Source organism: Pocillopora damicornis, chromosome 6 (assembly GCF_964200805.1).
Source record: "Pocillopora damicornis chromosome 6, jaPocDami1.2, whole genome shotgun sequence".
Classification (NCBI taxonomy): domain Eukaryota; kingdom Metazoa; phylum Cnidaria; class Anthozoa; order Scleractinia; family Pocilloporidae; genus Pocillopora; species Pocillopora damicornis.
Window position 1 is genome coordinate 8,471,034 of NC_142675.1, and position 110,210 is coordinate 8,581,243.

General features: G+C 37.9%; 7 protein-coding genes, 1 long non-coding RNA gene and 2 pseudogenes across 12 annotated transcripts; 9 read left to right on the forward strand and 1 right to left on the reverse strand.

Moving 5' to 3' along the window:
• The first annotated feature begins 462 nt into the window (after nucleotides 1-462).
• LOC149043783 (uncharacterized) lies at nucleotides 463-11,627 on the forward strand (annotated as a pseudogene).
• Nucleotides 11,628-21,282: 9,655 nt separating this feature from the next.
• LOC149043784 (uncharacterized) lies at nucleotides 21,283-54,439 on the forward strand. Its single transcript, XM_089210789.1, has 17 exons — nucleotides 21,283-21,286; nucleotides 21,700-21,828; nucleotides 30,788-31,135; nucleotides 38,418-38,672; nucleotides 41,776-42,048; nucleotides 47,663-47,713; nucleotides 48,542-48,630; nucleotides 48,831-48,886; nucleotides 49,819-49,997; nucleotides 50,363-50,473; nucleotides 50,595-50,613; nucleotides 50,744-50,774; nucleotides 51,543-51,846; nucleotides 52,015-52,125; nucleotides 52,465-52,655; nucleotides 53,340-53,462; nucleotides 53,701-54,439. The coding sequence occupies exons 1-17, from the start codon at nucleotides 21,283-21,285 to the stop codon at nucleotides 53,773-53,775; spliced, it is 2,349 nt and encodes a 782-aa protein (XP_089066915.1). The 3' UTR covers nucleotides 53,776-54,439.
• On the forward strand, nucleotides 21,941-25,799 carry LOC149043785 (uncharacterized). 2 transcript variants are annotated; one of them, XM_089210566.1, is made up of 5 exons: nucleotides 21,941-22,778; nucleotides 23,034-23,575; nucleotides 23,984-24,376; nucleotides 24,656-24,811; nucleotides 25,062-25,799. In XM_089210566.1, the coding sequence occupies exons 1-5, from the start codon at nucleotides 22,565-22,567 to the stop codon at nucleotides 25,590-25,592; spliced, it is 1,836 nt and encodes a 611-aa protein (XP_089066692.1). In that variant the 5' UTR covers nucleotides 21,941-22,564; the 3' UTR covers nucleotides 25,593-25,799. The 2 variants fall into 2 exon arrangements, with proteins under 2 accessions (XP_089066692.1, XP_089066693.1); XM_089210567.1 differs by lacking the exon at nucleotides 24,656-24,811 and adding an exon at nucleotides 24,609-24,623 and having other exon boundaries at nucleotides 25,113-25,791.
• Nucleotides 32,814-34,417, reverse strand: LOC149043786 (uncharacterized; annotated as a pseudogene). Its single transcript, XR_016187810.1, has 2 exons — nucleotides 33,562-34,417; nucleotides 32,814-33,028 (listed from the first exon to the last, which is right to left on the reverse strand). The product of XR_016187810.1 is annotated as an uncharacterized LOC149043786 (transcript).
• On the forward strand, nucleotides 34,564-36,251 carry LOC113668861 (uncharacterized). Its single transcript, XM_089210655.1, has 3 exons — nucleotides 34,564-34,735; nucleotides 34,993-35,212; nucleotides 35,758-36,251. The coding sequence occupies exons 2-3, from the start codon at nucleotides 34,993-34,995 to the stop codon at nucleotides 35,877-35,879; spliced, it is 342 nt and encodes a 113-aa protein (XP_089066781.1). The 5' UTR covers nucleotides 34,564-34,735; the 3' UTR covers nucleotides 35,880-36,251.
• Nucleotides 54,440-60,387: 5,948 nt separating the features above from the next.
• On the forward strand, nucleotides 60,388-61,805 carry LOC149043787 (uncharacterized). The gene is made up of 3 exons (XR_016187990.1): nucleotides 60,388-60,543; nucleotides 61,008-61,073; nucleotides 61,281-61,805. It is a non-coding gene; the product is annotated as an uncharacterized LOC149043787 (long non-coding RNA).
• A 7,796-nt stretch (nucleotides 61,806-69,601) lies between these two features.
• LOC149043788 (uncharacterized) lies at nucleotides 69,602-81,214 on the forward strand. Of its 3 annotated transcripts, XM_089210526.1 has the most exons (7): nucleotides 69,609-73,346; nucleotides 74,051-74,710; nucleotides 75,109-75,243; nucleotides 75,632-75,754; nucleotides 76,694-76,804; nucleotides 77,712-77,822; nucleotides 78,601-81,214. In XM_089210526.1, exons 1-7 carry the CDS (start codon nucleotides 73,334-73,336, stop codon nucleotides 80,949-80,951), a joined length of 3,504 nt encoding a protein of 1,167 aa, XP_089066652.1. In that variant the 5' UTR covers nucleotides 69,609-73,333; the 3' UTR covers nucleotides 80,952-81,214. The 3 variants fall into 3 exon arrangements, with proteins under 3 accessions (XP_089066654.1, XP_089066653.1, XP_089066652.1); XM_089210527.1 differs by lacking the exon at nucleotides 75,109-75,243 and having other exon boundaries at nucleotides 69,604-73,346; XM_089210528.1 differs by lacking the exons at nucleotides 75,632-75,754; nucleotides 76,694-76,804 and having other exon boundaries at nucleotides 69,602-73,346.
• Nucleotides 81,215-81,810: 596 nt separating this feature from the next.
• LOC149043789 (uncharacterized) lies at nucleotides 81,811-84,065 on the forward strand. Its single transcript, XM_089210579.1, has 2 exons — nucleotides 81,811-82,074; nucleotides 82,173-84,065. Exon 2 carries the CDS (start codon nucleotides 82,262-82,264, stop codon nucleotides 83,732-83,734), a length of 1,473 nt encoding a protein of 490 aa, XP_089066705.1. The 5' UTR covers nucleotides 81,811-82,074; nucleotides 82,173-82,261; the 3' UTR covers nucleotides 83,735-84,065.
• Nucleotides 84,066-85,410: 1,345 nt separating this feature from the next.
• Nucleotides 85,411-90,852, forward strand: LOC149043790 (uncharacterized). Its single transcript, XM_089210515.1, has 2 exons — nucleotides 85,411-90,527; nucleotides 90,642-90,852. Exon 1 carries the CDS (start codon nucleotides 85,710-85,712, stop codon nucleotides 90,141-90,143), a length of 4,434 nt encoding a protein of 1,477 aa, XP_089066641.1. The 5' UTR covers nucleotides 85,411-85,709; the 3' UTR covers nucleotides 90,144-90,527; nucleotides 90,642-90,852.
• A 7,075-nt stretch (nucleotides 90,853-97,927) lies between these two features.
• Nucleotides 97,928-98,401, forward strand: LOC149043791 (uncharacterized). Its single transcript, XM_089210648.1, has 2 exons — nucleotides 97,928-98,070; nucleotides 98,173-98,401. The coding sequence occupies exons 1-2, from the start codon at nucleotides 97,928-97,930 to the stop codon at nucleotides 98,399-98,401; spliced, it is 372 nt and encodes a 123-aa protein (XP_089066774.1).
• Nucleotides 98,402-110,210: the final 11,809 nt, after the last annotated feature.

The following is a 110,210-nucleotide window of genomic DNA, read 5'->3' on the forward strand; positions in this document are numbered from 1 at the left end:
AAGAGGGTTTAGAAGGGATTAAAAATAATCCTCAGGTATACACTACCCAAGGGCACCATCTGCTCAGTTATTAGCTTGATGATCTCTACAGACCAACGTTATTGGACCGAACGATCTCCTGTTTCCTCCTGGTGAGCCGGTCACCTCCGGGGAAAATTAAAGAGACCTTTGACTCTTCTTTTTCCTGAAGGACATGAAGCAATCCAGATTACATATTAACCATGGGAAAATTCGTTCAAGTGACAAGTTGCGATTTACGTGTGGATAATAAGTTGTTTGAAAGGTGGAATTATGAAATTATGACTCCATTAAATCTTTTATTTCGAACTTTGTTATGGAAGGAAATATTGATTGACTCGATTGCACTGCGGCTGTGATAAGTCTCTACTCATCATATCTTATCCTTTTATGCCAAGGCAATCAAAGTCAGAAAGACTCTGACCAATTAAGATTTGTCTAACAATGGTAACAAATGTGAACAAAACTGTGAGTGAGTTGAACTGACTTCTGGGGGAATGATTGAAGTGACTGTACTTTTCCTTTTGTACTTTTCCTTTTAAGTAACGTTTTTTAAATTTTCCCTTTTTCGTTTAAGGTGATGCTTATGCTTCTGAGGTATTTACATTAGACGAAAAGAAGTGTAAAACGCCATTGTTTTTAGAGTTTTGTTATGAAAGGAATATCATAAGCATGTATCATCCACGAGCAGCAATATTTTTTCCATTCTTTATAAGCCTCGAGCACCTCTCTTTCAATATAAATTAAAGCAAAAAATGTTTATAGGCATTGTTTTTTATTTCTATTTCGATCTGCACAGCCATGAAATGAAATTTGACCACTGGGAGGTTCCTAAAGGGGAGGTGTGCGGGGAAAGGGGATGGGTGGGGACACAACAGGGGCGAGGTAAACAAAGTGTGCTGTGGATAACTCTTAAAGGGTAATGTATTGCCAGCGAATGCCTGTTTCCACACAGGTCTGGGGCCTAATTACGAGTTAGTAGATGTGCCATTCGGCAGACGAGGACGCATAGCCCCAGAAACGAAGGGATGATTGTCGGTTTCCCATGCAGGAAGATCTGGATTTGTACCAATTATAGATTATTTGCTAAAGAGACTGGCAGTTAGAGCTTTGTCAACAGATTGAAACAAAATCGTTTGAACAAATTTTATAAGGAACTCTCTGAAAGATAGAGCTGATAAAGTCTTTTCACTTTCATCCGAAATAAAGACAACGGATTTGAAACGTAAACCGACATCCTCGAAGTCATTTAAAAATACTTTTAAAAAATTAATAGATTCTAAAATAGAACAGGACCCAGTTGTTCAAAGGGCGGATAACGCTATCCAATGAATACATCGCTATCCAGCGGATGTGTTAACAAAGAATACTGTACCATCCATCGGATGGAGATTTATGCAGTGGTTATCGTTATCGAACAATGAGGACCAGGTGGACGACTGTTTAGTTAGTGGAGTGATCTAAACAACGGGTAGTATTCACAGTTAACGATTTGGAGCACAACTCAGTAAGTGTCAACTCAACTCCGAAATATCTAAGATGTGGTGTTCCCCAGGGAACAATTTTGGGACCCCTTCTATTTTTAATATATGTTAATGACTTACCACATTGTCTGACATATTCGGAACCCAGAATGTACGCAGATGATACCAGCCTGACGCTTGCCAGTACTGACTTTGATCATATAAATTATTGCCTTAATTACGACCTGAGTAATGTGTACGAATGGCTGAGTGCTAACAAGCTTACCCTAAATATGACAAAAACTGAGTTTATGCTTATTGCATCAAGGCAGAAGTTATCACAATTTACGGAAAGTCCTTCTCTTACTATAAACGAATTAACAAATAGAGAAGCCTTGACTGTGCTCTGTTCTGTTATAAAGCACGCAGGAAGCGGCTAAAGCACGAAAGAAGTGTAGGGAGAAACACGAGACTACGTCTCGTGTTTCTCCCCACTTCTTGAGTGCTCTAGCCGCTTCCTAAGTGCTTTATAACAGAACAGAGCACAGTCAAGGCTTCTCTATTTGTTTTATAATAAAGAATCCGTTAAATTCCCCAAGAATTACTTTCAATTTTCAAAACAAACTTTATTTCCAAAACGAACAAAAGTGTCGTCAGCATGCTCTATACTCTCATAGAGCACGCTACAATAGGCCAATCAGAATCCCTGTTAGAATGGTTCAAATAGTTTGATTGGCTCTACAAGACAAAAGCTGTCAAAAGTGTCAAACCATCAAAGTTCAAAAACCATTAAAGTTCACAATCTGAGATAGTTTACAAACTAAAATAGTTCGGCAAGTCGAATTTAAAGCTTTTGCTTGAAGTTTTTAATACAGAATCCTCAAGTGAAATGTTCAGTGAACTTCAGCCGAATTATGGCTCATAAAAAACGCAAGGTTTTTCACATGACAAGGTAGAAAACAGACTGTTCAAGGCGAGTGTTTTTCAAATGAACGACAGCCGAATTCACGGGAACATGAAGATCGCTCGGAATGACAGCGTCGCAAAACTCGGCTGCAGTGACTGAAGTGACTTTCCACTCAACGTATCGGAAAGGATATCAGAGCGAGTTCTTATTTTTTCACTCGAAGGGCGGCCGATGTAGTTTCTGAGGCTTGCTTTACTGTGATGACCGGAGATCGCCATGATGAGCGAGCCGCGATGAACTTAGCATGATCATATTCGCTCAGACACCGTTGTGATTAGTATGAATTTTAACAATTATGCCAGTTTGGTTATATTTTTCATCATTTCTGTTTTGTCCTGTTTTGTTTTTGAACACTGACAAAAGCTGTCAAAAGTGTCAAACCATCAAAGTTCACATTCTACGATAGTTTACAAACTAAAATAGTTCGGCAAGTCGAATTTCACACTTTTGCCTGAAGTTTTTAAGTCTCTAATATAGAATCTCGAAGTGAAATGTTCAGTGAAATTCAACCGAATTATGGCTCATAAAAACACGCGAGTTTTTTCCACATGACAAGGTAGAAAACAAGCTGTTCAAGGCGAGTGTTTTTTTAATGAAAGACAACTGAATTCACGGGAACATGAAGATCGCTCGTGATGACAGCGCCGCAAAACTCGGCTGCAGTGACCGATGTGAATTGCCACTCAACGTATCGGAAAGGATATCAGAGCAAGCTCTTATTTTTTCACTCGAAGGGCGGCCGATGTAGTTTCTGAGGCTTGCTTTACTGTGATGACCGGAGATCGCCATGATGAGCGAGCCGCGATGAACTTAGCATGATCATATTCGCTCAGACACCGTTATGACTAGTATGAATTTTAACAATTATGCCAGTTTGGTTATATTTTTCATCATTTCTGTTTTGTCCTGTTTTGTTTTTGAACGCTGAACTTTATATACTATACGAGTGTTAGCTGTGTTTGATTTTTATTACCGTACGTAAGCTTGCAATCTAACTGAGCATGAAAATCTTTAAAACTCGGAATGTTTATGTTGTTTTTCCTTTGAGGATTTTCGTATCTGCTCACGTTTAAATAACGTAAATTACGGCGCATGGTATGTTTACAAACCTTTGTTTGATTCTTCTGTTGCTATTTGCTGGCTCGCTTCAGCGGTTCCGAAATTTCACTTTCCATTATCGGGAAAAAGCTAAAAAGAAGTCCCGGAAAAGCTCGAACATAGTACAATTGGCAGATGGCGTGACAGCTTTAGCTCAGTTCTATGCTCTATACTCTCATAGAGCACGCTCTTTCAACCAATGACAGCGCGCGTTATATCCGAACTTTATTATAAATCGCAATAGAGCAAGTAACCTCCGCTAAGTCCCTTGAGTTTATTTCGATCAAAATATCAACTGGGAGTGTCATATTGAAAACATCTCTAAGAAGATAGCTTGTGCCATTGGTGCAATTAAACGAATTCGGCACCTCACTCCATTTAATGTTCTAATTAAAGTTTATAATAGCCTTGTTCAACCACATTTTCATTATTGTAATGTAGTGTGGGGAAACTGTAACAAGGGCCTTTCTGAAAAACTGCAAAGGCTTCAAAATCGGGCAGCTCGCATCCTAATGTCTGCGAGCTATGATAGTAATTTAGATGATTTGTTCCGGGCACTAGGGTGGCGAAGACTCTACTATCAAAGATTGGAACAAAAATCTATCTTAATGTATAAAACTTTTCATGGTATGACACCAGATTATCTGAGATCAAGATTTGTATATCGTGACAATATAAGTGCTTATCGTTTAAGGAATACGGAAAACAAATTAGTTCTTCCACAATCTCGAACTGATTATCTTAAGAGAAGTTTTTTGTACAGCGGAGCTCAGTTGTGGAACGACTTACCCTTAGACCTAAGACAAGCGTCTTCACTGACCGATTTCAAATCTAAATTAAGTCGCCACAGTTTAAAGTAATATCTTAATTTTAAGTAAATTTTAGACACGGCCTCCATGAAAAGCAGATTTTTTATTTGTTTCTTTTATTTGAATTGTTATTATTAGATTTTATTATAGTTAGGAAGATAGATATACCTTTATAGATAATTAACAACTGATGGAAATACCGTGTATAAATAAAGTTATCTTATCTTATCTCTTATCTTAGTGTTTTTTTTTTTCCGTTGGGTTTTTAATTTCTAACAGCAAAAACATGTAAAGGAAACGAAACATCGCAAAATCTTAATGTTTCCTCAATAAAGCCATAATAGTGGGATTGGGAAGGACAGGAAATTGACTGCTGCTAAAGCAACGCTGCTATGCTCCCTCACTTCCCGTACAACCCCTCCCCTCCCCTCCCACCCCCCATCCACTCCTTATCCTACAAGAACCATGATCCCTCCGTTAATTGCCTGACCACACGGGCTGTAAGGGGAGGAAAACTTGAAAACTCCATCAGTAAGATTAATAAGAGCTTGGCGGAAGAAACAGAAAAGTATTTTTCCCCTCCCCTCCCTTCTAACCCCCCCTCCCCCTCCCCCTCCCATCTCATTTGTTTTTGTTGTCAAAGCCCATTTCCAGTCTTTCCCGGAAGTGGCTTCTGATGTTTGACACCAGCATATCCTCCTGGGAAGAGAAATAAAAGGAGGAAACAATTCTGAGAGCAAAAGGTAGTATTTCTCATATACCAATGTCATATGTATTGCGCTGAACTGATTTAAGAACCCTGATGGCTTTTCCTTCTTTTGAAAGTCGTTTTAATCCACGCACCCTATAATGGAATTACAATCAAGCCGTTTTCAGTAAGCTGTGTAACTTTTTCGAAACTTCGTTTTCAAAGATGAGATTTCTGTTGAAATATCTGCTCCATTCCAATAGAGGAAATGTACCACGCCATTATTATTACAGTTTTGTTACCGAAGCGACTCCATTGACATGCGATATTAAGGAAACAGGATGGAAGAAGTTTGCTTGGATGCTAAGGAATTGGTCGAGATAATGCTAAAATACCTGCGGTGAAAGACGAAAGAAGCCAGTTATACAGGTTAATAAAGAGAATAGTGTATTAAATTAGGATATGTAGGAAAGAGGTCTTTTAATAAATTCGGCGAATGGAAAATAAACTTCGGTGTCAAAGTGAATGTCAACCCATCTTGCTCCCACAGTCATGAAAAGAGTTTTAGAGACTAAACATTTATTTACCACCGGGGGATGGGAGATTCCCCTTCCTTTTTTTCTTTGATGAGGGGGGGGGGGTCACATGGTTTTAAGGAAGGGAGAATGATCAGTCGTCTCTAACAGAGTGTAAGGGAGTACTATAGAAGATTGACCACCAATTCACTGTCAATGAGGGGAATCATAAATTTTATCATGGCGTAACTAACCCCCCCCCCCCCCATAGGCGATAAATAATGAGCGACCGCTAACAACATGAAGCTAGTCTTTCTGAGCGTTTGACTCAGATTTTATTACTATTGAGTTTGCACCGATAAATTGCAAGTCATTGGAATAAGGTCAATAATTCTTCAGTATAGCTTTATAAAATATATATCTGGTAAATTTTATGCTTTTCCTTTGTAGCTTCAGCTGAATACATTTGAATACAACCATCTCGTAATTGAAAATTAGGTGCAGAGTTTCTTTGTTTAATACCCGCAAGATTATCCGACTCTCTCTTTATGTGTTAATTGCGTACAATATTCTGATCAGGTCCATCTATGTCAGTCCCTCTGGCCCAGTCTTTGGACGGTCGACGATGGAGACGTCAAAGGAACAGACTAAGAGGCTTGGTTTACAGTTTAGCTCTACTGATCAGATTCCAACAATTAGTCATGAGAAGGAGGAAAGTTTTGATTGGGATTAAGTCACAACTACGAGCGTGGAACGTTAGAGTTTCAAAAGGGGAGTGGGTGGGAGAGGCGGATTCCTGCCACTAAAAACTTTGAAAATATAAGAAGACGAACGCATCATTCGTAGTTTTGGCAGAAAAACGCTATCTGACGCTGATACGCCCAAATATACAAAAAAAAAAAAACACGAAGGATTCTGTTACTACTATAGAAGGGAAAAAATTATCTCTCTTTGACAGAGGAAAGGTGCAAAATAAAGAGATCACCAGGCGAAAACGGAAAGTCTTTAACAGCAATGTGAGATGCGGAAAATCTGCCATGCGTGTCTTGTTTCAATCTTAAGATGCGTGACCTGTAGCGAGAGGTGATATGAAAGCAATCACGCGATGTTGTTTGGAAGCAACTTTAACGGCAACTCGTCTGCAGCTGAAAGAGAAAAAAAGTTACTTATTGTTTAGGTGAATCTTGAAAGAGTCCTGTAATAAACTTTTTTGAAACGATGCTTTTGAGTTTGTGCTGCCCTACTGAACTGTTCGCTTGAGAGAAGGCTAAAGAGCTTGAGAACTTGCTCCTGGTAGGGGAGGATTGTTTATAGTGTTTGCTACATTCAGTGCATGTGCTTGACCTTGTTAATTACCGAATCGCTTTTAGTCGCTTATCTTGTTCTCTAGCGCGTAAACCCCGCAAATTCGCTTAGTTATTACATTGTTTCACTGTTTTAAATAGTTTCATTATAATTTGTTTTTAGCCCGCTTTTGAATTTGCTTTTCCGTGGTTAGGAATCAGGGACATTCGCTCTTTTGTTTACTTGCATTTCTCAGTTTATTTTCATCTGATGTTATTATAATTGGACACGCGCCTTTGTTCAAAAACGTGCTCGCTTCATTCGTTTTTGTTTGCACATTATTCGCACAGTTCGCCATAATTTCAATCAGTTCATTGCAAACCAACCTCTGTTCCTTTTATTACTCTTGTTGTTGGATTATATTTTACTTAGTTTTATTCTCACGTTTCGTTCGTTTGTGTCGCTCCGATTATAGTTTTTATTTCATATTTTGCCATCTAAGTTAGAACAATTAGTTCACCAATAAGTGCTTTTCCGTTCTATTTGATTTTCTAAGATTCTCTCTCTAACCTTGCTTACTTGTATGTAGAATTCTCTTGTTGTTCAGTTATAGTCGTCATACACGGTTTTACCGCAGCTTTTTTCATCGTTTTTAGTCGTTCATCTTACGATTTTTATTCGGAGATTGCTGATCCTTTTATTTTCATTCATTATTAGAGTGGGCTTTTCTTCTCAGTAAAGGGCTGTTGTGTTTAAATGATAAACAGAATAATACATGGTTGCTTTCAGATATGGAATTTCTCATCTCACTCGTTCGCGTCACTATCTACGCACGCCCCCCAGAATAAGAGAGATGGCAAGTTTTAAGCTCGGTAAAGAAATGGAGAAAGATGTTTTCGTCTTGTCACAAACATGGGACAAAGAGAAAATCTTTCTCTATTTCTTTACCGCGCTCAAAACTTTACCATCTCTCTTAATCTATTTACAAACATGACGTTATTGACATTGCTGATCTCAGCCGTGTGCAAGACGCGTGTCATATGAACTTTGCAATAGACTTCGCTCACCATAGAGTCTCTGTGGCTCAGAGGTAGAGCATCGGAGCGCGGCTTCCGCAGGTTTGAAATTTGATTCCGTGTGGGGACTCAGATTTTCCTCTTTGTCCCGCGCTCGTGAAAAGACGAAAAACATCTTTCTCTGTTGACAGGACACCTCGCTAAATAAGAAGTTCAGCTATTTTTCAAAAGTGTTAACTTTATATATATCCTTTATTGCTTTAATAAACAATGGGTGGATACAAACGAATTAAAACTCAAAAATATAAAAATCGAGAGTAGAGTTGCGTGGCTTTTCATTTTCCAGGAAAAAACAATCTAGATTGCAAAATTCAAGTGAAAAGCAAGCCAACTGTCATTAACGCCTTGAATAACTGGAAGTCAAGATACTTTTTTATCGTCACACAACAAATTAGCAAACGTAAATATTATTCTTCTTGATGCCTCTCCCGGTGTCCTCGATTTCTTTTCCCGATGTCTCCGTTGGTTAATAAAGCGGTAGAAAATCGGGTATCAACACAGACCGCACAATTAAATTTCTGCGCAATTCCAATCCTGAGGGGTTGCTCTTCAAAATCGTGCGGGGGTTTTTTGATATTGCTATTTGTTGCTTTGCAATTTTTCTGTCTATTTTGCTTATCAAAATTTTACCAATTTCGAAAAACGGAATTCCCTCACACAGTTTTTTTTATAGATTGTTATCTTGGGAGTCTTCTGACCAAATTTCAAGGCAATTCGTAAATTTCATACCCTATTAATTTCTTTAAAGAAGGCACGTTTGCGGGAAAACGAGGTGGGCTTTTGCATCCAAAGTTTTGGAGGGGTAACCACATATGGATAAATGTCAGTATCTGAGCAAATACTTACCTACCCTTCCCCTAAGAGAACGTTAACCATAACTTGTCATCAGTTGACTTTTGTTGGGTCGTTGGAGGGGTAGGTGCTCAGTCGTTCACATAATTTCCTGATTATACCCAAGCAATAATAATTTAAGCAGCAGAAATAGAACCAGTGCTTGTCAAATAATACTGTTCTCGATTATACTTGAAAAAAAAAAGAAAGAATAACTGACTGATGAAATTATACGTAGCTCTCGTTCACCTTCGACCCTAGTGGCACAACACAATGTCAGTCGTGTTTGCCTAGTTTTAACTACGGTTCTTACAATAAGTGATAGTGAAAAAGGTTTTACTACTGGCTGGAGGTACAGCAGGCATATTTTGTCGACTTTGCCCATATTACTTTTCCGCATTCTAAACGAGTCGTACACTCCTTGGAATTACTATTTTCGTGAATAAATTTACATTTTCTCTTTTTTTATTTAGTCTTGTACCTCTAGCTGGTAGGAATTAGAAATCAGTTAAAGAAAATAATTTTGCCCTGCAATCATCATTTAGTAGAAAACAAGGTGGTTATTACTCCTTGGAAAGCATAAATGTAAGTCTTCTGTGTCCTCTACTTCATTCTATTTGTACAAACAAACACACCCTGCACAACTATTTTCCCAGCTTTGGTCCTATTTTTTTTTTTTTAATTTTTCACTTATTTACTTTCTCGCCTCAGGGCAGGCTAAGGTCACAGAAAACTGGCTTCTACAGGCTCATGGAATAACATATCCTCAAACATTACAATCACGTGTTTGTTACCTAAGCATTTTTTTCTTCGTTGCTGATCAGCTGCATACCTGTCAGTGTCCTGATTGAAATCATTCTCCCTTTTTCCAGTGATAACAAAAGGAACTTAATCATATGTGATCCTTGGTGGAGATTTTGCAGTCAGAGGAACATGAAAAAATACTTTTTTCCCTTTTATTTCCACATTCTTTGTGACAAATCAGTGGGGCATTAAAGAGACATTCATTCATTCCGTCATTCATTTATCAATTTTGTCTGTTAGTCAATCAGTCAGTTAGTCAATAATATAAGTCTGTGCGAGAGGCATGTGCTGTAGGTATTGACTTTTGGGTCATATCTGAAAAAGGGTATTGACAACCACATACAAACCCCTCCTTTTTCAGGTTAGCCACCACATTTTAGCTATTGAAGTTCTGCAGTGGTTTTATTTTTTATTCCTATCTATCTTTTCCAATTTTTGCAAAAAAACAAAAGAAAAAAAAGCAAGATAAGTGAATTGCGCACCTGTGTTAGAAACTGTACGATACGTTAATCATTCTTAATTTAATTGACATTTGTAAGAGATTTCCTGTATCTATACATAACTAAACAGACATGTATGCAGCACGTGTTTTATCGCGCCAGATATGGCACTGTTCCAAAGCGTTGTCGTAAAATCGTTAAATCAAGTGAATAAACAGTGACTTAATAAGGAAGCGTGGTACAGCTTTTTCACGTTTTTGACACACCTGTCATTCAAAAATCAAAATAAAGAGTAGATTTAATTTGCGATTTTTATGGAATGTTTTTGGATCCCTTGGTCTCCCCATGACCACTACACCCCTGCATCCCTCCATTTAACATTCCCCCTCGTAACCAGAGTTCATCTAAGGCGCCCCTCTGACTTTAGACTTACCTTTGCCAACACCGTAACAGTAATACATAACTAAGCTAGTTGTTGTTTCCACTTCGTGTTCGTGCAATAGCTTCTCGGCTGATTTTAGGGACTTTAAGATGCAGGCCCTACTACGGCGACCGGAAGTCTACACTTAAAACCCATCGGACTGCGCATGTCTTAGGCGGGAATTCACGCCGTACTCTTGCCATCTGCTACGGCAAAATCGCTTCGTCCCCGTAATGGTGAGTACGTCAGAATTTGCCATAATATTTTTTCTAAAGGCTCAATTATTTTAAATTTTTTCCTTGTGATTAAATTCCTTACGTTTCTTTACGACTTGATAAATCATAGCTGAACGAAATTTGGTCGAAATTAATCTGTAGAAAAAAATGTAAAAATCAGGGACATTTTTCAGTTTATTTTTCCGGCACTGAGTTGGTGGGTACTGATAACAAGTTATTAGAAAGTTCATTTATTTCCGTTAATTTTGATCTTTACAACAAGCTAATTTAGTGGACAACAGCGCACGACGTGTTGCTGTGCATAGAAATTTTGGTAGAAGAGTTTTACAAGTTCAAGAAAGGAAGCAATGAAAGGGGAAGAATTTGGACGCAAATTTCCGAAAACCTCAACAGTGTAACTGCAGTCAAACTATAATTAAATCAAAGGGTGGTGAGAGAGAGATTTGACTTGCTACTCGGAAGATTTCGATAGCAAGGTAGAGAGGAAGCAAAAGCAAGTGGTGCATCTCCCGAACCAACAAAGTTCGGCGTACTGTTAGAGTAAACTTCTGAGAGAGAAACTAACAGAATTAACGAGAGAATCTTGTAGCAGCAAGAGCGTAGAAACAGATCGCAGAAAAACCGAGGAGATGCGTTTCCGAGCCTTGGAAAGACTTGGTGAAACTAAAAGAAGGCCAATGAAGACTGTGAAAGAAAAGAGAAAAGGCAGCAAAGAAGCGGCTGATGTTACCGAATTTCCACGGGAAAAGTCAGCAAAGGAGCTTAAGATCCGTGAAGAGGAGCTCGCCTTGTACGCAAGAGAAGTTGAAAACGAAAAAGAGAAGCAAGCGCAAATGTTTAAAACCCAGGAGGCTATGATTGCAAACATGGCTTAACGACAAGATCAGATGCAAACACTTCAAATGGCTTTTTTGCAGAAACAGCAACAACAAACACAGGCCATGATGGTGTTGTTAGAAAGACTTGCTAAAAAGTAATAACTAACTAGTTCCCCGACAGAGATGACATTGCATTGATTTACTATTCCGTGTAAATTTATTGCAGCTTCAAGTTAACGATTTTGTTTGTTAAATGTCATTTTGCATTTTCTGTTTTTTAAAGTAGGAATAAATTCTGTTGGGTTCTGCAAATATGATTTCCACTTATTTTGCTAGAAATTTGTTCAATGGTTTACACCATTCAAGATATATCTTAAATGAATAAATTATTTAAGTGCTCACAATTATACTTTCTTTGTATTCAGTTTAAAAAAAGGCATAGTATTATGCTAAGTAAGAAAAAAGGTTCGGGAGGGTTTACACCGAAAGAACTTAGAAATGTTATTTTCATACAGGCAAGTGAGGCTGTTCCTTAAAAGTGCGCAAACGATATTGTTAGATGTTTTTTTTTAACACTCGTTCTTTTGACTATTTCTTTATTCTCTCCTTTTTCTACACAAGTTACTATAACGGGAACTAGCTCAGATCTCTCAAGGAGAGTGTGGGTCACCACTTAAAAAGGCGACGCTTACTGAGCTATCAATCTCTAACCTTCGTCATCCTTTTACACTTAATTAGCGAATCACGTTAAGCTATGCAGAACGGAGTTCACATACTAAGTAGGTACCTTCGAGATGTTTACGCTTTACAAAATCATTTTCTACCTTAAATTTCTGACTCTTGCGGTCAAGTTTGGTCATAACTAAAACAAGATTGGTAATATAAAAATTAAAATGAACTCACTGACAGAATTAGAATCATAATTGAAAAGATATCTTAAGAGAAAATAGTCCTCGAAGACTGTTACATAACAGCAGAATAAACAGGAAATTCGGAGAAGAAAGGGCGTGCCCAGGGTACCGCCCCTAAAATAGCTGCGTGCTGTTCGTATAAGTTACCTGATTATAAATTCAGTGCGGAGGATGAAAAGTACTACTTGTTTGCACCCTAAGTCAACTCCAAGAAAAGAGCTGTGGAACGTGCTAAATTAAAATTTAAGAACTATTTTCCTGATCGGGATTCGACAACTAGAATATCAGTGGTAAAAGTATAAGGAGGGTTATTTCCAGGAAATTCCTGTGCGGGATCAATTTTTTATAAGTTAAAGTCATTCTTCTTCGTAATTATACACATTGTAACGCCACAAATCACAGTAAACATGGCGTTAAAACTGCTTTTAATAAACACAACACTACTATATTAACACATGGTCTACCGATGAGTCACGTGACCCCAAAGGTAAGGTCACTCAGGGGGGACCCCTGGGGAATAGCTTGCGCTACACTACTCCCCTCTTTATGAGCACTGTCCCAGTGCTGGTCCACTTTGCAAGTCACTTCTGGATGAACTTAAACAACTTATACTTGACACAACAACTAATTCTTAACGACTGTTCATGTCCATAATTCTCAGGAAACAATGACGTTACAATGTGCAAACTTATCTAGTTGCCTAGAATGTTCCATAATGTTCATCAGTCCTCGAACGTTTCACGTTAACATCACTGGAGCAATTGGTTAACCAGACACCCAAGCCCCGTACCGACTCGGAGGCTTCCGCTGCCTTGAAGGTCTCCCATGAGCGTTTGAATCTGTTTCAGGTACAACTTGTTTAGTTGACTCTTCCATTTTATGGCTCAAAGCCTCTGGGATTAGATTATCTGCACTAGAAGTTGGCTATTCCACATGAGGTTCACGTTCCCTCACATCATCAGGCTGGTCACTGCTATCAACAACAATGCAATCAGCATTCTGAGGTCTCGGGGTGACATCATCCTCTTCTCCTCCCACTGTCGACTCGACTAGATCAACTCCCTCTCTCTCAAATGGGGTTGACTGTCCTTCTTCGACAAAAACCGGAGAATCAACATCTGGTGCCTCTCTCCCCTCCTCTCCTTCTTTCGATAACTGTACCAGCCTTTTTGGAATCCACTTCTCTAGTAGGGGTTCCAGGTATGGCTTCAATCGGTCGGAGTGAACCACCTTTGGTTTGGCGTTCTTGCTCTTCTGGATGCGGTAAACTACATCTGAAAGCACAGATATGACCAGATAAGGTCCCTGCCACGGGCAGTCCAGTTTTGCATTTCGCCTCTTCTTTCTCCGAACAAGGTGCAACAAAAGCGAATCTCCAACAGTGAATGACCTGCCAGCAAGCCGCTTATCGTAGTTCCGCTTCTGGCGTATGGCTGCCTTGTTCAAATGGCGTCTTGCCAAATCATGTGCACTGGCCAATCTCTTTTGAACTGCTTGGGCATAGTCCGTCTTGAGTGGCGGTGCATCAGGAGGTGTTTCAGTCATGACATCCAAAGGAACTTCCACTTCTTTACCCAGCATTAAGAGATTAGGTGAAAAACCTGTCGACTCGTGAACAGCACTTCGATATGCCATCATGCAAGCTGGAAGCTGAAGATCCCAGTCTTTTTGGTCTTCCTTAATCTTCCCACGCAGCATTTCGACGAGTGTCCTGTTGAAACGTTCAACTTGTCCGTCAGATTGGGGGTGCATTGGAGTAGTGCGAGTCTTCTCGATGTCTAACAACTTGCAAATTTCAGCAAACACCTTAGATTCAAAGTTTCTTCCTTGGTCGCTATGAAGTTCACGGGGTACGCCGAAGCGGCAAATGAACTCATTCACTAACTTCTCAGCAACAGTAGTGGCCTCTTGATTGGGTAATGGGTATCTCTCAGTCCATTTAGTGAAATAATCACTAACCACCAGTATAAACTTGTTCTTCCGTGGAGTTTCTGGCAAAGGCCCAAGAATGTCAATTGCGATCCGTTCCATAGGAGCGCCTACCACGTACTGTTTTAAGGGAGAACGACGTTTCTTTCCCCATGTTTTCTTTGATCCGCAGACGTGACACCTGGCGACCAATCTGTGAACTGCTGATGTAAGTCCTGGCCAATAATAACGAGACTGAAGAGCACTTAAGGTCTTCTTTACACCACGATGGCTTGCTGTTGTGTGACTATGATGAGCTTCAAAGGCAGTCTGTCGAAGGTCTTCTGGAAGAACAATCTGATCTGTTGTTTGATCTCCCATATCACTTTCCCATTTGCGACAAAGTACACCATTTCTGAAGACGAGCCGGTCCCACCGTGACCACAAGGCCTTTACTGCACGGCTCTGAGGGGAAACCACTTCCCATGAAGGTTTTCTTTCACCAGCTTTCTTCCATCCAATGATGACCTTGAGATCAGAATCTGCCACCTGCTGCTCCCTCAAGAAGGTAGACGTCCATGTTGGTTCTAACTTAACTGTGGCACAACGATCACCTACGGTTCCTTCACAGTTATCAGGTTGCTCATTGTCCTGGTTAGGGACCTTTACCTCGGTCTGGACACCCACATGAACAACTGACACTTGTTTCTGAGATTTCCAACCCCGACACCACTTACAACGGTCATCGCAGGGTCGGCGAGAAAGTGCATCAGCATTCTGGTGTCGTTGTCCTGCTCGATATTGGATTTCAAAGTCAAAAGTACTTAAGAATTCAATCCAATGCGCGAGCTGTCCTTCTGGATCCTTGGCATTAATAACAGAGCGCAAGGGGGCATGATCAGTTCGAATGGAGAATCTGGCACCTTGCAGGTAATGCCGGTGCTGCTTAACAAACTCAACAATTGCCAAAAGTTCACGACGAGTCACACAATAGTTCCTTTCTGACTTAGACAATGTTCGACTTGCAAATGCAATAGGTCTCTCCACCCTGTCCTGAAGCTGTGACAACACTGCACCGATTCCGTGGTCTGACGCGTCAGTATCTAGTACAAACTTTCCCTCCCTGGTCGGATAGGCCAGGACTCTAGCGGAGGTAAGTAACCCTTTCAGGCCGTCGAAAGCCTGTTGGCACTGTCCTGTCCAAAAAAATTCGGTCTTTGCTTCTGTTAGCTTGTACAGTGGTTGAGCTACAGTTGAGAAAGCGGGGATGAACCTGCGATAATAAGAGGCAAGTCCGAGGAAGCTTTTGACCTCCGTACTGCTTTCTGGAACGGGCCATGTACGAACTTGTTCCACCTTTCCAGGGTCGGCAGTGATGCCTTCTTCTGTGACCACATGTCCAAGATACGAAACCCTTTTCCGAAAGAGAAAACACTTTTTCGGCTTAAGCTTCAGTCCTGCATGGGCAAGTCTCTCAAACACCTGTTTCAGCTGCTCCAATTCTTCCTCAAATGTAGGCGCCATGACAATCACATCATCAAGGTAAATCAAGCAGATTTTCCAATGAATACCTTTCAAGACAAGTTCCATCAATCTGGCAAATGTACTTGGCGCATTGCAGAGCCCGAAAGGCATGACATTCCATTCATACAAGCCGCTAGAAGTTACAAATGCTGCTTTTTCCTTGGTGCTTGCATCCATGGCCACTTGCCAGTAACCAGACGCAAGATCCAGTGTGGAAAACCATCTTGAACCGCTTAAAGCAGAGAGTGAATCATCGACTCTTGCAAGGGGGAGGCATCTTTAACAGTTGCTACATTCAATTGACGATAGTTAACGCACAGCCTCTGGCTTCCGTCCTTTTTAGTCACCAAGACAACTGGAGATGACCAAGGGCTTGACGATTCTGTCACCCTCCCTTGATACAGGAGGTCTGCTACCTGCCGTTCTATTTCGTCCTGTTTCCATGGAGAGGTGCGTCGGGGTTGTTGCCTGATTGGAAGCACATTGCCTGTTTCAATTCGGTGCTTGACCATTTGTGTGGTACCCAGGTCCCCCTCTGTAAGGGAGAAGACATGTTGGTAATCATACAGCAACTCCTTCAGTCTTGCAGTTTCACTGTCAGTCAAATCAGTACAGTGTTCAAGAAGTTCCTGTAACGGCTCCGGTAGAGTCCTTTCAATCGTTTCTCCTGTTACATGCTGATTCATTACTCTAGCTTGGCCCACAACACTCCCATTCTCCTCATAAGTTTCCAGTGAAGTGACATCAATAACTGGCTCAGCTAGGGCAACCACAGTCTCAGCAGCCAAGTTGTAAACATTGTCAGAAACATTGAAAACACGCAAAGGAACCACTCGGTCCTCTTTAACATCCACCAGGGTCCTTGCAACATAAAGGCACTTTTGCTGCAAATGTGAGTTAAGGCAAAGCTCTAACAATCGCATGCCTAATTGAGATGACTTTGGATCTAAGGTCGCAGAACGCTTCTGAACAGTAACTGGAACGATGACTTCGGTGTAAGGTTCAATTAATGTTGAACGTCGTACCATGCCTCTGGAACCAAGGGGCTGGTTTTTGAAATCACAACAGTCAAACACTTCTCCATTAATCGACACTTGGTCTTTTACAATGTCAATACGCGAATCGACTTGTGACAAAAAGTCCATACCCAAAATGCCCTCATCCTCAGCCTCAGCCACAATCACATGCATTTCAAACTCTTTAGTACCCAGGCGCACAACAACATGCCCCAGTCCGTGTGTTTTTGCTTGCTGACCATCAGCAAGAGCAATGGCAGAATTGGCTGAACTCAAACTGAACTTGGCACTGGCAGGTAAAGAATTATAAATCTTAAACGACAAAATTGAACGAGCAGCACCAGTGTCTATCAACCACATAACACGAGTTCCTCCAACAAAGCCAGGCATATAAAGACCTCTTAATTTATTACTAACTTGTGACCTTTCCATGAGCACATCAGAAGAAGTTAGTTCCTGCTGTTGTTGAACAGCATTGTTCATGTCATGTCCAGTTGTAGGGCCAACATCACTCTCATTCAGGCATCCCCCTGGCCCGTGGGCGACACCCTGCTGGCGTCTCCCGAACCCAATTTGGCTCGTTCATGTGACTTACGTGCTGGACAGTTACGACGGTAATGACCAAATTCTTTACAATCCCAGCATGGACCATTTCGGTTGGAATAACGTGAAGAGGGTTGGCGTTGCTGGTTTTCAGAAGTGTTCAAAGACATTGACTGGGAGAGCTGCTAAATTTGCTGAACTAATTCCTGGAGAGCAACTTGCTGGGTCTCCTGACTTTGTTGTTGCGCGTGAAGGTCAGAACGTAACAGTTCCATCTGAGCTTTAAACAAATCAGGCTCCCTTTCAACTTCATCCATAGAACAAACCTTTGAAGAGCTTCTTCGCAAATCACTATCGAGGAGACGAAATGCTTCAAGCTCACAAGCCAGCGACAAGGCTTCGTCCATAGTGCGTGGTTTATCTCTTCGTAGGCGAAGCCTGTCCTCTTGATCTTTGATATCATCGATGAAATGCTGAACGGCAAATTTTCTTGAGTGTCAGGTGATAAATCCTGATAAGCTAGACTGGACATAGACCTGATATCTGCAGCAAGAGCTTGAACACTTTCGTTTTCTTGTTGACGACGATTATGCAGACGCGCTTGATGTAACTCGCGCTGTTTTTCAACACCGAACCAAAGCTCCAGTTTGTCAACAATCTTCGCGTAATTTCGACAGTCGCTATCAGACATGCCATTTAACACTTTTTGAGCTTCGCCGCGAAGGCTTGCGGCCAGAAATACGGCAGCTTCATCTTTGCTCCAACCATTATGCATCTATCATCGGCCATCCCCTGGGGGGGGGGGGACCCCGGGCAAATTCAACGGGGATTTGAACGATTAACTTACCCTGGAGGCGGGGGAAATGAGGGAGGTTTGTTTTCCAAAAGCCTTGCACCGCGGGGAAAACAGGGGACTTTGCAAACGAAACAGGTCAATTTCAAGTTTATCATTTATGATATGCTGTCAATAGATCAGAAATGCTCATCAACATTGTTGTAAATATTCGGTTTAAGTCCAAAAAGTCAGCTGAACAGACATCGTGTATTACGCTGTATTTTGGTTAACATTTTTTTGTGTAATTGTATTTAGCAGTACATTGAAATTTGCATTGTTACGAACATGTAAGCACTATTAAAACATGACATTTCGTTAGGGGTATAAAGTACAGTTTTATTGTCAGGTTTCAAGCTGCTCAAGGTGATTCCCCTCAGGGAGGGGAACTTTGATTCTTCTGTGTCCCCACCTAGGAGGGGGAAAATAAGAACTTTGACAGGGTCCTTTACAAAGTCCCCACCCTTGCTCGGGGTCCCCCCCCCCCCCAGGGGATGGCCGATGATAGGTGCATTAACAACTGAGCAACGCTCAAAGTGTCTCAAATAGTCTCGAAGCGACTGACTACCATCATAATCTGCTGGATTTTTAACAGGTTTGTTAAACTTTCGGCGTTGTGTAAACAAATCGGCTGAATTATGATCTGTATCGCTTTCGGGTGCGAATGGGTTTGCAGAGTGAAATCGGCGACTTGGACTTCCAAAATAATACACTGATGAATCAGACGCTGGTGTAAACGGGTTGGTCGGTTTAAAAGGGTTGACTGGCATCGAACAACTCATACCTTTGACTCCTGAATCCACGATTGAGTTTTCCGCTATTGCAAATGAACGAGACCACGCGAGCAAACACACAATCAAAATTTCCACACGGAACCACACAAGACGTCGAAATTCGGTCACACAGACCATCAATATAACTCCATTGATCCCAGGTAGCTGTTAAGTTCGAGGTTTTTCACCGCTGCCACCAATGTAACGCCACAAATCACAGTAAACATGGCGTTAAAACTGCTTTTAATAAACACAACACCACTATATTAGCACATGGTCTACTGATGAGTCACGTGACCCCAAAGGTAAGGTCACTCAGAGGGGGCCCCTGGGGAATAGCTTGCGCTACAATATTTTCGCAACCTAATGGCAATATACCAATATTTAGCCGCAAATTGTAGTTTATGCAAAAACATCTTTCTCCCTATCAAATTCGCGATCAAATTAAGAAAAAGGTGACCGAAATTCTACCTGTAAGGTAAGACCGCCAAAAGGAATAAGAAATGATCTACTGGCTTATTATAATTTTTACTAAATGGTGTATGGCAATATCTTATTTCCACTCATTTTCCATCATTTAAGTAAGTCAAAAAACACCTATCATGAAAATTCTTGCTAGATGACAATTTTGTCTTTTAACAATATACATTTTCCCTACTGAGCTCAAAACTAAGTTTCAGGTTCTTTTTAAAATCCAAAAACTTGAAATAGTTTACAATGTCTCTGAAGAGCCATTCCACAGAAGACCTAACGAAGCTCATGGCTTTGCTAAATACCTACATCTGAGCAGTCAAAACTTTTTTTCTAATGGGCTTTGGGAGTTCACTCGCAAAGTGAACCACATTTACACAGAGGCCGTCCAGCTGGCGAAAGGGCATATCGGTTGAGATCTGCCAACAGGTTGGAGTCTGCCAACATCCCGGCATCATCTTTTCTTCCCTCCTGAAAAATACAACGCAGGGACCGCGAAGCAAGTTTTTGAGCGGGGAGGGGGGGGGGGCTATTTTTTACTTCTTTATTTTTGTTAAATTATTTTCTGTTTAATTTATTTTTGCAAAAAAGTGGGGGGGGGGCCTAAGATCCCCTCAGCCCCTCCCTCTGTGCGGTCCCTGTAATGTGCGTTGATAACTCAGAATTAGTAAGTACGTCGTAAATAAAGTTGCATTTGCTGTTGCCACACTCTTAGAATAAAGCCTTTGTTAATGGTCGAATACAAAAACCGTACAAACACATATAAGCAAACATAAAAATTGGAATTCAAACATTTTAAAGTACCTATCAACAGGTCCAAACATGTTAGTAATCATTCCGTCTGGGGTAACGACTGACTGAAATTTGATAGTATGGATACGTTTATGCCTGTTGTAGACGATTCTTTGGTTGCATTCTGGTCTAGATATAGGCCGAACAGTTCCGTCGACAAACCCGAAGCAGTTATCCAGTGGTGCTCCTTTTTTGTGAACCACAACGGCGTAGTATTTTAGATTCCTGGGTCTTAGTAGCTGATGGTTCCATTGTTAAATACGATGACCGTGAGTTGCTTAAATGTAATCCAACACTTCATTTGTTATCATGCTGATAACAGGAACAGGCTTGGCGAACAAATGTTCCATGTCGCTGTACCGACATGGAAAACACATGCGTTTTAACAGCAAGCATAAAGCTTCTTCTCCATCACAAACACTCCCTTGGCTGCATCTAATATTACGGTATGTGCATTTTTCTAAACTTTGCCAAACATTCGTCGTCGCTAAAATTTTCGAAGTCAAATTCAGATAACGAGTCATACGGAAGTTCTAGGTTTTGCGATTCGTAGCTAGCGTAAAGCAACAAAAATTCGTCATCACTAATGTAATTCATCTTATAACAAAGACGGAATAACTCTCTTGCTTCCTTGAAGGATGACACTTTTGCCAATAGAATGACTGCACAACAACGCTTTAGGCTCTGAGCTTTTCGCCGTAGTGACGCTGTAACTTAACAATTCGTATTTGGAGGGAAATACGCCGTACCCACCCTAGTCTATCGCGGCCAAAGTAGCCGTAGTACAGATTCACTATACCGTATCTTAAAGTCCCTCTTTACATCAGGCACAAAACTAAAAGTCTTAGAGATGTTTTTAGATGACATGATTCGAAGATACACGAAGAAGCTGATATCAAAATTGAGGAAAATTACTCTTAAAAAAAGATGTCTTCAAATTGACTTTCCCGCATTTCTTGCTATGTACAGACTGAGTTTGCGCGTCTGGATTGCGTTATTATCTCACTTGTCATCCACTTGACTTCCGTTTCCGGCCCTAGGAATATGGGTACTCTTGTGCATCCCCACAGGGGATAAATCAGTAGAACCCGACCTTGATTATATTTAGTAGCCTTAGGAAAAGAATCCAAGGTTGATAAACAAGAAAGAGGAGTAGAAATCTGCCTGTTACAAGTTATTTTTTATTTGCGTGACTTTCATTTACGCGCGCGTGATCGATCGGTGCCTCTGTTCTCATTCGACACATTCGCAAGTTTCACGCATAGTCTACTCCGAATGGAACATTTCTCCGGAAGAAAAGTTTCTACAATTCATGCAAATGTCCTAAGTGTCTAGTATAAATAGAGTTTTCGAGCATAAATCGCACCATCCATCATGTTGTTCAGGCAATTTGCCGAATATGATCGTGACACTCGGTCCCAGTCTCAAAACGAAGAAGGGCATTCTAGTCCATCCTTCAAGTGACTTCCGTAAGATTGAGACACAACCTTCCCTCATTGAAGCATCAGCAAAGGTCTGATAGGATAGTGTCTTTGCGTGAATATGAAATTTACTCACTCTTTCTTCTGCTGGTAAAGTTTCACGGGTCAGGTAAGTGTGAAGTTATTCCTTCGTACAAAGGATTTTACAGTATTTTTTACCATGTGCCTTTTTAAGCTTGGACACCGAAAACGCCGACCTTTATTTCTATACGCAATTTGGTATCTGGTGATTTCGCCAACGAGTGATTTCGCCAACGTCACGTTCGCCAACGTCTTTGGTCGCTTGGCCAACGCGATGAGTCGCTTGGCCAACGTCCTACTGGTCACTTCGCCAATGTATTAGTTTACTCTAAATAAAAATTTACCATTACTTCTTCTTGCTTCTGTGTGTTATTTACTTGACGTTCGAACTTAGTACGCGCAACTTAAAACACAGTGGGCCCACATAAATGCACGGCACGCCACGCGTCACCGGCACTGTACGTTGCTGAATTTAACTTAGAGCAATAAAGTCGCGTGTGTGCAACCTTTTCCTTAAGTTCTTCTTTAAGGTTTATTTGTCGATAACAGAGATTTATATAATTGCCTTTGAGAGATTTATATAAATACACTGTAGACTACTACTACTACTAATTCTATAACTCCAGCGCATATTATAACTTCGATCAAGAGTATATAAGTATTACAAGAAACACACGCTTGTATATTACCATATGAATAGACGCGTAAACTCATTGTGTTAAAACTTGTTAATTTTACCCTATTGTTCTAAATAAACCAATCTAATTGCTTGAAACTAACTGGTATGATATTTCGATCCTTCGAAGTGTATAAAGCACACTGGCATGCGAAGAATGTTCATTTCAATCATACGATTACGACACTCTACGACTCATAACGAATTATCTCGGAAACCTTTATCTCGGAATACTATTAATATCAGGATGGCTACTGCGCAGATTTTAAACTGTATTGTTTGTCACGAACTGGTACGGCCTCGGCAGCAAGCGGTTCAGTGCGATGGATGTTTTCGCTGGAACCATCGAATGTGTAACACCGGTAAGGTATATTTACTTATATATACTCTGATACTCTAAAAAGTAGAGACCTGGGCCAGGATTATAAGTTGATGGAGGATCTAATTTCTCTTTTATACAACTGTTGTTGCTTATCTTACACCTAACAGAAAACATCTCCTAAAAGTAACAAAAAAACTCAAACTATTACGCTCTCTCTTTTTTATATAAAAATCTGGACGAGAAACATTTCTTTTTTTTTACTTGGCCTAATTAGATTTTTACTTTGATTCAAAAGGTATATCGCAAGAGCTTTACCGGGCCGCTGTTCGTGACGGAAAAGGAATCGACTGGCAGTGCGCGGTGTGCGAGTCCTATGCAGATCAGTCTGATGCAGAGAGCACCCGAGTCGAGGACATGGAAGAGGACATGGATTCTCTCAGCAATGACACGTCTTCAGAGCCGCATAAACCGGACGAAGAACCGTCCATCTTGGAACCAGTTCCTGAAGAACCACCGATAGTTGCGGAGCCAGTCACGTTCACCTTAGTCGAGAACGGCACGAGTCGTGGAAAAACCAGTCTCGTCGACAGCCTTGGGTTCACCTACAACGTCCACTCTAAGCGTCCCTACGCAACCTACTGGCAGTGTACGATGCGCCCAAAGGGAAATCCGTGCAAGGCTTCAGTGACGGAGCGTGATGGAACCTTCCAAGCAGGGAAGAGCGCCCACAACCATTCTGTGGAGATGGGAGCTATTACGGCACTAAAAATAATTTCCACTGTAAAGTCCAAAGCTCTTGAGGACAAATTCAGGCCGGCTTCAGCAATAGTCAATGAGGTATGTTAATGATTGTATTGCTGGCGTTTCAAGTTAAGTTTATTTTCATAGAACTGGATATTGTCGAATTTTTTCTTGGGTTTCTGTGTGATTGATCACGAAGTTGAAGGCAAAAAGACAATCTAAGAATAAATCAATCTAAAATTATACTTCCAGTATTTAAATAAATAGCAAGAGTTTTTAAGTTAACTCATAATGAAATACACTCTTTTTTTATAAGAACCTTTTTTGTAAGAACGTTGAGGCTGAGATTGTCCAAACTTTTAGTAACGTATTAAGAACATTCATTAAGAACATTCAGTTTGTAATAATGAGCAGTTCAGCAGCATCAACCCCAAAAATTAGACGTTCTTGAAAGAAAAAAAGAGAGTGTAGTCAACTAAGTGTTAATGTTATTGTTATTGATAGGTCCTGCTGGAAGAGCTCGCTGAAGCCCCGTGCGCAGCCCTACCCAAACCTGAGTACATCGCGCGAGCAGCCAACCGTCTACGCCAGAAACTACGTCCAGAACACCCAAGAGATCTTGACTTTGAGTTGGTTGATGACTGTATCCCTGACGGCTTCCTCCGTGCTGACATCGAAGTAAAGGATAGGCGCCACCTACTATTTGCAAGACAGGAGCAACTCACCATTCTCGCCCGTGCAAAGACATGGTACGTTGACGGAACCTTTAAGCTTGTTCGCCACCTGTTCAAGCAGCTGTTGACGGTAAACGCGTTTGTCCGATCAGGGGAGTACGCCAAGCAAGTACCACTGGCTTATGTACTGATGTCCAGCAAGAAGGCAAAGGACTATAAAAAGGTATGTTAACATTTATTGCCATAGAGAAGGATCAGTCCCCATTTTCTTTTTCGCGTGGCCGCGTTCTGCCGCTTTTTCGCCTTGATCTTGTTTTCTCTATTCTGATATATTAAATCTGAAGTATATAAGAGAAGATAACTAACCACTTTGAAAATTCATATTGGAAAAGAACACATCAATAACATTTTCTTTTTACGCTTTCTACACACATTGAATTTCTTCTGAATTTCAGAATGATTGTAAGAAAAATGACTTACTGGGTTGTTCTTTTATTTCCAGGTGCTCCAGAATCTAGTTCACCTTATGCCCCAGCTCTCAGTCAGGAAGGTCACTGTCGACTTTGAGAAGGCAATTTGGTCGGCCATCAGAGAAGTGCTCCCCACTGTAAAAATTCAGGGATGTGTCTTTCACTGGACACAGGCCGTCTGGAGGAAGGTGTGTATTGCGTGTTTTTTTTTCTTGGCAAATTACATCCAGTAAACAACTAAATTTAACTACAACACTAAATTTTCAGGCATTACACTGACCAAAACTGAACCGTGACCAATGTTATTTAGTTTCTTATATCATCTGACAATGAACTTACTTAAAATGAACTTACTTAAAATCCATTATCGTCTAAAATGCGGGTCGCGGGTTTTTACTGCACTTTATTTACACCTTTTTTACCATTTTTTACTTTAAGGTACAAGAGCTTGGCCTCCAAAGGGCGTACATGGACGACGATTCCGTTTACAAGTACATCAGGAAGCTAATGGCCCTCCCGTTCCTCCCGTATCCGGAAATCCAACCGATGTTCGACCTACTCGAGGAGCAGGCCCAAACCGACCAGCTGGGGAGACTTGTCCAGTACATCCGACGACAGTGGATTGAGAGTGAAGTATTCACCCCAAGAAACTGGTGCGTGTACAAGGAGCCCGTCCGCACAAATAACGACCTGGAAGGCTGGCATAACGCCCTCAATCGCAGAGTTGGAGGACAATGCGGTTTGCCCCTATACCTTTTAATTGAGTTACTTGATCGGGAGGCAAAACTCACAGCTATTACAATCAGGCTGGTCTCTGACAACAAACTGAAACGAATTCAACGACGTACAACAAGAAACATTCAGGCAAAACTATTCGCAAGTTGGGAGAAGTATGAGAACAACGAGAAAACCGCTGCTCAACTACTCAGGACGTGCTCGTGTTTGAATGGACCAGCGCGCTATAACTGATCATGAACGAACTGAACTAGCGTGAAGTAAGCTGAGAATCAGATGGTTTTGTAAATAGGTTTTGACTAAAGCATTTTTTTTAATCAGAAGGTTTTGTAAATAAGTTTTGCATTGAAAATATTTTGTGAATCAGAAGGTTTTGTAAATAGGTTTTCCACTAAAATATTTTGCACTTGTAAATATTTATAAAAGTACGTATTGTAATTACCGTATTTACCCGCAGATAGGCCGCACCCGCGTATTGGCCGCACCTCAAACTTTCAATGGTTTTCATGGGAAAAAAAAATTTGTCGAGGTCGAGTACTGGGATAAATAAAGCAAAGTTTGAAATCAACAACAGCTGATGTGTATCAAGTCAAGTTTATTTTTGCAATAATTCCTACACGAACGTGAAAATGTTCAAACTAGAAACTGAAACGTCTATTCGCTAACATTTTATATACAAAATAATCTTGATTAAAGATAATTTTTTCGAACAAGTTTCTGTCCTTATATGTACAAACACGAGTAAAGTGAAGCATAACCCTTGTAAACGCGTTCGCCAAAATCGGCGATTTCTTATTGACTGATCGAGAAGTGTCAAACGAAGACGATAAGTTTGCAGTGGCTGTTTATGAAGAACTTGGCATCGATGGGAAGAAAATTGTTGGACATTTACCGATGGAATTCAGCAGAATTGCATCCTATTTTATAGAGAACGGTGGTGAAATTTCCTGCAAAGTGACTGGAAAAAGGAAGCACTCAAAAGGCCCACAAGGAGGAATGGCTATTCCGTGCAAGCTGTTTTGGACATCTTCAAACAAGAGACATGTTAAAAAACTTGATGCGCTCATTGCTGCAGAGAAAATCAAGATTCTTCGAAGATATGGACTTCGCGTTTAGTTGTATGTGTTGCAAGTTAGGAACAATTTAAAGCGAACATTAAAATGCCAATTTACTGTACTACCGTGAGTTCTCGTACATATTAATGAGGTGTCAAAACGCTTGTACCCGCGTATAAGCCGCAACCCCAATTTCGGTCCCATTTTTCCGGGAAAAAAGTGCGGCCTATCCGCGGGTAAATACGGTAAAATGTTGTTGATATTATACTTGTTATATTTTATTTCTGACTCGTTTTGAAGGCTGGAAAACAAACTCTGATTGTTTCTGAAAAATGGTAACTCGCTAATTCACATCGTAACGCATTTAAAGTTAAATTTTGAGTTTTACATTTTTGGAACACCAACAGTTTTAAGTTACCGCGATGTTAGTGCTCACACGCCGGCTTTTTCTGGATCTGTCAAAAATATGCAAATTGTTTGGAAGTCAGCCAAGCGAAACTAGCATTAACTGAAAAATGTTCTGACCCAAGTATCAGCATTACATCCGAAGCATCAGTAAGAACCCTTTTTACTAAGCTATTACCAAGTTATTACTAGATATTTGGCGTTGGCGAAGTGACCAGTAGGACGTTGGCCAAGCGACTCATCGCGTTGGCTAAGCGACCAAAGACGTTGGCGAACGTGACGTTGGCGAAATCACTCGTTGGCGAAATCACCGCAATTCCGCAATTTTCGTCAAAATGATTTCCGAACTCCAAGGTGGCTTTCAACAGTTTTTTTAATTCAAAAATTTAGATATGTTTTTGGAATTTCAATCCCGTGATAAATGAGGTCTGAATAACTATGATGCGATAGAAATCAAGAGCAAAGGATTTTATGCTTCTAGTGTAACAATACATACGTTCAGAATTTAACATAAACATTGAAACTTAGAAGTGCAATACTTTCTTAATTAGTGTGAGTCGTCTTTTTAGCCATGAGAAAAGTTACTGCTTTGTCAGGTGGCTTTACATTAGAAACATAATGGCTATGCAAACCCAGAAGAGAGTTGCCATATGCACATAAACTCTCTTCCTTGCTATCAATCACTCATTTTTGAGAAGAGCTGTTACCAATTTTCCCACTCATTATTGGTGCAAATAATGACCTCAGCAAGGATAATTGCTGTTAGCTAAGTTGTGTGTGACTTTTCCTTTAGGCAGCAATCAGGTAAAAAGACTACATAATGCACTTGGATTGATAAATGAGCATTGTTTGCTCATACACCAACACGTGTGATTTGTCTACTTGACCAGCTTTTAGCTTTATGCACATATGATTGTAGTATCCCATAATGGTAGTCGTTGACAACTTATTTTTGTTGTATAATTAAAAACAGATAAGATTTTAACCATTTGAAATCTTTGTGAAGATATCTTTGCTTATCATATACATACTGAGATTTACTCTAAGCTAAATTGACAAAACAAATAAGGATTTGTTATAAAATGCACAAATCCTTATAGGTAGGATGATTTTTCTCACAATTGAGAAATGGCCATCTGACTAATCACAAGATGAAGATAAAATTTTTGACCACTGAAAACAGTAGCATGGGTTTTTTGCCTTTGTGTTGTAGGGGCTGGCCAAAGTTAATGAAAGTAAATGTTAACAAGGTTTTCTGGTTGCTGACAACTGTAGAATTGTGACTTCGAGGTTGAAAACAAGAAGTCAGCTGGACTTCATGAAATTTGTGTAAATCATTCTGATTTCACTTCATGGAAACTGATCACAATCTTTGTCTACTGATCTACTATTCTTTTGCTTTGATCAGTCCCTGACATTTGCAGTCCAGGAAAATAAAGTGGAATCTCCTCTAAAATGGTACAAAAGACTTCTATGTCCAGATTCTGGCTCTCACAAGAGAGCATTGCAATCCACCTTTGTGATTTGATTCGATCATGCTTATGTGAATGAGCAAAAATTTGTGCTTCAAATTGGCTTATCTCAGGCTTCCAATACATGATAGGGAAAAAAAGACAAGAGCAAATTTGGCTTACAGGGTATAATCAAGGATTCTACCAAATCCTGTTCTTTTTATGGCAGAACTATACTTCACATAAGAAGTACATTTAGTTCCTGTCTTGCTGTCTTGCACACAAGTAGAACATCAGAGGGCTTAATGACACAACGGTACATGTACAAAAAAAAGCTGAATTTTCATCTTTCACTTGTATAAAGCTTTACAGTACAGTGTAAGAAAAATCTGTTCTTTCTGTAAGAAATTAAGGTTTAAAAGGTTGGTTAATTAATAATTCAATGCTATTAATATAAAGCACACTTGGTTGCTGTTTTTGTATTTATTGTGACAGCTGCTTTGGTTATTGCTTTAAGGTGAGGTGAATAGCTGGTGCCAAGCCATTAGTGAGCTTGGCAATCAATTTATAGAAAAGTACTTAAACAAATCCACCATAAATTTCCATCATCTACTTAATAGATTCCATGTTGCTATGCACCTGTTCAGTAATAGATCACATGTGATGTCAGAATATGGTAAGAACAAAAACGTAGGCCCATTAGATGCAGCTTAGCTTGCTCTAGTTGTCAGTAATGAAAACAGAGCAGAATAACAAACAGTATGACAGTAGTAGGGGAGTAAAAAAACAAGGGAGACTACAGTACTGTTTACTATGGTGCTCTGCTTACTTACTGAATGCTGAGAACAAGCTAGAGGCAGTTGAGTGTGTCACTAAATAAATGTTCTTTGCACATTTTGACGCCCTCTATGATTTATAACTGTACAGAGCAAGGGCAACGTGGAACCTATTTGTTTTATTTAATAAAGAAGCAAAAATAGTTAATGGTGACATCACCTATGCATTTTTCCTCCAATAGATCATAATTTCATGAAAGAACCAATCAAAATACATGTAGAATTTAGCGTATTATACAAAACCTTATTGATGGCAGAAATGAGGTCAAAGATATTCAAAGATGTTTAAGGAGGCACAGTACAAGTTTTGAAAATTGTTGACATCCTTTCTATGGCCAAGGTTATAGAAAATAGAAAATTGTGTTTGATTTCTTTTTTATTTTGATTACATTGGAATTTTTATGCCAGCATAATACACCTAAGTTTTTGGAAAATCATGCACAAGTGACAGCTGATTGATCATTGCATTGTTGTTTGTGCTGTCATTGTTGTTTTTACCTTGTGTTATGTGATGACTTCAATGAGAAATATTTTATTAGTATAATTGCTCACTCAGGTAATTATAGAGATGTGCATGCTCTGATTGGTCAAGGATTACATCATATCTTGCTATAATCACAGAGAACAGGGTGATTATAGCAGGAGCCCTAAATTTCAAAATGGCTGCCTCACGTTCTGTCAAATGTTTGTGAGGGAGTGATAGATGCAGTAGAAGAAAATTAAATTGCAAAGAGCATGAAAGATGCTGAAAGATTAGCAGAACACTTTTCAAAACAAAGGGATAAAGTTTTTGGTATAAAAGAATAAACCTCTCAAAACTGCTCGCTCATCTTGATACAGTGTACAGGTAATCAACACAATTGTAAAAAAATGTGTGCAATGCTTTTTTCATTTACAAAATTTATTGAAGAATTTGAAAACACCTGAGTGATTATATTAAAACAATTATTTGCTGAATTAAGGCAAAGGGAAGATCATCGAATAATACTCACTTGACCTTTGGCAAATATTTGTTCATTTTTATTCACTATTATGTTATTTTACCTTGTTAGGGCAATGAAATGAATGAAATATGCTTTGGTTATACACTGCAGAACAGGGCAAGGATAGGGAGAGAAGTGATGCATGTGATTCTTGATTTCTTTTCCAAATTTTAGGCATAATTTTTTCGGCACTGAACTTTAAAGCCCACAAAAATTTTGTTCTGGTCATCAAGAACTCTTAAATGGTTCCTTTTCTGTTGTTTTCTTCTTTCATGCGCATATTATGTAAGATGGGTACTCAGATAAGGCTGTACAAAATTTTTGATAACTAGAAGCCAAAAGACCAGAAAATGAAATGAGTGGAATAATAAATCCCTCATTTGATGTTTAACATATAATATGTGTGGGCATTTCCACTTTCCATTTTCCACCTCAAAAAGTTCTTCTTCAAAAGATTTCTACAAGTGTACCACTTTTAAATTTTGAGCCTTATTTCTTAGCAAATGAAAGTATATATTTGAGCTGATTGATATCAATGAATACCAATGAATTGCATAGTTACACTTATTATTGTTAAACTGCATGCTTATGCTAAAGTACATCTTTGGTGGACTCTATTTGAGCCCTTCTTCTTAAATATTATCCTTACACTTGTAACTAAAGGGCTGAGAATATTATGTTTATGGTTGCCTATTTTAGGGGGTGTGGATGTGTATTTCACCCAGGAACCTTCTAATCCAAGCTACTTTAACAATGGTAGTGATGCCAACCTGGTGTGGGACTACACTGATTCACATAATAAGATTCAGGTCATTATCTACAGTGTTCTTGTAGATGGTGCATTTGTCAGAATGATGGTTAATGGCAGTCGTGGTGTCCAAGAATATCCTAATATTCCTCCGCCTTACAAAGGAAGAGTTAAAATTGAAGGAAGAGCTACCCTGGTTATCAAGAACATCAACCCTGGAGACAATACCAAATTTAAATGTGTTATGTTTGGAAGCTTTGTAAGGACGATTGAAAGTACAGTTCAGCTTATTGTGGCAGGTAAGTATTACAGATATAAACATAAATAATCAAACGTAAATCAAATGCATTCAACTCATGTCTTTCATATTTCTAAGATCTGGAGAAAGTAAACAATAGCATACATGTGCACAAACCTTTATACGCAGGGCAGAAAGTGGCTACCCTTACCAAAGCAAAAGTATGGGAATGGTATGGGACTGCTTGGACCATATCTGACCCATAGATGGGAATGGTATGGGAAGGTAACCTGGGTATATGGAATTGGTATGGGGCCAAATTTTACCAAATTTTTAACTATGGGACATGCATGGGAAGAAAATAGAAGGCTTCTTATTTTATGGGAAACCTATGGGACTAAGGTTCCCATACACATCCCATACCAATAAGAATTCCCACAACTGTCCTTACCTATGGCATTGATATGGGACATTCATTATGAAGAGTATACCATAGATTACCCATACCAGCTGACAGGTGTTCATCATGCCCCATAGATTTCCCGTTGTGAAAACTGTATGGGATCTCTATGGGACATTCACTCTCCATATTTCAACCATTTCAGCTCTTGTTTCCCAAAGATCTCCCATGACAGTAGTTCTATGGGAAATCTATGGGACATATCTATGCTCATAATGGCAATGGGAAAACACATGTCCACACATTGAGTAATTGACAATTTTATTAATTGGACTGAGACAATAATGTCCTCTATTGTAAACAGAGAGCAAAAACCATTAATTATTCTGACAGGCTACATTTTTTTTAACTGAAATGACCATAAAATTCTAAGAATATTTTACATGAGTCAAGAGATAACTTTGCAACACTCTGACATGCTTCCCTAATAAAAATAGATGAAAATTTCATTCAAGTTTCTGTTCACCTATGCATTGTCATTGTGTTACATGTCATAATTCAAGTGTTAACTTGAGTTTTATGAAACTTACAACAATATCAACATGCATATACTGCATCATACTTTGTTGAATAATAGATCCTTCTCATTGTCACCATGAACTGAAGGCCTTTTTTCAAAAAAGTTTTTCATGTTTGAAAAATTAAGTTTGGTAGCAAAGATTCAAGGCTTTATATTAAATGAAATCTTTGCAGACTGTAAGTAGGAAAATAACAAGCTACATGTTCCTTATTACATGAAATCTTTGCAATGCCTAAACTTTGCGAATTTGGCAATTAATTTTCAAATATTGAAAAGTTTAAGTGGCATGAAAAACAAGTTTTGTGTACATAACATGATGTGAAAATTATGTGATGCATTAGGTAAAAATCAAGAAAGAATAAGTTAAATTACAGTTTGCAAGTCCAAAAGAAAATGAAAAGTGAAGTTAACTTTGAAGATGTGAGTGTCAACGGACCTGAAGCTTGATAACATAATAGTTTTTGAAACTTATTTGTACAACAATCCTTATATTTGGGTCAAAGAATTTTTACAGTAAATTGCCAAAAAGGTAAATCACCTCACTGATAAACACAGAATAAAAGTGACTCAAAATACAAAACCTTTTGCAAAATTGTGAAATGCATAAACCTCAAAATCACAAAATTAATGTGGTGCGAAAATTTAATGTAATAAGGCTTCAGTAAGCTTAAATGCAAGGCCTTATGCGTCCGATTGTGTGTTGAAGACTGATGACGAAGCTTGAATGCAAAAAAAATTCAGTGATTTGAATTTATACAATCATTGTTGATTGTTGATCGCTTTGCATTGGCAGGCCAGTGACAATTTTTGGTCTAAAATTTGCAAAAGAAAATGCATGTACATGTATACAAGAAGAAATCCACCTGGACCACTCTTGCTTTTGTAAAGGGAACCATCATAGACATCTTCTATATTGTCTTCAGCCCTCTTAACTCGGTGAAATCGGTACTTTAGTCCATCAACAAATTCTGAATCTGAAGAAAAAGAGACCCTTGTATAAAACATAGCTGAACGTTCTTGATGTAGAGGGCATACTAACATTTTACATTTCCCTGTAATCTATGCTTAAATTGTATTCAGTAACAGCTCATATGCAAAATAGGCATGCATTAATTTTTGCAGTTCCAGGTTCAAATCCCTGTATCAGAATGCACATGATTTGTGTGAAATCCCCAACTCCCCGGACCCAAAAAACTGTCCATTGATGTCGATTGACTTGCAAATGACGTAGGTGTCCAATTACAGGTATCCGATTTGAAGTATGCAGACATTGGATACCAGTACATGTACAGTACCAACCTGATCATGCACCAATTACTTGACAAATAGGCCTCTCCAGAACCAGAATTTTGTTATAGATAATGAAAATAATAACGATATTATGTTATAAATTATGACGACTGTTGGACTGTGGTAGTAGCATTTGAAAATACTTGAAAAGTGGCTGGGTATTCTGAAGTTTAGCCAATAATAATAAACACAATTACATACTTAGTCTTGCACTTACCAGAGAAAAACTTAAGCAGCTGATTTTCAATAGGCACTTCAATGAAGAATCCACCGTTGTTTTGGATGCTTTTGCCACAAATGGTACAGTTTCCTTTGACATCTTTGCCATAATATGCCTTGCAGAAACCACAGAAGTAATGCTTGACAACATTTCCCTTCGCTCTGCTCAGAAATTGGAACAGGTTGTTTACTGTTGTCTTGCAGTTGTTAGGCCGGGGACAGTGAGCCTCTATTACTGCAAGCAAATCATTGAATGCTTCACGTGTAAGCTTGTGCTTAAACACGAAAGATAGCAACAACACAACACTTGAGTTACTTGTGATTGGAGCTCCCGAATATAGCATGTCATCTGATTCTGCTCCACAATGTTCTGGAATGCATTCAGTGTCTATTTCATCAGGGTTCTCACAGTCACTGAAAATGTCCGAGCAAGCATCCTCGTCTTTGACAAATTGTTCAAAAGTGTTAGTATCCGCGGAATCAAACAGTTCAAATTCGTCTCCGCTTATCCTCGAATTATTTTCTTCTTCCAATCCAAATGTGCTTGAATCTTCCATGTCTTGCACTTGAAAATAGCTGCAGTCTTCACCTAAAATCATGCTGTTTGTTTCTGCTTCGAATATTTCAGCAGGATCGCCAGTACAAAGAGGCTGTGCATGTCGCGTGTCGGGAATCATTTCTTCAACATCGCATTTGTTTAAATCATTTCGTGTACCAGTTGATGATTGTTTCGCTTTTTAGAGGTTGCCTTTTCGTCTTCTTGCTGCTGGAAATTTGTATGGATTAGAATGACGCATGTATTCTCGGTAGCGACCTCTTTGTTTTCGTGCAACCTTCTCGCCATCGTCGGCCATGTTTGTTGACTTAAAGTCTAGTTCCCGGTCCCTCACACGTTAACCCCACACGTGTTGTTATTCAAGTGCGCGTGCGTAGTGGACTTTCGGACTCAACACAAGAACACGTGGTGTTAAATTGACCAATAACGAGAGCCCTTCAGACCCACGCCGAAATGCGCGTCCTTTTCAAATTTTTCACACATTTCAGCAAGCCTTTCTTCAGAGAGTTTGTTACTTATACAGAGCGAGTTTTAAGGTTTGTTTGCCTATTTCCACTGCAAGAAAAGATGGAAAGAAATTCAAGGAAAAGAAGTGCTCCAGCGCGTCTAAGAGAAGGTAAGCAACTCGATTGAATCGTGTTTATGAAAGCACAAAGTGATCGACAAGCATGCATGTTGTCAGATCAGTGAAAAGAACTCTTTACTGATCACTCTATCCAAGAGCAAGTTTCAATGATTGTAATCCGAAAAGTATGCCTGTTTACTACGTTAAGGCCGTAAGTACATGCACCTTAGTTGTTTATAATTTTTGCCAAATGTAGAGGTCACAAACAGACTAAAATATAACTTAGTATACGTTTTTTTTATTTACAGATGGTAGAGGTCATGGAGGGATCCAGTGTCTTCTGGTACCCTCACCAACGGGCCTACTGTTCTGCGTTCAAGTCCTGGTCCGGATATGTCAACGCTGTTGTTGACATATTCTTCACCAAAGAAACACTTGCAATTTCAAGTGCAAGGGGAAGTGACAGAAAAGGCAAAAGCGGTGATGCAAACATTCCGTTGACCCCCCTCATCATTGATGCCCTTGTTGGTAAGTAGTGCAACACTGAATTATTTTATTCAGAAATAAGTACATAACTTGCAGTCATGGGGATCTCTAACTCACTAATTAGAACTTGAATTGACTGGGTTTTTAAGGCATTGTTGTCCTTAAAAAATAAGCAATTTAATACAAACTTGCATGCAATAATTATAATATAGAGTTGAAGCAGAAAGAATTTTATTTGGACACAAAGTACTGGAATCCCAGTAGTTTCCATTGCAGCCCATTACAATTAACCTGGATTGAAACTTCCACAAAAAAATGTATAAAACTGATCTAAAGGTTTTAATCTTACTCCCTTAGCCACAGCAGAGATAATTAAGACACCAGTAAATGAAAAAAAAAATAATGTCACTGAGCTTTCAATTAAGTTATTGATTTTATAAATCAAGCAAACAAAACAGAACCCATTACAATTGATTACCTCCAATGAAGCAATTTTTGTTTCTTGGTAAGGCAACATTCCACGTATAAGTTGGGGTACTGTTTTACATGTAAATATGACTTAATATTAACTTAAACTTTTTTTTCAGGTAAAGTCTGTTCAAAGTTTTCAAAGGACTCTCCTCAACCGAGCCAAATCATACAGAAGATAAACATGAAATGTGTGGAAGCTAGAAGGCCCCCAAGAGTACGAGAGCAACGAGCAGAATGAACACTTTTTACTGTAAAACTGTTTAACTTCAAGAGTTTACCAATTTCATTATGTTGACCAAAAAGAAAATTTCTGTTTGATAATGTTGACCAAAATACAGAATAACAGTTTCATAGTCTTGGCCAAAAATAACAGTAACCGTATTATAGTGTCGATCAAAAAGAAGAGTAACAATTTGACAGAGTTGGCAAGTTAAGTCGTATTGCTTGATAAAAAAAGTAGTGTTGTTAATGATAGTGCTGAGCGAGAGGAAAACTACCGGTTTCATAGTGTTGACCTAGAAGAAATATAAGATTTTTGGTTTTTTGTTATTTTTATTCAATTTTTTTTGCAAGAAATTTTAGATGCAATTAAAGATATGGTTTCAATGGACGAATATGATGTCACCATGACTTGCCTTTAACCTCACAGTCCCTTTAGTAATTTCTGAATCATATGGTAAAGATATGGGGCTGAAGTCAAAGGACCCCATAGTGTTCCCATATGAGGTGTCAGCTTTGCTGAATGCTATGGGAATGATATGGAACTTTAAAATCCCATAGCAATCCCATAGAGAATGGTCCAGGGTCATTATGGGAATGGTATGGGATTGTTGCATACCATTCCCCTAATGGATACTATGGGGAATATATGGAACTTTACGAAATACGTAGCAATCCCATAGAGAACGTTCAGCCATCATATGGCATCACTATGGGACTGACCCATACCATTCCCATACCAGATCCTATGGGGAATGTATGGAACTTTACGAAATACGTAGAAATCCCATAGTGAAAGACAATAGAATGCACTTGGCGGGCACTAGTCACTATTTATGGGTTTGATATGGGAGCTAACATCCCATATAAAAACCATGCAATGCCCATAGATTAGCCATATGTTGTCCCATACCATTTCCATATTTGGACCATATATGTTCCATATCAACAGCTTTGGTAAGGGTAGCTAACCTGACTTTTGGGAACAATAGCGCTTCTTTTACTTCACATGAAACACCACACTCCTAGAAGGAGAAAAGAAATTCTACCATTTACTTTGCTGTTTGTCACAAGGAAGAAATCAATGAGTTATCAGAGAGTTATTGCTTTATTCTTCTGGCACCAATTACTGGGTTGCTCTGTTATGCATAGATAACCATTACTAATATATGAGTACAGAGATTTTCTCTTAGCAAAGCTTTCAATTCAGGATGGTCAGTTGAAACTAGAAACAATCCAACTGGTTTTGATTTTATGATTTTGCAAAATCAATGAAGGAAAATATATTGCATTACCAATCACAGGCAGCATGTGAAATTAAAATGGTGGGAAAAAGATTGTATTGCTTTTCATGCCTTAAAAAGGGACTTGCCAAATGCAATGAAAGTCGGCACTGCGTCATTTGCTGCTTCCTGAGGATTATATGATCTTAGAGGTTTGCAGATGTAAATTTAGCCAGCAGAATGGTGACTTCCTCAAGTAATTTCTGATACTAAGAAGCAAGTTGAGACTTGAAGATTTGTGTGATGGAGCACAATTTTCCTAAAGTTTTGAAAGCAGCAAAAGAATGAAGTCCATAATTCAAGCTCTCTATGCCTGTGAAAGACGCTGAGCATGCAAAAAGAAAATTATTCAATATAGAATGATGTAATAGTCAATATAGCTTATGTAACCTAAACTTTTCAGAACACTTTTCATGTATAAAACGGAAGCCCAAATAAATGTTCTTTGAACAAACTTTTTCATCTTCTTTCTGAGTGTTTACCTTTCATTTTGGACTACAGTATCTAAGATGTCCTAACAACATTAAATACATTTAAACGAGTGTGATATTGAGTATGTAACTTCTTTGTCATTTGACTGTGATTCAAAGTTGAAAAACGTTTGTGACATCTCAATACTAATGTACAATTTACCTCAATGTTTGCTGGAACGATTTTCTTCACTTGTGAAGAATCCAAACTCACTTTTTACAATGTTCACTTGCTTGTTTTTGATCCTTTATGACTCATGAACAAAAATTGTTTGAGCTCACCAGCCATTACATAATCTTCTTTCTTTTCTTTCATTTAATCATGCATTTGCTAAGTTCTGTTGGCTTATTTGAACTGTAGTACAGTACCTGTCACACCGCTTCTCTTTTCCTATCGTATTACGATAGAAAGATACCAGGTTATTATGGCTTAAAATGGGCAAACGAATCATCATTTGCATTTGGTTTTTGTATCCCAAAGCCAATCCATGTCTAAACCCTAACACTAAGCAAGTAGCTTAGAAGCTTGGGTCCTTAGCCCAAAGAATAACTTCCTGAATTATCCCTTCATTTACTAGGCTGAGGCTCTGCTTTATAATTGAGCTTGTAAGCAAGTTCTCCAGTAGCTAGTGCCAGGTTGACTTGTACTGAATGAAGTTTGAGCCTCCTATACTAGCTGGTTGTTGGGTACCAATTGCTGGATGCTTTGGTATATTTTATTGAAATTGGGTAAATTTCAAGACTGAGTCCAAGCTAGATTCGCTATGCTATATGAGGAATGATAATATCTCTTTTACCTTTCAGAGGCAATACTTATAAACATCTCTTTAAGAGGAAAATATTACATTGAAGGATCCTCTGTCACCATGGCCTGTGAAGCTTCTGGGAAACCATTGCCGGATGTAGCATGGATCAGAAATGGAGTGCTGGAAAGTTCAGGGAGGAAAGCTACGTTTTTAAAGTTCGATAATATAAACAGAAGGGATGCAGGACAATACACATGTCGAGCCAATAACTCAGTGGAAGTCACTTCTGTTGACACATCAATTGTAGTTCAGTGTAAGTATATTTTAACCTTAATTTTCTAAGAGAAAGCTGACAATTGGTAAAAGTTATGTCATCTGAGAAATTACAGTTTTCTTTACTAATGGCTGAGATCAGCTGACAGGTGCGAAAATCGGCTGAAACTAAACCTTTCAGATCGAAAAGTCTGTAATCTGATTGGTCTCTTTTAGTTTACATTACGTGCAAACTACCTCGTTGTTTGCAACTTTACGTTGACAATAATTAAGTTTGGCGTCCTTTTTCGTGTTAATTGTTGTTAAAGTAATTATAATGACGTTAGAAACGCGTAGGTGTTGTTTGGTAAAAGCATTCTAATCCAAGCCTTTATTACTTGATAGTTTTGTCTCAGGTCGTTTAAATGTAAAAAAAATTATGCATGTTGATTATTCTTAACTCGCCAGTAAAGAATTATCATTGCTATTGGAAGATAATGGAAAGCAGTTTTCCCTTGTCCTGCTTCATGATGACACTAGTTTCAAATCCCGAGAAAAAGATGGTGTTTAGAACTAATATTTTCAAACTTTGATCCGTTTGACAGCTAAGACTCCCAGAGGAAAGCAAGTTGCTTTCTGAAAAATTTCACCGTGTTTGTGAACACTTTCAATTTTCGCATTCTTGAAACCAAAAATTAGTTTAACTTTAAGATCTAACCTTACATATGATATAAATTTCATTCGATCTTATAACGAACCCCATTCGTAAGAACGAAACTCATGTAACAGGTTACGTTGTCATTCTTTGTGATTATCATGATGGAAGAACGCCAAGTCCGTCTCTGTGAACTTCACTGTATTTATGTGCTCTTTTAGTTGCAATATACCACTACATCTTAGCTTTCATTCTACTTAAGTTTCTTGTGGTTCAATAAACATTGACGAAAAGCATTTGGCGAAAATTACTTGACGAAAATCACCTTGGTTTCGTTTTGCGTAAACTGATGATAATCTTCGTGATAATAACATATTATATTTCATTAAACGGGTAGCGTTCCATAATTGAGTGGCTACACATAACCTAAGAGTTTTACGCAAATCATAATCTTTGTCATTTCTGCATGTTTTGTTTAATTTAACAGCTTTAGCGTGGGAAACGAAGTTTCTAAATGATATCCCACTGTTTAACTAAATCAATATTGTAGAAAATTCTTCGTGATACAAAGATCTGATTGGTCACTGACTTTCATCTGATTTGGTGGCTCCTTAAAGAGCCATTTTGAGCGACCTACAAGGCAATGTCAACAGAGAATTAGGTGGAGCAGGGCGCGGTGGCTGCCGTTTGTATATTTTGTTTCAGCACCTCGAGCCTCCACCACAGTTTGATCAACTTTTTGCAAAACATGATCCATGTATTTTGCTCGCTTCTTCGGCGTGACCTTCCTCTCCCAGAACTTCTTTATACAATTTACAAGCTCCTGCTTGTTGTTAGGTTTTACCTTTGACTCGAAGTAGAACTTGAGTTCACGCCACAAGGTTTCATGGGTTTAAGGTCAGGATTCTTCAGGGGGATTACGCCACCAATTGAACTTTTTTCCTAAAAGAGAGCTTGCGCTCGCCCACACGTGGGTGACATTAGAAGTATTTTTTTTTTTGTAAATATATATTTACAATTTGAAACAAACAGTTTTCAAGAATTGTGTCTGAAATTTCTATTTGTTACGAACTTAATTTTTTGGTCCAATTTTTAGATCAGAGTGGAATAAAAAATAGCAATACTTCGGCTGTTGATACACTATAACCATATCTAAAACCATACTATTCTACCACAAGCACAGATATCCATTTCTGGTTTAAAAATAATTTCAAATTTTTAACAGTTTTGGATTAGCTAGAGGAGTTTGGTTGACAGAAGAAAAGAACGATTTAGAAAGCTGAAACCATATTTAAATATCGCGTTCAAAATATGTTTTAAGAACTTGATAACATTTCTGGTTCTTCTCGTCCTGGTTTATTTTCATTGACTTTCAACATCTAATTATGATGCCAGTCAGCAGAAATTATAAATATGATATAAATACAGTGTGGCAAAATATCCTGAATTGTGTCCGGGAAATTGCCTTCTTTTCAACGCAGTAGAATTGCCATAAAGGTATCCAGGAATTTGTGATGAATTCCTACATTCATTTAGTTTCCCCAAGGTTTTTCATTCAAACAAGTAGTTTACATACTATTGCCAGTGCAAATTTAAAACACTTATCATATTTAGCCTATTTCAGACTCTCAGGAAGTAAAACGAGCCCCGGTAGTATGAACACCACCTGACCAAAATCTCCCTGGTTATCCGTTTTGGTTTTTCGCTCTGCTGCTGCTAAAGCACTTTGCAACAGCAAACTTGAGGAAGCTTGGATTGTTGACAAAAAATTGAATTCTTTGTTTGTTTGCATTTTTGGTGGTGGAGTCAAGCCAAAAATCCGTGATGATTTTCAAGATGCTCCTCTACCTGGAAGCATATAGCCTATGAGGCCCTTGACTTAAGGTTTCTCTTAAATTGATCAAGGGAGGCTGTGTTCCTCAGGAATTTCTTAGATAAATATATCATCCTGGTACCAATTGAGGAAAATAAGGAATGTCTTAGATTCAAATTGGGTTTCCGCTTTTTTGCGAGATGAGATCCTCACACGTGCAGCGTCTAGGGCACTGTTGCACCCGTCTTCTGGCTCAAAATTAAGGATTTTCATCAAAAAATGTTCATGAGCGGCAACATTTTTATGTCCGTTAAAATATAAAGCTGGGCTTCGCAAATTACTAATTTTTATTAACAGAGGATTTAAAATAGCTATTCCAGTAACAACATAGTTGGTGCTATTTTTCTTGCTGCAGAAATGCCATTGTTTTTCAGTGTGCAATGTGTAAGTTAAAGTATTTTGCTTAAAGTCAGAATTCTAACTATAGGTAAATGACTTGCTACAATTTTCCATCACAAAAGCGTTATATTTTCTACCCAAGGCACTCCATGGACTGGTACAAGATTAAAACCCCCTCCTGTTGCATTATCATGAACCTTCTAGACTTTCATAAGAGGTTATGATTTACAACCAGGCGAAATGTATGAGCGATGAAATAAACTGAAATTGAGATTTTGATTTGATTTAAACTTTTAGACAAACCTGAAGGTGTGAGGCTCACCACTAATGCTGCACAAAACACCGTCACTGAAGGAGACACTGTCACGTTCATATGCATAGTTATGGCTGCTGTGCCTCAAGTGTCAATTTACAAGTTCTATTTCAATGGCAGCCTCCTAAGCAATAACAGAAACAGTGAGTTTATTCTCAATAACGTCAATCGATCTCAGCACTATGGGGAGTACAAATGTGTCCCACATAATGACGTTGGAGATGGAGCAAAAGCCACTGTGAGACTTAACATCGAGGGTGAGTAGGAACATCTTTGAGCATTTTTAAGTACTTTGGATTTATAATCCAAAACGGGAAAGATGTTTTATACCAGTTTACGTTGCGTCAATAAAACTTCCCACACAGTGAATCATTACAACCCCGAACAGGGAGGAATAGAGACCCTGGTGATGAGGTTGGCGTTTTGTGCTTGGTGATCAACACATGTGCTAGTTAGCAGTATTCTCAAGCAGATGAAGAATTTTGTTGATGTTCCTGATGTTTTGATCAGATTTTCGAGGGTAGGGAATGTTTTCTTTAGATGTAGTGTATGATGTCAGTATCAGTTGAACTGATATGTTATCGAAAGGAATTAAAATGTTGGTTTGCAAAAATGAGCCAAAATTAAAACAACCACAATGAACAACCTCGAGTTAAGAAATCACCAGTCAGTTATATGCTGCCTTCAATCCTAATAAGTCTGGGAAACTGCAAGTAGTGTTTGACTGCACAGCCCGATACAAAGGGACATCGCTCAATGATCAACCACTCAGTGGTCCAGCCTGCTTGGTGTCCTCTTAAGATTTCGTCAGAAACCACTATCTCTCTCCTCAGACATTGAAGTAATGGTTTATCCAAACGATGTTGATACCTTAAGGTTCCTTTGGTGGCCTGACGATGACTTATCTAAGGAGCCTGTTGAGTAAACCTTTTTTGTAGCACGCCTTCACCAAGTGGGGACAATTTTGGTGTTCGAAAGATAGCTCAAGACAATACAGGAGACTTTGACAATGAAGTGATCGACACAGTATTGAAGAACTTTTATGTGGATGACTGATTGAAATCGGTGCAATCAAATGAAGTCGCCTGTAAATTGAGAGAAGATTTGTGTGTCCTATTGTCAAGAGGTGGATTTGGATTGACTTAACGGTTGTGTAACAGGAGGGAAGACCTCAAATCCATTCCAACCTCAGATAGAGTTTCAACAATATTGTATTTGGATTTAAATTCTGGTGTACTCCTTATTGAAATAACCCTTGGTGTTCATTGTAACATGGATAGCGACATATTTATCTTCAAAGTACCAAAGAATAAGCCCTTCACACGAAGAGGGATTCTATCAGTGCCTAGCACCATTTATGATCCACTTGCTATAGTATCACCAATCACCTTACTAGCTAAAAAGGTCCTTCAAGATCTCTGCAAACAAGGACTCACCTAGGATGAAGAGATAGTGAGAGAGAAATATAAGTTTTGGAGACCATGAGTATCTGATCTACCTATGCTTTCAAGTGTTGCTTTGAGCAAAGAGACAAACGATTCTGCATGTCTGTGGCCAATCGCCTGGCAGTGAAAAATGATGGCTCAGAACCTTCCCAGTAGAACTTTGAGCCAACAAGCATCGACCTAGCTGAAGATGCCAGCCGAGGACTGCGGTAAAGGAGTTATTAAAGAGGAAAGTTTGGTTCAGGGGCCCTAAATTTTTGTGGGAAAGTGAAACATCATAGCCCACCCATCCAGTCTCATCAGTCAGCATTTTTGAGTAAGACCCAGCGGTCAGAGGTCAAGCTCGAACAAACCATGTTACTCTTACGGAGGACAAACAACCTCTGGACCTAGTGGTTCTGCAATATTCGTCATGGTTTAAGCTTAAGAAGGGAGTTGCTTAGCGTCTGAGATTTAAGAAGAATTTCTTAAAAGCAAGAGGTGCTTACAAGAGGACCCTGTTGATCCATTACCTTGTGGGAGGCTGTCAATAGACGGATTACGACATGCAGAGGCTCAAATAATCACTTACGTACAAAAATTAGTTTTCTCGCCAGTGGTTAAGGCCCTCCTAGACTTGAGCCCAGGAGAATCCGGGATGTGTAAATTAGAGATTTTCGGCTCATTTGGTTCCGTGTACAAATTGAGACCATTTCTGGACGGAGCTGGAATATTGAGAGTTGGTGGTCGGCTTCAAAATTCTTCATCGGATTACTAATCGAAACATCAATTGCTGTTACTTTCAGAGGACCATGTTACCAAGCTTCTCATTATGGATGTTCATCAGTCTGTGGGTCATCTAAGTCAAGAAAATGTCCAGATCAGTTTGAGACAAAAGTACTGGGTCTTCCAGGGACGGGCTGCTCTTTGAAGAGTACTCAGTAAACCCCCGTTTTCTAACGTTGGCATAGATTTCTTTGGTCCACTGTAGGTGAAACAAGGCAGAATACAGTTAAAAATGATGGTGTCTTTTCTCTTGCTTAACTATCCGTGTGACTGCCAACAAAGTCAAGTTTCAACACGCTAACGCTTTAAAATCTATTTTCATTACGGTTGATCTTGGTCGCTAAAGGAACAAATAATTACAAGTTATTACGATGTAGAAGGAATAGGAAAACGCAAAACAACAGAGGAAATACAATCGGACAAGGGAAGACACTTACAACGTTGTATGACTTGTAAGCACGAAGAACGGAAAAGCTTAAAACGATCGCAGTGAAGGAATCACTGATACTCCAATGTTAAATTTTTTGAAAAACTTTTTATGAATGAGATAAAACAAAGCAGAATTATGCGAAAAAATCTAACAGAATACAATCGCGGTGAATGAGAGGAATGCGGAAACAGTAAGAAAAATGTGCGTGTAAAAGCACAAAAGTGTAATTAGGGACGTAAAAAGAAAGAAATCATTAAGTGAGAATGCCGCAGTAAGAATCCGAGCTATCCACCTTGAAGTGACCGAGTCTCTCGAAACAGACTCGTTTATTTGCGCTCTTGGCAGATTCATCAGTAGAAGAGGGACGCCAAAGATGATGAGAGGTAACAATGGTATGAACATGAGTAGCGGAGAGAGAGAAATCCGTGAAGCCCTAAACAACTGGAATCAGTAGAAGATAGAAGTTTTCCTACACCAAATAAATATCAAGTGGAAGGTTAATTTCCCTGGGGTATGACACATGGGAGGAGTCTGGGAAAGCATGATTCATTTAGTGAGAAAGATAAGAGTCCTTTTCAGGCAACAAGTGGTTCTGGTGAGGCACTGCAAACGTTGATGGCAGAAGTTGAGGGAATTCTTAATGGTCGACCATTGACTATTAACAATGGCATACAGTCCTACTGATTCGGAATCTGACTACGATCCATTTGTTACTTCGATTGCATTTAAATTTGCCGCCAGGAGTCTTCGTTAAGAATAATTTGTAATGCCAACGTCGCTGGAAGCAGGTTCAATTCCTTGCTGACGTATTCAATACCAGTATTCTACGTATTATGCCGGCAGGTTCAATACCTAGATGGCAGAAATGGATCAGACCACGCCATAGTTTTGTTGTTGGTGACTTGGTTTTAATTCCTGATGAAAGGGTTCACCACAGTCAGTGGCCTTTGGGTCGCGTTGTCGGAGTTCACCCAGGAAGAGGCAGATTTATCCGATCTGTCAAGGTTGCTACAAAGTCCTCTACATTCACAAGGCCAATGTCAAAGCTTTGTTTCCTCAAACAAGAGATCCTACTCCTGGAGAAGGGCTCTATTTAATCTACCTGACTATCTTGCTGTTCATTGAAAGTGAAAAAAGCCTTTGAATTTGTGCACCAGATGTACGTGAACTTTGAACACTAGCGGACTAACTTAAGGGACTCTTATGTTAATTATTACTTGAATTCTAGTCGCCCAATACTTAAAGTAAACTTAAGGGGCTGGAATGTAGCAGCTAGAATTTGCATTTCTGTCTATTGTCAAGCAATTGCGAAAAGATTTTGTATTGTTTTTCTTTCAATTGAAATACTATTTTGATGTTCTGTTTCGATTCAATTAAGCCCGCGTTTTTGCATGAGGTTGTGTAAGAATTACGTAGTGTTGGTAGCATTTTATTTCTCGTTTTCGTTGCATACTCCTCATCACTAGTTGATTTCTAATAAGTCAGTCGTTTCGTTAGTTTTTGCTAGCGTCGTGTTACTTTTGTTCAAGAGTTTTACCACCAGACCTGGTTATGCCAAGTTCGTTTTTATTTGATATAGCTCTGTCGTTAGTCTTGTTGTTATATTTGTATGAATTATTTATTTTCAGTCGAATCACATGTACACAACTACACATCAACATATCTCTACATCTAAATATTCGTCTATCAAGCGAACAGATTAGCTGTGCATTCATTTTGTGGCGAACCTGGTGCTACAATACCTTTCCCATTTTACTTGGAGATGCCCTTTTTTCGATATTAGAAGAAACCATTAGGCTTCATCTTAAAATTAAGTAGAATTAATTATTATAAGATATCATATTAGCATATTAACACTTGACACTTTGTCACTTAACCTTTTATTTCAAAGTTGGCCCCGTCCATTGACATCTGTGTTCTATTGAGTTTAACACTGAAAGGTCAGTTCTTGTTATGGACCTCTCTGTAGTTCTTTGACATTTCGAATGGTTTTTAGTGATAGTGTTGACAATGATAATAATTATAATGATGATAAGAGTTATAAAATTATCGATGATAATAATGTTGGTGACAATGATATTAATAATAATAACAGTTTTAGGAAGTATAGTCCTTCACACCCAGAACCTCCTTTTTATTTTTTCTCCTTTTGAGGTGTGCATCAAAATTTCGAAGTCATCACAGGCTTAAACTATAGGTTTACAGGAAATCTACATGTGCATGTGTTTTCAACATATGAAACTGGTATTATGACTACTTCAAAAGACTTTACTACATGCCATATAAGTACAGGCAAAAAAGTTTGCTTAGCTTTTTCATAAGTACGCATTTCTTTTTCTAAGAACCTTGTTTATCCAGCCTGTGCTGAACATTATTAACATTAACATTACTAACATTATTAAATCTCCTAGTATCAGTTAATATTCTTGTAATTAAAATAATTACATCAAATCTTGCAGATGTATGGCAGATTATTTTTTCTCTGAACCTCCTAACATTTTACCATTTGAAGGGACTGTTATTGGCTATAAAAGTATAGTCAAATTAAAGGTTTTTGCACAACCTATGCATCGAGTTTTTGTTATAAAATATTGTATCCTTCTCAAAACTAGTTTATCAGAATAAGAATGAGTTACCGGGAACAAGTATGGCTTTCATGATGATAGTTTCCAGATTTGGAAAAAAGTCACTGCCTACTAAAATCCTCAGTTCCTTTGCCTTGCTAGCCCAACCTCATCAAAACATTGCCAACAGGAGTGATTAGCAAATTATTGATACAGACAAGAAAGCCAATTCCCACATACATCCTCCTCAATCCTGTTAGCTCACTATGGTCATGGCATTTCAAACATGGTGTATATGCCACAAGTTTTCCATTTCCCTGACTAATTACTTTGTAGTAGTGTTTATATGTTGAGGAAATGGTTGGGTTGAAATATAATACAAAGACTTGCCAGTAGATAGTTTTATTACAGTTTTTATTCTGTGTAACGTAGGGCTGGAAAATAAACTAATAAGAGCTCCGCTTTTAGGCTTGGCTAAATCTATATATTATTAATAATAATAATAGCAGTTTTAGGAAGTATAGTCCTTCATACCCAGAACCTCCGTGAAAAAAAAATTTAAGCTAACTTATTATTATTATTGTCATGTGGTTTGAGGTTGGTATGATGATTAAATAAAATTTAAAATTGCTTTTCGATCAATTTAAGTCTTATTTTTTTTCCTCAGTTCAAACAGTTTCAAGTACAGTTGCCACTTCATCCCAAACAACTCCCGCAGGTAACTGTTTATTTAAAGGCGTTTTTTTTTACCACCATGTAAAACTATGTCATCATAACAGCTTGTTCTTTGGTGTTACGAAATCAGTTTGACTAAAAGACAAAGAGAGAATTAAGTCACTAAAAGTCTGGAACTTAGCGAAGGACTGTAGACTCACAAACAGTCACAACACATGCTGCTAAATCTATATCAAAATTGTAAAAATTTTTTTGCAAAGTTGTTACTATTCCGTAGTTACCTTTCATCTAATACAAACTTATACTTGTGAATCTTGTCAGGTGTCATGCAGCGACGCAAAAGATCTTTATGTAGTAGGCTGTACCTTCTGCAATTGAAGGAGTAAGAATAAGCATAATTACAAATGTATAAAAGCATTCTTTTTATTTCTCTAAAGAACCCTTCCAGGTGTAGTTTAATGAATATTTTGGGGCATATTATGCTGGATATCTTCAAACACAAATAACTTAGTTCATGTGGCGCTGCAAAACTATTTTTCAAAGGGGGTGGGGGGGGCAATGCACCATGGTTTTTGTTCCAGAAAGTATAATTCAATCCCTCTGTGGGCCTACTTACACATGTTTCAAGTTTCTGTATCAAATATTAAAACATTGTGAACAAGGCTAATCGTAACATGTTCATGCTATTACGTGCATCAAAACATGAGTTTACTCTCGAGCTTAGTAGCATACTGTCAGAACGATCTCTGCTGGGATTATTGAACGATGTTCAAGCTGAACTATTGGTAGATGGAACCACTTCTCAGCAGTTTTTGTGATCCAAGGCTCTTCATGTTTTTTGTAAATGTAAAAGGACACGGCTTTTCTTTAGCTTCAGAAAGCACAGAAGTTTACCTGACAGCGACAATACAGGGGAACTGTAGCAGACGTTCAGAAGTTGCTGCGAAATTTCCAGAAATGGTTAGATAATCTACTCGATCCATATACCGGAGTGTATAGAATACTGTCATAAGATTTATCATCATAATTAAAAGGGAATCTTAATCAATCTGCTCTTGAACGAAATCTCAATATTTCTGTTTAAAAAATAACATTCTGAACGATCTTCAACTATGAAACAAGTATTCGAATTTACATTTTTTCTTCAAATGTCTTTCTAGGCTTGTCAAATTGCCTTTAAGTTTGGCTGCTTATCCGCCAACACCGTGAACACCAGGTAAGGTGCAGTTTGTCTCGACACTGAAACAACAAACGCTAACGCAATCTGTGTTTTGGGGCAGGGAGGAGCTTTATCTCAGTTTGGCGTATTTTAGCTTTAAACTGGTGTCTCTGCTCTGAAAAAGTCTTCTTTAATGCAAAATAATCTTCATTTGAGGTACATTTTATTTAATGTACAGCAACAGATTGACACAGAATGACATGAATTAATTTTATTGACCTTGGTTTATTAAGTTAGATCTCAATGTATTTAACACTTAAAAGTCACCAAAGTACAAATAGAATGCTGAATAGAGCACCGTGCCGTAAAGAGCACGATGCATAGATTATGATTGATTATGCAATTGAAGCTGTGTGCTTACTCAATTTTTGTCACGCAGGGTACGCCTTCGTCGAATTGCTCTCGCTGTAAACGCTGTCCTTTCGGTAACGTACTTTCTTTGGCGCTGGATTCTTTCGAATCTTTAGGCTACTCATTACATAAAAAGTCAAAACAGACCACAAGACGCCTATATCCCCAAGTGAAACGTCGCGTAAATTGAGTATTGCGGGTCTCCTAATTCGTAACTTGTTTAACTGTTACCAAAGTAACGTTATTTTAATTAAAGTGGCGACAATTTTTTTTCACGTAACAAAGACAACAACAAGGTCCTATAATGAAAATGTTATTTATTGTAACAACTGGCTTTGTATTGTAATCGTAATAAGCTTTCATGGGAGGGATGTAGTTCTATCCTTCAAAGTTGATAAATGTTTGAAAAGGTGAGGAATGTAAAAGCGGATGAAGAGACTACTTGCAAACCTGAATGAACTCTTCCCACGATTTCGTTTTGTTTAGTACCGACTGTATAATCAGTCATAACTTATGCGTCTTGCTCTTTTCGGCTCGGTGTTCGATTCGGCATTTTACATCCTTCTCCCATTACCTAGGTGTGGCAGTGTTGTTCTCGACTTCATGATGAGGTTCAATCGAAGTGTAGTCGTCAGCAATGTTTTGACTGTCCTGTTGGATGCTGCAAGGCAAGACAAATTCGGAGGTTTTAAAGTCGATCCAGAATCAATTAAACAAGTTTTTATACCCACAGACGGCTCGGAAAGCACAACTAAAGGTACATTTTACAAAGAAATATTATTGTTAAATGTTCACACATATTCGTCCGAAGATGGACTTTTTCTAATTGCATTCCGTATCTGTTTAATTAAACGACTGAATTCTGTGAGTCACATATTTCCAAGTTTTATTTTTGTCGCTGTTGTTGTTTTATTCAATCGAACAAAATCTTTTTTTTTTAATTATTATAGAGAGTGTGGCGCCTTGCTTTTCCTTAGTACCTTGCCAATTAGAGTTAATGGTTTTCGTTTATGAGCGTAAGCTATGTAGTAAGAGCAGTGTATTGACCACGATCACTGTAAATGTTGTTTGAATGTTACTTGAATGTTACCTGATCAAGCTTTGTAAACTGAATCATTTTAGGTCCCGAGGAATGTAACTGCCCATCTAACAACGTCTCGTTAGCCATAAATGGGGTTCTTGCCTTCATAATCGTTCTCCTAATTATTTACATAATCTGGCTACATAAGAAAGGTAGGTATAAAATTCGTAATCTATGATAGAGGGTTTGGCTGCAAGATTCATTTTTAAGCAAAAGCAAATCTTGACCCACATCCACATCATTTGTCTTTTTTTTCCTTTCGTTCTTTTTCAGGCGCTGTAGGGAAACAGAGGTAAGAATTTACTGGCACTTGGATTGTGTCGATGTATTGTTCCAGATATGGTATCATCGTATAACAAACTTCCACTTAAACTGATGATTCTTTGCTCAAAATAAATATTTTTATGCTTTCTCAATTGTAGGACTTATGAAGATGAAAGAGGTGTTTCCTACGTAAGTTACAGCTAAGACATTGAGGTCATGTTAGTGTGGCCAGCAATTATGTCATCTCACTTTACCTCTACTCTCTAGAAGGAAATAAACGCTTGTAACAAATAGGAAAGAAAAAAGGTGTAGTTCTACTAAAAAGGCATAATGCATTAATGACAGGTACAATGAAATAATGACTCGGGAAGAAGTTTGACTCGATAGGATCTTTGTCCTGGGATCATGTCCTTTACCAAGCTGTTCCATCGATTTTCCTTCGGTTGTCCCTGGTTCAACTGCGTGGTTTCACTTCATAGATTTCACTTCATAGATCGCAAACTGGTCTGCACCCGGTTGATATTTGTTTTGTAAATAATTTTTTTTTCACGCCGTTTTGGCCGTCTCTTTATCTTGATGACTTATTTTCAAAGCGTTAGTCCAGGAGCTTAGTACAGCAAGAGTTTTTTTTTCGTGTGTGCATTTGTCAAAAAATTGCACTACCAATCGACGATCTTCATGTTGCGGTTTGTAGCTTCAACGAATATACTATGAACCTCGATCACTGCATTGGACATGATAGTTTCAATGGCAGAGAACAAAGTGTTAGTAATAATAAATATTAGTAATATTTAAGGACAAGAGATTATAAACTATTAATAATCTCTTGTTATGAAATAATATAAACGCTTGTCTGATGAAAACGGGTAAACTGATTTTTATAAAAATGTAGGAAATTTTATTGGGATTAATAACAGATTTGTATATGAATACCTTAACGGTATGTTGGTTTAATAGAATGAAACAGGATTAGAAGATAGCGAACCAAGTCTACCCGATTCAGCAAAACTCACCCAGCCTCCTGCGGAATACATGGATCTCATAGAAGTCAACAAACATGATAGAAAAGCACAAAGTACCGCTTCAGGTGCTGATTACGTGCCTCTTCATCCGTTAACACGCTGCTGGGAAGTTCCAAGACACCACGTGACCATAGAAAAAATTATTGGTAAAGGTGCTTTTGGTCAGGTTGCCAAGGGAACAGCAGTAGGACTTCAAGGGAGTCCTGAAACGACCACAGTGGCTATTAAGATGCTTAAAAGTGAGTTCTTGAACTGTAATTTGAATGACAGTCTTGGCCTACAGTCATATACTGTTACCGGGTTACGTAACTTTTGGCTATTTGTCATTCGATAACTTATGTCGCTATTCGACATTTTGCATATTATTCCCGTTAACCAAATTTTACTCCTTGTTTTTAACGCTCCAGCGAACGCTACTGAATCGGACAAGAGAGATTTGATGAAAGAACTTGACACAATGAAGCAGCTGAAACCACATCCTTATGTCATTCAACTTCTGGGATGCGTTACAGAATCTGGTGAGCTTTGATTATGAGGTCCAATTTTGCTGTACACATTTTGCATCTGATTTACTCTGTAACGCTTTCTCGTCATTGATAATCAGCTTCAATGGAAATTTGTCACTGTACAAGCCATTCTGTTGTATGAGCAGAATCGTTTTTTCTAAGGGAATATTTGGCCTGTATCTTCTTATGAGACCGTTACAAAGTTTTTCAGCTTTTTTTCGTAAAACTACATCTTGTTTTCGTGCGATTTCTTCAAAAGTATTGAACCTGACTGTGCTATTTATTTATTTTACTTATTGCTAATTTTTTTAGAGGAAGAAATATCTAAATGAAACTGTTTAATTTCTTCAGAACAGCTGCTGGTTTTGATTGAATATGTGCCTTTTGGGGATCTGCTGGGTTACCTGAGAAAGAGCCGTGGATTAAAAGACACTTACTTCAAAGACCCGGATATCAAACCACAAACAAATCTGACGTCACAGCAGCTGATGAAGTTTGCGTGGCAAATTGCTGATGGAATGAGTTATTTGTCCTCAAAATCTGTAAGTTAATTACAAAGGCACCAAAGAAGAACAATTTTAAAACCTTCTTGTAAGGTGTATCGTCATGTGAAGCTATGTCTTGCATAGAATAATATGTCTTCACAAGATCACGCCCGGGATATGCAAACGTATTCTTACCGTCTCGTTGAGGCTGTTTCCGGGAACCCTACCAGTTTTGACGTCATCACCAAAGTTATATTTCAGTGTGCGAATGGCGATATTTGTGCATCGCTGCAAGTGCACCTCATCGAAATTAAATATCTGGGTTTTTCTCGTGTAGGAAAAGGCAGAGATGTGAATGAATAGGATCTTTTATTCAGCCTAAACTGAGTGTACAACGAATATCCATTTTAGTGACAAGAAAGAAAAGGAATTAAAACTTGAAATTCAAAAATTCGTCTTTGGTTGCTAAACTGCTACATTACAGAATCCTATTTCGAATAAAATCTTAAGATAAGCTTTCTATGAAATAATTAGGTATTGCAGAAATGAAGTAGTTTGCTTCCCTTTGGAAGATGGAGCAGTAACTATAATAATTTTAATTTTCTGCCATCTGGAAGAAAGAGAAATACACACACCATATTATGTCGCTGGATATTTCTATATTCCTATCTGAATCATTTCATTTCAGTTCTTTTTCTTCTGAAATCGCTAATTTTTGCTCTCGTATCAATGCTTTCTTAGATCATTCACCGAGACCTTGCGGCTCGTAATGTGTTGGTTGGACAAAAGGAAACTTGTAAAGTGACAGACTTCGGAATGGCCAGAGATGTGCAGCAGGAAAATATTTATGAACGAAAGACTAAGGTAATCAAGAAAGAGGGGAGGTGGGGGCGGTACCACATATCGTTCAGTTCAATTATCTTTCACAATCATTGTTGTGATAAAGCTGATATACTCCTGATTTCGATGACAAAATCCTTGGATGGGACCATAATGAAAACAGCCATTTGTATGCGAGTATAATTTTAAATATCACTGTCTTTGACCGGTCGCTTCCTATAATTTTTTAGCTGTTTCAAAAAGTGATATTTGAAATCTTTAGGGCCGTCTTCCAGTGAAGTGGACAGCTTATGAGGCCTTGATGTATGGTAAATATACCACCAAAAGTGATGTGTAAGTATACCCGATTATTACCCGTAGCAATTTTCCAACAAGTTTTACCAATAGAATAAGAGGAAGGGTAAGTTTTGGGCTCGGTAATGAAATAGAGAAAGATGTTTTTGATCCTCTCACCAGCGTTGGACAATGAAAATATTCTTCACTTCCCATGAGGAATCGAATCTCAGACCATCGGATTCCGCGCTCCGATGCTCATACCACTGAGCCACAGAGACTCTACGACTCTATTCTCTTGCATACTGCAAGGATCAGCAATGTCGATAGAGTCATGTTTGTAAATAAAAATAAGAGAGAGAATCGGAGCGCGGAATCCGAAGGTCTGAGGTTCAATTCCTCGTGGGGACTCAAAATTTTTCCTTCGACCCACAATCGTGACAAGACGAAAAACATCTTTCTCTAAGTTTTATCAGTTTCAATCAGGACATGAATTCTATGCTTTGTCAAAGAATACATATATTTTAGTTGTCGTATAAAATGTTTATGTCTTCAGTCACCCAATATATATTTGTTTGATTTGTCTTTCTGCAGATGGAGTTATGGAGTTTTGCTGTTCGAGATTTTTACCATAGGTAACATCGAATGGAAATTTATAAGGCCCTGTCTATGTTTTTTGCTATATACCATGTTCAATTAAGCAATGTAAGGTGTTCACTTAGACAAACGTAAAGAGCTTCAAACTACATCAAATGACATGGGTGGTGTTTCAGTGAAGGTCGTTTTTTCGTCACATTTATATTTCGATGGTCTTATGGTTCTTCCAGGTGGTTCACCTTACCCACGAATGGATGGAAGAAAAATTGCAAACTTACTTCAGGAAGGATACAGGATGCCTAAACCACAACACGTCGATGAGGAATTGTAAGTGTTTTTTCAATTCGTTCTCTCTCATCCTACAAGGAAACGTTCTTTAAATCTCTAACAGATCATTTGAACAATACCAGGTATCAGATTATGATGAAGTGCTGGAAGAATGACCCAGATGCAAGACCAACTTTTACTGAATTGAAAAATCAGCTTAAGGACATGGAAACCCAACACAAGGTGAGAATTTTCTTCAACATGAAAGTTTCTTTTCACGTTAGACCGACTAACTTAGGCTTAGCTAATTAGGGTTTTAAACTTAATAGCGTTTAGCTTAGATAGCGTACTTTTTACGAAGTTGGGATTGCATCTTCTTGTTATGTCACTGAAGCTAGCACTCCACGAAAAACAAGGAGGAAGGGAACTAGAATGTCCTTGCGACAATTGACTCATTATGGTTATTTAAAAGATGGTAGGATTATTGCAAAATTGTATTGAGACGCACAAAGAGCAGCAAACGATACCGTAAAACACTTTCTTGAATTTGTTTTGGTGTGAAAAGCTGACCACTTGGGAGGATAAACGCTTTTAACGTAAGAGGAACACTTTTTTAATGATGCCAATTATTATATTATTCTTTTCTGCAGAAGCTGATCAACATGACAATGTACGACAAGCAGTTGTATGCAAACGTCGAGGATTTAATGGTGTAGTTAGATAGATTTCCGCGGTATATGACCGGCTAATAGTTTGAACACTTTGCCACAACAAGTTTCAGGGCTGAATCATCTTTTCTTCACACGCTTACTTGGTAGAAAAAGCCATTTTGTGTTAAGCAATTAGGCTGGAACGTTATAACTCAATTGATTTTATATTCTTAAACGCTGTAACGCTTTTATCAGTTTACCGATAAAGTATACTCTCATTTTCTCTTTTACATGTTTAGCACTTACACGCATGCTCGACACAAGCGTTGGATTTCAGTTTATTTTCTGAATCAATTCTGAAAGGCAGGATAGTGCGGAAAATATCCAATTAACTAGATTGATGAGATCTCGTTCTGTGTGCCGTAGTTGTCTGCAGTTTTAGTAAATTGCTAAAAAATTGTTTTGCCGCAAAACCCGCTTGGTTTTAGGAAAGCTATCCGGCGCATAAACTGCTTTCCCTAAGACCGCATCTACCTGCGATACTAACTCGAAATACTTTTACACTGAAAGTATTATTAATTAAAAATTAGCCTTATCCTAATAAAAATTATAATTGGCACATTACTTGTGCAATCGTCTTAGCTTTGAGAGATGAATTTGCTGAAAATTGTATATAAAATTTTGAAGACTTTTGCCCAGAGGGAAATGACTATTTCCTAACTTTTCTACGGGAAACGAAATGTAGAGAAATTGTGAAATACATGGTATGGTAAGACCACAAGAAGCTAAATTTTAAGATCTGATTTATGCAGGTAAATAACTTTATCTCCTAGGATTTGTCGCCACAATCAGGAGCATGTCGCGAAAGTGTGATAATATTTTAACACCTACCATTAAAATGCACAGGTTTTACCCCTGGAGATGTTTATTAAATCATTAGTGCTCTCTCGAGTAGCCTGGAGAGGATAAAAAAATAAAATAATAAGAACGGGTGCTGACCATACAATTTTGGAACAGTCAACAAAAGTTAGTGCTCTGGGAATTATTAGTAGTTATCGTCACGTAAACTGCTGAAAGAGGAAATAAATGGATTTATAACGGGACATACAGTGCACATTGCTATTACTGGCGTCCAGAGTATTGTCTTTGAAAAAACCACTTAACTTTTCACGTACAATTCCTGCAAATGCAAAGTGTAATTATAGTAAATGATGTGATGATAGCAGCTGATTGAAAAAAACGGGCCAGGGGTGGGTTGGGTCGCGTACTGTTTTGTTGGTACCATCGCGCAGTTCATTTATTTCGTTCTGTTTTACTAAATGAACGCCTAGAACCGGTTAATGAATCGAAGTCCCCGCATTTTTCTTAATTCAGTGGTCTTGCCTAAGAAATGGACGTAAGCCGTAATCAAAGAACCTTTGTCTTTCGTACAATTACTGTATATACTTATTATAATATGTGCACTATATTTAGCAGTTGTTCCATGAGCCCGCGCCTGATATGAACTGGCTATACCAATCTCGTATCCAACAAGTCAGAAACAGGAAATTATGAAAAAATTTACTGCACGACTTGACCAATGAGCTTGTACAGATGAAATGTTACCTCTAGATTCCTGTCGGTTCATTCTGTCAATTAGATTTTAAAAATTGACCCCATGGCCATCAGAAAACCTGTGTAACCAAAGAAAGTAAAAGGGAGAGGTCGAATTCCACGTGTTTAAAAAAATATGTGGATCAAGAATTTGATCGAACCCAAACCCAAACTCAAACCCAAACTCAGAGGCTTCACGAAGCAGAAAAAAATTTTTAGGTTAATATGTAGTTCAGATTGACGCTGGAATAAAATATGATTTGTTAAAAGCTTCTTAATAGACACTCTGGTCTTTTTGCTTTATCGTTATGTAAATGAAATGGGTGTATTGAAGAAAACATTCAAGGAAAGATGACACCCGAGCCATGGGGTAAAAAATGCGGGGTAGAAAAGTTAATTGCTTTTAATAAAGCAAAATGGAACCCAGCTACGCCAATTGTTTCGTAGGTTTTATCGAACACCGATTTTTCAGTCAATACAACGGCTCCAAACCTGAAATCTACGGTCGCTACATCGACGACTGTATCAGCGCCACCTCCTCTACCAGAGATGAGCTGACTCAATTAATAACCGTTATCAATTCATTTCGGATGGCTTTGAAATATACCTGGGAAATTTTCGACACTTCTCTGGCTTTTCTAGACATCAAAATTTCAATTAAAGTCAGAAACAAGAGCGAATAGAGTTACTGAGTTATTAAATTTTTTCACCTTTTAGTAATCCGTTTTAACGCTCATTTTTTCTTCAAATTAAAGCCACCTGAGGTTAATATCATTTCTGATCGTCAAAACGGCAAAACTTGAATCACACAAGCAACGGTTAAGTTAGGTCCGAAGCTGCATGAAAATTAAACGCAAGTAGTTTATTCAGCTGTACACAAAATACATTAATCTACGATCGAAGAAATGTTTAAGGGTACGACATACAATACTTACTACACAAGCATTCAGGTGGCTTTGAGTTCCAACTTATAGGCAAGCGAAACATTTTGTGAACAAGTTGATTTAGTGTATTGTTTAACTGGAACAGAGTAAAGCTTGTGATGGAGGATAGCTTTCGTTTCAATATCCTGACCTCAATTTCACGCTTCGAGTGTACGAATTAAGAGTTATATTCCTACTGAGACAAACATTTGGTTAAATTGGTAAAACGTTATACCCTAATGTTCAAATGTTTTTCTGCGTGGTACCACAGCATTCAAAGAAGTATTGTTGCTGAAATGTAGAGAAATGCATTCTGATGTTTGGGAAGCCATTGATGATCAGCTTCTGCCCCCGCAAGAAATCGATAAAGAAGTCAAACAAAAGTATCCTTTTATTGATATTGGATGGATTGGATGAGTAACCATCCAGTAAATTGTCGATTTTTTCCGAATTAATTGAAGAAAGATTACTCCCCAGATGCCACATAGTTGCAACAGGAAGACAAGAAGCTGGGAAAGAGGTGAGCAAATCCTGTGATACGCTGCTTTAGATCGGAGGATTCGCTGAAGACCATGTGGGAGGATTTGTCACCAAGTACTTTAAAAAAAGGCACGATTTAGCTCAACTGTACTTGGATATGGTTGAATGTGTCTTGAGAAAATGTAAAAAAAGAAGGGACTATTAGAAACGGAAGAAGAACTGACAGATCTTTACAAACCGCAATTGAATCGCTTCGGGTTAGTAGCGTTGAATGGTTTACTCAACGACAAATTGGATTTGAATGAAAGTGAATTGGGAAACCATGCAAAAGACTTGACTGAATTTGGATTTCTTGCATAAAAGTTTTCAAGAATTCTTTGCAGCATTCTTCGAACAAGTCTCCGATCCAAGGTATTTTGTTAAACTTGAAGAGGTACTTTTGTTTTCGTGCGGAATTTTAGCCACGAAATGCGGTGAACAAGTCGTGGCTCTTGTACAGAGTTTAACAAATGAAGTCAACGAAAATGAAGGCAGTGGTTAAAAGTGGTATTGGAGGCCATTAACGAATGTGAAGGACAAAAGAGTGATTTTCAATCACGGTTAGCAAATTCTTTTGGAACTTGTTTGAATCTGACTGATTTGAATTTGTATTACAATGAAATGAGTGAAGCCGGCGCTACGTCTATTGCTGAGGCAATCAAAGTCAACAGGACGCTAACCAATTTAAATTTGTGTAGCAGTGGTATCAACAAGACGCTAACCAATTTGGATTTGTCTGACAATGGGATGAGTGAAGCCGGCGCTACATCTATTGCTGAAGCAATCAAAATCAACAAGACGCTAACCAATTTGAATTTTTGTAGCAATGATATAAGTGATGCTGGAACTACATCTATTGCTGAGGCAATCAAAGTCGACTAGACTGCTAACCAATTTGAATTTATAGAGGTGATCACATGAGTTCGAGTTCAATTTGGAATAAATAAGCACGAGTAAATTTTTTCAAAGACAAACGAATTTGAGTTATGTGAAGAGTTTTAGAGACCAGACACTTAATTTATCACCGGGGGAGGGACGATTTGTCTTCGGTTTTTTTTTGAGGGAGGGGGGGATGGGGAATGGGATTTACATGGTTTTCAGTAAGGAGGCTGATCAGTTGTCGCTAACAGGGTTTTAAAGGGGACTATAGAAAACTGACCGCCGATTGACTGTCAATGAGGAATCATAAGTATATTATGAGGGAAGCAGGTAAATTAAGTCGTGACACAACCAAAATCCTCCAGCCCCCCCATAGGCGATAAAAAATGACCGGCGCCTTACAACATGAAGCTAGTCTTTCTGAGTGTTTGACTCAGGGTTCAATTCAGATTTTATATTCACTATTTGAGCTTGCACAGATAAATTTCAAGTTATAGGAATAAGGTCAATAATTCTTTAGTAGAGCTTTACGAAGTATTTATTTTGAAAACTTTATGCTTTTCCTTTGTAGGCGTCAGCTTAAAAATATATTTGAGAGCATTAATTTAAAATCAGTCGCAGAGTTCCTTTCTTTAATCCCCGCAGGACCATCCGACTCTCTGTCCATGTGTTGATTGCGTACAATATTCTGATCAGGTCCATCTAGGTCAGTCCTTCTCGCCTAGCTAGTCTTTGGACGGGTTGATGATGGAGACGTCAAAGGAACAGACCTAAAGGCTTGGTTTACAGTTTAACTTTGCTGATCAGACTCCAACAATTAGTAATCAGAAGGAGGGAGGTTTTGATTGGGATTAAGTGGCAACTACGAGCGTCGAAGTTGAGAGTTTCTGGCCGTGTTTTTAAGGGGACAGATTCCGGCCTTTAAAAATTTTAAAAACGTAAGAAGACTAACGCATCACTCGTCAGTAGTTTTGGCAATAAAATGCTATTAGAAATCTGCCGTGCGTGCCTCGTTAAGATGCGTGACCTGTAGTGAGAGGTGGTATGAAGTGAATCACGCGTCACTCGTCTCCAGCTTTGGGGGAAATAAGGTTGCTTATTGTTCATGTGAACGTTAAAAGAAGCCGTTGCAATTTTTTGAACGATGTTTCTTCCTGAGGCCGAGAAACGCATTGCAAAGTTAGTTTTATTGCGTGATGGTGTTACTCGATTTTAGGTGTTATATTTCATTTCAGAATGGTCTTATCTGCGCATGTCATGAACGACTCCCTTCTCTGAGTCTGTTAGAATACCTAACTTTTATGACTTTCTTCGTTCTCCCGACGGAAGATCAGAAACAAGGAAACGAATCGGTTTAAACTCACATTGCTGTGCATGACAAGAGTTGACGCGAAGAAAGAGCAGGTACAGACAAAATAGTAAAGTTATTCACTCCGTAACTTTAACTTAAACTTCAATAACCCGTTGTTGACTTAAGGTATTTCACTCGCGTAAATGCGTATGATTACGTATAATTTTAACACAAGCCTTCGGAAATAAGCGTATGGTGAAGATTTAACTGATACATAAGCTGCTTTTTTTCTTAATAAAGAAACCACAACTTTTAGTTTGCAAGACATGTTTCGACATTCTTATGTCATCTTCAGTTGTAAATGCGATTTTAACGGTTGTACATTTGAATTTATATGAAATTACGTTACAAATTACGTATTGTTTACGTACGATATGAATATTAAATACGAAAAAACGTGACTAAGCACGTGCTAGATGGGGAAAGAAGGAGAAAAGAAAAATAATGATAATCATAAGAAAAATTATCATGATAACAGAATCAAAAGGAAAGAGACAGCTCTAGATTCTCTTTTCAGGTCGATTGCGTATCCTCTACACGTACCCCGGGTGTAATTATTTCGTTTAAAGCGCCATTCTGAGAGGTACAGTAAGTAGATTCATGAATTATGAATTGATGCGCACTAAAAGGTCTTAATTCTTGTCACTTATTTGGTTGATTGTAAGGAGAAATTTGGTCTTGGTCACTCATGGGAGTTAAAGGAATAAATATAGCACCTTAAATGGAATTTTTGTGACTGTCAATATCTCTCACATTTGATAAATATTTATGTTATGTTTTTCTTTTTCAGAAATTATTACATGTCCATTATTTTCTGACTGCTCATATTGTGATTTTTTGAAGGCAGGAAATCTTAACAGGGTAGGTGTATATGTTATTTTTTTCCATTTTTCCCTCTTTAATATAGGACATATATGTAAGGATTTTTTGTGTCTTATTCTCATGGGAATGAAAAATGTTTATGTTATTATGGGCTATTCTCTTTTTTTCGTGAATATCAGTTTGCTTTGAATATGAAACATAATGTTAAAGTAGCAAGATAGGCCAATAATTAAATTTGCATCAATCTTTAACCAGTGGTTCGATCCTTTGAATTTACACTCAGGAGTATAAATTGAATGTTGTCATCCTTCAATAGTGTTTGACACCATGTCTCATTATGTGGCACCTTGCAGCTGAAATGCATCTAATGGTTAGAAAGTTGCTTTGGTTGTTACAGGTGTAATGACCAGTATAGGATGCAACTGCTTGCTCTTATGCAAGGTTCTGTATTTGTGACCATCCATACAATTTTTGGGAAAAAGGTGATAGCAAGCTTAAACTCACAACATGCTTCTACTTGAAAACATCCATGTTTATAATTATCAACTTCTTGATTAGCAAAAACAAGTTGGAACATTTGGCTGTGAATGAGTTGCATTAGGATTTAAAGCAGACACTTCAATTACTTTTTTTTCATGTGGAGGTTACTTTTGATGATGTTTGTAGCACATTGAAGCACAAAATATAATTCAGTGCTGGATGAATTGTGACAATTACATGTAAACAATCCATTATGTTCAAGACATTCATAAATCACAGTTATATACAGCCAAAATGTTTGTGTAAAAGTATATTTCATTCGATGGCCAGAGGAATTTTTAGGGGATGGTAAAAATAATGAAAACCATCATGGCCCATACCATTTTACAATTGCTTAAATGATGGAATTTAAAATATTTCATATCTAGCCCAATCATAGATTTTTAGATTAAGTCAGACCCTTAATTGTTTAAAAAATAGTAATCTGAAAGTTGACTTAGTGGCAAATGGCTAATAGAGGCTGTTTATTTTTGTCCAATGAAAAGTGTGTGAAAATCGCTGGCACACTGAAAGGTTTAAAATGATTTAAGTAAGACACATGTATTCATTAAATCTCACCAGAGGAACAAAGCTAACAGAGCTCAACACAAGGAAGAACTTGTGCATAAGATTTTTTCTAAAATGGGTGTACTTTGTACGTGTAAACGAGAGCAAGTAAAATTTATTTTGTTATGGATATTACATAATGTCCATAATAAAACCAGTCCTCTTTTTTTGTTTTCTCTGAAATTAAAAACCATTTTTATGTCAGCCTGGCTCCTTTTTTACTTTTTAGGGGCCTAAACTTGAGTGTTATAAATTATGGAAATCCTGGAAAACACATGAAAACATAAAGCCCACTTCATGTCATGGAAATCATATTAAAGACATTACATTACAGACATCACATTATAGACATATTATATTATGGACATTATGACTGCATGACTTTAATTATGGTAATTCTCTTTGGAGAAATAAATGCTTCATGCATACCAATTTTTTTCAAATTTATCACATCCAAGTTTTCAGTGCTTTTAACTAAACACCATTAACAATAACTGTAACAACAACTGTACATTGATTAGGAGAAGTAACACCACACTGACATGAGTATAAATTTTCAAAAAGTGTGAGTCCAAATGTGAATTAAGTTTTCTGAGACATACATGTATATTTAGAGTCAGCACCTAATCTTTTATAATATCTGAAGATAACAAATTAAAATATAGCATGCAATGTTTCAGAAATGCTTAAAACAAGCAATACTTCAACTTTCAAAGGCCATTGCACTGATAATAGAGAAAGTTGTCAATTCATACAGTTCAGTGCAGTATAACTTTCCAAAATAGTATCAACTGGCTTTTTAAGAGTCAATGAATAGTACTCTTACAAAAAGTTCAGAACAATCCAAGTTTTGTAATTAAAGCAGTGTTTAACTACTGCAATATGCAGCTAGTTTGATTATTTATTTGAAAACATTTTCTTTTTGAAGATATTTAAAAAGCCTCTTGATATATGAAAGACTTGGAATATGGAAACATCCAGTGCTTCTAAACTCTTTGGAGTCATAGAAGACTCTTCTCTTGTGGACAATATCAATATTGCTTTTCACAGGCCAGTTAAATGTCTTGACAACTTGGTAAAGAAATTTGATTTCAACCTCATTATCAGTAACCCTAAGGGCTCTTCCAATGTAAAACTTGGTGTCACACTAGAAATCTGCACCAGAAAGCAAGAACCAAAGGCAGCAGAAACACTAGTTAGAGCATGCTCATTAAAACTGAATCGTAAGGAGCATGCTCTTTATGGAATACTAGATACCACCATTACATGTACACCTAAGTTTAATATTGATGTTATGATTATCAGCTGAACCAAAAAAGAGAATTAACTTGTAATTGGGCCTGATTAAGATAAATTTATCAGTTCTAGCAAAGTCAATTATCAAAAGTTCATATTAAATAAATAGAAATATATCCTTATTCTTACCAGTGTAAGAAAAAGTTCCACAGCATAATGTCCGTAACAAAAATTGTGTAATGTCCATAACAGGAAGTTTTTACCTCAAGCACAAAATCTAACTACAGAATAAGGAATACAACTAGATTTTAAAGTTATGCAATCTGCACGATGTGTCGATGTGTTGTGTTCTCATCTTTGTCCCTGAAATCATATGGAGGGTCACATTTGGTCAGCCTTTGTGAATCATGCTGGTTTTTTTTGTTGTTGTTGTTGTTTGTTGTTGTTGTTTGTTGTTGTTTTAAATTCTAGTTGACTTTTGATAATTATAAATGAATAAAGGGGGTATAAGTTTATAAGGAAACTGTGGTATTGCCTTGGTGGGAGAGTATAACATGATAATTCAGTATTATCAGTTGAGTTGATAAGGTTTAAAAAGATGACATTTTGAGTGTTAGCCCTTTGTCAGAGCAAACAAATTGTCAGCTTTTAACCTCATTGCAGAGGCGAATTTACATTTATTCATCAACTTGGCTGACAATAAGAAAGTACTTTGATACAATCATATAATGTTGCCGTTAATACCACTTATAACCTTGGGGCACCTGTTAGTGCCCTTATTTGTGACCATCATTGTCTTTCATAACTGATATGTAGTAACTGTTGTTCTGCTGCTTGTCTTTTCAGACTTTCTGACTTCATCCCTGATTCAAGGGTTATTTTCTTGAACCCAGGAAACTCTATACAAGGTAGGAGGACTTGCTGCTCTTTTTTTCTCTAATTTTTGAAACTTGCCTTCATTTTGTCAATCTGTATTAACCCTTTAATTGTCATGAGTGACCAAGACAGAATTTCTCCTTACAATATCAACACAATATCAACCAGAGAAGTGATGAAAGTAAAGAAATGTATAAATTTGGGGATGATTAGTTGATCCAATATTACTGTAAATTCTCTGAACTAACCTTATAAGAATTGTATGGTTTGGAGTAAGGAGAATTACAAATTTGATGTGGGAGTTAAAGGGTTTACTTAATAATTTATTTGCAGGGAATAATTTTGTCCTGTTTGCATAAGTTTAGAATTCTGCATGCTTTTATCTCACTCATATCCATGTAGTATCAATTATTTTTTCTGGTAATGTTATGTCAAGAACTATGCATTATATTACTTACCTATTTAATTATGTTGTGATCGATGGTTGTGATTATGTTTGGCTACAAACAAGTGGAAATACTCTTAGAAAATGTTGCTGAAATTCTGGTGGTCCTTTTAATATACTGCTGGTTGAATTACTGTGTACAGCTAGGTTTGTGGAGTGCTTTAACTGTATGTTGACTTATGAATATTAACATTTGAGAGACTCGATTTTATGCTGATTGAGTCATCTATTTGGTTCCTGTGTTGGGTGGTAATTTGGTCACTGATTAAGACTTATAAATGTATGTAAAATCAAAGTTTAAACTCCCCTCCTAAAACAGGAATATGGAAGATCTTGTGCAGAAATCTGGTTCCATCCTTGACAAAGTACATAATCACCCCACACTTGCATGTCTTGGGAAATTAGTACATTCTTGCAAACTGTCTATCATAGGTTTTGCCAAGTTAAACCTAACTTAAGTCCTTCAAGGTACTCTTTGGCAATTAGCAGCTACCATGTCGATTTTGTGTAAATTATTTTTTTCATGTGGAGAGGTTACTTCTGATGATGCTTGTAGCATGTCAAAGCACAAAATCTAACCCAATGCTGGATGAATCATGAAGATCATGTAAACAATCCAACACATTCAAGATATTCATAAATTGCCATTACATAAAGCCATTGACGGCCAAAACATTTGTGTAGAAGTATATTTCACCAGATGGCAAGAACAATTTTTACAGTATGATAAAAATAACCAAAACCATCATGACCTATTCTATTTTACAACTGCCTCAATAGTGAAATTTAAAAAGAAATTATTTCATATCCAGCCCAATCATGGATTTTTGCATAAATTATTTTTTTCATGTGGAGAGCTAGCCAAGGTTACTTTTGATGATGTTTAGCATGTTGAAGCACAAAATCTAACCCAGTGCTGGACAAATCACAAAGATCATGTAAACAATCCAAAATGTTGTGGATTAGGAGACCCTAAATTGTTTAAATAGTAATCTGAAAGATGACTTTGGGGGAAATGGCCAAGAAAGGCTGTTTATTTTTGTCCTATGAAAAGTGTATGAAAATAGCTGACACGCTGAAAGGTTCAAAATGATTTCAGTAAGACACAATTTATTGTATTCCTTAAGTCTCGCCAGAGCAACAAAACTAACAGAACTCAACACATAGAAGAACCTGCAGATAGGATTTTTTCAAAATGGATGTACTTTGTACTTTTGGGTTACTCCACCTACCACAGTTACATGTACACCCAAGTGTGATATTAATGCTTTGGTTATCAGCACAACCAGAAAAGAGAATTAACCTTTAACTCCCAAGATCTAATTGTTAATTCTCCCCTCTAGCTGCTACACATTTCCTTGTAAATTAGTTATGAGAACTTGGTGCTAGATGAAGATAGCAGCTTCTACCTGATAAGTTTGAATATTCTCATCATCTGTTTCCTGAATAATGTATGGATTTGTAGGGAGAAGTATTATGTTAATCACTTCTGGGATTTAAAGGGTTAACTTGTAATTGGGCCTGATTAAGATAAATTTATCAGTTCTGACAAAGCCAATTATAAAAAGCTCCTAGATAAACAAAACTATTCCTTTTCTTACCAGTGTAAAAAAGAAGTTCCACAGTGCAATGTCTGTAACAAAAATTGTGTAATGTCCACAAAAGGAAGTTTTTAGCTCAAGCTCAAATCTAACTTCTAAGTTATCTAAATCTAAATCTAAGTCAATTCACAGGGGAAAAAAGTGTCAAGTGAACACAAAAAATTGTAGGTTGATTTTTTTGTAATGTTCATAACAGAGTTTAACACAAAAATTTTGGAAGCCTTTGTGAAAGAAAGGAAATTTAATTTTCTGCTGATGGTCATGTACCCTGTGAGGATCGAATGTTTGTACAAATTATACATTGAAAACTGTGCAAAATAGTTTGTTAGGGAAATTAGTTTCCAAAAAATTATTGTCTGAATGTAATGTCTGTAACATGGAATTGCCCTCGTGACTCTCGGAATCATGATGGCACATTTCGTTTCAGAGAAACAGGTGTCAAAGTGACTTTTAAGACTTTATTATGTCCTTATAATCACAGAAAAATTGTGCAGGTGGATTTTACCGATGAAAATAGAATCCTATATATGATTAATGATAGAACCAAAGTGTTACTGAGTAAGTTGTAGAAAGAGATAAATATGTAATGAAAGGTTTCAAAATTGAATGCTCATCCAGCTTGTAACACATGCATGAAGGGGTGATTTTTTCTAACAATAGCATAAACAATAACTTTCTATTAAGCTGTTGTTTCTTAGCTCTGCCTGAACAGTTAATGAGCTAGCTAGAGTGATATTCCCTGAGGAGGAAAGCCTATGTAATCTATGGCTAATCAAAGCTCTCCAGAGTGCAGTTCACTGCTAATATTACAGATCTATATATTTTTCACTACTGTTAGTAAATGTCATGAGAACAATGGGCATTCTGCATGATGTGTTGGTGTGTTGAGTATGTGTTATCACCTTTGTTCCTAAAATCATATAGAGGGTCACATTTGGTCAGCCTTTGTGAATCATGGTGGTTTTTTGTTGTTGTTGTTGTTGTTTTTAATTCCAGTTGAATTGTGATAATTATAAATGAATAAAGGGGAATGAATAAAGGGGGTAAGTGTCTAAAGAAACTGTGGTGCTGCCTCAGTGGGAGAGTATACCAGGATAATTTAATATTATCAATTGAGTTGATAGGGTTTAAAAAGATGATATTTTGAGTGTAAGGCCTATGTCAGAGCAATTGGGCTGACAAACAAATTGTCAGCTTTTAAACTCGTCACAGCAGCAAATTTACATTATCAATTAACTCAGCTGATAATATGAAATTACTTCAATATAATTAGATACGTTGTGGTTAATACCACTTATAACCTTGGGGCACCTGTTAGTACCCTTATTGGTGACTGTCATTGTCTTTCATAACTGATATATAGTAACTGTTGTTCTGCTGCTTCCCTTTTCAGACTCTCTGACATCATTCCTGATTCAAGGATTATTTTCTTGAACCCAGGAAACTCTATACAAGGTAGGAGGACTAACACTGCTCTTTTTTTCTCTCATTTTTGAAACTTGTCTTCATTTTGTCAATCTGTATTAACCCTTTAATTGCCATGAGTGACCAAGACAGAATTTCTCCTTACAATATCAACACAATATCAACCAGATAAGTGATGAGAGTAAAGAAAAATATAAATTTGGGGATAATAAGTTGATTCAATACTAAGAATTGTATGGTTGGAAGTAAGGAGAATTACAAATTTGATGTGGGAGTTAAAGGGTTAATAATTTATTTGCTGGAATTTAATTGTGTCCTAGCTGTTTCCATATGTTTAAAATTAATCTGCATGCTCTCATTTCACTCATATCTATGAGAGTATTAATTATTTTGCCTGGTAATGTCATGTCAAGAACTATGCATTATATTAATTACCTATTTAATTATATTGTGATTAATGGTTGTGATTATGTTTGGCTACAAACAAGTGGAAATACTCTTAGAAAATGTTGCTGAAATTCTGGTGGTCCTTCTGATATACTGCTGGTTTAATTACTGAGTACAGCTTGGTTTGTAGAGTACTTCAACTGAAAGTTGACTCATGGTAATTCTTTTGGGAGAAATGAAGTTACGTGCATACCAATTTTGTTCAAATTTATCACATCCAACTTTTCAGTGCTTATGACTAAACACTAATAACCATAACCATAACAACAACTGTACATTAGCAGTATCAACACCACGCTGACATGAGGAGTATAAATTTTCAAAAAGTCTGAGTCTAAGTGTGGCTTAAACTTACAGTGTTCTCCTTTTCAGGCAGTAACTGGTAACATTTACCATCTGTAGTACCTCTTATTACCATTTAAAATTGCTTGGAATTCTTGAAATTCAGCATGTAAATTAAAGGATTGCTTTACCAGTTTTAAAATTTATTTTACCTGTCATGTTTAAGTCAAGTACCCTGTGAGGAATGTTTGTAATGTACAAATTATAAATTGAAAACTGTGCAAAATAAGTTTGTTAAGGAAATTAGCTTCCAAAAAATTGGTCTTTGAATGTAATGTCTGTAACATGGAATTGTACTCATGATTCTCAGAATAAGCAGACATGCAAGAAACTTCTGTTCGATAACGTGATAATGTATAACTTTTGATTAATACTTTAATATTGGAGTAATATCAAACCGCAAATTATCTTCAGCAATAAAAGAAAAAAAACTTGGTAACTGTATGAATTTTGTGCATACATCAATGTTTATGTTTGGGAACTATACAGCATTAAAATTCATTTCTCACACCCAGTCATCTACCAGTATTTACACTTACCCATCGCAATAATGAGTGCTATTGAGGTCAAAAGGAAAAGTTATGGTTGAATGAAAGAAATATCTAATAACATTTCTTTAATTGTTTTTATTTAGGTGTGTTATCCTTTGTTAGCTTACACACTAAGCGTGACATTGATCACACTTTTAAGACCAAAACAAAGACCAAGCGGGCTAGCTCGACCAAAACAAAACATAGTGTGTCCTTCATAGTTTAAAAATAATATATGCACATATTGGACATGCTAAGCATGTTGTGTTGGAATGTTGTGTTGGCATGTTGTGTTGGAATGTTGTGTTGGCATGTTGTGTGAGAGTTATCACCTTTGGTCAGCCCTTGTGGATCATGGTGGTTTTTGTTGTTGTTGTTGTTGTTTTTTAATTCCGGTTGACTTTTGATTATTAAATGAATAAAGGGAGGTAAGTTTCTAAAGAAAATGTAGTGCTGCCTGAGTGGAAGAGTATACCAGGATTAACTGGGCTAATAGGGTTTTAAAAAGGTGATGTTTGAAGTGTTCACCCTTCATCAGAGCGACTGGGCTAGCAAATGAATTGTCACCTTTTAAACTCGTCACTATGGCAAATTTACATTATGAACTCAGTTGATAATACGAAATTATATTGATAATTATGTGATGTTGCCATTAATACCACTTATAACCTAGGGGCACCTGTCAGTGCCCTTATATGTGACTGCCATTTTCTTTCATAACTCATATATAGTAACTGTTGTTCTACTGCTTCCCTTTCCAGACTTTCTGAAGTTATCTCTGATTCAAGGGTTATTTTCTTAAACCCAGGAAACTCTATTCAAGGTAGGAGGACTTGCTGCTCTTTTTTTCTCCCATTTTTAAAACTTGCCTTCATTTTGTCAATCTGTAAATAACCCTTTCTATCAACACGATATCATCCAATATCATCCAGATAAGTGATGAGAATAAAGAAATCTATAAATTTGGGGATGATTAGTTGATCCAATACTAAATTCTCTGAAGTAGCAATATAAGAATTGTATGGTTGGGAGTCTTAGGAGAATTACAAATTTGATGTGGGAGTTAAAAGATTAATAATTTATTTGCTGGGAATAATTGTGTCCTGTTAGCATATTTTTAAAATTCTGCATGCTCTTATTTCACTCATATCTATGTGAGTATTTATTATTTTGCCTGGTATTTATGTTATATCAAAAACTATGAATGATATTATACCTATTTAATTATGTTGTGATTATATTTGGCTACAAACTTGTAGAGATACCAGAAATAGTTATATTAATATAATAATGGTAATGGCATTGGCACAATTTTGGGTCTGTTCATGGAACTGCAGGTGTTGTATGATGATCAAACAGGAAAATGTGCACTGATTTTACTGGTTTTTATCAATCTACCAAAATGAAGTTATTTTGATGCTCATTACATAGATGATCTACTTTTGAGAGTGGAGGTGTGTGATATTTTTTGGAAGCTCTGCAGTTATTTAAGTGTTTGTCTGCTTGCTGTCATCATTGTAGGGCTGCAGTGGCTAAGAGATGTTTCATGTGAATGTATATATTGACCATTCTTGCATGTGAGTCCAGGTGATACTGCATGTATGGAGCTTCTCAGTTTTATCAATTGAAGTAGTTGTCTCAGGGCAGCAAGCAGAGAGTTTTTTCTCTCAGGTATAACTGACTTGTGGGCTGTGTTCTGCAGATTTGTATGGTGTTTAGTGTTTTGGTGAAGTGTTAGGGAAACCTGATGTTATGCTGAGAGATTTTTTCACTTGTGGTTGATCTGATAACTCTTGTAAGCATTATGTTAAAGGAGATTGCGCACTGGTTTTTATTAATTATGCAATTGTTGGTCACCCACTTATAGGGTAGTACATGACGTATTTAAAATCCCCAAGTACGTGTGTTGCATGGTGCTTGTGGATGATGATCATTTCTAGTTTATCACCCACTACATTGTTGTTTCAACATTGTTATTAATAGTTTGTCCTCGTGGGAGTGGTGATGGATGATGCCTCAGCAATGTTGCTATAACAACTGTTATTTTGAAATTTCTATGGTCATTCTAGGAGTGGCCAATTGAAGGATGCGTGTACTCAGTCTGATCATGCAATTGTATTGATTTATATCTTTCTTTGTAAAAGGATCTTGGTAAACATATGCCCAAGATTGTCTGGTTGATTATTTAAGGTGCTAGGTGATGAGAGATTTGAACCTCCAAGCACTGCAACCCCAGGTGCTAGCTGTGTTTAGATGTTTGTTTTGCTGTAAATAATTATGGGTCAGGGGCAGCTAGAAAATATTGCTATGGCACTGGTGACAAATGGATAGTAATGCTGCACTTATCCTTATAATAGTGGCCAGAGCTTCTTTTTACTGTCGGACTTTGTAATTGTTTGAAAGTGGTGGTGTATACCAAGACTGCAGTTTATTTTGATGTCTGGGGCTTTGTTCGTGTAAGGATTAATGCACTGGAACACCAATTGGAGAGGTAAAAATAAGTGTCACTCATGCCGTATTAATCATTTGGGTGGATAATTTACAACTGAAGGTTGTTGGTGAGAAAATTTACTAATTCAGTCTGAGTTCCCCTCTCTTACCCAGGAATATGGAAAAGGTGTAGTCACAGAGTTGGTTACTTCGGTTGACAGAATAATAAATGTCAGTGGTTGACGACCTGCCAGCAGTTTGTGGTAGGGGTGCTAGATATGAACCTAGTATTTAATGGCCTTGCTCGCCGTAGATCTATAGTTGCTGGTCCTGGCTTAGCGGAGGGTGGAATTGGCTGAAGGTCTAAAATTCAACTTCTCATGGGGATTCTGATTTTCTTCTTTGTCGCATGTGCATGACAGGGCATAAAAATATCTTTCTTCTGGTAAAATAATGTTTACCAAAACCATTGGAAAACCTCTTAGCAGAATTAAGCTCCATTGTTAAAAATTATATTCCTACTGGCCTCATGAGAGTGCATGGCGATCGGATGATGCTTGTGCAGGTGTGTTGCATGCTTGTGATCACATTTAGCTGCTTTTTCATTGCAGTTTCAGTTGCAGATGGAGGTTGCATCCCCTTTCTTTTGATACTGCATGTAGAACAAGGTTATTTGTTGGGTTTCTTTGCCCTTATTGTAGTGGTAACTGCAAGAGGTGGATTTTGCTGTTAGACACACATTTTTGCCAGTAGACACATTTTTTTTATGAAGGTGATAATATTACTGAGACTTTTAAGTCTGTTGACTTAGAGGTTATTGTTTCACAGTTCAATGAACTGAAAAACCACGTTTTGTACTGGTAAATGAGCTTCAATGACCCTGTATGGTATTGGTGACAATTAGAGTTACCTTCATCTGGTAGAGTGAGTACATAGCTTTAAAAGGTGCATTTAATATCAGTGACTGTGCAATCTGTTTTCTAGGACTGTACTGGTCTAATCATCAATAGGTAAAGACACCATGGATTGACGGAGTTTTAGAAATGCTTTTAATGTCCCCAGGTGCGATAATGAAATAGCGACTAGGGAGGAAATCTACAAATTACTTTTAAGCTGCTCCTCCATCCAGGAATGTGGTTGCTGGGAGGGAAACCTGGTGTCATGTTGGGTGATATACCTGTGAGGAATTACATTTAGTTTTGCACTGAAAGGAACGATTAATAGCCGGTATTGCCTTATCCCATGAAAATTGGGATAGTTAGGGTGTGTAACAGGAGTTTTGGCAAGTTGACCCGTAACCAGTCTTTCTAGATAGTGACTTCTTGCTGTACGCTGCTATTTAGTGATTGTTGTAAACACGGTGACCTGAAGTAATATAATTTCCGTATTTGTTATGTTGATATTTCCTGGTCTAGTCACGGAGTTGGTCTATTAACTGACTTGGTAACAGACTGATTCCCATATTGACGACAATTTTCCTAGCACAGTGTAGTTTGCTTGTGATAAATATGTAGTTTGTTTGTGATTATGTAGTTTTTGTCCTTGTTTGGATGGTGATGGATGATGCTTTTGCAATTGTGCTTCAAGTGACCAAGTTGTAGCAATGATCTTTGTAGGTTGGTAAATGGAGGTTTTGCAGTCTTGCTTTGATGTTTCACTGTTGTTTATATATTTGTGTCTGCTTGTGGATCGGTTTGGAGCTATGGAGGTTTTAAGGTTTAGGTATAATGGTTACGCTGGCAATGATTGCTTTTATTAGTAGATACTTCTTAGGCGAAATAGGGTATTTTATTAGTTATGTCCTAAATTTTAAGATTAAGTTTCTCCTTTTAGATCAGTTTTTTATTCTAGCAGTGTAGTATATATCATTTAATTATTTTAGTGATTTGTAGGACCACATCAGCCTTCCTGGCTGCCGATTTGTAACCTGCATTACCAAATAAAAATGATGATGATGATGATGATTAAGACTCAAACGTCAACCAGCCAGAACTTACCGGGTTTAAGGCCCTCGAGAGGAAATAAAAACTTATTTCCCCTTAACCTTTCAAATCGCATTTCATTTCTGCTGTTTATGTCTCTGGTTGTTACTTTGTAAACTGAAAAATAAAACTCTTTCTTAATCTAAAAACTGGCTTGAAATGAAAAATCTCAGATTAAGTCTCTTATTAGGTTCTTTCGTTGGTGTTCCTTGCTCAAAATGATTTAGAAAATGATATCACGATTTGAAACCATTCTCGGTCTCAATTGGCTATCGGGAGTTCTTTTTTCCCGAATGGGTTTGATTACCATTACTTAATTTCAATTTTCTGTTTGACAGGTCATCCTGGAAAAGTTAGTATTATGGCTACGGCTATTTCGCCATTTGCGTCTACGAAAGAGACTACCAGCTATGCAAGGTTATGCCGCCTCCTGGTGGATGTTGGATCTCAGGTGCTTCGGTCCACTTTTGACACAATACATCCACCAGCGACTCTACATACAGTTTTGGGAAGTACCTCAGTGCATTACGCCACATTGCAATCACTGTACAGAGGGAGGAAGAAAGTACTGAATCCCACGCAATGGGGAAAGTTGTACCCTACTCACAAAGCCGTGTCTTCTAAAGACTTCGACATCACACTCCTAACAGTGCTGCTTAGAAATATCTGTAGTTTGCGCACTCCTACCAAGGGATGGGATGAGCTTCCCCCAGCTACAGACATACGCACCGAAGATGACATCGCTCGAGTGAAGTATTACAGGAACACTGTATACGGCCATGCTCCTCAAGCCTCTGTGGATGACAGTAGTTTCAGTGCTTACTGGCACGAAATACGAGAAGCTTTGGTGAGACTGGGAGGAGCTTATTTTAGGGCTAAAATCAACAATCTTGAGCACGACTGCATGGATCCAGTTATCGAGGAGCATTATCGTGAACTGATGAAACAATGGAAGAAAGACGACGACAGCATCAAAGACAAGCTTGAAGAAATTGAAGGTAAGAAAAACATTGTCCACTGCCAATGTGGATGAATCAGAAGGCTACAAAAGTATATATGTTTCAGTTAACACAGCAGTGCAGGCTAGCTCATGAAGTTTTCATTTTGGTTGGAACTAGTCTTATATTTGGAAGGTATTTTTGCGTCATGTGTGAAAAATGAAGAATTAACCCCAATGTTGACACTGTGTGTTCATTTGCAGTATTTTGGTCTGTTCGTGGGTACTCGTGTACAACTGCTGTAGGGCATTTTTGTGATTTCTAAGCGTCCTATCGAGTTTGACTCGTTCGGAATCGACTAGATATTGAATTAGGTTTTATTGTTTTATCTGCACCTTAACGTGAAGCTGTGATATAAATTTGCTTATGAAAATGCGCATACCTTTTGAAATTTTCAGATTTGCTGGAAAACATGCGAAGAATTATGGAGAGAAACTTCAGAGACACAACTGACAAGAGAGAGATTGATATGAAAGAGGTGAAAGAAAGGCTTACTAGTCTGACGGCCTCAGTTGAAAAAAGCACACAAGAAGGTGAGTTGGTAGAAAGAGCTACTCAGAAAAAAAAGTTATGAAGAGCGACACTGTTTTTTTGAGTACATGACACAGCTCTTAAGCATGATGACGGTAATCGCTGGATGTCGGCCAACACAGCATACTTTGATACTTTACTAATCTAAGGGCACACCCTGGCTACCAGTCACACTTGCCATACATAAAGATACTCTATAATGCGTGGGATGAAACGGAATGTGTGCAATTGCTGGACTTCATTTTTGTGATTTCTAAGCGTCCTAGTGAGTTTGATCTGTTCGAAATCGACTAGATATTGACATAGGTATCATTTTTTTATCTTTACCTAAACGTGAAGCTGTGATATAAATTTGCTTAGGACAGTGCGCATACCTTTTGAAATTTTCAGATTCGCTGGAAAACATGAGAAGAAACTTCAAAGACACAACTGACAAGATGGAGATTGATATGAAAAAGGTGAATGAAAAGCTTACTACTCTGACAGCCTCAGCTGGAAAAAGCACACAAGAAGGTTAGTTGGTGGAAAGAGCTACTCACAGAAAAAAGTGTTATGAAGAGCGACACTTTTTTTTAGTACATGACGCAGCTCTTGTGCATGATGACGGTAATCGCTGGATGTCGGCCAACACAGCATACTTTGGTACTTTACTGATCTAAGGGCACACCCTGACTACCACTCACACTTGCCATACATGAAGATACTCTATAATGCATGGGATGCCACGGAATGCGAGATATTTTGCCCTGGCTACCTCTCGGATTTCATGTTGTTTTGACAGCACTCATACATATGTATGATCTTAGGCGAGATAGGTTTTCGTTCTTTTTTTTTTCGTATCAGCTTTCTCATAATGAATCTAACTTCTAGTATCGTTAGATGTGACTCACATACTTCTCAATAAAATAATCAAATCCCTCTTCCAGTCATATTGTGTAGTATTCAATTTTACATGGGAAAATAGTTGAATTAGAATCGTCTTGAGTAAAATGGGTCAGAATAAGATGTATGTGGTTATTTTATATTTCCTGAGGAAAAGACTGCAAGCAGAACCCCCCACTCCATTGCAGACGGGTCTCTAGGTTTCCTTTGCGTTTTTTTTTTTTTTTTTTTTTCGCCTAATGAAACACAACAGTGTAGGGTAACTCACAATGTTTTCATTTTGGTTGGAACTAGTCACATATTTGGAACGTTATTCTAGCGTTGTGTGTGAAAAATTAAGAATTAAACCAAATGTCCACAGTGTGTTTTCATTGGCAGTATTTTTGTCTGTTCGTGGGTACTCGTGTACAACTGCTGGACTGTATTTGGGATTTCTAAGCGTCTTATTGAGTTTGATCCCATCGGAATCGAGTAGATATTGACATAGGTATCATTGTTTATCTGCACCTAAATGTGAATTTGTGATGTAAACATGCTTATGAATTGCGCTTATCTTTCTTACTAATGCAGATTCGCTAAATGACCTCAGAGATACAACTGAGAAAATAGAGATCGAAATGAAGGAGGTTAAAGAGACGCTTTGTAGCCTGACGACCACAGTGGAGAAAAGCACAGATCAAGGTTGGTTGCTAGAAATAGCTACTCACAGATAAACTGAAATATCAATAGGGATTCCGTTGACTTGAGTACATAACACATCTTTTGAGCATGACCACATTATTCGCTTGATTTCGGCTAATTTAACACTTTTTAAGTAATGTATTATTGCAAGAGCACACCTTGGCTACTAAGATAAACCTACTCTGGCTACAAATAAAGATACCAGGTAATGTGTGGGATGAATGGGATGGTACGGAATCTCAGGCTACCTCTCAGATCGGATAGCTTTCTGACAGCACTCATACGCATTTGGCCGAGAAGGGTTATTGCCTTATTTTAGTTTTACTTTTGTTAAGGACATAACGAATCTAACTTCCTAATTCGTTAGATTTTACCTGCATATTCTTGAACAGACTAATGCAATCCTTCCTCCACTCAAATTTTTTGTAGAGTATTCCATTTTACATGGAAAAAATTGCTGAACGAGGGCTGTCTTAGTTAAAAGGGGCAGGAGAAGGCGTATGTGGTTATTTTAATTTTCCCGAGCGAAAAACTGTGAACGAAACTTCACAATGCATTGCAGGCGGACCTCTGGTTTCTTCTAGCGTTTTTCTTTTTCTATGATTAAACGACGTGAAAACGAGGGCGGAAAAGCGTTCTTTGGTTTTTTAAAATTAGTTCTTACAATGTCCCTTTTTACCGACAAAAATCTTACTCAGACTACCGGCTCCAATGATATCAATATTTATCTCCTAAGTTTCACTATCAGAAACCGCTGAAGCCGAGCCATAAGTTTTTTTAGAATATTGTATAAAATTTAAAAAAACAACAACAACAACAGAGGAAGGGAAAGGATCTATTTAGTTAACTTGTAATGAATATAGCGACTCTCACTCGGACTAAAAGTTTCCATGTTATTCCACGAAAGGGTCTCTTGAGAAAATGATAGGCGAACTGGTAAAGATGGACAGCGAACTGAAAGAAGTGAAGGAAAAGCTGTGTACTTTGACAGCCTCAGTGGGAGAAAGCAAGGATAAAGGTAAGTTGAATTATACAATAAAAGTTATCCTGCTTAACCGCAAATTTCGCCGTAGTCAACATGGCCTGTATGTGAGAGAGAGAGAGAGAGATCATCCTATGCTAAAGAGATTCAGTTTTTCAATTTAGTCAATCTCTGGAATAATCTCTACGGTGTACTTTCATTCCCTCCAATTGTTCAAACTTTCACCCGTAATTAGCCTGGAAAACTTTGTATTTTGATTAGAGAGGAGAACGAAATAAAACGAAGGACAGTTTTAACGAAAACATTGGCATTGAGTTCGGCTCGATGTTAGAAATTAACAGAGCAGGTTCCACTGCATTTACAAGCCAAATAGCTTTTGGTCAGTAAATTGACATGAATCATACATTGATACCTTTTTCATCGTCCAAGTAATTTCTTTGGCAGTGGTGTCGTACTCGTTCACTAATTTAAATTCAGTGCCGAATACCTAGTAGCATTAGATGCATGTAATCCGCATATTTCTGAATAAAATAAATAAACCCTTCCTGCGCTTATATTGTGGAGTATTCAATTCTACATGGGAAAATAGTTGAATGAGGATCGTCTTGAGTAAAATAGGTTCCTAAGGAAAAGACTGTAGGAAAAACCTCCCACTTCATCGCAGCCGAGCCCCCGGTTTGCATCGTCCAAGTAATTTCTTTGGCAACGGTATCGTACTCATTCACTTATTTAAATCCGGTGCCAAATACCAGAGAGGCACCACAATTTTCAATGCTGCATTTATCAGATTTCTTACTTATTTTGCTACTGCTAGGTATATTTGATCCAAGTGAGCTTATCAATGGAATTCGCCAGCTGTACAAGACTCGCGAGGGATGGCTCTCACCATTTCCATGGTGTGAAGAGTTTCAGTTTTTTCTTGGAAATATTTTTACAAGGCTCAAAGTGGTCAGAAGAAAGAAAACTAGAGGAGAAATCACTGACGTATTTGTTGAGATGTCGTCAATACCAGACCCGTATGAAGAGTGTTCAGCGCCGAGAACAGTGTTGATTGAAGGAAAACCTGGTATGGGAAAAACCACCTATTGTAAAAAGTACGCCTACAACTGGGCCACAAACTGCGGCTCAACAGCATTTAAAGTGGTATTATTGTTGAAATGTAGAGACATCTATTCTGACGTCTGGGAAGCCATTGATGATCAGCTGCTGTCCCTAGACATCGATGAAAAAGTCAAACGACAATTTTTTCAGTTTATTCGTGAAAATCAGTCCAGCATTTTATTGATATTGGATGGATTGGATGAGTTACCATCCGGCAAATTGTCGATGTTTTCCGAATTAATTGAAGGAAAAGTACTCCCCAGATGCCACATAGTTGCAACAGCAAGACACGAAGCTGGAAAAGAGGTGAGAAAATGTTGTGACGCGCTGCTTCAGATCGAAGGATTCACTGAAAAGCATGTGAAAGGATTTGTCACCAAGTACTTTAAAGAAAGGACGGATTTAGCCACCAAGCTCTCGCAACGGATGTCGCGAGATAAAAACCTGAGAGAAATAGCGGCCAATCCTCTAAACACAGCACTTCTTTGCCTTTTATGCGAAGAGTCTGAAGGCGCACTCCCCGAAAGCAGAGCTCAACTGTACTTGGATATGGTTGAATGTGTTTTGAGAAGATATAGAAAAAAAAAGGGACTACTGGAAACGATAGAAGACTTGACAAACTATTACAAACTGCAATTGAATCACCTTGGAAAGGTAGCGTTGAATGGTTTACTTGACGATAAGTTGGATTTTAATGAAAGTGAAGTGAGAAACCATGCAAAAGACCTGACTGAATTTGGATTTCTGTCAGTGCAGCCTGGTGGCAGCAAACTGAGACAAACACTGCATTATGCCTTCTTGCATAAAAGTTTTCAAGAATTCTTTGCAGCATTCTTCATTTGTTCTCAGATTCAAAGCATGGAAATGAAACCTCAAGAACTAGTTTCCGATCCAAGGTATTTCGTCGAACTTAAACAAATACTTTTGTTTTCATGTGGAATTTTGGCCATGAAATGCGATGAACAAGTTGTGGCTCTTGTAAAGAGTTTAACAAATGAAGTCAACAAAAATAAAGGCCGTGATGCAAAAATTGTATTGGAGGTCATCAACGAATGTAAAAGAGAAAAATGCGATTTTCACTCGCATTTATCGAAGTCGTTTGGAACTGGTTTGAATCTGACCAATTTGGATTTGTCTTACAATGGTATTAGTGCTGCGGGTGCTACATGTATTGCTGAAGCAATCAAAGTGAACAAGACGCTAACCAATTTGTATTTGTCTAGGAATCGTATTAGTGATGCGGGTGCTGGGTGTGTTGCTGAGGCAATCAAAGTGAACAAAACGCTAGCTAATTTGGATTTGTCTAACAATGATATTAGTGATGCGGGTGCTAGATGTATTGCTGAGGCAATCAAAGTGAACAAGACGCTAACCAATTTGCATTTGTCTAGGAATCGTATCAGTGATTCGGGTGCTAGGTGTATTGCTGAGGCAATCAAAGTGAACAAGACGCTAGCCAATTTAGACTTGGCTTACAATGGTATTAGTGATGCGGGTGCTAGATGTATTGCTGAGGCAATCAAAGTGAACAAGACGCTAACCAATTTGTATTTGTCTTGGAATGGTATTAGTGATGCGGGTGCTACGTGTATTGCTGAGGCAATCAAAGTGAACAAGACGCTAACCGATTTGGATTTGCGAAGCAATTGTATTAGTGCTGCGGGTGCTACATGTATTGCTGAGGCAATCAAAGTGAACAAGACGCTAACCAATTTGTATTTGTCTAGGAATCGTATTAGTGATGCGGGTGCTAGATGTATTGCTGAGGCAATCAAAGTGAACAAGACGTTAACCAATTTGTATTTGTCTAGGAATGGTATTAGTGATGCGGGTGCTAGATGTATTGCTGAGGCAATCAAAGTGAACAAGACGCTAACCAATTTGTATTTGTCTGAGAATCGTATTAGTGATGCGGGTGCTAGATGTATTGCTGAGGCAATCAAAGTGAACAAGACGCTAACCAATTTGTATTTGTCTTGGAATGGTATTAGTGTTGCGGGTGCTAGATGTATTGCTGAGGCAATCAAAGTGAACAAGACGCTAACCAAGTTTGATTTGTATTAGAATGGAATGTCTTGCTGAGGCAATTAAAGCAGGGTTTAAACAACTTTGAAGTCAGTAGAAGGGCACTGCCTTGAAAGTAGGCAGGTACCTTTGAAAATTGAGGGCCGAAGGCCCAAACCTCTAGGGGGGTCCGGGGGCATGCTCCCCCGGGAAATTTTTAAAAGAAAAGTCTCCAGAAACGCATTTTCCTGCAATCTGGAGAAGAAATCTTCTTGCTATGATGCATACTTAATCTATTGTAATAAAAAAGAATGGTACTCTGGGAGAATTTGTTTATTTCACTGTTGTTTTCGGAGCCCTTTTTAACTCGTGAATTGCGCGCATGCGCAAGAGCGAGTTATAGGTACGATGTGGGGAATGGCATTCGCTCGCTCGCTCGCTCGCTCGATTGGTCGATTCCTGTAAACTTTTTTTCGATTTTAGGCTTTTGAGTGCATTTGATAGTTTTGGGCGAGTAACAAACAAACGAAATAGGGACCTTTGTTGCTAAGAATAGTGGTGGGGTGAAAAAGAAGCCAATGATAATCTTAAAAGAGTTTAAAACTGTACGTTTTTCATCCGTGAATTAAAGTTTGCCTAATCTCCGAATACACTTTTGTCTTTCGCGGCGTATATTTCATTTATGGTGTCAATGCTTCTATTTTTCAATGTATATGTGCAGGAAAATGATAATTGTCCGAAAAAGAAAACAAAGAAAACAAAGAAAGGAAGTTAAGCAAAACGAAAAACTAACTATCAAGCTAAGGATTTGATCCACCTCCATCTTCAAGGAATAGATTGTGAGACGGCGGCATTACCGCTGGACTATCAACGGTATAGCCCGACAAAAGTGGGATACTTTACGAATTAAAAAGTGTTGCATATAAAACGCTGACATTTCGGTTACTTCCACCGCGGGCTCTAAATAATCGAGTCGAGCTGCTCGCCGAGAATCCGATATTGAAGTGTCGATCGCGGCCAACTGCTCGTTAAGTGAGTTGGTGAAGGCTGTGTTTGCTATTCCTGGAGCTGTATCGATGTTGGAAAGTAATTCATAAAGTTTCAGCCCACGAATGGCTTAGTGAATGCTTCTGGACTGGAGTCGTTCATTGTTGTGAGGAAAAGCCTTCGTGCTATTGTTCAGGTAAGCACTTACAGTTTGTAGGTTAAACGATAAAAGGTTTTTCATGGATATCCTCGATCATGGTTTATTTTTTTCTAAAAAAAAATTGGAATTAATAGATCGCCCGTACTTCGGCTGTCCTCGGGAAGTGCTCGTAAAGTCACCTGACAGGTTGGGTAGAATGTTTGCGTTCGCCATTTTATAAATTATGGAGGGCTACTACGCAGTGGGCGCCTTCGTGAGTGAAGATGTTTTTAATCAGTCCCCGGTGTATCCAGGGACAGCAAAATCAGTAAAACCGTCGTCTAGCCAGGGTTACTCTGAAGGCGATGACAAGTACCAGGCGTGTTTTCAGTACGTCGATGTCCCCGCTCGCTGGGGTTACGCCATAACTATGGAAAGCGAGAAAGCCAAATACAAACAAATTAAAGCAAAGTACAAGCAAATCAAAGCCAAGTACGAGCAAATAAAAGCCAAATATGAGCAGGTAAATGCCAAATTTGAACAAATCTCCAGATCTGCCAACCAGACATGTGAATGCAACACTTTAGTGGTAACTGACCAGCATGCCAAAGATAAAACCAAATTTAACGACCAGGAAACTCTGCTGAAAATGCCAACTGATAATTCAGTTGAATATCTTGATTCACTAAGTCATGAAATTATGAAAAGCAGAATGTCAAGGACCACGGTTGACGTTTGTACATGTACACGAAGGTTGCATTATAGAAGGAAACGTGAAAGAGAACCCTCCAGAATTCCATATAGGAGAGTCATCAAACTGTTCAGAAAAACCAAAGTTTTTCGAAATGCAGCTAAATCATACCTTAAAAAAAGCATTCCGAGTTCATCTAAACTAAAACTTTTGCTGTCTGAGCGTAATCGTAGTTATTTCAGTGAACGGTCAGTCAGATCTAAATTTGTATTACCCTCAAAAAAGTTCTCTCTCAGCCAAAATGTGTACCTATCTGTTGTGCGACTGAGAACATTAAAGCATAAAAAGTTGCCCTTATTTTGCATGCGTGTTAACGGCAGAACGTTAAAGAAATTAAAACACATTCCATTCGAAACTTACTGTGTATCTCACAGAGTCATCTCTCTGAGTGGCGATGTTGAAGAGAATCCAGGGCCATCAAATCAATGCAGTGCAGCCAATACTTGTAATTTAGCAGCATATCGTTCCTCAATGGCTAATTCAGTTTCATTATTGGAAACTAGGTTGTCTGAATTAAATAGAACTGCAGTTGATGTTGGGGGAGGTGGTGACTGCTTTTTTCGAGCTGTTTCACATCAGCTTTATGGCAATCCTAATAACCATTCTCATATACGTAGCCTTGGGGTCCAGTATTTACTGCAGAACCCTGAACAATTCATAGAGAGTAACACTGATCATTCTTGGCAAGACTATTTGAGCATTATGTCATGTCAGGGAACATGGGCTGATGCAATTATAATTCAAGCAGTGGCCAATTGTCTAAATCTGTCAATTCATATTGCCGAATCAATTGAAACTTTTGCTCCTGTTACTGTTGTTCAAGCAGTGAATGTGACAGGGGAATACACAGACATTTACATTGGACACATAAGTGAAACTCACTATGTTTCTACAGTAGAAAAGAGAAACTGTCGGGTTCCGAACAATAAAACGTGTGATCAAAGTATAGTTGAAAAAAAAAATTGATAAACATGAAAAGCGCAGAGCTGATCAAAGTTACATGAAAGAATACATGAGAAAGAGAAGAGCTAATGCAGATTTTAGAAAAAGAGAGAATCAACATTCTGTGCAAAGGTACAACAATACTGAAACAATTAGGGAGAAAAAGAACCAAACTGTCACAGAAAGGAAAATGACCAACCCAGAACGTGTAAGAGAAATTGACAAAAGGTCTAAAAGGAAACGGAAAGCAGAGAACCCAGATCACATAAAGGAAATTGCAAGAAAGTCATCAAGAAGACAAAAAGGTGAGAATTCAGAACAGGTCAGAGAAATTGACAGAAAGTCGTTCAGAAAACGTAAAGAAAAGAATCCAGAACATAGAAAAGAAGTTGATAAACAGAGTTTTAGGAAACGGAAAGCAAAAAATCCAGAACATAGAAAAGAAGTTGATACAGAGAGTTTTAGGAAACGGAAAGCAAAAGATCCAGAACATAGAAAAGAAGTTGATACAGAGAGTTTTAGGAAACGGAAAGCAAAAAATCCAGAACATAGAAAAGAAGTTGATAAACAGAGTTTTAGGAAACGGAAAGCAGATAACCCAGAACATAGAAAAGAAGTTGATAAACAGAGTTTTAGGAAACGGAAGGCAAAAAATCCAGAACATAGAAAAGAAGTTGATAAACAGAGTTTTAGGAAACGGAAAGCAGATAACCCAGAACATAGAAAAGAAGTTGATAAACAGAGTTTTAGGAAACGGAAGGCAAAAAATCCAGAACATAGAAAAAAAGTTGATAAACAGGGTTTTAGGAAACGGAAAGCAGATAACCCAGAACACAGAAAAGAAGTTGATAAACAGAGTTTTAGGAAACAGAAAGCAGATAACCCAGAACACAGTGAACAAGTAAACAGAAATGCTAAAGTCAGGAGAACTACTAAATTCAAACTATCAAATTATTCAAATATGGCTATACCAGCCAATGAAAATCAATTTGAAAATGCCCAAAAGTCATCACATGTATCAACTAATAATGATCAGTTGTTACAAACAGGGAAGAATGAAAGCAGTGTTATTTCTTTAATAAATTTGTTTCATGAAAAAATTAAATGTGGCCCAGAATACATATGTACCTGTTGCGACCAGTTGTGGTACAAGTCTTCAGTAGTGAAGTGTAATGCTAACAGGTACAAGGCATGTTCAGAAGATCTTGTTGAGTCTTGTGTTACTGGGGTAAGAAGTGTAGAAAATACTGAATGGATTTGCAGAAATTGTGACTCAAATCTCACGAAAGGCAAGCTTCCCAGCCTCTCTAAAGCCAATAAAATGAGTTTCCCTAAAAAACCTGACCTGTTAAATTTAACACCATTAGAAGAACGGCTTATATCACCTCGTATTCCATTTATGCAAATTCGTGAGCTACCAAGAGGTGGCCAGTTGTCAATTCATGGAAACATTGTCAATGTACCAAGTGATGTAAATTTAACTGTTCACTGTCTGCCAAGGCCCATCAATGAATCACAAACCATTCCAATAAAACTTAAAAGGCGTCTGATCTATAAGCATCATTACCAGTTTCAGAATGTTAGACCTAAGAAAGTATTAGATGCAGCAAAATATCTTGTAGACACAAGTGATTTATTCAAGAGAGAAGGTATAGAAGTACAAAATGCTTGGTTAGATAACATAAGTTTGCAGTCTAGTGTCCATGAAGACTGGAGTGAATTTGTTGAAAACTCTGACACTTCGAGTAATAATGAGTTACATACACAAACAGATAAAGTTGTTCTGGAGGATAAAAGACAAGATTATCAAAAGAGCATTTCCAATGCAGATGATGAAAATCCAGGCTGTGAGAAAGAAGATAGTGTTGACTGGTGTGAAGTTGATGAACGCCCATCAGGAGTTACAGATACACTATTACAGGAACCAGATGTAGTAGAAAATGTAGACAGAATAATTTCTTTTGCTCCAGGAGAAGGGAATAGACCATTAGGAATATTTATGGACAAAGATTCTGAGTATTTATCATTTCCCACAATATTCTGTGGAAAACGGAGACCTGCCAACAATGAAAGAAAGGTCCCTGTATCATACAGTACAATTTGCAAGTGGGAGCTAAGATGCCAGGATAGAAGAGTTGCAATGTCTGTACCAAACATTTTCTATAAGTTAAAAAAACTGCAAATCAAACAAATTCAAGATAGTGCTTGTATTTCTCTCCGAAAATGTAAGACAAAAGGGAAAAAGTACACTGCTGGTGAATTGAAGTCAGAGGATTATCTTAATAAGCTTATACATCTTGATGAAGGTTTCAGAGTTTTAAAAAATCTTAGAGGGTCACCTCCTTATTATGAAAAATGTAAAAAAGACTTGTTTGCTATGATTCGTCAACTAGGCAACCCAACATGGTTTTGCTCTTTTTCAGCTGCTGAAACAAGGTGGTCTCATCTTCTCAAAACTTTAGGTAGAATTGTTGAGAAAAAAGAGTACACTGATGATGAAACTAAACAAATGACTTGGGAACAAAAATCAGATCTTATTCAAAAAGATCCTGTCACTTGTGCAAGGAACTTTGACCACATGGTGCAGTTATTTATTTACGATGTTTTAAAGAGCAATGTAATGCCAATAGGAGAAATAGCTGATTATTTTTACAGAGTTGAATTTCAACAAAGAGGAAGCCCACATATTCATGGTTTATTTTGGGTAAAGGAAGCCCCACAATATGAAAAAAGTTCTGATGAGGAAATTGTGAACTTTGTGGACAAGTATATCACTTGCTATAAACCAGACAGTTCAAGTGAAATGGAAGATCTTGTAAACTTACAATTGCACAGGCATGCCAAAACATGTAAGAAGGCAGGGCATAACATATGCAGGTTTAATTTTCCATTGCCACCAATGCCAAAGACAATAATTTTAACACCTCTTGAGAATTCCTGCTATGATGAAAAAAACCAGAAAAATATAAAAGAAAATGCTGAAAAAATAAAAGAAGTCCTTGACAACATGAAATGTGGTGAAGCGATCACATTCGAAGATTTTCTTAACAACTTACAATTAACTGAAGAAAGTTACATCTTAGCTATAAGACACACCCTAAAGAGGGCAACATTATGTTTGAAAAGGGCACCATCTGAAATAAGGATAAACAATTATAACAGTGTTTTACTCAATGCCTGGCAAGCAAACATGGACATTCAATATGTACTAGATCCTTATGCATGTGCTACATACATACTTTCTTACATTACAAAAGGACAGAGAGGTATGAGCAGGCTTCTAGAGAAGGCATCTGAAGAAGCCCAATCAGGTAATAAAGATATTACAAATAGAGTGAGGCACATTGGAAACAAATTTCTAAATGCAGTTGAAATCAGTGCCCAAGAAGCTGTTTATCTTGTTTTACAAATGCCCATGAGAAGATCTTCCCGTGCTTTTCAGTTTATTAGTTCATCACCTCCAGATGACAGGACATTTTTGTTAAAGAAACTGGATAAGCTTAAGGAATTGCCAGACAGTTCACCTGACATAGAATCTGACAACATAATTAAGCGTTATCAAAGGAGACCAAAACAGCTAGAAAAGTTGTGTTTAGCTAACTTTGTTGCATGGTATAACTGTGTTAAAGATGAACATGCTAATCGGAGTGAAAATGGGTCATCAGTCACAGGTCTTGATGACTTCTTACCAGAAACAAGCTTTGATGACAATACTGATGATGACCCTATCAATATTAGCGTCAATGAATGTCAATGTGAGCCACATGAATACAAACTTAAAGGAGGAATGAAACTAGTAAAACGAAAGAAGCCTAAAATCATACGATCTGTTAGGTACAATAAAGATAAGGATCCAGAAAATCATTTTCGAGAACAGCTTATGCTTTATACACCATGGCGAAATGAAACCACTGACTTAATGAAAGAATGTCAAACTTACCAAGAACGATTTGAACAGGTTAAGGATAAAGTTCTCAGCAATAGGCTTCAGTATGAATACCATTCAGAAATACTAGATAAAGCAATGGAAGATATGAATAATGCTGAATATGACAACTTTGACACTGTTGCTCCAAATGCAGAGCATATCAATAAGCAGGACTGTACTGTCAAAGAGAAGTGTAGTGAATTATTTGGTTGCTTTGATCCTGGAAAAAACAAGGAGCATAACCAGTATGATTTACTTGATGATATTGGAATCTTCCCTAGATGTGATGATGAGGAGGAACTTGTCGTAAAGCGGATGTCAGACAATAATTATTATGCACTTGTCCGCTCTTTGAATGAAAAACAGAGACAATTTTTTTATCATGTGTTACATTCTGTAAAAACTAGGGATGACCCTCTTAGATTGTTCTTAAGTGGAGGTGCTGGAGTTGGCAAAAGTACAGTCACCAATGCTTTGTATGAAGCATTAATAAGATATCTAAATAGCATTGCAGGGGAAAATCCAGATGATGTTAAAGTTGTAAAAGTAGCTCCTACTGGTAAAGCAGCTTTTAACATTAAAGGCAATACATTACATTCTGCTTTTAAGATACCTGCCAATAGAGGTTTTGAGTATTGTACACTGGACAGCAACAGACTAAATACCATTAGAGCACGACTGAAGAAACTTAAGACAGTTTTTATTGATGAGATATCTATGGTAGGAAGTGGCATGTTTAACTTTTTGAATGCAAGACTGCAACAAATAATGGGAACAAAAGAGCTATTTGGTGGAATTAGTTTAATAACTGTTGGAGATCTTTTCCAGCTAAAACCAGTTTTTGATAAGTGGATCTTTGAAAATTCTGTGATAGGCTACAGTGCTTTAGCAAGTAACATTTGGACAGAGAATTTCACCCTCTTTGAACTGACGGAAATAATGAGACAAAAGGATGACAGAGAATTTGCTGAGCTACTCAATCGCTTGAGAGAAGGTAAACATTCTGAAGATGATGTAGCCATTTTAGAACAGAGACTTCTGAAAGTCAGGCCTCATGAAGATAATTACCCCATGAACATGACACATTTATTTACTACAAATGCATCCGTAGATGCTCACAACAACGCCCTGTATACTATCTCTAAAACTGATAAAGCTCAGATAAAGGCTGTGGACATTGTAGTTGGGGATATTAATGATGATCTGAAACAACAAATGAAAAACAAAATCCCAGAGGATCCTACAAAGACAATGGGTTTGTATTCACTTGTGTCTGTGGCAACTATGGCAAAATATGACTTGACAACTAATATTGATGTGACTGATGGACTCACTAATGGTGCAGAGTGTATGATAGAGAACATAGACTACAGAGTAGAAAATTCCACCAGGCCAAGTATTATTTGGGTATCATTTCCACATCCTGAAATAGGCAAAAAGCTGCGTAGAGAATATGCACATTTATACAAGAGAAGCATAAATAAAAACTGGACACCAGTTTTAGAAGTAACAAGACAATTCCGGATTAATAAAAAAAGTCAAGTGCAAATTCTTCGACGGCAATTTCCACTTAGACCTGCTGCTGCTAAGACTATTCATCGCTGTCAAGGTGACTCATTAGATGAAGCAGCTGTTGACTTTCCAGCATCCACAAGGGAGCATATGCATTATGTTGGTTTAAGCCGAGTAAGAAACAGTTCTGCACTACATGTTCTCAATTTGAATGAAAACAAAATCAAGGTTAGTGAGAAAGTTAAAGATGAAATGAGGAGACTTAGAACAGAAGCAAGTCTTCTGCCATTAGCAGTATTACAGAATGCAGATTCACCCAAAACAAAAACAATCTTATTTCAAAATGTCAGATCTCTCCACCTCCACATAGATGATGTCCGAAGTGATTACAATATTCAAAAGGCTGATATCAACATTTTTGTTGAAACAAAACTTTGCTTGTTAGATAGAGATGATGTGTATCAGCTCAGGGGATTTACACTTTACAGAAATGACTTCAATCACTCCAGTATCAGAACTTGTTACGGAACAGCTGTGTACATTAAGAATGATTTGAACTGCACTCACTTACCATACAGATTCAACATTAATAATGTTGAAATTACCATTATGGTTCTAAGCCAACCAATTCCAAATTTTCATGTTATTGGTATCTACCGCTCCAAAGCTAAGGTACCAATTTCACATTTTCTTGATGCTCTTACTCATCTGCATAACTCAGTGTTAACAGTCCCCACAATTCCCACTATACTGATGGGAGATTTCAATGTTAATCTAATGGAGGGGTCTGCAGAACAAAAGGCTCTCAAAAAATATCTGATAACAGACAGAGGATACACACAGTTGATTGAGCAGTACACTACTGACTACCGTACACAAATAGATCACATTTATACAAATGTATCACAGCTTATTCAATCTGCAGGTACCTTAGAGTCATACTACAGTGATCATAAGCCTATCTTTATTTCCTTACTAACTGTTCACAAGTGACTTAAAAGAGAAACATTATTGAAAGTATGTCCTGAAAAATACATTTGACCTATTTTTTTTTTAGAGTTTGTTGTTCACAATGATCAATCTTAGTCATAGCCACCATTGTTTGTTTTTGGTTTTTCATCACATCTTTGATTTTTTCTACCTGTATGAGAACAATTAAATATTCTCTTTATTAAATAAGATTTTCTTCAATTTTAAACCAAATTTTTATATCAGAAAATGACTTTAAATCTCATTATACATGGGCTGCTGTATGCACAGTGTCCAATTTTCTAGCTACAAGATACAAAGAAACATTGCTTAGTTTATATAAGAAAAACACACTTGGTACGAGTCTGACATCCCCCTCCAAAACAGAGTGATCAACCTGATACAGAGGTGGGTAACTTCTTTGATTATAATGTTTGATAAGAGGGTGGGGTGTGGGTGGGCCAACAGCTTTACTAAAACAATTGTTGTTAACACTAGTTATATCTTCTTGTAAAATTGCAGATCATTCTGAGCTTATATCATATACATTGGCAACTGGACTATGGAAACTACTAATACACTACAAGAATTGGAATGATATACAGTCATGTAGTTACTTGCACGTGGTAATTGACAGAGATGTACAGCACTGCAGCTGACTACATTCATTCTGGATTTAGCACCAGTTACTGTATCTGAAGCTACAAATAAATGAACAGTGTGAAAAATGCAAGCACAGCATCACTGGAGTTCATGCAGTTAATAACACAAATTATAAAGAAAGAAGTACATGTATTATATTTGTTGGAATTTTTTCTGTCTACTTCACTGAAAACAACGATGTGGTCTTGAGAACTTAACATCGAGTAATGTATTCAGCAGCTTCCATCTATTCATTGGTTATATTCATACTAGCACCATGAACTTCTATCATGACTATTTCAACTAGTAACAATAACGTTTTGTACAATAGTTGAATTGTAAACTGCACACTTTCAACTATTTGGACCCTGTGATTTCCTTCCTCAGAATTATTTGCTAAATAAACTGGCTTGTTAAGGCTTTGTATGAAGCACTGATACTGGTAAGTGCCAGTTTAATCTTATCGTAGTCATAATTACCACAACAAACCAGTTGATGTAAAACCACCATAAATGCAATCAATTTACTGCCAGACTGCTGGATAATCAAAGATTTGAGGAGAACATTTGATACTTTCAGTTAGCTTGAGTTCACCTGATTTCATAGTTTGACCCTCCTTCATAGTAAATATAGTAATTCCTTGTAAACTAATTTAATGCATAATGGCTTGAGTTGCCATTGGTAAATAACCAGTTTTACTGGCAGACATATTTTCAAAAAACCAAGTAGAAATATACATCTCATGTTTATCTGCACCATTTCCTTGATTACACTCAAATCTGGGTGAGTCACTTGCAGCTGATTATAATCTATATTGTGTAATTTTACAATCAACCCTCCTTCACAGTGCAAATCTCACAAGCTCCTAAAGGTGCATTAATCTTTTAGGAAATATTTGGATGTCCTTTAGAACATTTTGAAATTTTCACTAAGGAGCCACAAGTCCTTGGCTGATCGGAAGTTCCTGAATAATAAATTATCAAAAACATTCACTACTCTTAACTCACTTTCTCATTGCTTTTCCACACCCTGTTGGAGGGGACTCTCTCGTGAAAAGATCGGGGATGTTTTTTCACTTATCAAGGGTGCAAATCTCACTTAGGGTGCCTCTAATTTTAGTCATCAGTACCTTTTGGGGTTGCACACAAAAAATTAAAATATAAGGAGAAATGCTGTCATTGTAACCCATGTTTAAGTGATATTTCTTTTGAGTCAAATAAAGTTTAAGCTACAGCCAGATTGGTCTCATTTAAGAGTTGAATTCAAATATCCAACCTTTTTACTTTGGAGTACCCCACCCAGGTTATGTGCTCTACAAGCAAGGGTGTAGCTAGAGGGTTCTGCGGTGCCCATGACCCCCCCCCCCTTAAAAAGTCTTTTTTGGGCAAACAACCTACAAGAGGTGTGGAGGTCGACATCACCATCTGGTGACATAGAGTTACCTGACTCCACCTCTGAAAAGTTACTTACTTCACCTCTGCCACAGTCACGTTACACACCAAAGTAATCAGCCAAAATATTTTTCAACCTCCGAATGCATTCTGATGACAAACCCTAGGATTTCAAGTTTCCTTAAAATAGGCCTCTTTGGGTTAATATTACCCCATGCCGTTAAGCATCAAGTGCTTAAATTTGCTCCACTGTTTTCAGACCTGAACCGCCCGTGCCGCGTGGGAGACTTGCACGAGCGAACCTTTCCCCCCTATCTCCGCTACTAAGCAGAATGTTGCCTCCAAACTTCCTCTTTTATTAGAGGATCTATAAACCAATCAGAATCCGTGTTTTGCGCAGTTATTTTGATAACTTTAGGGGGTAGTACAAAGGCGTCATTTTATGTGTTCACAAGAAATGATCAAATTTGAAAAAATGGCGTACGCGCGGCTGACTTTCAATATTTTCATAATGGATTTTCCGTTTCTTTCCGACCATTTTAGACCTCCTGGAACACAAATGGAAAGAAAAAATACTATAGAATAATCTGCTCGAAAAATAATGGACATCAAGGTCTTATAAGCGACAAAATATGCTTTCGAGTCGACAATACTGCAATTCTCAAAGGTGATGCGAATTAGGGCCGCAAAGTGAAAACCAAACTATCGGACTTCAAACGAGGCCGAGGCCTAGCGACATCATGAAGATTCCACGGCACGGTAAATATCATGATTGAGTAATGGGAAGTTACTGTTCATTCTCTGCATGAGATCCACGAAACAGCTGTAGGTTATCGCCTCTGAGAAAAGAAGAGAAACACCTTTACAGTCGCGGAAACGACAAAAGATAACTCACCAATAAACAAGGATGACATGAGAAGTGTTTACAGCTGTAGGTTATCGCCTCTGAGAAAAGAAGAGAAACACCTTTACAGTCGCGGAAACGACAAAAGATAACTCACCAATAAACAAGTATGACATGAGAAGTGTTTGCAGATGTCCAAAAATTATTGTTTAATGGAAGATTTTGTGTCAAAACGTAGAACTTTCAGTATTTTCAACATAACGCTGCGCAATATTCTTGCCGTGAAGTCAAGTAAACATGGATCTACGCATGATGAATTCTACTTCGTGGGTTTCGCACACGTAAGAAATTCGTACGTTCTAACAGAAAATCAAGAACTGTTTTGAATAAAGCTTTCTTCCCGAAACGTTCCCTGGTCACTTTCGTCTTTCTTCTCGTTTATAAATTCCATGTAATACGAGATCTCCCCACACACTGATAAATTTGCATATTCACTTTGAAATCCAATCTACATACTTGTTTGCACACGTGCGCAAAAGTTCATTGATTTTTATCTTTTATCTTGATTTTAGAGTAAAAACTTAGTATGCATCTATCGCTTTTTTCGTTGAAAGCAAGTTATTTAAATGGTCTTCTTTCACCTGAGCTTGTTTTTGGGAAAATATGATTTATAAAACTTTACTGCGCATTGTGTTTACTTTTCCGGTTTCTCTAAAATTTTAACTTTTGGATAGGCACATGTTACACGCACGTGTCAATGTGTTAAGGAAAGATGATTTATTATCACAGATTTCCTAACAAATTCAGTACAAAAAGTAAAGTGACACCAGAAAAACTCAGAGTCTTCACAATGAACTGTTGTTTTTATTGTAACTTCATTTACAATTTCATACACCAAGACTCCTTATTCGTAAAGGAGGAATTGTAAAATCTGACTGGCCTCTAAATTAACAAAACCATAACAGGGAAATCCAAGGATAATGTAACAGTCGGAAAGATTCAGACTAGAAACTGACACTGAAATCAATCAATATGACCAGCTCTTTTAAATACTTTAACTTTTTAAACTTCGCTTGCCGTTGTTTCTTGTCATTTCTGCAGCCGATTTTAAGTTATTGACTGTACCATAAAAACCTAAAACCTAAAACGCTCAGATGATCTCGTTTAAACACTGTACAACAAAAATTAACAAGAAATGAGTATTAAGCCTTATCTTAAAGAGGAAAGTAGTAATACTCTAATCACTGAATTTACATCTGTTGATTTCGCTTCACTTCCTAATCTCCATGCAAACTCAAACACTGCACTTGAATCTCCCGTAAGCTAATATAGATTACAACAGCAGAAAAATCCATATAAAAAATTTAAACGATCAATCCTTCACAACATGAGACTTCTTGGAAGTATCAAAACAAATGGAACTGACAAATCTAAGACTGCGTGACACCACATGTTTATTTTCAAACTTCGAGTCCTCAATAAAAAAAACAATTTTACTCTCTTTTACTGCGCTTTAGTACATATTGGAGCGGCTTAAACCTACATTTGACCATACCACTAAAGCACTGACAGAAATTTGGCATAAATTAATTTCTCTTTCACCGTTTCATTTCGTGAGAGAGATCAAAACGGATATTTGCATTGCAAGGAAATTGTTATCATTCAATGAACGATGATTCCCAGAGCCAGAAACTTAGCTTAGCAAAAAATAATATCTCGCAAAGACTGGTGCCAAGTATCAAGCGGCAAAACATAAAACAAACGCTTGCACGACCCGCCAAAATAATACAAAGCCACCCAAAAGTAAACATCCAGCGTCGCGCGGTCTCGTGCGCTTTTTATCAGTTGACTCAACGAAAATTAATTTAACGTTGCGCGAAATCCTTTAAGATCTGCCCTTGTCACTCTCCAACATGTAAAAATGAGCCTTAATTTATTCAGGAATGCTGACAAACTCTTTCAAAGGAAAAGACTCCAATAACTTCAAGGCCTTAACACCATTTGAAGCTAAGGCTAACAATTTGAAAAATATTAAACATTTGAGCTTCTGGCTGAAGTGATGTATAGTTCAAAACGACTGCAGTACCGTGACAACAACCAAAATAAAAATAAGCTTACATTTGCCTCACGTCCTTTGAAATGTAAACGGCACGGAACAACAACAACACAGTTTGTTTATCCTAGGACTTACTTTCCAGCGACTGCATTTAGGACAATACATGTGTCATTGTTATACGTAATCGTAACGTTTTCCATTAACAGCAACATCTCTTCCACTTCACCATCAGTAAGATTCTTGCAGTCAGGGACCAGTTTTTCCAAAACATCGTTGAACACGGTAACGTGAACAGGACTGCCATCAGTAACCTCCATAACCACCGAAGCATAGCGACGAACGGGGCAGTCCACAGTTCTCATGGAATAGCCGCATCTGTCACATCGCACAACAGGGGTTCCCATTGCTTGAAGAATCTTTCTGGAACATTTTCTACATTGAAGATACGACTCTACTTTCTCAACACACTGAAAACTTCGGATCGTCAAGGTGCTTGAAGCAAATCCTCCTCGTATTTCTTCGTCCGTTGCCAGCGGGATTGCTGACAAACATTCATTCATCTCTTCCGCTCTGATAGTACTGCTCACCACTGTAGAGACTTTCTTCTTGCCCAACCACCGTCGAACTTGTACAGGAAATATAGTGTACACACGGCCAACTTCCACAGCGGAGATATGACCCTCCCATAAATCCAGCTCAATTTTACCCGTTTCGTCCGCAAACAAGGCGTTGGCAACTTTCAGCCCCCTGGATTTTGTCACTGTTGGCTCAGCTACACCAACTATTTTCCCGCGGATGGACATCAGGTCTCCCTCGTTGGAGTTGTCAATGATTTCTCTTACCGCCATTCTCTGCTCCTCATCATTGCTCCCTACTTCCTCGAATTGAAACGAGTACTCTGTTGGTTGCGGTGAAGAAATTTTGGTCATATCATTGACGATGACTTTGGACCCATCCGACGTGTAAGTAAATCTCTGCAGCTTTACTGGCGTGCGCGACCGCTCACTATCAACCAAAAGCTTTCTCTTGGTCTTCGAGTATATCAGCGCGGGTAGCTGCGTATCACTTGAGGTCTGAAGAACCACTGTCGAATAATCCATAGTGTTCCGCTTATTCCTTCTGGACTCCGATACTTTGTGCACGTACGCTATTATGGCATCACGACATTCATCGCGCGCACTAGATGAACTCGCCATTGCATCATTACTTCTCTGTACGGAACCTTCGCCTTCCCCCATTTGCTTTCCACTGTTCGAGGTTTGTGCTGAACCTTCACCTTTCTGAGAAGTATTTGACGTTTCTTCTCTTCTGATCCAGTTCATCGCCGACGCAGGCTTAGCAGGTCTAAGTCTTCCACAGTCCTTGGTCTTCTTCCTTATACCGCTTTTGGAAGACATTCTTACAACATACCCTAAGCCTTATTGCGCCATATGAATTGCTGCTTGTGGCGAAGGTTTTGGCAACTTTCCACAAGGGACAACACCCTAAAGTCTAGTCCCCTCAACTTAGCTCCTAGGACCTCCCGTTCACGCCCCTATAGAAAGGGGCCTTTCATGTGCAAAACGTGGCTCCGAAAACACATAATTTGATTGGCTGGATTCTAGACTAACGTCTTAACTAATTTAACGCTGATTTTCTTCTCAAAAATTTCAGCTGCCTCACTCTTACTAAAACCATTCGATCGCAGCAGCCGATTATTCTATTTACTCAGCACCCGCACCATCTATGTTATTTTTTTCTATAATTGAACGCAGTGTATTGGTGGTTTTAATATTTTATTGCAAAGATATGTTAGAAAAGATAACGATGCAAACAACCCAGCAATTCTTAACTTTTTTGTTGTTACCGAAAGAACCGTGTTAATTGCAGCGCATGCGTAGTAAGTAAAAAATTGGGATTGAATGAAAAATTGCTTTCTCGGAAATACGCCTATTTCTTGGTAACCACTCATTAGAATTTCACGAAATTTGGCGCGAAAATACTTAAGGAAATAAAAACAGGAGTATTGAGAAAAACTAAACTTTAACAAAGGAAATTCTAGATATTCCAGTGAACCTTCAACAAGGAATACTTGAACGTCTCTGTTAAATTATTAGCAAAATGGCATTAACATGTGATTATCGTTACAAGCTTGTTCATGCAAATTATGAGAGAATCTAATGACTCGATTTTCTATAAATAAACAAAACCAATTTTAAAGGCCTGTTTATATTTATTCATGTTGCCATGGCAACGGCACATACGTCAGCTTAACAATCTAAAAACTAACGTCTGTGTTGTTAACTTGCTTGATGCCATTTTTGGCGACCGAGGGATCAAGGGTTTTAGAGAAAAAGGAGAATGAAACGCAGGTATCAAAAACCGTTTTCAGCCACCTTAAGTATCAGCAAACACACATTCTGCCAGCATACACGATATAAATTTATTCAGTACTGAGTTGGCAATGCATTACAGGGCATATCAAACTTACGTTTAACATCTGCCTCTGTAGATTTTCGTGACATGTCACGCAGTCTGAGGTCAGTCAAAAACACGCTACTTTTCGAACATTTTCCTCTTTTTCGTGTATTTCATTTGAATTGCTATCTTTCTTACCTTCAGTTTCTAAAACTAACGTACATAAGCTTTCTATACCACTGTATTTGAAGGAAATCATTAAAATATTTCGTTCGGGTTTTTGAGACTTATGGTTAGCGATTCAGATATGTCGAAGAGGGGTTCACGCCACATGCAAGCAGTGGCCATGGAGTCTGGGACTATAACTCTAAAGCGCATGCCTAAAACTGGTCATTACCGCGAAATACGAAAAAAACAATAAATTTGGCGCAATTTGATGTATAATACATGAGGTTTGGATATTGTTTGGGTTCGGGAAATGGGACTCGAAGTTTACGCACTGGTGATTTTTTCTTCGCTGGCTCTTCTCGCGGTGGCGGTAGATGCACAAAACGATTTCGGCGAAGAAACAAATGGTCCAAAAGGGGAAAAACTGCCTTGGTTTACTTACGAAATAAACAAGTAAGTAAAAATTGCGTTTATCGAAGTGTATTCCAACCTGTTTCTTTTTTCTTTTTAATTTTTTTCAATTTTTTTTCACCGAATTGATTTTTTTTTAATCAGCTATCTCATATATTCCCTGTCGAAGAAGTCTGATCAAGAGCCGAACGACGAAAGTGCTGATTCTGTGATTGTGGGAATCGTGGAAAAAATATTGAGGGAATCTGAGATTCGCGGAGTTGTTATAAATTCCAGAATTCTCAACGTCTTCAGGAAAAATATTTCTCTCCTCCATTCAGCGTTCAAGAAAGCGTCAAAAAGTGGGGGGGGAAAGTATAAAGAAGCTTATTGATGCGTGGAAGGCAAAAAACCACTCCTTCAAAATTTTCTATCATGAGCTTGAAAACAACTCATTGATTGAGGAAAACCAACAGCTTCGTGGGCAGAAAAGGAAGCTGAACTGGATTTAGTCGCAGAGCAGGCAAAGAGATTAAAAATTGAGCAGGAGTTTGAAGATGTTATTAGGGATTCGGAAAACAGAAAAGAACAATACAAACAAAAATTCAAAAGATTTGCGAAAAAAGCAGCAAGAATGCAAAAAAAGGGACAAAGAGGTCCAAACAAAAGCAAACGTTTCACTGATTATACCAAACAACATCAGGCAAGATTAAGGCGAGGATTTAAAGAAGACTGCCACTCAGCACTGTCATTTTTAGGCCTCTACAATTTTATTGCCACCAAGGCTGAGGTATTTAATAATGACACTCAACAATATGAAACTATTTCATTGGTAGAAGAGGGAGAGTTACAACTACTGGAAACAGAGCCAAGAGAACTGACTGACAATGATATTGATGACATCAATATGTGGGTTTACTTGAAGGAAAAATTGAATATATCTAATGAAGCTTGGCATGAGTTGGCCATGAAGTGTAAAGACATGCCCACAAAATATAAAATATGCAAACACCTAGATAAACTAAATGCCAATTGGAATCTGAGAAGTACACCAGGGGAGGCAGAGGGAGTACAGATTTCTTTCAGGGAGAGTCTTGAGGAACAGATAAAAAGGCTGCAGAAAAATGGAGTATTGGACAAGGTTACTACTATTAAAGTAAAGCTCAGTGGTGATGGTACCAACATTGGGAAAAGGCTTAAACTTGAAAATGTCACATACACAATTTTGAATGAAAAGGATGCAGCAATGAATGAAAAAGGGAACTATGTTCTAGCAATAATTAAGACAACAGAGAACTATGACAATCTTAAAGAAAGCCTTGCTGATCTAAATAATGAAATGTCAAATTTAAAAGAAATTACTGTAAATAGTCATAAGTATAGCATTGAGTATTTTTTGGGAGGAGACTGGAAGTTTCTAGCCTGTGTTTGTGGTTCAGGGGCTGCTAATCAAAATTTCTCTTGTATTTGGTGTAAGTGCCCAGGAAATGAAAGGTTTGACATCAGTTAAAAGTGGTCTATAACTGACAAATCTCTTGGGGCAAGAGATTTACAAGAAATAGGTAAGTATGCAAAATCTAAGCAATATAATTGTAAAACCAATCCATTATTTGATTTTATTCCTATTGACCATGTAATAATTGATACACTACATTTATTTTTGAGAATATCTGATAATTTAATTGAACTTCTGATCAGGGAACTTCGCAGGAAAGATGCCATTGACAAGGTATCTACTTTTTCAAATGGGTTTTGTCGAAATAAGTATAGACATATGGCTGGGTATGAGAAATTTGTAAAAGAACTTGGAATTAATTTTGAATGGAAAATTAATAGGGACAGCAAGAAGTTGGAGTACAGAGACCTTACTAGACCTGAAAAACTCTTGCTTTTCCAACATATTAATTTTCACTTACTATTACCAGAGTTTCATAATGTGGACAAGCTGCAAGCCCTTTGGGGGTAATTTCATAGATATTATGGGTGATCTTAAACTTAATTACACTACAGATGATGCTATCTCTAGCCTCAAGGACAAAATCAAAAATGGTTTCAAAAATTCTTAGACCTTTACCAAGCAAAAGATGTAACACCATATATGCATTCTTTGTATGTTCATGTACCTGAATTTTTAAAGCTATACCAAAATTTAGCTTATTACACTCAGCAAGGTATGGAGAAGTACAACAACACTGTATCAAAGGACTACTTTCGATCATCTAATCATAGAGGGGTTTCTGCTCTAAAGCAACTTTTCTTGAAAAAACACAGAATACAGCTTTTGGAAGCTGCTGGTTTGGAAAGGGTGAAGGAAAGCTACAACTGTGGAAACTGTTCAACTTCTGGCCATACCATCAAAACATGTACTGCAAAATGAAGCAAATGCGATGCTCCCACTTTCTGTGCACATCTTGTTAAAATAGATGGTAAATGGAAGCCAAGATGTGATTTAATCAATCAGTAATGATATAATATATCAATGTATTAAAGGAGTGTATTACCCAAAAACTGTTAGTAGACGTTGTGTAGAATAATTTGCTATGCCTGTGAAATGTTTCTTGTATACAGTATTCAAGGAGTCTTTTTCAAAAATGTTACTGCATTGATTACAACAGAATCACAGACTGAAATATATGGGTCATTTATAACCACATGTTTACATTTTATGAAGGTAATTCACATGCAAGTAAAATAATTCTTTGACATCAACTATCAAAATCAATAAACATGTGCTAAATCAAATATATTAATGATGGACCATATTTTTGTATCCACATCTGTTGCCATCTCCACGGACACATGTAAAAACGACTCGATGCCCGTCTTCGATTTCAGATCTCACGTATTTATCGCCAATTAATTCAAATTCCACTATGGGGTTTCTTTTTGTCAACCAAAATCTCACAGTCCCTGGTACAACATAAGCAAAATCGCCGTTTTCATTCATGATCCGCTCATTCCACTTTGTGCCGATATAACAATCCAGAGTTTCATTTGAAAGAATTTCATATATTAGTTTATTCCTCTGATATTTTTTGGATGAAATCCTCCCAAGACTTTTATAGAAAACATCGTCATCGACTTGAATTTCAATACGAACTTCTGGATCCTCTCTGCGCCCGGAGCACAACTTTCGGTTGATCTCCCTGTAAACGCGTTCATAAAAAGTTTGCTGGCGATCGCTGAAGGAATCATCGATTGGTTTTGACATCGGTTCCAATCGCATTACGGGCAAATTATGTTCATCGCAAGGCCTCCATTCGTCAAATTTCTCGCAGTACCCTTTGAAATGAATTTTGCCATGTTTTCTCGCTTTGTCGACCTATATTATCTCTACAGGATAAATATTCTTATCCGTAGTTTTTATTTTCTTGCATTGCTTGGTCTTAGCTTCTACGAATTCGTCAATAAATCTCTTCGGAGTCTTATGCTCCCGCTTCACTCTGTTGGCCGCCATTTTTAACATTGGCGCTCTTTGCATATTTAATTGCTCTGCGCATGTCAGGTGAGTAATACGGTGGCTTGGGACCAATTTAAGCAAATGTTCAGTTTTCTATGGGATAAGTTTGATATGAATTTCAAATATGGCTGCTTTTGGCTGTTTTGTGACCGGAGAGAGACTTTGTTGCCATGTTTTGACTCATATTTCTCCCGACAAAAGCGAAAAAAGACCAGATTAACAGTTGTTTTCACTTTAATTTATTGTGTGACAGATTTTATGACCGTTTCCATGAGAAACATCTCAGCCAGTTAGAATGACCGCGAGTCAGAAAAAACCTCAAATTTACTCAGTGGCATTGCCCCTGGACATGTCCACGATGACCGGCGATGGTCGCACAGGCTTGTCAATGAAAATTTTTATTACTTTGTTTCTTTGCTACATTAGCGAACACTGTACTACTGCTCGTACTCTGAATATGACAATCAACCACAAAATTCCCTAAACCAGATAACATTAAACATAATCCAAAAAATCATATAAGTCATCTGTCAATTCACGAGTTTGCTCACAGAGCACTTTGATTATCCTACAGTTACAATTTAAAGGCCCATTTCCAACTTTGATGCAACTCGCGCCGCGACCCAATTTCCTGTCACACGAAATTCCCAGATCACTGAAAACCTTCTAAAATCGTCTTTCTCAAGAGCCATCCTGAACATATAGTCAACAGTTTTACGGTAAATACATTCGCCGTTCGTTATTTCACTGTTTCCTTACAGTATTTTGAATGCTGTCTTGAAGAATCCTAAGAAAAATTTTTTTGTGTCACGCCTGGAGCTCTTCGTACTTTGTGAAGAGTCGGCGAAAAGGACAATATTCAAATTTTTTCACTTTCTAGAAGCGCTTGAGGATTCTTAATGAAGACAAAATACTTCCGATAGAAACTGGTATTTTTCAAAGAGAAATATGGAAAAATATCAGACTGCTGGACGTTTAGTTATTTGAAGACCGTGTCCGGTAGTGTCTGGTGAAAATTTTCTTAGTGTCACGCTTGGATCTCTTCGTACTCTGTGTACAAGGTCAGCGAAACGGAGAACGTTGGCATTTTTTCACTTTTTAGAAGCGCTTGAGGATTGCAGATGAAGGTAGAACATTTTCCAATGAAAAATTTGTATATTTCAAAGAGAAATATGGAGTTGTTTGAGGACCATGTCCAGCCGTGTCATTGAAATTTTAAGCGCTTGGATGGCTTCGTACTCGTACATCAAGTTCGAATTTTTAGGCTGCCTGGAAGCGCTTGAGGATTGTACATAAAGGTAGAAAATTTTCATATAAATATATTTTTGGATTTCGAAGAGAAATTTGGAAAAATATCGCATTGCCGGAAGCTTAATTATTTTAAGTGTAGTCACTTCATTGCAGGAACTCGAACGTCAGCGATACTGACAGTTTGCGTTACAATTCTTATTTACTGCTTTGCATGGACAACAACCCCGACCACTCTTTCGAGCGCAAGTTCCTCTCCACGGGCAGGAAACTTCAACTGACTTAGTCCTATTTAACAAAGATGGCAAACTTGCAATTAAAAAAACTGATGAATAAATGAAAACGTGGTGGATCAACATTTTCACCTTCGAAATGCTCGCAAGGATTTTCGCGTTTGTCTTTAGCAACAACCAATCCATAAGCGTTTACTGCCTCGGAATCTACTAAATCAATAGATTCATCCAATTCTATACCTAAACAGAATTATTTAGATAAACTCTCCAAATTCATCGGAGAAAACGCAGAAAGTATTTTGAGACGTGACAAGGTAAAAATAACTGACCAATCAGAGGCGCTATTTAAACAAAAGCGGTGGTTAAAACAAAAACAAACGACCGCGTTGCATCAAGGTTGGAAATGGGCCTTTAAATTCAGCCCATAAAGTGATAAAGTGTGAAACTGACACTTTTAGTAGTTTATGAAAACTCAAAGTCTGAGCTGCAATCAGAATCTTCGGCATCCAAATCTGGCAGCTCCAAAGCTTTGGAGATTTCCTCTACCTCTTCCTCAAGAGAATAGAATAACTGGGCGTCATCATCAGTTGCCTGTACACCAACATCATGTACAATTACCACAAGAACATCCTCATTTGCAGATCCTGGACCTGGTGGTGGTGCTGTGTTGAAAACCTTTGGAGGGCACTTGCGACGAGGTTTAGCTGCCAACCAGGACGAAATAGCCCCCTACTGCTGGGCCATTGATCAAAATGTGGAGAAGAGTGTTAAGCATGTCATTCTGCATCCTACTGCGGAGTCTGGTTAAGTTTTTAGAAGCTTCAAAGCACTCGCTCCTCTCTAAGGCCACACATCTGACACTGAAAGGGAGACCACTGCATTTGCGTAAAGTGAACAAGACGCTAACCAATTTGGGTTTGACTTACAATGCTATTGGTGATGAGAGTGCTACATCGATTGCTGAGGTAATCAAAGTCAACAAGACGCTAACCAATTTGAATTTGTATGGCAATTGTATGAGTGATCCTGATGCTACGTCTATTGCAGGGACAATTAAAGTCAACAAGACTCTGACCAATTAAGATTTGTGTAACAATGGTAACAAATGTGAACAAAACCGTGAACTTCTTGAACCGACTTCTGGAGGAATAATTGAAGGGATTGTATTTTCCCTTTTGTACTCTTTCTTTAAGGTAACTTTTTAAAACTTTTCCTTTTTGTGAACGCATGGCAAAACTCTTGAGGAGCTTTCTTTTAGTTGTCCCTAGTTGCATTTTGATTAGATTCCATTCAAGTTACAAAAGCTACCTTTGTTATATTTTCTTCATTTAAGGTGATGATTATCCTCCTGAGGTATTTTCTAAGACCAACGAATTATCTTCTTTGAGAATTATGTAACAGGCGCAAACAGAGGGTAGTTATAGATACGGCAAGTAAGTTGTTAATATGAATCCACATGGGCAATTAAACTTTGAAACTATTCCATTCCAATTTAGTCTCGAGTCTGCTGATTCATCTATCAAATTTTGAAGCCCACTAAATCGTTAGTTTTTTTCTATGATCTGTGTCGTGGTCATTTCGTTTCGTGCTACCAGATTTCAGCACTACTCGTTTTTCTTTATAATTTTGTAAAGGATAATTTGAAAATCGTCGTCGTTTTCCCTTTCTTTTCAGAATATTCTTCTCAATTATAACAGTACATCTCTTTTGAGCATCACCTTCTTAGAGTTGAAATGCATTTTGAACGGAATTATCAGTAGTTATGGCGAAACCATGTAGAAACCAAGCGACCCAACGATGGAGTTGTTTACGATGAGTTCCTATTTATCCGTGAAAGAATAAAATTAAATCAAACTAGTCACCAACGAAACGGTTTGACTCAGGAATAAGACTTCGTTTTTGTTTAATTCAATTTTTTTAAACGAATGAAGTCGTTCAAGACTGAATAAAATCAATAGATGTAGAAAGCCGTGCCAAATTCAAGTTGATTGTCATTTCTTTTCGAAGCGAGAGCATAACTTTCTTGTCTTAGTTTTCACCGGCGCTGATCAAAAATTTCAAACAAAAAAGTGCATACCTGAGCTGTTCTTAATTTTTTTTCATCTCTGACTTCAATTCGCAGAAAAGTTTTCAATCACGGTAAAAAGACAATAACAACAAATAACTGTGAATAATACAGTAGGTAAGCGTAGTGATATTTCATTTTGATAAACTTCAACATGAAGCAAGTTTAATTTATTGATGAATTGATTCATGATAAAATTAACAGCGTCCCATTCTTAAAGTTTTCATACAGGATTAAAGAAATGTATCAAATAACAGCCCTTTCGCTGTTTTAAGCCTTGCTCAATTACAAGGGTACTGAGCCCTAAGATCTTAGATGCGGCGCTTGCCAACGATTGTGTTTCCTTTCGTGAATTCAGCATTAATTAAGCGGTAAATTTTCCCAAAATACACTGAATAAACCAAGGGAAGGGACTAGGTTATCCTGGAAATGAGTACTGAAATAATTCCTGAAATAATTCCAAACAGCATTATCTCGTTTATAAGCGCAAAATTTACAAATTTACACAAATCCCAGGCGTTTTGATCGCGACGGGAAAACCAGCAAAATGACGTCCTGAACTTGTTGGGGAGAACGGCAACTCTAACACCGGAAGTCGAAATAAAGTCGTGTCCAGACTATCCGTGTGCTTTCCCGTTCTGAAATAACGTTCCCGTCCTCTTGCTAAATCACTCTACTCTTCGTTGAAATATCAGCTCATAAATTACGCACAGTGTGGAGAAGATCAAAATTAAAGAATAGAGTTTGGCACTATAGTCATTACAGACATATCGCGTTGCTTAAAAAGACACAAGTTGAAATACGTTACAGTGTTCTTTACAAAGCAACATGCACACACTCTGAAAGAATTCTTATAGTTTCTCCCGAGATTTTGCACACAGAACACGATGAACTAGACCCCCTTTCTTAAAATTTGTTTTCATCATTAATGATTTCACGCTTTTATGGACCACAACGGTTTTGTGCAGATAGACCTGATATTTCAACGAAAATTATCAAGAAGACGCCTTCAGATCACTTTTGTTAACTTTGTAAGTCACGCAAGTTCGGAAGCGTTACAACCGATTACGTTTATGCAACGTTTTAGGACAGCTCGGCATCCATTCTCAGCGAAAAATAAAAGAAAACTTTTTTCCGACGGGAAGTCGACAGGAGTGCTCCTATCGAGAGCGGCACTTAAGCGCTTCATCCGAAACTGGCATTCTTTTCCTTATTCCTTGGTGATTACAAATCCTTTTAACGCTTCGTAAACTACAGCCCTTTGGATTCAGATATCGAGCCTTGATTTCGGTGACAAGCTCCTCGTAAGTATGTTTCTGTTCGATAAGAAACCGGCGGACAAAGTCTTTATCTAAGACATTTTCCCGCTTGAACAAAAAATGGTCAGTTTTAATGCCATAAACCGAAAACAAAAAACCAAAAACGAATCGTAATCCGTTTTCAAAATTCCATACGAAAACGAAAAACGAAAAAGAAACTTAAAATCTTTTTTTTTTGAGCTACAGAAAAAGAAAAACGGAGAGCATTAAGTGAATTCGAATTCCGTTTCCTTCCTGACGAGGAAAAATGTAAAACGAAAATGGAAGTCCAATTGCTTTCCCACTGCAAAGAAAAACGAAAAACGAAAATACAATTTGAGTTTCATTTTCCTATGCAATTGAAAATCGGTTGGTACTAAGGTACACGGATTATTGCTCTATCATTGTGCTTGTCTTCGGGAGCTCTTCAATGTACAGTCCCGGCCACACATCAATCCAAGCGGCCAAGATAGTCTCACTAACATTTCTTTCCGAGCCCCAATATTTCGGTCCGGACTTGAGGCTCGCTCGAACAAAAACAGCATTACCAATCCGGTCAGTACAGAGTATAGACTGCATACCGGGTAAAAAATGCCGACTAGTTACAAAATGTAGATTGCAGACCGCAGACCGGGTACAAAATGCAGACTGACAATTTGTACTCAGTGTTTTTTCGTCTGATACTTGATCACATGTCTTATTACAACTTACCGAACGTCACGCAAGCGCTTTTCCGCGATCATCTTTCACGATTATTTGCACTACTGTCGAATATTTCTTGCCTGTTTCTTGATCACAATCGTTCTTAATATAATTTCAAGCCTCATTTAGTATTCTCATTTTGCGTGCGAGTTGGTTGGCTTGATGTCTGTATAGAATTTACCAACTTAATAAAAGTAGTTGTAGATGTAGATGTAAATGGATGCCACTATCGAATATTTAACCTGCGCAATATTCGAGAAATTCATCTTTTTAACCGATATGTGTTCATTTTGTCGACGAAAATGCGAACCAAGACCAAAACAGTTCCTTCGACTTGATATATTTTCAATGTTCAGAGGTGTACACACACTAATTTTCACATATGTGTCTTACATTGCTATTGGTTTACATGAGGAACTGGAGCATTTTCATAGGGAAAAGCGAAGCGTTGCCCTCGTGACTGGCCATTCGTTTACTTTTTCGGTGGTTTTATCTCTCGTCGGTTTGGTGACTACGCAAATATTAACATGTGAAAATCAGATTATACGAAGACTTGAAATTCCACTAAGAACTATTGTGGCCGCTTTGATAAAAATCAATTGCAACGGCCGCTTTGTTTAAAACAAAAGATATCAAGAAACGGGCAAGGAATATTTAATAGATAATTACTGCGGCAGTCAGCGTTATGAGATATATTGCAGCCAGCTGAGGGCGTAGTCTGCCTGATGACCTCTGCCCATCCCACCTCCAGCCCACACAAACTTTTTTCCAATTCTCATCACGACGAATGCACAGTTTTCTTATCACACAACTGCCCAAAAATAAAAGAAACTTTATTCCAAAAGTCTTGAAAGTTCACATAAACCGAATTCAACCGTACCTATATTCAGCAAGTCCAAGAAATCAATGCAAACCTTAGCCATAACATGAATGAGCTGGCTCCAAGAGCCCTTTGATTTTCATTACTTCAAGGTTTCGAGCGTCTCTCTTTCACTAAAAACCAAAACAAAAAGAATAGATAGGCATTGTTTCTTATTTCTGTTGCGATCTTCAGATCCATTCAATGAAATTTGACCACTGAAAGCTTCCGGGAGGGAGGTTTGTGGGGGAGGGGGGATGCGGGATGGACAATAAGGGGGAGGTGGGGACACAATAGGGGCGAGATAATTAAAGTCGTTGTGGATAACTCTAAAATGGTAATGTATTGCCAGCGGACAGCAAAAGCGTGTGAAGGAAACGAAAATCGCAATAAAGCCCCAACAAAGCCTTAATAGTGGGATTGGGAAGGACAGGAAACTGACTGCTGCTAAAGCAACGCTGCTATGCTCCCTCACTTCCCGTACAACCCCTCCCCTCCCACCCCCCATCCACTCCTTATCCTACGAGAGCCATGATCCCTCCGTTAATTACGTGACCACACAGGCTGGAATGGGGGAAAAACTTGAAAACACCATCAGTAAGTTTAGTAAGAGCTTGGCGAAAGAAACAGAAAGGTAGTTATATCCCCCTTCCACTCCCATCTCATTTGCTTTCGCTGTCAAAACCCATTTCCAGTCTTTTCTGGAAGAGACTTTTGATGTTTGACACCAACATATCCTTCTGAGAAGAGAAATAAAAGGAGGAAAAAATTTCTAAAGAAAAAAGGTAGTATTACTCGTATGCCAATGTCAAATGCATTGCGTTGAACTGATTAAAGAACCCTGATGAACTTTCCCTATTTTTAAAGTCGTTTAAAGCCACGTACCTTATAATTAAATCACAATCAAGCCGTTTTCAGTAACCTGTGTAACAGGATGGAACAATTTTGCTTAGACACTAAGGATTTGGTCGAGATTATACTGAAATACCTGTGATGAAAGATGGAGGAAACAAGTTACATAGGTCAAGTAAGAGAATAGTGTGCTAAGATTGGGATCTTGGAAGGGTTTGAAATGCTGCCGGCTAGTGTTACAGCTTGCATATTTAGCCAACTTAACTCCCATGTTAGTCTAACACTACATTGGAATCACCCTTTTCAGGAATATTTCTATGCTCTTTGGTCTCGTTCGTCTGGCTATTGGCATCTTGGATGACTCAGAAAATATAACCATGCAGCCAGGGAGACAACTTAAAAATAATGTGAAGTAGGTCTAGTGTTACACTACCCTCCGCGGGAACTTAATTTCGCGAAAATGGAACAGGTATGTATTTTGCAGGAATTTGATTTCACGGTTTGGCCAAAAATGTGAATTAAAAGGGACTAAATTTCGTGATAATTGTATCATCAACTGAGTTGATAGCGTAAATTGGCCATCGTAAAGAGTTTCAAAGCTGACGTTTCGTTGTTGAACTGCCCTTGATTTGTTCGTGTCACGTTATCGAGTGGGAACTAATTTACGGCTTTCACCTTAAGAGTAATGAAGCGGATTCCCTCTGTATGCAGTATTTTTAGTTGAAATTTACTTGTGAGAAGTGGAAAAAAGTAATTATCATTAGCTCACTTCATTTAATTAAGCTCAAAGAGGTTCATACGAGGTGACCAAGGCATTAGTAAGAATATTAATATTGTTTTTAAGTCTTTAGTTTGTTGAGTATGATTTAGTTATTCGTTTACATTTAGCATATACCTTTGTTAATTACTATATCAGTTCAAAGCCCGAAGTTATTTAGGAGTAGGCTGCCACGATGCGTTCCCAATTAGTTAATATTTGTGACTGTCTTGTCTAAATTCCAGTGGCGGACATGCTTTGTTTGTCTACTGAACTTGCTATGAACCCATTCGAAAGTTCTAATTTTGGTTTACGCAGTCAGAGATTGATTCGCTTGATCGGAAACATTAACTACGTCGTCGTTGATTTGTGAGATTTTCGTAAAAGTGTTTGGGTTAGTATTCTGACGTCAAAAGTTGGATCTTCCATGGTCAGTTGACCAGCAAGCCCACTCTTGCCTAACGATAGCGAAGATACATTCATGTAGTTTAGATTTTACTCAGTATTTAGTGAGAATTAAGAGGAAGAATGAGTAATAGGACAGAGTTAGAGTCAGACAACCAGAGTTACCAGATTGAAGTAAATTGATATTTATGACAAATGGTATATATATGAACCGAGAAATGAAAGAAGACTGAGTAAAGACATATCAAGAATCCTTGATCCCTTTCGTAAAAGGGTGTTTCAGTCTGCAGTTAGTTTCCCCGTCATTGTGACCCAAAATATCTA

Bases quoted from the DNA above. Each gene is read 5' to 3' on its own strand.
- LOC149043785 (XM_089210566.1), top strand. From the start codon at position 22,565: ATGCGAAGAATGTTCATTTCAATCATACGATTACGACACTCTACGACT. The intron at 23,576-23,983 runs GTATGTTAATGA...TGTTATTGATAG, and splicing joins CTTCAGCAATAGTCAATGAG to GTCCTGCTGGAAGAGCTCGC. The intron at 24,812-25,061 runs GTGTGTATTGCG...TTTTACTTTAAG, and splicing joins CACAGGCCGTCTGGAGGAAG to GTACAAGAGCTTGGCCTCCA.
- LOC149043789 (XM_089210579.1), top strand. From the start codon at position 82,262: ATGGAGGGCTACTACGCAGTGGGCGCCTTCGTGAGTGAAGATGTTTTT.
- LOC149043784 (XM_089210789.1), top strand. The intron at 48,631-48,830 runs GTTAGATAATCT...ATGTCTTTCTAG, and splicing joins CTGCGAAATTTCCAGAAATG to GCTTGTCAAATTGCCTTTAA. The intron at 49,998-50,362 runs GTACATTTTACA...GAATCATTTTAG, and splicing joins CTCGGAAAGCACAACTAAAG to GTCCCGAGGAATGTAACTGC.
- LOC149043790 (XM_089210515.1), top strand. From the start codon at position 85,710: ATGGACAAAGATTCTGAGTATTTATCATTTCCCACAATATTCTGTGGA.
- LOC149043791 (XM_089210648.1), top strand. From the start codon at position 97,928: ATGGGACTCGAAGTTTACGCACTGGTGATTTTTTCTTCGCTGGCTCTT. The intron at 98,071-98,172 runs GTAAGTAAAAAT...TTTTTTAATCAG, and splicing joins TTTACTTACGAAATAAACAA to CTATCTCATATATTCCCTGT.
- LOC149043788 (XM_089210526.1), top strand. The intron at 74,711-75,108 runs GTAAGAAAAACA...TGAAATTTTCAG, and splicing joins CAAGCTTGAAGAAATTGAAG to ATTTGCTGGAAAACATGCGA. The intron at 75,755-76,693 runs GTTAGTTGGTGG...TTACTAATGCAG, and splicing joins TGGAAAAAGCACACAAGAAG to ATTCGCTAAATGACCTCAGA.
- LOC113668861 (XM_089210655.1), top strand. From the start codon at position 34,993: ATGGTAGAGGTCATGGAGGGATCCAGTGTCTTCTGGTACCCTCACCAA. The intron at 35,213-35,757 runs GTAAGTAGTGCA...CTTTTTTTTCAG, and splicing joins CATCATTGATGCCCTTGTTG to GTAAAGTCTGTTCAAAGTTT.